The sequence below is a fragment of the Chiloscyllium plagiosum genome, unplaced genomic scaffold (assembly GCF_037043375.1).
Source record: "Chiloscyllium plagiosum isolate Xiang-an unplaced genomic scaffold, Cpla_swu_hap1 HiC_scaffold_6, whole genome shotgun sequence".
NCBI lineage: Eukaryota > Metazoa > Chordata > Chondrichthyes > Orectolobiformes > Hemiscylliidae > Chiloscyllium > Chiloscyllium plagiosum.
In genome coordinates this window covers 88,284,866-88,429,044 of record NW_028270144.1, presented here as the reverse complement: position 1 = coordinate 88,429,044, position 144,179 = coordinate 88,284,866, and the positions used below count along the sequence as shown (strand labels likewise).

The following is a 144,179-nucleotide window of genomic DNA, read 5'->3' as shown; positions in this document are numbered from 1 at the left end:
AGTAGCAGCACTTAAACTAGCATTTTACACTGAAGTCACTGAACTGGGTCTTGAACCCACTGCTTTAAATCAGAATTGAGAATGTGACTACCATGAGCACATTGAAAATCAATGGAGAAAATTCATGGCCCATTTCTTTTGGGATTTGTAGTCCTGTTTCTGACTAACAATAAAAAATGCACTTGATTTCCTCTGATTTCTTTGAGTGATTTTCTTCATAACCAACTAATGCAGCAAATCTCAGAGCAGAGTAGAGAATCCGGATTTCTTTTCTTACAACACTGGTTATCAATTTCTAGCAAATAGAGTTTAAATGTCCTGAAGTTTTTTGAAAAGCCAAAGAGTGAACGTAAAAGTAAGGGATAGAGTCATAGGTGCATGAGGTGATTGGGGTGGCACTTGAATAGCCTGGAAAGTGGATGAGATAGGCAATTGGGTCAGAAGGGGACAAGTTGGGTGGGTTGAGGCTAGACTAGTCAAGTCAACACATTGGAGAAAATTGGATCGGAAAGATTTGAGAAGGAATCAGCATTGGGTCAGATTTTTAAAAATTACTTGGATGGAAAATGGAATATATTATTGCCATAATTTCAGTAGACCCAAAAATAGATTGGAAGGCAACGAGTAAGGATGAAAAATCTGTGAAGGGATATAGACAAGTTGAGCAAGTGGATAAAACCCTGGCAGATTGGAATATGGGAAAATGTGGTTTCACTTTAGCAGGAAAAACAAAGGAGCTGAATGTTATTTAAAGGGAGAAAGGCTGCAGAAAGCTATAGAACCAAACGATTTGGGAGTCCTCGTACACGAATCACGAAAAGCTAGCATTCAGATTCAGCAGGTAATAAGAAAGGCAGATGAAATGTTAACTTTTTATTTCAAAGTGAGTGGAGGGTAAAACCAGAAAAGTTGTGCTAAAACTAGACAGCTGGAATATTGTGAACAGTTTTGGGTGGCTTCTCTTAGGAGAGATATACTGGCATTGGAGGCAATCCAGGGAAGATTCACAAGACCAATTCAGAATATGAAGGGACTGTCTCATGTGGAGAGGTTGAGTAGGTTGGACCTGGTTTTAGAAAAATGAGAGGTGACCTTTATTGAAATATACATTATTCTTGAGAGCATTGACAGTGTAGATGTGAAGAGATTGTTTCCCTTTTTGGGAGTGTCTGGGACCAGAGAGCATAATCTCAGTGTAAGGGGTTGCTCATTTAAGACCGAGATGAGGAATTTATTTTGAGGGCTGTGGATCGGTGGAATTTTTTACTACAGAGGGCTGTTGAGAGTGGACCATTAAGTATATTCAAGACTAAGATTTTTAATCATTTAAGGGAGTCAAACATTTGAGGGAAAGGCAGTAAGATGAAGTTGAGAATTAGATTAGATTAGATTATTAGATTAGATTAGATTAGATTAGATTACTTACAGTGTGGAAACAGGCCCTTCGGCCCAACAAGTCCACACCGCCCCGCCGAAGCGCAACCCACCTAGACCCCCTACATTTACCCTTTACCTAACACTACAGGCAATTTAGCATGGCCAATTCACCTGACCTGCACATCTTTGGACTGTGGGAGGAAACCGGAGCACCCGGAGGAAATCCACGCAGACACGGGGAGAACGTGCAAACTCCACACAGTCAGTTGCCTGAGGCGGGAATTGAAGCCAGGTCTCTGGAGCTGTGAGGCAGCAGTGCTAACCACTGTGCCACCGTGCCACCCAATTATCAGATCAGCCATGACCTCAATGGATGGCAGAGCAGACTCTGAGCTGAATGGCCTACTTCTGCTTCTATGTCCTAAGGAAGGAGTTGATGTCAAGTCAGTAGGAGTCAGGATTGAGAGGGTGAAGTCAGATCAGGCCTAATTGGGTGAGATTGATTGAATTTGGGTTGGGGGAGAGTCAAGGGCGAAGGTGTAGGGGATATAAATCTGAATGATTTGAAGGGTTACTTTTTTGGTCACTCTGGAAGTAATCTAAGATTCTTCTAAACACCTAACTATGTTGGCATCAAAGTCAGAACTGTTCAAAGCCTCAGCCTCTAACTCAAACTTGAGGGTTCAAGGCAGTAGGTAATTGTCTATTGGGAGTTCAAATGCCCTGGGCAATTTCCACAAAATCCTTAATTTGAGACTTCTGAGGTATCCCACAGCATAGCATGGTCACATACAAGACACTAATTAAACCGCACCTAGAATATGAACAGTTATCATTCTCTTATCTAAGGAAAGATGTGCAGTCTAACGAAGGTTCACTAGGTTGATCCCAGTTATGGGAAGGATTTCTTATGAGGAGAACTTGAGTAGGTTTGGTCTGTACGCATTGAAGTTTAGATGATTGAAGCATGACCTTTACTGGAGCATATAAGATTACTGGGGAGCTTGACAATGTAGATGCTGAATGTTTGTTTTCCCTTGAGGATGAGAGGCCATAATCTCTGAGTAAGGGTCACCCATTTAAGAAGATGAGGCACTTCTTCTGAGGGAAATGAATCTGTAGAATGTTTCTTACTGTAGAGGGCTGTGGAGACTATGTTGTTAAGCATATTGAAACAAGAGATGGACAGATTTTTAATGAGTGAAGGAATTGAGGGTGTTGGGAAAAGGCTAGAAAATAGAGAGTATGGCATATCTGATCAGCCATGGTGAAGGTTCAGATGCTCAGAAGGTACATTGGATTATTTCCGGAGATGAAAGATTTGTCTTATAAGGAAAGATTTTTGCACTTTAGGCTAAATTTTAGAAGAATGAGAGGAGATTTAATTATGGTACTGCAGAGGATTGTCAAAGTAGACATAGAGCAGATGTTTCCCCATGTGGGGCAATCAAGAATAAAAGGTGATACTTTTAGGCGAAGGGGTGGCAAATTTGAAACAGTTGAGGAGGAATTGCTTCTTAAAAGGTAATGGATCTGTGGAATTCCTGACCTCGAGTATGGTGTACATGGAATACAGGTAAATTTGGGAGATTGACAGTTTCAATTAATAATGAGTTAAAGGGTTACAGAGAGCTGGCAGGGAAGTTGAGGCCAAGGTGAGATCAGCTACGATCATATTAAATGGCAGGGCAGGCGCAAGGGGCTGAATTGCCTACTTATGGTCCTCCATCTTATATCATTGTAGCTATATTGCAGATTGTCAGAGTATGGCCCAAAAATCCATCTGAGTGCTTGCATGCTGTTTCTGTTTGAAAGCACCGCATGTGTATGAAATTGAGACATGTTTATCATCCACACTTTTCTCATAATACTCAGTTGGATAAAGATCAGCAATAGTGACTCTTGTGGAACAGTGATAATGTCCCTACCTCTGAGCCAGGAGGCCCAGGTTGAAGTCCCACCAGCTTCAGAAGTGAGTAATAACATCTTTGAACAGATTGATTAGGAAATATCTAAAGGTCAGGTATGGGAATCCTTGGCTTTCTTTTCCAGCACTGACTAGGCTTGATATAAAGGCCTCTTCTGGATGCCTCAGTATTGCAGCTAAAAGGAAAGCCCTTTTAAAAATTGGTGATAAGTAGTAATAATAAAGCAAATAATTGGTTGGTAGTTAATTATAAATGTAAAATTGTACCTTTTTATAAGCAAAAAAAACTGGTATCAAATTTAAGACACATTGTGTTAGCTCACGTTCAAAAATGACAGTAAATTGGGAAAATTGATTTTAAACAATCTGGGAAGCATTTATATGAAGATTTTTAATAGTGGAAATTTTCCTTTATAAAATATTGACATTTCCAAATTGTAAGTTAACATATTTGTTAAGCAAGGGTCACATTAGTTATACTGAGTTGTGTACATAGACCAGAATCTTGCCAAATTGTACATCTAATAATTTTCAAAACTTTTAAAATTTCCCTCATACGATGTGAGCATTGTAGTCTGAGCCAGCACTTATTGGCCATCAATGGTTGCCCTTGAAGGTTGCAATGAGCTCCTCCTTGAGGAATTTCTTCTTAGAAATTCTCACAAGTTGTGATCCTGAGTTATTTCCTTTAATGAGACCCAGTTAATAATTAGTCAGCTGTGTGTCACTCGAGCATGCTGTCTTTGTGCAGCTGTATATTATTGAAGTAGTGATTTTTGAATAATTGATTAAGGCTGACATTTGTGTGATGTTAAATGGTCATACCCAACCTTAGAATTTTCTTTTCAAATCATCTTGCATGAAACATCAAGAGCATTTGGAGCCACTTTTTAAAATTTGGTATAGTGTGTAAACTGCTTTACAAGTTATCTTTCATTTGACCTTTTAGGGATATATTCGTCAGTGTCGCAAACATACAGGAATGTTTGCTGAAGCGCAGTTAAGTATTATATTTGGGAACATTGAAGATATTTATAAATTCCAAAGGAGATTTTTGAAGGACTTGGAGAAGCTATTCAACAAAGATGAACCTCACCTGAGTGAAATAGGATCCTGTTTCCTTCAGCACGTATGTTAAATGCATCATTGCAATGCTTTGATAGAGATAATTTCTTATCAATTACATCACTGGGGCAATTTTGTTGTTTCCAGCCAGAAAAACAAATGGATTTACCTTCAAATTTCATACATCCAGAACATTCAAATTTCATACTTCAGCTATAACTAAAGTGATAAGATCCATGATTTAGTTAACTAAAAATATTAAAGGTAGTAGTGAACTGAAGTTTAAAATCATACAATTGCATAAAGGTGGATGAGAGGTCAGAAGATTGGACAGAATATTTTAAAAAAAAGCAAGATGCCTTAAAAAAAAAATTGAGGGAAAATGTAAATGTGAGATTATGGAGTCATCCAATGGTATCTTGCCAAGACTCCTCTGATATCACCACCTAGATCCAATGACCTCAAGCAGTGAGAAGGACAAGGGCAGCAGATGCATGGAAATACCATCATCTGCAAGTCTCACATCATCAACTTGACTTGGAACTATAACACCATTCCTTATGATCATCACTGGATCAAAATCCTGAAATTCCTTCCCAATAGCACTGTGGATGTCTTTGCATCTGAAGGACTGCAGCTGTTCAAGAAGATAGCTCATCACCACCTTTGTCAGGACATTTAGGGGTGTGAAATAAATACTGGCCTGGGGATTCTCCCATCCCATGAATGAATTTTTAAAAAAATATTATCTTCAGCATATTCTTTATGGTGAGTTCTTTTTTCCCATTCTTGCACCAGCTTTTCATGAATGTTAAATTCCCTCACTGCGGCACAGTTATTAGATGAGTTTGCAAATTTGATAACTTTAGCTAAAGCCAGTTTCGTGCTTCACTCTTTTTGTAATGGAGGTCCCATTCCTAATTATCATTTGTCATGCTCATTTCTTTGTTGAGACTTCATCGTGATACAATTGAGTGGTTTGCTAAGCCATTTTCAGCACACAATTGAGAGTCCACATTTCTGTGGCTCTGGAGTCATATGTAAGCCAGACCTGGCATGGTCTAGATAGATTTCCTTCCCTGAAGGACATGACTTAAGCAGATGGATTTTTCCCAACATTCAGCAATAATTTCATGGTTGTAATTGTATTGAATTCAAATTCATCTGCCTTGATGGGGTTTGAACCCAGTCTTCAGAACATTAGCTGAGTTTCTTAATTAATAGTTTAGCAATAATACCACTTGGCCATCACCTCCCCTTTCACTGAGGAAGTAGCTGACAATGGTTGTACTGAGGACAATGCCCTGAAAGATCTCCTGTGGTGATATCCTGGGACTGAGATAATTGACCTCCGAAAACTGCTGCCATCTTTCTTTGTGCGAGATATGACTTCATCCTGCAAATTAAACTTCCCCCTGATTCCCATTGAGTCTTTTTTTTCGAAGGCTATTGACAGTCAAATCTGCCTTAATGTCAAGGGTAGTCATTTGCATCTGACTTCGAGAGTTTAGCTGGTTTGTCCGATTCTTGTGAAACCCAAACAGAATGATACTGATTAGATTGGTTCTTAGTGAGGAAGAGCCACTTAATATCACTGACAACGACTCTTTCTGTCATGTTGCAGATACAAGATGTGAAAAGAAGTAATTTGGCATTAACTTTTTTGAATTGATGCAGAAGACATCTGTGAATATGCTCTGAAGAAGTGTTGATACTCGTAATATTTTTATAACTGTAGTGAGGCCGTGATGCAATTTAAAGTGTTGTTTAATGAATTGGTGATGTTTCTTTCAGCAAGAAGGATTTGGAATATACTCGGAATATTGCAACAATCATCCCAGTGCATGTGTTGAACTTGCCAACCTAATGAAACAAAGCAAATATCGACACTTTTTTGAGGCCTGTCGACTGCTTCAACAGATGATTGATATTGCCATTGATGGCTTTCTTCTTACACCAGTCCAGAAGATCTGTAAATATCCACTACAGCTTGCTGAGTTGCTCAAATACACTAACCCTGATCACAGGTATGAGAATTTGAAACATTAAATTCATTTAAACGTGCAGGCCATAAAAATTTATAAATAAGACATTTTCTTTTTCTCCCATTGCTTCAGTTTCTCTTGTGACCAAGTATCATCCTTGACTGAGATTTGCATAATCTAAATGTAAAAGAACAACTTTCAGCACAAAACATTGCACTTAAATTGCTTTATTGGAGTGTCCATCATGTTGATGATCAAAGTTTACTTTATATTGTGTAGCTGTACTTCGCATTGGGGCGAAGAACCTTTTTATAAATAACAATTTGAGATTTGATCAATTTTACTGCTTGGTTATAGAGGGTGGCCATATTCCAGTTTTCCCTTGAACACTAGATATTTCCTAAATTTAAGAATTTTATTGTAGTGGATCACAGCAAGTTCTTATATGAAGTTCTGACATGAAGTTTGGTCTTTCGGCAAAGAAAATAGTGTTGAATTTGGGCTTTCGCTAGATGGTTATGGAAATAAATGATGAAGCTCGCTCACTCCTTTGAATTTATGGGAGAGAGCATAAAAAGTATGCTTCACTCTGGGGAGGAAACAAAAAACGATAGGCAAAATAGAGTGCCTACTCTATTGGCGCAACTTAGAGCTTTACTTAAGGTTTGTGCATTTTAGTGATGGAATCTACAAAACAAAGAAAATGTCTTCTGATTCAAAAGCAAATTTAAAATCTCCCCAAAATTTAAAAACTAATTTTTAATAGATCTTTTTGAAAACTTTATTTCCTGAATGCTTTGACCAAGGATACAGTTTATTAAAAACATAGGAGCAGAGGAAGAGGACTAGGCCATTCAGCCCTTTGAGGCTGCTCAGCTATTCAATAAGGTCATGGCTGATTTGTGGTCTGCCTCTGGTGTGTTTGCCTTGGGCCCATATCACTTTTTTTAGATTAGATTACATTACAGTGTGGAAACAGGCCCTTCGGCCCAACAAGTTCACACCGACCCGCCGAAGCGCAACCCACCCATACCCCTACATTTACCCCTATACCTAACGCTATGGGCAATTTAGCATGGCCAATTCACCTGACCTGCACATCTTTGGACTGTAGGAGGAAACCGGAGCACCCGGAGGAAACCCACGCAGACACGGGGAGAACGTGCAAACTCCACACAGTCAGTCACCTGAGGCGGGAATTGAACCCGGGTCTCTGGCGCTGTGAGGTAACAGTGCTGACCACTGTGCTACCGTGCCGCCCACTTGATACCCTTGCTTATAAAAGCCTGTCCATCCCAGATTTAAATTTAATGAATCAGCGTCCACAGCCAGTTGAGGAAGAGTTCTAAACTTCTACTACAGTACTCTGTGTGTAGAAGTGTTTTCTAACATTTCTCCAAAATGGTTTGGGCCCCTTGCTTTTAGAATCTTCAACCAGAAGAAATAGTTTATCTTTATCTACCCTGTCTTTCCCTGTTGATATCCCGAAGACCTTGATTAGATCACTCTTAACGTTTTAAATTCTCGAGAATAAAGGCCTAATTTGTCTAATCTTTCCTCAAACCTAACGTTGAACTCCAGGGATAACATCCTTGTATACCTGGGTTAACTCCATCCATGGACAAAACATCCTTCCTAAAGTGTGGTTCCTAGATATACACTCAGTACTCTTAAGTGGGACCTAACTAGGGTTTTGTATAACTGCAGTAGACATCTGCATTCCTATACTCCAGGTCTTTAAATGTTAAGGCCAGCATTTCATTAGCCCCCTTGATTACTTTCTGCACCTGCATTGGCATGTGACATTAACGTTGAAGGCAGGTGAATTATTTTTATCATGACTACAATACAGCTGTGCCACTTCCCACCTTTGCCCAGTATTCACAAATACATTTTTTCCAGTTGCAGTCACAGGTTGGTAGTCAGGAAAGATGATCTTGGTCAGTTACTCATTACCTGAATGGCACTCAAATCAAATGTAGTAAACCAACTGATACTAAGGTCAGTTATACTCAGGGCAAGATGGAACTTCTTCTATCTCATTAGCTCAGCTGGTCACAGATTTAACCATGAGCTATGTTTTTTAAAATAACTTCAGTAATTTTTTCGAATAAATGCAGAACAGATGGTACATAGCCAATTGCAGTTGAAAGTTTCAAAGAAAGATGTATGTAGGCACTTCTTGTTTCCTGCTTTATACTGCCATCAAGCTTAAAAAAAATGATGTTATGATCCCAACTTGTGTTTATTATTGAACAGGTCAGATTCCACATTGAAATCTGACTTAATAGACGACTCTTTAAAAGAATTTCTAATAAAGTTAGTTCACTGAAACACAAGCGTGCAATAATGCAAATTTGGTTTTAGCAATAAAACAAAGTTTATTATGCCAAAGAAATAAAAATAGAATAAACCAAACTACTTACACAAGTTTAAAGATTTCAAGGTGCATAGAGAAATCCTGTTTATGAGTAGGACTCACTGGAGTAACACACTGGAAATTGAGCCCTACTATTCCTAGAATTGTGACAAAAGTTGAAGATTTTATAACATAGGCAAAATTCCTCAATTTACCTGACTTTCAGACCCAGTGTGATAGAGCATGGAAAAGTTCTCAGTACTGAACAGCAGTGACTAATCATTACGAGTAATTAGACTCTAGCTGCAGGTAATTTTCTTATAAACAGTCAGCATGCAACAAAATGAACTATAATTTGCTGCCAGAGGACATGGTAGAAGCAGACACAATAGCAGCATTCCAGAAACACCTGGACAAAAACATGAATAGGAATGGAATAGAGATATATGTATCCTGTAAGTGAAGATAGTTTTAGTATGGAAAGGCAAGACGTATTGGCGCAGGCTTGGAGGGTGAAGTGTCTGTTCCTGTGCTGTATTGTTCTTTGTTCCTGTCCTAACTTGTAATTCCTTTATGAACTCCCCCGTTTTAAGACACAGATGTACAGACATATGGAAACAGGCACGGGTAATAGGTTATTTGGCACAGGGCAAAATCTGGAAAGATGGTTCAGGAGTCTTTTGTTTCCAGCAGCATTCCTCTAATTTTCTTTCCAGCTGCTTAGTATCTAAGATCTGTGTACATCAGCGATTTCCAGAACCAGAAGTCAATGCTGCAATCAATGTGCCATCACTGGTTACCATGTGTAGAACCTTGGAGTGGCTGTGCAGCCTTGCAACTTAGAGGAAACATAGTTCCCAGGTTTTTTTGCTGAGCTATTCCTTATGACTCTTCTGCTGACCAACATGTAGCCTCATTCACTTCTTCAGATGCTTCCATTGATTGTCAGTTCACTTATGAAAGGCTTCTGACCTATCAAGTAAAAATCAATGCTTACAACAAGAATTGTAGGTAGCATAAGCTGGTTTTCTTCAAGCTTACAGTCGGTTTTAACTGCAGAGGAGACCACTCCTGAGCTAGAAAAAAACTGAATACTTCTCCCTCTCTGAAACTGTGCCCAGATCCAAGCTGTAAATTACCTGAGAACCAACCACAGTTGTTGGCAGGAAAAAGGCCTGTGTGATTGATAATTGGTCTGTAGTTCATAGACTGATCAACTTCTTGTTGCCGACAAAAACAGGATCTGTACAATCATTTATCTCCAAATCATCTGCAACTCAAGCTTCAGTTACTGCTTGCTCAGTTGTTTCCATGATGCTTAGCACTGTCATGTTACTTGCTTTTAAAACATATAGCCAACCTTTCAAACTCTGGTCTTAAAAAGCCCACTCTTTCAATCCATAGTTTTAAAAGCAGCAAAAATAAAAAAGATACATTCTTTACAATGCACCACCATTGTCCCTTTTTTCTATTGCCTTTGAGAATGCCTTGAGAATGTGATAGCTTCTTCCTCAAGTCTGCATACAACAGAATCTAAATTTTCTTAGCTTCAAATAACCCCTTCAGCGTTTTTAACCAACTTCTCTGGTCTGGAACTCGCAAACTAAACTCCTTTCACTGAAGTCACCTATTTCCTAACAGTTCTCAAAAATCTTCCCAAACCCACCCCAGGCCGCACAGCAATAGTCTTAGACATCCAACTTCAGGCAAGATTTCTGCAGATTCTGAATACAAGCTACTTTCTTCAAGTTATGCGAGTTTTCTCTAAGCCAAACCATCTTTCATAAAAGTAGCCCCTGCACCATTGTCACCAGCATTACCAATCCCTTTGAATGGCTTTTCATAATTCTGCATCGCTAAAACCGAGGCAGTTGTCAGTACAGCTTTCAAGTTTTCAATGGTACTTTGATACTCTTGTGTCCATTCTAATTTTTGACAAATTTGTTAAAGCCGCAAAGACAGTGCTGAAGTTTGGAGTAAGCTTGCAATAAAATCTACTCATGCTAACCTAACACAATTTCCATGTCCCAGTCATGGGAGAAGTTTTTAAAAATTGCCAGTACTTTCACTTCTCTAGACGTTATGTGGCCTTGGTTGACGGTTTGGCCCAAATAATTCCTTTGCTTTGGCAAATTTGTTCTTAGCCAGTTTTATAACTAAGTTCAAATAGTTCAATCAAAAGGTGGTAATGCCCTTCCCAGCTAAAACAATCAAATCATCAATGTAAACAATACAGTTACGTCATCCTTCAATTACGTTTTGGTTTATTGGCTGTTGGCTGACTGCAACTTGAGCATTTTTTGTTCCAACCAACATTGCAAAAGTCAATATTTCTTTGGTTCCATCAAAGGAATTTGCCAGTATTCTTTCAGTAAGTCAATTTTTGTGACACATCATTCATGTACAGTTTGTTCAATGTAGCTCTCCGGTCTTGGACAAGGATATAAATTTTTGTGACCCATCTGGCATTTGGCACATCATAATAGGTATGCTCCTAATACTATGATTCAGTTCAGTGATGTCATTCTGTAGTTAACTTTTTCTTCACTCAAATTCATCCTGCTGGATTGAATGCATAATATTATTGTTTTACAGCTAACAAATACGTTATATTAAGATGAACAGCTAAAACTTTTTTTCCCTAGCATATTCCCATAAATTGATTTGTATTTCTGTATTAGCCTTTTCAAGTCACTTTGGTTTTCTGGGAGATGAAATGTCATACTTTCTAACCTTTCCTAACCACTGTTTTTAGCTAACTGACTGTTGGAAGGTCAGATTCAGAATTTTCAATTTCTAATCCATGCTTAATTGTTCAGATACTTATAGTTCACTCTGTACTAGTATCATTACCTTAAATACATTTTTCTTCTGTCTGTGACCTCTTCAGCATGTTAACATGATACTGTTGCTGATTCTTTCCATTGTATTTGCTGGAGTACTTGCTACATTTCATTGAGTTTCTTTATGATTTGATATGGTCCAGTAAATCTTGCTTTTTAATTGTTCCCCAGAGATAGGTAACAAAGGTAATTGCCTGTCACTAGCAATCACATTTGAAGTTCGGCCTTTTTATTTGCTCTGGTTTTCATTGTTTGCTGAGCACCCTTCAGATGCTTTTTAGCTGTCAGGCATTCATCACATTTACAGGTTGAAAACATAGTCCCTTGAGTGTTGACTTATTTCTTAAATTAATTTCAGTTGTCCTCTCACTTCCTATCCATATGAGTTCAAAAGGATTAAATCCTGTGGATTCATTAGGAGTGTCCCTAATGACAAGTAGTACGAAAAATATTCCCTAATGCCAATCATTTGGGCAAGCTCTAATTATGGTCTCCTAAGTTTGATATCATCTCTCAAAAATCCTTGAAATTGTGGTGAGAAGTAGAAAATGTATATTGGTTTGTTCCCATAATAATTTTCTTAGGATATTTGTGGCATAAAAGTTTTAAAAGCGTAACAATTCTTCCACTACAATTTTTGCAGTACTTTTCCAAAAAAGGCACTGCTTATGTAATTCTGAATAATGGAATGTTTTAATATATTAGCCTAGGTTTTCCTAATACCCAGTAACCTGCCATTCGGAATTTCATGAGCCAATTATAAAATTTCATGATGATAGTTGAATGGGACAACCATCTGATGGACACTGCCCATTCCTCATTGGCTGGCATTTGAGGTAGTCTTCATTTCCTCATTAATACTTTGTCTTTCAAGTAATAATACACTCTGGTATTGTTTCTGATTAAATCGGAGTACAGTTCTCTTTATTCCAATCCATTTATTGCATTTCTGTTTAAGAAAACAGACTGAGCACATCAGCCCCATTGTCTTTACCTTTATAATTAAATTTTGAAAATTGCATTCAGTAACTGAATTTCAATATCATCTCCTTATTTCATAGCTTGGGCCTGAGATCTAGTCATGACACAATTATAAAATAATCCAGTATGTTTTGTCTATAACATTTCAGTTTCTTTTACTTCCAGTGGTTGTTCTACCATCCTTGGTGATGCCAATATTCTTGAATTTGCCAGGTCATTTCCAAAACTAAAGTCAATTCCTTCTTCATGAATTTGTTTTACTACTTTTGCTATAATTTTTCCATTTACTAAATTGCAGCTTAATCTGACTCTCTATAATTAGACTGATTTGTAACCTCTATGTATTCCACCAATTAAGATTTTCTTCTTCTTTAGCCCTTCTGGAAAATGAATAGTATTATCAGCTAGGGTGAATGACTGACTTGATTTACTGTTTCACAATACTTGACTCAAAGCATAAGGTAGTCCCCCGAGTCAAAATACACAGAATCTCTGGTGCTCTGATTCTCCCTGTCACCATTAGAAAAATAATATTTGTGACCGGACTGAGACTCCCTCCGTTTAGTACATTCTAAGGAAATATGTTTTCTTTATAGTACTGCTATAGTTTTATTACCCATTTCCTTTCCTGGTTTTTCTTTCCCCTTATTATTGCAAACTGGCTGTCATTCAAGTTCTAGCAATTGGCTTCAGTATGTTGAATCTTGTTGCAGTAGAAGCGTGTTAACGTTTTGGTTCTAACCTTTCTACTTGTTACTTTGGTATCCTTCTGATTTTTCTCTAAAATTAGAACCTCTTCAATCCTCCCTTGCTCTAACCTGTTTCATTGCCAGCTCATGTTCTCTAACTTCCTTATTTCTTTGGATTTTACTTAATTCGAACTCCCTTTCCATTTCTTTCTTCTTTTGCTTCCTTTCTCTTTAGCTTGGTCTCTATTTTCTCTTTCTCAACTTCCATTGCACTTTTTTTTCTTTTATTGTCCTTTTCAGTTTCAAGTTTTTATATAACTCTTCATACTTGTTTTTTCTCTCTCATTCAAATCCTTTCATTTCTCTTCCTCTAAGTCCAGTCTTAACATTACTAACTGTACCATACTTAATTCCAACTCCTTCCCTATTTTGGGTTTCTTTTTTTCTCCTGTTCAAAATGTTTTTTAATCAGTTGAAGCATCTAATCCTTATGAAAGCCAGTTTTCATTCTACCTTCAATTAATCTGCTAGCGCTCTTGGTTTAGCTTTAGTCAAAAATTTCAAAAAATCCACTGTCTTCCACTTCCAGAATGTTGTTAGCAATGCAAATCTGTCTTCAAATTCCATGCAATAACTTCATTACCCATAGAGCCATTTTATATCCAGAGCCACCACCTGATACTTTAAAACAAACTTCGATCCCTCTTAAATCCAGTGAATTAAAATCCTCTAACCCCGACCCCATTATGATCCTAGCTAATACTGTTACTGAACAAGTCGGATCCCAGACTGAATTCTGGTTTGATAGATTTTTCTTTGGTCTTATGATAAAACCCAAGCACACATTGCAGATTTTGTTTTAACAATAAAACCGAAGTATAATATGCAAAAAAGATATTGAATAAACTATTCACATATAAGGTTAAAGATTTTTAAGTGTTCAGTAAAGTGCAAACCCATTAATTGCAACAGCGTTCCTTGATAGTATTTACATCAGAAAGAATTCCCTTATTTAGTACCTTAATTTAATGGTATCTTCAGTTCCTTGTCTCAAATCTGATTGCCTGTTTCTTGAGTTTTGATACAACTGAGTTTAGACTTCCTCAGCTTTACCTTATCCACTACTGGTCTTGAATTTTCAAACTATACTCTGTACACCCAAAGAAACTATTTCTTAACAGGTCCACAATTTCTCCCTGCTTAGCGATAGTTGTCTTGCCCATCTAACTTCAACCAAGACTTTTATAACCCCCGAAAGTCAAAGGGTTTTCTTCAAGCTGTGGGTGTTTTACTAAGTCAAAGTTATGTTTTGTATCCTTCTACCTGAAATAAAATGGTTCTGTTAGTTCATAAAACTCTGCCAATGGAAATAAAGTCCCATTTAATTCCAGGTTTTTCTCTTTACTGTTTTTAAAATAAATTAACATCACTTCAGAAATAGTGATAAGTTAATTACTAAAGCCTTTTAGTCACTCATGGGCCAAATTTCATGTGCCACTAGTTCAAAATCCAAACTCTTAAAGTAAATGTTATTAAAATGTATATGAATCCCATTCCTTATGTAAATATTTCAAACTCTGTTTCGAGAAACTAATTTTGTTATAACATGAGCTATCGCGAGAGGCTGAATAGGCTGGGGCTGTTTTCCCTGGAGCGTCAGAGGTGCAGGGGTGACTTAGCGGTTTATAAAATTGTGAGGGTCATGGATAGGGTAAATAGACAAGGTCTTTTCCCTAAGGTTGGGTGTCCAGAACTATAAGGTTTAGATTTAAGGTGAGAGGGGAAAGATTTAAAAGGGACCTAAAGGGCAGCTTTATCACCCAAAGGGTGGTGCATGTATGGAATGAGCTGCCAGAGGAAGTGGTGGAGGCTGATACAATTGCAACATTTAGAAAACATTTGGATAGGTGCATGAATAGTAAGGGTTTAGAGCAATATGGGCCAGTAATGGCAAATGGGATAGAGTAATTTAGGATATCTGCTGACTCTCTTGTTCTAAATTGTATTTGGTGTAATTCTAGAAACCTTTGTTATCATGGCAAACACTCATGAAATCTGTTACTGTTCCACAGTGATTATGAAAACATCAGAGCTGCATATGAAGCAATGAAGAATGTAGCACATCTGATTAATGAACGTAAAAGACGATTAGAAAGTATAGACAAGATTGCTCAATGGCAAGTGTCCATTGTAAACTGGGAGGTCTGTATTATATTTCTGTCTTGTAATTCAATTGCTTTCATTTAGAAACTTTAGAATATTTCTATTTGTCTTTGACAAGCAGCTCAAAAATAATTGCTGAGATTTGCTGAAATCTCACTTACTTCAAATTCTCCTAGAAATATATTACCTGAGAAAATGCAATGGGAAATGTCTCTGTTACATTCCAAAATTTCTTTTTGCATATTATACTGCATACAAAGGTGTAAAAATGCTAGTAGTGAAGTAAATACTTGGTTTTAGTGTAAAATTTGAAAAGAGACAGATCTCCTATACAGTTCACACTATTGCATTAAGCAAGGAAACTCTAGTCACATTTTGTAGTGTTTCATGGTACAATGACACTTGCACACCATGGCTTAACATGAACTTAGGTTTTTAAAAATGAGATTCATAAATTGCATTGAAAAACTTTCATTAAAGTCAATCATTTATCCAAATCCTCCAGTGACAGGAAGAGAATGGCACTTATGCTACTAATAAAATTCTACAAATTTGTGTGAAAAATCTACTATTAGTACATGAACATTCTGCAGATCCTTTGTTTCACATCTGGAATGAGTTCTGTTACTTTATTAGCAGCTCCTTGTGGCCTCTACTTGTACTGCAAAATCTTAGGAAATGAATGCATTGAACACTACCTCTATCGAATATTGAACTAATGCTAACTCAATACTCTGTTGACTGAATAGCACACTACAGCTATATGTATCATGTTGTTGTCTGTATGTTTTTTCAGGGACAAGATGTTTTAACTAGAAGTTCAGAATTGATTCATTCTGGCGAGTTAATGAAAATCTCATGTCAAGGAAAGAGCCAACAAAGAACATTTTTTCTGTTTGACCATCAGTTATTTTTCTGTAAAAAGGACTTGTTGAGACGAGATATGTTGTACTACAAAGGACGTATTAACATGGATGAGGTAAAAATACTGGACATAGAGGATGGTAAAGACAAGGATTTTAATGTTAATGTGAAAAATGCCTTCAAATTGAGAAATAACGCAATGGAGGAAGTCTACCTATTCTGTGCCAAAAAGCCAGAAGACAAACAGAAATGGCTCCAAGCATGTATAGACGAAAGAAAAAGGGTGGAAGAAGACCAAGAAATGGGTAAGCTTGATATCTGACATTACTTGAGGATAAATAGTTGCAGAAATTGATTTCCTGTACTCCAAAATCAATAACCGTTCTTCGCAAAAGAATCGTGGCAGAAGGTTTTTTATGTATTCTTCAACTGCAGAGCTATAGGACAGTGTGTAATAACATTGCCTGAGGATATAATTTTGCTCTGTGGGCAGCCTTTTAGCTGGGGTTTTAAAGTACAGGAAGAATGGTTCATGGACTCCATTTCTTGTTTAGATTAGATTTTAGATTACATTACAGTGTGGAAACAGGCCCTTCGGCCCAACAAGTCCACACCGACCCGCCGAAGCGCAACCCACCCATACCCTTCTATTTACCCCTTACCTAACACTACGGACAATTTAGCATGGCCAATTCACCTGACCTGCACATCTTTGGACTGTGGGAGGAAACCGGAGCACCCGGAGGAAACTCACGCAGACACTGGGAGAACGTGCAAACTCCACACAGTCAGTTGCCTGAGGCGGGAATTGAACCCGTGCTAGCCACTGTGCCGCCCACACGGTGCTGACTCTTTTGTTGAGCTTGTGATCTTGGTTGGGAGAAAGAAATGAAGGTCAGAGGTTATCTCCTTCACAGTTTTATCCAAGCAATTTACTCTGTAACACTGGAAGGAGCCTAGGTCCAGGCTATGTGACTCACCTATGACCCAAGATATGGTTTCTGGAAGATAGAGAAAGTATGAAAAGGATTTCAAAGTTGAATTCAGTGATGGTTCAGATTTATTTGACAACTAAATATTTAAAAGCCATAAACAATTGCTGATGTGATTAATATGCTAACATGTCATGAATTGTAGTAGCGACTTCAAATTAATTTAAAAATTCTTAAGGGTTCTTAAAAGTTGAAGAAGATGGCTCACACAGCCACTGCAACTAGGGATAGCAATAAATGCTAGCCTGGACTGATGCCCAGATACCACGACTTAATAAAGAAATCATTCAAGCTGAATTGAAAAGCTTTGTTACTATGAATGTGATTAAGATTCTCCTTATTTAATAAAATCAGGTCATCTAAGTATAGGTCAGTATGTTAAAGACAAAAATGTAGTGGCATGATGGTTTGCCAAAAATAAAAACTGGAGGCATTGGAACTGTATCATACATCAGAAATCATTTGAACAAAAATTAAGTTAATGTTTCAGTAAGGATACCATCTTTACCAGGTGCTTTCATTCACCTGTACAAAAACATTAATGTTAATGACTGAACAGACCAAAAGGAAACTCAGTTGATAGTATGCTTATTTCTTTCTAAATAGTAGTATGTAGATTGAACTCCCACTCCGGGTCATGAGACCAAAACCTAATGCATTGCTTAGAGACTATTGTGCAGTTGCAGATGTTGTTTTCTGAGTTAGACTTTGTTAGGGCAAATAGTCCCTCACTTTGAAGTGGACATAAAAATACCTCAGCACAATTTTAACGAAGAGCATACTAAGGAAGTTGGGAAGGCTTTTAATTAAACTGAATGGGAAAGGAATCAGGTATGAAAAAGATGGTGGGCAACTGTTAATTAAGCTCTTCTTACAGCTTTCATAGAGTCATTGGTGCAGTGGATCTGAAATCACACATAGACCAGAACAAGTAAGGATAATAGATTTCTTTCTCTAAACAACATTCATGAGGGCTCTTCAAACGACAGAACAATAATAATTGATGATAAACTGAAAATGAAAAGCTGAGTAGGATGCTATGGAGACTATCAAATGTGATTGATCAAAATGCAGCATGTGATATTGCTTTTGCACAGTGACAAGAATGTACATTTAAGCCTTTGCACCTATACACAGTGCTAGCTTCATCAAAATTAAGCGGGAAAGCAAGTAGTTCAAGGCAAGTGCTTATTTTAAGAAAAGCGATCATTGCTTTAGCACCAGTTTCATGCACTGACTGAAACGGAAAATTTACAGCTGTGATTGATGACAATGCATTCTGGGCAAGACCAGGAAGAACAGTTCATTCAAAATTGATTTTTCACTCCAGAATCCATGGATAATTTTCTCTCCTCTTCTGCAATATTGCAAAAATGCAAATTTTTTTTGGTCAAGTATATTGTGGGGCTTGTTTATAAAGGTAACATATTAATGAAGAATTTTCTTTTGCATTAATCTTTCAGGATTTGTAATACATGAAAATCAGAAGAAACAAGCAATGTTAAATGCCAAAAAATCCAGGCATGGGAAAATGAAGAGTAAGTAGAAAAGCATTGATATTCTGAGACACCACTAAAGTTTAGAAGATTGATTTTTATTTAGTTATGGGATGTGGGTCACTGGCTGGGTTAGCATTTACTGTCCTTACCTAGTTGCTCTCAAGAAGGTGGTGATGAGCTGCTGCCTTAGGCTGTTGCTGTCCAGTTTCATTGTGTAATAAGGCAAAATATTTAAGGAGATCCCACAGATTTTAGATTTGAGGACTGTTTGTGATTTTTTTTTAAATGAATGAAGTCAAACATTTAGCATTTTAAAGACTTGAAAATTAAATAAGTAAATCAAATTGAGTTTTATTATACAGGCTATCAGGATTTTCCAATTTAAAAATAAAAATCATTGTGACATTACAGCATTTCTGAGAATTTCTTAGTATCTTACCAGTCTTTTAGGTCTATGTCCAAGTATTTATTTGGTTCAAATGTAAACAAAAGAGCTGAATTCCAGAGGTGTGGTGAGAGTGACAGACCTTGGCATCAAGATGCCGTGGCAAAACTGGAATCACAGGGTATCAGGATGATGGGGACAAACTCTCCACTGCTTGAAGTTATACCTGGCATAAAGGTTGTTGGAAATCTTTACAATAATTTCTCAGGGTAGTGTCCAAGGCTCAACCATTTTCCATTGCTCTGTCAATGCCTCCCTCTGTCATAAAGTTAGAAATGGAGATGTTTGCTATTGATTGCACAATGGTCAGTCCCATTCGTGATGACTCTGATATCGAAGCATGTTCAAACGTAACAAGATCTGGATAATATCCAGTCTTGGGCTGACAAGTGGCAAGTAAAATTGGTGCCCCACAAATACCAGTCAATAATCATTTTTAATAAGAGAGAGTCTCCACCACCCCTTGATATTCAGTGATGTCACCCTCCCTAAATTCCACAAGATCAACATCCTTGGAAGTACCATTGACCAGAAACTCAACTGGACTTGCCACATAAACACAGTGGCTACAAGAGGTGGTCAAAGTCTAGGAATACTGCAGCGAGTAACTCTCGGGCTGAGTCCCCAAAGTCTGTTCACCGCCTAGAAAGCACAAGTCGGGAGTGTGATGGGATACCGGTGCAGCTCTAATCAACACAGGAAGTTCGACACCATCCAAGACTAAGCAGCCTGCTTGATTAGCACTGCATCCATTCCCTCCACCACTGATGCTCCACAGCAGCAGTGTGTACTATCTACAAAGATGCACTGCAGAAATTCACCAAAGATCTTCAGACCTTCTAAACCCATGACTACCTCTGTAGAAGGGCAAGAGTACAAACACATGGAGACACAACCTCCTGCAAAGTCCCTTCCATGTCAGTCACCATCCTGACTTGGAAATATATCACTATTCATTTAGAATCACTGGGTCAAAGTCCTTGCGGTTCCCTCCCTAAGGACACTGTTGGTCAATCTATGGCGCATGGACTACAGTGATTCAACAAGTCAGTTCACCACCATCGTCTCAAGGACAACTTGGTCCAGGCAATAAATGCCAGCCAGCCAATGAATCCCATTTGCAAATTTAAAAAGAAAATACCAATCAATGAGATATTGAGCTAATTCTATTGTATAATGCAGCAACTCATGATTTTCTTACTTTCTGACTGATGGTCAGTCCTCTTGATAAATGTAAGCTGATTTAGGAAAATAAAGCCATTTGCACAAAACAAAGCTAAGGTTTTGAGTTAATGTAATTTGGGAGATGAATTGCCTTAATGTAGAAGTAAAGTCACAAGAACCACATTTGATGCAGTTAGCTATCAATGCATGCATGAGGGCATGCACGTTTGTCTTGTTCTTTAGCTTGATTCTGACTAATTGACCTCAATAACAATTCTCTAAATTTACTGTTGTAGGGGTGAATTATAGCGGATTTTCTGCTCCTCCTCCGCATCAATCTCTGCATCCAATCCACCAGCGACATATAACTGTGCCTACCAGCCTTCCTCAGCAACAAGTGTTCGTATTGGCTGAGCCCAAACGTAAAGCTTCCCCCTTCTGGCACAGCTTTACCAAGTTGACTCCCTTTAAGAAATGAAAATACAAGTTACCACAAACTGAGAAAAATTAAATCAGTCACTGGCGTTTAAGGGTTCTGAGAAAAATATCCAGCTCTGAGAAGTTCAACAATAAAGAACTATCAATTATGTACATTACACTTTATTTCTACCCCCACCATAGCCCAGTTGAGGCCTTTCTGACAACTGTGTCAGCCAAGCAGTGAAGATAATAGAACTATGTGGCAAGCATTCACAAAATCCCAAGCTTCAAAATGTACTCTGAACTCCTAGCATACTCCAACTGATTATTTTACAGGTGATGTGAATTATTTTCAATAACTTTGAAAAGCATTATTGTTGAGAACAGTTGCCATTATTTTACCATGCTGTGTCTGTTCATTCCTTTCTGTGCATTTGTATTTGACCTCTTTATTTGCCTTGCTATTCTATGGAAAATAGAAATTAAAATTTGCAAGTACCCAGTTGAAATGCGAATCTATTGTAAAATTATTCAAGTAAGTGTACCACAATAATGAGAGCTGATGCTGGTCAGTATATGCACATTTTAAGTAAGCAAATGTTTTGAAGTCTGCAGTATAAAAAGCACGTTGCATATTTTGTGGTTAGAATTATAATGGAATTCCATATTAATATGGAAAGAAATATAATTTTTTTTGTAATAGTGTCTGATATGTGCTTTAAATGCAAATGAATGTATATGAAATACTTCATTGCAATGAAAGTGCCATCTTGTGCTCAAAAGGGAAACTAAAGTTTATTTTTTCCTATTGGATCAGTATTTCAACCTGTCCAGGCCTTTAAAGTTCCTTGTTTACTTGCATTGGAAAGCACAATAGGACTTCTTTCTCATCTGAATGCAGCAAAAATTATTGGCAGTAATGCAGAGTTAATCTCTTCTTACCATTAAAAATGAAGATTACCAAAACAAGCATATGGAACTCAGTGCTTTTTGTTTTATTTTCCTGTTTATGGCATGGACTATAAGCACCAAATCCAAACTACTGTGTCACCAATTCTAGCTGGAATGTTTCTTAGTGAAAACAATAATAACTCATGGTTTCCAGGAATGCCGTGCAGCCTTAGATAAGCATAGCATCTTGAAAATGTGTCAAACTTCTTGGCTGTATTTATTTTAAGTCTTGTCTTTAAACTCTGCTGTCTATAGCAGCAGTCTCTTTGTTTTGCTGCTGTTGAAAATCTTTTTTTATGAAGGATGTCTTAAAATTTTTAAATGCTCTTAGATTTTATTTATAACAAAAACATTTTGAAAGCATGTATCTTGAAATTACAAAGGAAACCGGTTGTTGGGGTAATGTTACTAGCAAACTGCAGTGCAGCTTTTATGAACCAAAGAACATGGTGACTAGTTATCACTCAACGTTGCATTACACTTTGTGATTTTGAAAATATCCAGCAAATGGATACTTCCAAATTATCTGCAATAAATGGGTTGTTCTGTACATAGTCAGGATTTGTGTGTCTTGACACCTTTATTGAGACTGGTTTTCCTCTTACGATGTTACCACCTAATATGTGATATCTGGTATGTACTGTTAAATTTCCACGCAGTCCTCTGATGAGAAGACCACTTCAAAACCATGTAATTGACTGCTGTACAATATTAGTATTTTGAGCATAAATGTACATAACTAATGTAACTTTTTTTTTGTAGATTAGTTTTTATGTTGCAGTGAGTGATTTATCTGCAGTTAATGTAATAAAACAATTGCTTAAAAAGTCATTTATTTTGGTGAAATAAATATGATTTTCTTGTTCCATACAAGGCTTGTTTACTCTTAATTAACACAATATGTAAAAAGGCTGCTCTTTGTGATTTTGGTCAATCAATATGACAGCCTGAACTGTATATAACAGTGGAATACCTTGCCTTATTGCATGATATGTTTTTCTCATTATTTTTAATGGTTCCAACTTCCAAAGAACTTAGACCGTTGAAGTATTTTCAATGTATTGTAACGTAAGAAATATAACAGCCAATTTGCACTCAATCACTACAATTATCATGACAGTGACCAAATAATCTTTTGTTGTGATATTGTTGCAAGATAAGTGTTGGTCAGTACACCAAGAATAACTTTTCTCCTTCAAAAATACTTCATATGTCCATTAAAATTTGGGATTCGTGAGCACAATTATCCAAAATAGACAGTTGACTATTTGTAAGAAATTTTCATATGGTTTATGAAGTTTGTTAGGGAACAGTAGTTTAGATATAATGCATTAGTTAATTAGACTTTAAAAATGTATATGGCTGGGACCAATTGAGAATGCTTCACTGATACCAGAGGACAAATAAGCCATTGGTGAGGAATGTCTTGTCCTTGTTGAAGTTATAAAGTTATATCCTGGTCTGTCACTGAAGTGTTAAGGATCCTTCATAAAATTTTATAAAGGTTTATAAAATCATGAGGGGTATGGATAGGGTGAATAGACAAAGTCGTTTCCCTGGGATATGGATGTCCAGAACTAGAGGGCATAGGTTTAGGGTGAGAGGGGAAAGATATATAAGGGACTTAAGGAGCAACATTTTCACACAGGGTAGTTTGTGTATGGGATGAGCTGCCAGAGGGAGTGGTAGAGGTTGGTACAATTACAACATTTTAAAAAGGCAACTGGATGGGTATATGAATAGGAAGGGTTTAGAGGGATATGGGCCAAATGCTGGCAAATGGGACGAGATGAATTTAGGATATCTGGTTGGCATGGACAGGTTCAACCAAAGGGTCTGTTTACGTGCTGTACATCTCATGACTCTAATTAGCCATGTCTGGAAGAGTAAGTCAAAAGCTACATAAATCAGTTTTGACATCTGATAAATGGCTGCCCTATGCCACAAGGACAATTGATTGCCTGCAAAAGAATTTAAGTAGTTAACTTGCAGGAAAGCTGTGCCTTCAAACAACAGTCAATGCCAAATGTAACATGGAACAGGGACGCTGATACTGATCAGACAAGCTGCCAACTTGGTGGTTTCAGTGAGTAACCAATACATTGGATTAAAGAATTTAAAGAATCATCAATAATCTCACATCACAGACAAGGATGGAAAAAAATATAAAAATCCAACACCCGATTGCTCTCTTTCAGCAGAAGTTGAGAGCAGCACCACACAAGGATCAAAACCTGCACATAAGAGACAGAAACTGTTGGTTGGAATCGTAACTAAATTCCACCATTAATCCAGTAATAGCTCAGGTGAGTGGTGAGGCTTAACTTGCTTACTCGAGGGATTTTATTTCGTTTGCTATGTGCTATTTAAATCATTGTTTCAGTACTTTATTGGGAGATTTCTTAATAAGTAGCTGAATTAAAGATGGCTTGTAGTGACTTACCCACAGCAGTAGCTTTTTTTAAAAAAAACTTAGTTTTCTTTTTCCCCCAGATAGGAAGACAGTCACTTCAACCGGATGGTGAAAGATAGTGGCAGCATGTGGAAACTAAATGCAGTAAATATTAAATACAAGGCTACAAGATAGAAAATAAATTATGTACTTCAATGGAAGAAAGAAAATGTTCTAAATTCACCAGGGAGCAGCCAACAGGAACTGTCCAATGTTGGAAAGTGAAAACAGCAACAAAGCTTCAAGCAGGCATCATTCCAGGGTTCCACAGGAATGAGGAATTGTCACTACACCTTCCAAAGCCAATCTCCAATACTCCGAAGTGGAACAACTGGAGGAAACATTTTGCCATGTACTAAGCCTCGGAGTTATATATAAAGGACAGTGTGATCAGGTCAGCTCTCCACTCTTTGCAATCAAAACCATCACGAATGATGTGTTGACCAGACAATGTTGGATGACAATTCAGTTTCTGATGAGAGTTTTTTTGCAACTACCTGCAATGCATGTTCTACTGTCTGTAAGAATCTCATAAATGGAGGAACTAAATTTTAATAAGTGGAGATAAAGAACAAGGGAATCCTTTGATTCCTTTATTAACAACTTTATTAGCTAGAAATTGTCTGCTTGGTGATCTAAGAATAATCTAAAATAATTGTAAGTTGCAAAAGCAAGAAGTGCACTGAAGGAAGAGTTTTGCCAAAATTAATAAATGTGCACCAGACATTATTTTGAAGTGCTTTGATGAAGTGGGAAAAATGTTGCTATACTGTTAAGCAAGTTAGAATAGTTAAAACCGTCTCCAAACAAACTGCGAGGCCTGGGGCACAATTCTGAAAGCAAAAAGATGGCAAGGATTAAAATTTTAAAATCAAATAACAAATCTTAGATATTTTACAGACTTTAGAATTTCCTAAGCAGGAAAACCTGCTCGAGATTAAAGCTGATCTAAAGGTAGATGAAGTAGCTGAGGAAAATGTAATGTTTGGAATTTGGAGAAGAGTTTTCTAAATTATGCTCAGGACTGGTAAATTGAGAGAGTATCATATTATATCTTACAATCAAATGTAAAACCAATCTTCAACACGGGTAATTTCAATAAACACAGTACCAAATAATTTTGCTCGTCTGTGTTCGCAGGTCCTAAAGTAAATGAGGATGTTAGGATCTATATGGACCTGACCTAAGTCAACAAAGCAGTATGGATGAATTTCACAATGTCATCAGTTGCTGATAGTCTAGCTAATTTGGCAAAGATTACAATATTGACAAAACTAAATACCAGTAATGCATTTTTCCAGGTACCAAGTACCTTGCTTCTGTCATTATTGCTCCTTTGAAATAGCACAAACTATTTCAAGGAACAATATAGAACTTACTCCAAGGGAAGGATGTAATTTTAAAAAATTCATTCATAGGATGGTGGCATTGCTGACTAGGTAAGCATTTATTATCTGTCCCCAGTTGCTCAGAGGGCAATTTAAAGTCGACCACATTGCAGTGGGTCAGGAGTCACATTGCCCAGAGCAGTTAAGGATAACAGCTTCCTTCCCTAAAGAACGTTTTGATTTTCCAACTGACATTTCCAGACTTTTATTGATTTTTAAAATTCTGCTATCTGCCATGGCTGGATTCAGCTTTGTATTCCCAGAACATTGCTTGATTCTCAGTTAATACCCTCGGAAATACTACTAGGCAATTACCTCAGCTATGCTATAATGGGTAATACTCTAATTCATCTTTTGAAGAAGGAACATGATTGAAGGACTACAAACATTCTGCAAATATTACAGGATGCAGTTATAATGTTAATTGAAAAGTGTGAATTTGCAAACCCTGTGGTCAAATTTGCATCAGGGCGGCCACAGGGGTTATGGTCAATCGTCAGAAAACCAAGATGGTCAGAGAAACTTCACTAATATACAAATATTACAAAATGGTTAACTAAGTAGGGCAATTCATACTTAATCACTGATAGGTTAACAAACCATGGAAACAGTTATTGCAACCCTGCCAACAATGGTTATGGAATGTTGATCAAAGAAGTTGTTTTGAAGTAATGAAGAAATTGTTAACTTCTTCCAAAGTTTAGCATATTATGAGCGAAACAATAAAAACTGCAGATGTATCAACCATAGGTCAGTGTGAAAATTTTCGACAAGTCCAAAAAGATGAAAAATTTAGGCCATTAGATCAGTTTGGGAGAGGTGGTGGAAATGTCGCTGGACTAGTAGTTCAGAGGTTCAGGCTAACCACTGAAGACGCTGATTCAAATCCCACCAAGGCAATTGGTGTAATTTAATTTCAATTTGGCAAAGTCTGGAATTGAAAGCTAGTCTTAATGCTGACCATGAAACAATCATTGATTGCTCTGAGGACCAAACTGGTTCATTAACGTCTTTGTCTACCATTGTTACCTCGTCTGGACTTCATGTGTCTCCAGACCCAGGGCATGGTGGTTTAATCTTAACAGCCCTGTGAAATGGTCTGGTAAAGTTATTCAGCCCAAGGGCAATTAGGGATGGACAACAAATGCTGCCCCTGCCAACAATGCCCACATCTTATGATAGAATATATATTTGAAAAATGCTTCAAGTTCTTTCCCAGAAAGATGATATACCACAATTGAAAAGTAGATTTTTATGGCATTGTGGATGTGCCAGAATTTCTTTATTTTATTTGTGGAATGTGACTCTGTCTGAACCAGAGCCTTTGAGATGGGGATGATGAGCTACCTTGCTGAACCACTGATGCACCCAAAATCCTGTTAAGGAGGAAGTTTCAGCATCTTGACCCAGCAGCACTGAAGGAATGACAATATATTTCCAAGTCGCAATGATGAATAGCTTGGAGAGCAATTTGCAAATAGCGATGTTTCGATGTATTTACTACCCTTGCCCTAGATGGTAGTGGTTTTGCATTTGGAAGCTGCTGTCCAAGGAGTCATGGTAAATTTCTGCAACACCTCTTGTGGATAATACACATTGTTGCTACTGAATGCCAGTGGTGGAAGAAGGGAATATTTGTGGATGTGGTGTCTGTCAAGTGGGCTGCTTGAGTGTTATTGAAGCTGTACCTATCCAAGCAAGTGAAGTGTTCCATCACACTTCTAATTGTGTCTTATAGATGGTGGAAAGACTTTGGGGAGTCACACGAAATATCGTATTTGCTGTAGGATACCTAATCTCTGATCTGCTCTTGAAGACACTGCATTTATGATGAAATTCTAGTTCAGTTTCTGGTCAATGATAGCTTCTCAGGATGTTGATAGTGGGAGATTCAGCAATGGTAATTCTATTGAATATCAAGGGGTAATGGTTAGATTGCCTCTTATTAGAGATGACCCAAGTTCCTGCGAAGGGAAGGATATGTAGTGAATTGAGTTCCCTTAGAGTGAGGAGCTAAATATTAGTTGCAGACCAGAATTATTGCGATAAAGCACTTTAGAGGTTACTTGAAGCTGAGTAAATTTGTGCAAGGGTGTATGATAGCATCAGGAAGTGCTATCTGTAGTTCCAGTCTAAAAGTCATAAGTGACCATAAGTATCATTTCTCTGCCAATTAGGGATGTACAATAAATGCTGGTCGCCTTGTGATGTCCACATACTATGAACAAATAGTAACAGATGGTAACAATGGCCTCCTATCACCATTGGGAAACCACCTCGATGTCAGCCACTTCAAACAAGATTGAAGGTCAGATATATAGACATCAGTTTGTAAGGATTAACTAGGTTGCATTGCTCTTCCTTGAGCTGCATACAGTTTGCATATTTAAGATCAGCTGCATGCCCATGAAGCTGTGACTCTACATCTCCATAGTGTCAACTGTAATCTGTCAGTGAGACAAGTGCAAGGGTGTAAATTGAACATCTTTCACCACAGCTACCTGTGTAAGATCTTGGGTATTACACAGAATGACAGCCTCCCCAATAAAGAAGTTCTGCATCAGATTGGTCAGAGGGGCTTGATGGAGAGGTAATGGATGCTGACAAGGCACATTCTTCCATTCCTGAATATTCACCTACCAAACTGGTGAGTTGGAAGCATCATAGAATCCCTTCAGTATGGAAGCAGGCCATTCAGCTCATTGAGTCCACATCCACCCTCCAAAGATCATCCCACCTGCCCTGCATTTCCCATGGCTAATCCACCTACTCTGCTTATCCCTAGACACTATGGGCAGTTTAGCATGGCCAACACCTAATCTGCACATCTTCGGACTGTGAAAGGAAAATAGAGCAAGGAGGAAATCCACACAGACACAGGGAACATGCACAAACCATGCAGACAGTCGCCCAAGGCTAGAATAAAGTCCCAGTCCCTAGTACTTTGAGGCAGCAGTGCTAGCCACTGTACCACCATGCCATCAGGTATGTTATGATCTTGGTCATAAAGAAAAAGGTAACATATGTAAGGTCAAGGCGGATGGGAACTGACAAAGCCCTTGAAGTATATAAGGAATGCAGGAAAGAACTTAAGAATTAGAAGAGCAATGAATACTTTGTGTCGCTATTCACCAAAGAGAAGGAATTGCTCGAGGATGACCTCAGGGAAGGGCGTGTTGAGTTTTTAAGCCAAGTTGCTATTAAAAAAGAAGAGGTATTGTCCGTTTTAAGAATGTAGACAAGTTCCTGGGACCTGATGGGACCTATCCCTGAACATTGAGGGAAGTAAGAGATCAAATTGCTGGAACATTGACAGACATCTTTGGGACCTCTCCTGAGACCAAAGAGGATACAAAGATTGGAGAATAGCCAATGTTCTCCCATTATTTAAGAGTAGCAGGGCTAATTCTGGAAATTACAGATCTGTGAGTCTCATGTCAGTGGTAGGGAAATTATTGAAAAAGGTTCTCAGGGACAAGATTTATATGCATTGAGAAACAAGACTGATTAGCGATAAGCAGCATGATTTTCTGCGGGAGATCGCTAACTTGATCAAGTTTTTTGGCAGACTGGTACAAAAGGTGAAATTGAGGACTGCAGATGCTGGAGTCAGAGTCTAAAGGTGTGGCGCTGGAAAAGCACAGCAGGTCATGCAGCATCCGCGAAGCAGGAGAGTTGATGTTTCAGGCATAAGCACTCTATCAGGAATGTGGGGAGAAGGGGGCTGAGAGATAAATAGGAGGGTGGGGATGGAGCTGGGGGGGAGGGAGGCAATAGGTGGATGCAGGTGGGAGGTGGTTGTGATAGATTGATGGAGAGCATAAAGCAGGTAGGTGGGAAAGAAGATGGACAGGTGAGACAGGTCAAGAGGGTGGTGCCAAGATTTGGAAACTAGTGAAGTCAATGATAATGGCAGTTTCCAAATCTCCCCTCCCCCATTTCGCCCCAGATCTAACCCTCCAACTTAGCACTGCACTCTTGACCTGTCCTACCTATCCATCTTCCTTCCCATATATTTGCTTCACCCTCTACTTTTAACCATTACGCTGTTCAACTCTGATACAGAAAGTGAAGGCACATGGTTTTGGGGTGAGCTGGAAAGATGGATACAGAGCTGGCTTAATCACAGGAGACAGAGGGTAGTGATGGAAGGATGCTTTTCAGAATGGAGGCCCTGTTCCACAGGGATCAATGCTGGGACCTCTGCTGTTTGTGATCTACGTAAATAATTGGAAGAAAGTGTAGCTGGTATCATTAGTAAATTTTGGAATGATACAAGGTTTGGTGGAGTTGCGGATAGTGAAGCGGGTTGTCAGAGGATACAGCAGGATATATATAAGTTGGAGGATGTGCAAATGGAGTTTAATTCAGACAAATGTGAGGTGATGAATTTCGGAAGGTCAAGGACAGGTGGAAATTATGCAGAGTGTGGCAGAACCCTTAGGAATATTGATATGCAAAGGGATCTGGGTGTGCTGGTCCACAGATCACTGAAGGTTACAACGCAGGTAGATAAGCTAGTTAAAAAGGCCTACAGCATGTTTGCCTTCATTTGAAGGGGTATTGAGTATAAGGATAGACAAGTTATGCTGCAGCTTTATAGAACTTTAGTTAGGCTACACTTGGAATATTGCACACAGTTCTGATCACCACACCACCTGATGCGGATGCTTTGGAGAGGGTACAGAAAAGGTATACCAGGATATTGACTGGTATGGGGGAATTTTAGCTCTGAAGAAAGATTGGATAGACTGGGTTTGTTTTCACTGGATAGTGAATGGCCTGATAGAGTGGAAAGTATGAGGCTTTTTCCCCGGGTGGAGAGGTCAATTACTAGGGGACACAGGTTCAAGGTATGAGGGGGTGGTTTTAAGAGATGTGTGAGGCAGGGTGGTTAGTGTAGTTCGGTGGCTCAGTGGTTAACACTGCTGCTTCACAGCACCAGGGACCCTGTTTCAATTCCAGCCTTGGGTGACTGTGTGGAGTTTGCACATTCTCCCCGTGTCTGCATGGGTTTCCTCCCATAGTCAAAAGATGTGCAGGTTAGGTGAATTGGCCAAGCTAACTTGTCCATAAGTTTTGGGTGTGCAGGTTAGGTGCATTAATCAGAGGTAAATATAGAGTAATAGGGTAGGGGAATGGGTTACTGATTGGGTTACTGTTCAGAGAGTCAGTATGGACTTGTTGGGCCAAAGGGCCTGCTTCCAAACTGTAGGGATTCTATGAGTGCCTGGAATGTGCTGCCAATAGCAGCATTCAAGAAACGTCAGAAGGGCTTATGCCCGAAACGTCGATTCTCCTGTTCCCTGGATGCTGCCTGACCTGCTGCGCTTTTCCAGCAACACATTTTCAGCTGGATACATGAATAGGAAGGGATTGGAGGGATATGGTTCCTGTAAGTGAAGACCGTTTTAGCATGGAAGATCAAAACATGGTGGTGCAGACTTGGAGGGCTGAAGGGCCTGTTCCTGTGCTGTATTGTTCTTTGTTCACCAGAAGAAAGTAGGGTCAGCTATGAAAGACCTAGTGAAGTACATTTAAGGAAGATTCCAAGAGTGGGACATCTTGTCTGGAGAGCTGAAAAGATTACGATGGATTGAGACTGGTGGTGGAATCTTGCTGCCCATGGGCCTGACCAACCCGAGTCTCCCAGTGTGTTGATATCACTGCAGCATTTTTCTTCTTGTTCTGTTTACAGTTTCACTGACAGGGAACATCCTCCACTACAGGGACTAGGCTTGCAACCTTATCCTTTCAGATCTCTCAGCTTCTGGCCTCGCTATCCCTGGATAAAACATTTTAAGTTGCTTTATAGGAGCGTTACAAAGGAAACTCTGGGTTTAAAGAAAAACACTTGCAGATGACCAAAACCTAGTTTAAAGAGGAAGGGAGAAAGGTGGGGGAGCTTTAGGAAGGAATTGGTAGGACACAGGCAATGGAAATTTGAATGAGCTCAAGTTTTAACAATGTAGCATTTGGAAGACCAGACAGGAGTGAATTGCTATAGTCAAGCCTAGAGGTAATAATGGTATGAATTTGGGTTGCAGTAGCAGGATAAGCTGAGGTGGAGCGGGTTGAACAATGTTATGGAAGTGCAAGTAAGCAGTTTTACTGAGTTTCTGAAGTTCATCTTGGAGATTAAATTTAACACCAATGTTGTGAACCAAGCAGTTCAGCCACAAACCTTTAGTCAGGTAGAGGGACAGGGTTGGTAACTAGGATAACAGATGTTACAGTGAGACCAAAGACAATGGATGGGATCTGAACACCTTTAAAGATTTTCTGAGGTTAACACCAAAAAGCAGGCCCTTATCCTAGCTGGTGATCCTGGGCTGTTTACCTGCACAGGCCATTTGGCTATAACATGACAGCTATAACCCCGTGCTATAGAAAGTCGTACTATGGAAACCTGCTGTAGAAAATCAAACTTCACAAGATCATTAGTAGAAGGTTCATGTTATCCATAATGTCCACAATTCATCAATTGCATTAGAGCTAATTCATGTTAATGAAATGCACATTATATCAGAATGACCTGTAGTTGGTCCAGTAGGACAGTCCAAATTAAAATCCTGCTGGCACCTCTAACAACTGCCATTAGGATCCCAGCAGAGTTCTCAGTTTGGCCTCATGTGGCCAGTTAGTTGGCACTCATTCGCTAGCCATTGCTGGTATTCCTGTTGCTCAGCAAGGCTAACTGGACCTGGGAATGCTCCAAGTGTCCAACCTATCAAGACATTATAGCTGAGATGCTTACTGCTTTTGGATGGATGAGAATGGAAGCTGGTGAATGCAATCCCATTGAGTTAGGAAATGATGGGAAGACCTGGGTAGGATGGTTCTTCATATCAAAAACTATTGATAGGTTGAGAAGGAGGACGGAGGAAAGTTTAACTGAATTACATACAGGATATTGATCTTCAGGCCTTGGTTAATAATCTAGTCATCAGATCAATTCCATATTATAGAACATGCAATGTTAATATTCCATTGATTTCAGGCATATTCTGTAAAGGGTAAGAATTCTCAGGGGAAAAAAAAAAATTCCTATTCCTTGATGATTTTTATGTTCTGATCCCAGGTGAGGAATCTGGAACTTCAACAAAACTGAAGTGGCTGAACCTGAGAATTAAAGTCGGTTGAACTAAGTAATGATTTTTGTTTCCTCTGAGAATTTGCCATTGTAATTATTAATGATTTATTGCAATAAGGTGTTTTTACCCAGATACTAGAGATATGTTGGCATAGCAGAGTTTCTAGTTTGTCTTTGATGGAACACATCCAGTATTTCTAGTTTGTGTTTGATAGGACATATTTCTGAATAACTAATCCAGTTTACTAATTACACTCTGAAGAGATGCAATCTATGTATGGTAAAACTATTCTATGTGCTTTAAAGAGTGTGCAGTTAGAGGTGGCTTCTGTTGTGGTAAGTTGGCGTTAAACTTCTCAATGAGCAATATCTTTTCACTTTGTCAAGTCTTATAGACCGCCTGTCTAATCAGAATTACATTATAATCTGAGTTTTCTTAATTGATAATTTACACAATCTAATTAATACCTTGAATGATGCTTAATTATCATGGTTTGCATTTTGTTGTGCAAATTGTCCAGGACACTGATCTGCAATTCTTTGAAGTAGTGCAATGGGATCTTTTCCAGCTATCTAATTTTAGGAGGGTAGTGACATTGTTATAATGTGCATGTAGATAAGAGCAGTGTAAGAACTGTGAGGTAGTGATCTTGTAATTTGTAACCATGTTCAGCCACAACCTTTTGGAGGTTATTGAATTCAGTGGTTCTACTTTACTGAAGTTACCCCAGAGCTTCTTACCTAAGGCATGGTCTGGAAAGTTAATAGTGTTAAGTTTCACACATTGCCACCAGAGAACTTGTTGAAATCTGAAAGACCCTGAATGTATGTATGTTTTATTTATTTATTTATTTATTTATCTATTTTTATATATATATAAAATAGAGAGAGAGAAACAGATAGGAGAGCGAAGGGAAGAAGGAACTCTGGTTTTTTGATATATCAAACATTCCTTCAGCATAATGCTAATAAATTTGACGCTAACCTGCTTGACTTTCACTGATATTTGTCCACCTTTGGTCATGACTCCATCAACCCATTCTGCAACCACCATGTGTTGTATGGATGTGTAAAACATTGAACATATGAACAGACAAATTATGAGCAGAACTGGGCACTCAGCCCATTAGGCATGCTCTGCTATTTAATAAGACCATAGTTGATTTCATTTAACCTCAAATCCATATTCCTACCTAACCCTGTAACCTTTTACGTCTTTGCTTATTTTAAGAATATAACTGTGCTGTGAGAAAAATTCAAGGATTCTATTCCCAATATTTTTTCAGGATGACTGTTCCAAAGACTAATATTCCTCTGAGAGAGGAAAAAAAATCTCCTTAGCTTTCTCTTAAATGGATGACCCATTATTTCTGAACAATGACTCCTGGCTCTGGATTCTCCAACCACAGGAAACATCTTTTCCACGTCCACTCTGTCGAGACCCCTCAGGATCTTATATTGCAATGAAGACACCTTTTTAACTTTTGTAAATACCAGTAGATACAATCTTACCTGTCCAGCCTTTCCTCACAAAACAATCTAGTCTTAGTCTATTAAACCTTTTCTAAACTGCCTCTAGTGTATTTATATCCTTCCTTGAATAAAGTGATCAATACTGTGCACTGTACTCCACATGCAATCTCACCAATGTCCTGTATCATTGAAACATTAGCTCCATACTTTTGGGTTCAATTCTCCTTGCAATAAATAATACTATTCAATTAGCTCTCCTAATCACTTGCTTCATTCATTCATGTAATGCGGGCATCATTGGCTGGGCCAGCATTTATTGGTAATTTCTAGTCACCCTTGAAAAAGTGGTGATGATGTACCTGCACGTTCACTTTTTTGCAATGCATGCAATAGGACATCCCTCAGCATTGTAGACCTCTGCAATCTCTCACCATTACATAATTTAAAAACAATTCTTTCTGCCAAAATGGTGTTTCATATTAGATTTAGTCCCTGTGATATGGAGCACCGACTTCTCCGCCCCCCCCCCGCCCCCCCCAAAAAGCCTGAAACAAATGGAAGCATAAGTCGCTATCGTGAGGGAGGCCTGATTTAAATACACATACAGAGAGAATCTAACCCTCTTCCCTTGACATTTCATGGCATTTTCAACACTGAATTCTGCACTGTCAACATCCTGGGGGTTAACATTGACCAAAAACTGAACTCAACAGTTAAATAATTACAGTGGGTACAAGAGCAGGTCAAGAGGCTAGGATTCCTACAATGAGTAGCTCACCTCCTGATTCTTGTGTCTACAAGACACAATTCAGGAGTGTGATGGATTATTCTCCACTTGCCTGGATGGGTTCAGCTGTAATAACACTCGAAGCTTGATACCATTCAGGTCAAAGCAGCCCGCCTGGTTGGCTCTACATCCATTAACATTTATTCCTTCCATACTGAAGCTCAGTCACAGCAGTGTGTACCAAGCTACAAGATGCACTGCAGAAGTTCATCATGGCTCCTTCAACATTTCTTCCAAATCCATTGCACTTTATTCCAGAAGGACAAGGGAAGAGATACATGGGAACAGCACCACCTTCAAGAACACCTCCAAGTCAGTAACCAACCTGACTTGAAATGCTTCAATGTTACTGGGCGAAAATTCCTGGAATTCCTTCCCTGACAGCATTGTGGGGGCCGGACTTGACACATTAACTCTGTTTTCCTCTTCGTAGATGCTGCCAAACTTGCTGAGTTTCTCCAGCAATTTCTCTCTCTTGTTTCTTTTATATCTCCAGCATCTGCACTTCTTAGTTTCATTAGAAGTCTGGTACTATAGTCACTTTTACATTATAAAAGATGTCAATTTTCCTGCCCCCAGCAGAGGGCAGGTTACAATCCACTGGTGACCGCACATATGCTGTAAACTGCCTCAGTGAATTTGCAGTGACATATTTCTTCTTTAATCAATACTCAATAATTCAGGCACAGATTAACAACATTTTATGGTTTAGTTTTTTTAGAAAACATCGTGGCGACCAGAGTCATCTATAACAATTTTTTTCAGCTGTTGGCATTGTCTAATAATATTAAATAGTCAAAAAGTGTGGCTCTGGAAAAGGTCAGCAGGTCAGGCAGTATCTGAGGAGCAGGAGAGTTGATGTTTCAGGCAAAAGTCTTTCATCAGGAATGTGACAAGTAACATTCACACCACGCAAATGCCAAGCAATAGCCATCTCCATACAGAGAGAATTGGACCATCTTTCCTTGACATTCCATGGTATTTTCATCACTGAATTCTGCACTATTGAAATCCTGAGTGTTAACATTGACCAGAACCTGAACTCAACAGTTAAATAGTGGCATTCCTGAACATGACATTCCTGGTGAAGGCCTTATGCCCGAAACATCAAGTCTCCTCCTGCCTGAGCTGCTGTGCTTTTCCAGTGCCACACTTTTTGTCTCTGATCTCCAGCATCTGCAATCCTCACTTTCCCCTAATATTAAATAGTGCTGATATAAAACCATTAAACAAGGAAATAATTGAGATAACTAATTACCTGTTAACAATTCAAGTGAGATATCATTGAATGACATAAACTCAAATAGAAATTAATTTTGATGACAGGTCATAAATGAAGGTGTCAAAAAATTAGTCATCTGCTTATTGTGGATTAGCTTCCTTTGGTTACACAAACATCAAAAATAGGAGCTGGGGCTGGTCATTCGGGCCTTCAAGCCTGCTACACCATTCATGTCTAACTTTTTAATCTCAATGCCGTATTCCCACTTTCATCTCATATCCCTTGATGGTTTTAAAATCAAAAAAAAATCTCTTTCTTGAATATATTCAATTACTTGGCAGCTACAGCTCTCTATGATAGTGAATTCTACAGGTTCACTATCCTTTTCAATTTTCCTCACCTCAATCTTAAATGATTATCCTGTAGTCTTATACCCGTTCTAGACTCCCCAAGCAGGGAAAATATCCTTCCTGCATCAAATCTCTGCATCCCTGTCAGAAGTTTATAATATGCTAATGTCATACTAGTTTCAAACTAGTCCCCTCTTAAACTTATAAATGTAGTGAATACTGGTCCAGTTGAACCAATCTCTCCTCATAGGTCAATCCTGCCATCCCTAGTATCAACCTAATGAACCTCCACTGCACTCTCAATGGCAAATATATCCTTTCTTAGGTAGGGAGACTAAAAGTTAATTGTTTTGCAGCTAACTGCAGTTAAATGTATATCTGACTGTCACAGCAGATGTTGAGCTTGACCCAATCCTATGGTTTCTGTGACAAGATCATCTTGCACCATTTCCCCAAGTTCATCATACCCATATCCTTACACATCTTTCCAAGCTCATTTCTTTCTGTATTTACCCTGGACGAAATCTCTGTGGTTATTTAGAATTGCTCTTTTCAATTCCTAGCAACCTAGCCATTGGCTCTCCATTCACAATAATAGCTCAGTAGCATTGATCTGCTTAGCCCTTCCCTCATATTCATTTTGGCTTCCTTATTGCAACAAAACCTTCAGTTCCTCTTTTATCCATTCCAGTTGATCCATAGGGCTCATCTTCATTTCGTGGTTTAACAGTTGCCTTAGCCACCTATTACCAGATCTGTATACCTCCTTGCATGCCACAACAATCCTTGATTCACAATTATTTAAAAATAATTCTTCACTAATAATTTCTATGAAGTGTTTTTGCTGTTCCTTTATTGTCTGTGCTCTGCAATGAAGCTGTTCTGATCATTTGCTATTAGATTTGTGCTGTGACATTGAGGATCTGAATCCAGAATGCAGATCTGGTTATTTTTTGTTCTGATCATGCTGGCGAATACTGAGGTACTCCGAAGGGAAATGTGCACAGGTGGACATCCTGGAATTCCAGGAAATCCTGGTCACAATGGAATACCTGGAAGGGATGGAAGAGATGGGTCTGTGGGTGAAAAAGGCGATACAGGTAGAGTATTCATATACCTTTTCCATTTCTCACAATTATAAGTATTGAACTTTACACATTTCTTTACAACTAGCCAATCTGATAAAAATGTTGAGCTAAAATGTTAGTGTTTTTAGTAAATAATAACTTAATCTGTATCACATTTTACTGAGCTAAAGCAATTCTCCAATTTTTCATCTGACAACAGAAAAGCCAATTTCTTTAGTAAATTGTAAAAAGGATGTCAGAATAGTAAGTCAGTGAAGAAATCGTTCACAGTATCTACTCATTTTCATAAGCAAAGCTCAAAACTGTGGGGAAAAAAAAACTTAAGGAATAAAGAATCAGGATGCATAAACATCTGAAAATGCTCCCTGACATGTGAATTAAATTTGTTAACAATCATCACAGCCAGTATTGTCTGAATTCCATGATTTTATCTTCATTCAGCCTACTTGATGATGCCATGGACTTCAGGGGAGAACAGTTTAGGATCGCAAAGGAATAAGATCTATCTTCTGCATCCACCTTATAGTCTCTGTAACAATGCATATTATATCAATGGTGGGAACATCCCTTTTTTTGTAGCAAAATGGAAAGCCAACAATTTACCTGTAAATGGCAGGAATCTTCCATTTTGACCACAAACAGAGGACAGACATTATCAGCATCACGGAGCGACAGCATGACTATTTCTGCAAAATTAAATATTTTTAATCATGGAATATAAAGAAGCACACTGGGTAGACATAGCATTCAAATAATATTATCAAATATTAATAATTTCAGAGAGGGGGCAAATAGACCATCCAGACATTTGGGAACAAACAATTCTTAAGACACAAAATACCTTCCAAATTCAATATTAAATCAGAAACTTATTAAAGTTAATATACTTGTATATACAACTGTGAGAAGGAGCAGATATTCTGGGAGTAGTAGTAAAACTTCTGAAACTTACTTTAACCTCAGATCAACTAAAATTCTTGCAAGACTGTGATTTAGCAGAGGAGTTCAACAGTCAGGAGAATCCAAAGCTAATTTCATTAATGATCTCTGCAGATTGGTGGAGATATGAAACTATGGTGATTTAAAGCCTTGGTTCATAAGAAACAATTGTTGTTAGAATTGCTAATTCTATTTCTCAGATTTATTGCAGTCAAAAAAAAATCCAGAAAAAGTGATATAGGTGGTATGTGAAGCCAGTGTGGAATCAGCACAGAACAATCCTAACAGGGAAGATTTAACTTATTGCAGGGGATAGTGGAGTTGTCCAGTTAATAAGGCCTAAAACCACAAAAGACTCACATGAGAAACCAGTACAGTGACAAGGACAGACATCAGATTCTAAAGGTTCCTGTCAGAGCTAGAGAGCAAGTAAAATTCACAAGCAAAGGCCATGCCCAGCTATTTAAAAGGAATGTTTTATCTGTAACACACTAGATCATTCAGAAAACGTGCCAATGTTGGGCACAGTCACAGAATAGCAAAAAGTCAAATAACTGCCCATACAAAGAGATTAATGAGGGAGACAATCTACAACAGAAGTCAAGCCAAAAGTATTCCTCAATGAGTTAGGTGATCCAGACTTAGTCTTCTGGCAAGATGATCTATCAAGTCAATAGGCATCTTATTAATTTCAGTTTGATCCAGAGCAGTTGTCAATTAGGAGAGGGGCAGGGCATGGCAACCTCCTGGTGACTTACTGCTCCCCGAACCTAAAGTGTCTAACAGTGAAGTGCCGCCCACACTTCCTGCTGGAAGTGTTTACTTCTGCCATCCAGACAGCAGTTCACATTCCACCCCATGCGGAAGTGAAGAGCGCACTTGACGAAACGTACACTGCCACAAAAAGCCTTGTTTAGAATACCCTGAGGCATTGCTCATCGTGGCCGATGACTTCCACCAGGCAACCTCAAGAGCGTGCTACCAAAATACCATCAACTCCTGTCTATCAGAGGACGAAACATCCTGGACCACTGCCATGTAATCATTGATGACACCTACCGCTCCATACCCACTCCCATTTTGGTAAATCAGACCATAAGGCTGTGTTCCTTCTCCCAGATTACAAGCAGAAACTGAAGAGTGAGGATCTGGGACAGAACGTTGTACATTGCTGGTCTCGGGTAACAGACAAGCTCCAATATGGAGTCAGTGGACTGGTCCATGTTGAAGAACTCAGCGGCCAACCAAACTGAGTATGCTACTACCATCATAGACATCAGTAAGTGTGTAGAGGACTGCATGCCAAAGAAGTTAATCTGAGTGTTCCCCAACCATGGATGTACCGGGAGTCCAGGTCCTGGGCATTCAAGTCAGGCAACCCTGATATATCCAGGAAATCTAGGTACAATGTTCACAAAGTCATCAGGGATGCCAAAAGACGATATTATATTAAATGCAAGTCCTGCAAACTAACTATGTAAACACACGTCAACTGTGGTGAGGCTTACATGGGCTAAAAGCTAAGTCGAGTAGAATCACTACCCAATGAGCTTAATGCATTCTATGCTCATTTTGAACCGAAGGTCAATGAAACGATGTCACGTGCCCCAACAGCTATCACCGCAGACGTTAGATCGGCCTTCCTGAAGGTGAACCCTTGGAAAGCAACTAGCCCCGATAGAGTCCTTAGCCTTACACTCGGATCCTGCACAGACCAGCTGGAGGGAGTATTCACAGACATCTTTAATCTCTCCTTACTCCAATGTGAGGTTCTCACCTTTTCAAGAAGACCACTATCATCCCTTTGCCAAAGAAAAATCAAACAATGTGCCTTAATGACTAACACCCAGTGACTCTGACATACAATCATTATTAAGTGCTTCAAGAATTTAGTAATGGTACACATCAACTCTAGCCTCCCAGACTGTCTTGATCCACTGCAATTTGCCTACCATCGCGATAGATCCACGGCCACCTCCTTGACCCTATACTCATCCCTGGAACATTTCAATAGCAAGGACACCTACATCAGACTACTATTTATTTAGCTCTGCCTTCAACATCATAATTCTAACCAAACCGATCTCTAAACTCTGAAATCTAGAACTCTGCTCCACACTTTGCAACTGGATCCTTGACTTCCTGACCCAGAGACTGCAGTCAGTAAGGATAGGTTTCAATACCTCCTCCTCAATAATCCTCAACACTGAGCATACGCAGCCCCTAACTATACTCCTTATATAGTCACAACTGTGTGGCCAAATTCAGCTCTAACTCCGTTTACAAATTTGCTAAATACACGATCATAGTCGGTTGGACATCAAACAACAACAAGACAGAGTACAAGAAAGAGATAGCCAGCTTAATAGCACGGTGTAAGGTCAACAATCTCTCCCACAATGTCAGCAAAACCAGGAGCTAGTCATTGAATTGGAGTGAAGGACACGCCCTTGTCTGCATCAATGGTGCTGAGATGGAGGCAGTCGAGAGCGTCAAGTTCCTAGGAATAAATGTCACCAACAACCTATTCTGGTACATCCACATCAAGGGTACAGTCAAGAAAGCACATCAATGTCTCTACTTCCTCAGAAGGCTGAGGAAATTCGGCATGTCTACAATGACTCTTACCAAATTTTAGAGCGCACCATAGAAAGCAGCCAATCCGGATGCATCACAGCCTGGTATGCTAATTGCTATTCTCAAGACTGCAAAAAAATTAGAGAGTTGTGAACGCAGCCCAGTCTATCACTCAAACCAGCCTTCCACTGACTATCTACTTCCCACTGTCTTGGGAAAACAGCCAAAATAATCAAAGACTCCTCCCATTCCTCCCATCCCAGATATACTTTCTCCCATCGGGCAGAAGATACAAAAGTTTGAAAATACATAACAAGTGCAAGAACAGCTTATTCCCCTAATGAATGGACCTCTCATTTATTAGATCTTTCTATGTACATTCTCTGTAACATTATATTCTGCATCCTGTTCTATTACCCTAATGTACTTATGTAAGATATGATTAGTTGGGATGGCATGCAAAATAATACTTTTCACTGTCTCAGTTCATGTGACAACAATAAGTCAAAAATATCAATTTAATAGAATATATTAGATATTGAACAAAGGTTGATAATACCTGCTACTGACAACAGTGCAATTACATGGTCCAGGAGCTACATAACATAAGCTTGAAAGTTGCTAGATAGTAAAGAGTCAACATAATATTTCATAGTGAAGAATTCTTACTTTTAAATCTGAATGCAAGTCTGGACTGCAATCTTCTTTAAATAATGGAAATAGCAGCTGGTCCAGGAATAGCCAGTCAGAGAGCAAAAGTCAAGGAACATTCAGTTAAGGAACAGCCATTCATGGAACAACCTGTCATAGACTCATATAGATCTACAGCAGAGAAAAAGGCCCTTCAGCCCATCATATCCACACCAGCCAAAAATAGCAACCTAACTATTCAAATCCCATTTTCTATCACTTGCCCCACAGCCTTGGATGCCTTGACATTGCAAGTGCACATCTACATACTTCTTAAATGTCTTGAAGGTTTCTGCCTCTACCATCCTTACAGGCAGTGAGTTCCAGATTCCCTCAACCCTGTGAGGGGGATTAGGACCTTCATCAGAGAATTCCATCTAAACAGGTTATGGTAAATTGTATTACTGTTTACTTAAAGTTGAACACAGACAACAAACAGTTTAGAGTAAATTTTCACCTTCACTGCTGGATGGATATCTCATGGAAGTGATTGACCGCCAATTTTAGAATTGATACAACTTTCATTGATGTAAAACTAAAGGTCTGGAATGCAGATTGTAGAAGAGGTACATAATCTGCCTGCTTAGATCATTGCCCAGTGCTGAAGATGAACATTTGCCAATGTCTTAATGTGAGGGAGGTTGACACCACAAAACAGGTTTTCAATAATCTCAGTTGTGTTCTTCAGTGTTGCCTTATATTGTACTGAATTCAAACTATTTAGCCTAATACAAAGATCCTCTGGTGAAACAACAGGTGAAATCGGGAAAGTTGGACCTCCAGGCCCCATGGGACCAAAAGGTGAATCTGGAGAACAAGGCAAGAAGTTTAATATTTTCCAATAAATTACCATGCTGTGTTCACCAAGTCTGAGAGTGCAATGGTCAATATTGTCTGTATTACACTAGTTTAACACAACGTGTGTTTGGATTTTTGATATTTGATGATTAAGTAGAATTAATTATACAGATTTTCCACTGGCCAGGCTGTTACTATTCCAGTATAAATGCAATTTGGTTATTAGGATCTTGTGGAATCCCCATCATGGCACACTGAAGGAATTTCCTGGCTCATTGAAGATTTTCTGGGAATTTCCCTAATGTCTGGAACACTCTGAAAGTCTGCATTTAAATTGGAGAATTTGGAGGGTTCTGATGAAAATTAAGTAAATAGTTACTCAGGAAATGTTTGACCAGTAAATACATAATCTAAGTCCTGAGTAACTATTAAACTGACCTCAGACTTACCCCTCACAACCCCAACTACTACCTCCCCCTGACCCTTAAAGCCTGACACTGCCAGCAACTGAACCCCCCTTTCACCAGTTCTGGACCTGACCCTGCCCCCTACCCCAGCCTTTACAACCCAGGACTCGACACCCCTCTCCCCTATCTTCATCTCCCAGGACAGAAATCCTTTACAACACCACCTCAGCCCCAAGATTTGACCCCACTCCTCCCATCCACCTTCTCTTGAACCACTTTTCCCTTTTGCCAACTCCACTTCTCCACTTGAGAACCCATTCGTCTCTAACCCACCTACTCCTTCTTGTGACCTGGCACCCGACTGTACCCCTCCACCACCCTCACCACTGGAATCCGGCCCCACATTTCCCTGCTATCTGACCTGACACCCAACTGGATCTGAAACCCACCCTTCCTCCTGCCCCCAGACCTGATTTCTCCCAAACACCTCAAACTATCTTAAGCACTGCATCACTTACCTCACTCACTTGCCAACATGTAGCTTGGTACTCTACCCACATGGTATCCTACCTCCTGACACTCCTACTCAGTACCCATCTGTAAACCCACCCAGCTGGCGCTCTATTTACTTGGCATCCTGCACTGCAGATGGATTCTGAAGAAGAGTCACTGCATTTTGAAACATTAACACATTTGAAACATTAGACTTGTTGAGTTTCTCCAGCAATTTATATTTTTGTTTAACAAGTGGCCTGTTTGCTATGAGTTATTGTGAAGCCAGTACAATTGTCTGTATTTGACTATCTACTGGGTATAATAGTTTCCAACTGCTCACGTTTTTTTGATGAGACAGAAGGCAGTCAATTTAATGCAGTTCTCAAAAGGTTTGCTGTGCCAGTTAAGTTAAATAGCATTCATTTAACTCCTTCAGAAATGCTCTGTTATTCATGTATGAACCAGAATGCATCATAGTATTGTATCTCCAATCTTGCGGTTAAACCTGAACGGAACGAGGGCTGAGTTCCTTTGCTCATGTTGCTGTTGAGCCATTAAAACTAACTCTGTAACGGTATGTGAGCCAGGAGAGTTGACCAGATTGGCCCTTGGCCCATCATCCCTTCTCCAGTCATCTAGCACCTATCTACTCCAATCCCATTTTCCCCTCTGCCCAGAGTCTTGAATGGTATGGCATTTCTAGTGTTCATCTATCACTTCTTAAATTTCTTTTTGGTTCATGATTCTACCACTCTCTCAGGTAGTGCCTTTCAGTTACCAACTAACCTCTCAATGATAAACATCTTCCTCAAATCGCCTCTGAAACTCTCACTCCTTGCTTTAAAACTATACCTCCTGGTTGTTAACCCATCTACTAAATCTATCTTTATGTAACAGTTTCTCCCTAGCTACCCTATGTAGACTCCTCTTAACTTAGTACAGTTCAATCAAGTCCTCTCACAGCTTTCACTACTCTACATCTGGTAAATATAATGTCTAACTGCACTATCTGTATTTATATAACTGCACCTCACTTTGAGAACTGCAGGTTGGAGGTCTTTCAGATTTCCTGCAGGCTGGTGTGACAAGCTGCTACTAAGTAGTAGAATTGGAAACATCAATCTCACCATGCATGGTTAAGTGAGGTTAATCCTTCTTTTATTATTGCAAGGGTAGCATTTGTTGCCCACCCCCATTACCCTTGACAAGGTGGCAGTGAGCTGTCCTCTCAGCCCACTGCAGTCCACACAGGGCAGTAACGCTACCTGCTATTGGGAAGAGAGTTCCAGGATGTTGAGCCAATGGAACAGTGAAGTTAAGGTGATCTGTGGCTTGGAGGTGTAATTGCAGGTGGTTGTGTTCCTATGCATCTTCTGCTTTTGCTCTTCTAATGAGTAATTATGTGTTTTGAAGTTACAACTTTCAGCACCTAGTCACTTTCTGGTTTCCCAAAGCCTGCCCACCATCTGCAAGGCACAAATTAGGAGCATGGTAGAATGCACACCACTGGCCTGGATAAGTGTAGCTGCACTGTCACTCAGTAAGCTTGACACCGTCCAGCAACCCGCTTGATTGGCACCACATCCAAAAAACCCTCAGTCCCTTGATCGTTGACGCTCAGTAGCAGCCATATGTACTATATACCTGATGCACTGCAGAAATCCACCAAATTTCCTTAGACAGGACCTTCTAAACCCGCAACCACTTCCGTCTAGAACAGGGGTGGGCAATTAATTCTTCCAACAGGCCACATGAGAAGCCTGAGTTGTGTTGGAGGGCCGAACCAACAATAAGTTGAACATAATTCTGCTCAGTATTAATTTTCTCCCATCGTAAAAAGTACTAAATTCTATAGTTTTGCACTGAAACTTATAATCAAAAGAATAAGGATATTCTGTTACAATAAAGATATGACATTGTGGAGTAGGTAAAATATAGAAGAAATAAACAGTAAAAACAATAATTTCAGTATTTCATTTTATTTTTAACGTATTAATCTCACAAACCAATAATGAAAAGTTGTTTCATTATTGTTCAGTATTACAAACAACTCTATACAAAAAGCAATAAGTGCTTTTGATGTTTTTCAGTTCATTTTATTTGTTTAGTGAGAAAAATCCAGTCTGTTTTGGGCTTGAACAAGTGCACTGAAATCTGGTTGAATGTCTGAGGTGGATATGTAAAGGACAGTTGAGAGGTGATCATCAGTGATAGAGGATCTGTATTTGGATTTGTTGAACTTCATCACTGAGAATGTCTATTTCCAAATATAGGTAGATCCAAAGAGGACTAGAATCTTCTGAGCATGCCTCCTCATATGTAGAAAGTTCTCCTCTTTGAGGAAAGAGTAAAAATCAAGCAGTGAGACTGACCTAAAGTACTCTGCCAGAAATGTGTCAGACTGCAGGTCAATGATTTCAAGCTGAACATCACTAGGTGCCTTCTCCACATTGCATGTAAATGGGGAAGAAAATCACGTGCATTTCATTCTCAACCGTTTTAAAGTCTTGAAATCACCTTGAAAATTCACCATGCAGTGCTTCTAACTCAGTATGTAGATTGTCCGACCAGAGGGGAGGCCATTTTGGATTTGGTACTCGGTAATGAACCGGGACAAGTGATGGGCTTGTTAGTGGGTGAACATTTTGGTGATGGTGACCACAATTCTGTGACTTTCACCTTGGTTATGGAGAGAGATAGGTGCGTGCAACAGGGTAGGTTTTACAATTGGGGGAAGGGTAATTACAATGCTGTAAGACAGGATCTGAGGAGCATAAGTTGGGAGCATAGGCTGTCAGGGAAGGATGTCGTGGAAATGTGGAACTTGTTCAAGGAACAGATACGACATGTCCTTGATATGTATGTACCTGTCAGGCAGGAAAGAAATGGTCGTGTGAGGGAACCTTGGTTGACGAGGGAGGTTGAATGTCTTGTAAAGAGGAAGAAGGAGGCTTACATAAGGTTGAGGAAACAGGATTCAGACAGAGCAGTGGAGAGATACAGGATAGCCAGAAAGGAGCTGAAGAAAGGGATTAGGAGAGCTAAGAGAGGGCATGAAAAATCTTTGGCGGATAGGATCAAGGATAACCCAAAGGCATTTTATGCGTATGTGAGAAACGTGAGAATGACAAGAACGAGGGTAGGTCCAATCAAGGACAGTAGTGGGAGATTGTGTATTGAGTCGGAAGAGATAGGAGAGGTCTTGAATGAGTACTTTTCTTCAGTATTTACGAATGAGAGGGTGTGTTTGTTGAAGAGGAGAGTGTGAAACGGACTGGTAAGCTAGAAGAGATACTTGTTAGGAAGGAAGATGTGTTGGACATTTTGAACAACTTGAGGATAGACAAGTCCCCCGGGCCTGATGGGATATATCCTAGGATTATGTGGGAAGCAAGAGAGGAAATTGCAGTACCGTTGGCAATGATCTTTTCATCTTCACTGTCAACGGGGGTGGTACCAGGGGACTGGAGAGTGGCGAATGTTGTGCCACTGTACAAAAAAGGGAATAGGGATAACCCCGGGAATTACAGGCCAGTTAGTCTTACTTCGGTGGTAGGCAAAGTAATGGAAAGGGTACTGAGGGATAGGATTTATGAGTATCTGGAAAGACACTGCTTGATTAGGGACAGCCAGCACGGATTTGTGAAGGGTAGGTCTTGCCTTACAAGTCTGATTGAATTCTTTGAGGAGGTGACCAAGCATGTGGATGAGGGTAGAGCAGTGGATGTAGTATACATGGATTTTAGTAAGGCATTTGATAAGGTTCCCCATGGTAGGCTTATGCGGAAAGTCAGGAGGCATGGGATAGAGGGAAATTTGGCCACTTGGATAGAAAACTGGCTAACCAGTTGAAGTCAGAGAGTGGTGGTAGATGGTAAATATTCAGCCTGGAGCCCAGTTACAAGTCGAGTTCCGCAGGGATCAGTTCTGGGTCCTCTGCTGTTCGTAATTTTTATTAATGACTTGGATTAGGGAGTCGAAGGGTGGGTCAGTAAATTGCAGATGATACAAAGATTGGTGGAGTTATGGATAGTGAGGAGGGCTGTTGGCGACTTAGATATGATGCAGAGCTGGGCTGAGGAGTGGCAGATGGAGTTCAACCCTGCCAAGTGTGAGGTTGTCCATTTTGGAAAGACAAATAAGAATGCGGAATACAGGGTTAACGGTAGGGTTCTTAGTGAGGTGGAGGAACAGAGGGATAGATCTTTGAAAGTTGCCACTCAGGTGGATAGAGCTTGTAAGAAGGCCTATGGTCTATTAGCGTTCATTAGCAGAGGGATTGAATTCAAGAGTCGTGAAGTGATGTTGCAACTGTACAGGACTTTGGTTAGGCCACATTTGGAGTACTGTGTGCAGTTCTGGTTGCCTCACTTTAGGAAAGATGTGGAAGCTTTGGAGAGGGTGCAGAGAAGATTTACCAGGATGTTGCCTGGAATGGAGAATAGGTCGTACGAGGATAGGTTGAGAGTGCTAGGCCTTTTCTCGTTGGAACGGCGAAGGATGAGGGGTGACTTGATAGAGGTTTATAAGATGATTAGAGGAATAGATAGAGTAGACAGTCAGAAACTTTTTCCCCGGGTACAACAGAGTGTTACAAGGAGACATAAATTTAAGGTGAAGGGTGGAAGGTATAGGGGAGATGTCAGGGGTGGGTTCTTTACCCAGAGAGTGGTGGGGGCATGGAATGCGCTGCCTGTGGGAGTGGTAGAGTCAGAATCTTTGGTGACCTTTAAGCGGCAATTGGATAGGTACATGGATGGGTGCTTAAGCTAGGACAAATGTTCGGCACAACATCGTGGGCTGAAGGGCCTGTTCTGTGTAGTATTGTTCTATGTTCTATGTTCTATGTTCTAGATGAGTACCTGTGGAGGTGATCAGCTGAAGGTGCAGCTTCCTTCAGTGTTGGCAAGTGGGTGAGAATGTTGTCCTCCATTTGGCTTAAGAGAAGCTGCAACTTTCTCATAAAAGCCTTCACCAAGTTGTACATTTCATGCACAAAAAGGCCCTTGCACTGCAGTTTCACATTTAGTTCATTCATAAGTGCAGTCACATCAACAGCAAAACCAATGTCCACAATCCAGTCTGCATCTGAAAGCTGTGGAATGCCATTCCCTTTCTCCACACTAATCTTGAATCTCTTCTCTCAGGTGCCATACACTTTTTAGCATTTTGCCCAGGCTGAGCCACCTGACAGCTGTGTGGTAGCCTATGTCACGATGTAAGGTCTCATTTTCCTCCAAAAGTGCAACAAACTGCCTGTGATTCAAAGCTCTTGCCCTGACGAAGTTAACTATTTTAGTTACAACATCAACCACATGGTTAATTTTTAACACTGACTTACACAACACTTCCTGATGTATAATACAATGCAAAAATATCAATTTCTGTTCAGGGTCAATTTCTGTCACTTTATCCTGCATTCTCTTTAAGAGTCCAACATTTTGTTCCCGTTAGATTTGGACAACCATCCGTTGTCACACCCGCCAGTTTGTCCCATTTTAGTTCCAATGTATCCAAACATGCATTACCTCCATGAACAAATCATTACTAGTTGTTGTTCCTTTCATTGACTGCATGGCTGCCAGCTCCTCCATGATTTTAAAGTCCGTAGTTATCCCACGTATGAAGATGAGTAGCTGGGCTGTGTCACGTATGTCGCAGCTCTCATCCAAAGCCAAGGAAAACAAGTCAAAGTTGACCGCTCTGTGCTGCAGCTGAAGCTCCAGATTTCTCGCGATGTCCCCAATCCTTCTCGTTACAGTGCGTCGGGAGAGGGGCACATTCTCAAATGCCTCCTTTTTCTCCAGGCAGATTAGTTCTGCAGAGTCCAACAAGCACTCCTTAATAAACTCTCCATCAGAAAACCGTTTACTGTTTCTGGCAATTTTGTGGGATATGACATAACTTGTCTTGGTATGAGCTGACATTTTGAGGGCTAGCCAGCAAGTATTACTTTTAGCTGTTCATGCATGCACATACACGCGCATGTGCGTCCGTACGTAAATAAAAAAAACATCCTTTTCAAAACAAAAGCAACACAGTTGTATTGCGTGCATGGCGTAAATACTTTTTCATTTATGTTCTAATTTAAGATTGACCTCATGCGGGCCGGACAGCAACGACCAAAGGACCGGATATGGCCCGCGGGCCGTAAAATGCCCAGGTCTGGTCTAGAAGGACAAGGGAAGCGATACATGGGAACACCACCACCTACAAGTTTTTCCCTCAGCCACTTCCCCATTGGGACTTGGAAATATATCACCTTTCCTTCAGTGTCACAGGATCAAAATCTTGGAACTCCCTACTGTATGGTATTGTGGGCGTAGTATACCAAATTGAATGCATCAGTTCAAGAAGGCAGTTCACCATCACCTTCCCAAGGGCAACTACAGACAGGCAATGAATGCTAGCCTAGCCAACAATACATATGTCCTATGAATGAGAAAAAAACTGGAAAATGGTGCAGTTGAAGGAGCTTGTATGAATTGCTACAGTAGATCTTCCTCGGAACACATTGCTGCCACTATTCATCAGCGTGTACAGGGTAAATGCTGATGGAGGTCAATAGTGTAAAATGTATCAGTACTAATTGGCTACTTCCTGTTAGGCAAGACTATCCTCCGATTTGAAGTTGATTAAAGGGATCGTAGCTGTGTCAATTTGATGGGAAAGTGTCAGTTAAATATACCTTTCTATTATCTGTTTATACAAGTGGTTAATTATATATAGGCATGCTAAAATGGCAGGTTTTAAAATAACATTATTTTCATGACTTTAGGGCCATCTGGTGCACCTGGCGCCAAAGGAAGAAGAGGTGAACAAGGAAGTAAGGGAACACCTGGCAAAATAGGACCAAAAGGAATTCCTGGACCATTTGGACACAAAGGCCAAAAGGGAGAACTAGGACTGCAAGGATGGCAAGGTGTAAAAGGGGACTTAGGACCTCAAGGTCCAAAAGGGGACAAGGGAGCTATTGGACTTCAGGGGAATATTGGTTTACCAGGTCCTATTGGGCCTACTGGTGTAAGAGGTCCCAAAGGAGAAGTAGGAAGGGAAGGCCCCAGGGGACGTCCTGGAATTCAAGGTGAAAAAGGAGATAAAGGGGAAATAGGGGAGAAAGGGAACACTGGAGAGAATGCATTGATAAGGAATAGTGCATTTAGTGTTGGCTTGACAGAGGTTTCCAAATGGCCTCGTTCAGGCAGTCCAATCAAGTTTGAAAAAGTCATATATAACAACCAAAATCACTATGACCTCTCCACAGGGAAATTTACCTGTGTATTTTCTGGGGTTTATTATTTTGTTTATCATATCACTGTCTATGTCAAACATGTCAGGGTTGCTTTATATAAGAATGGTGCTTCGGTTCTCAATACATTTGATAGCTATCAGAATAGTGAGGATCAGGCTGCAGGAGGTACTCTACTGCATTTACAAACTGGAGATCAAGTATGGCTTCAAGTAATTGGTGGGGATTCTTACAATGGACTGTTTGCAGACAATGATGATGATACTGTTTTTACTGGGTTTCTGTTGTTTACTGAATAAAGAATCATTAAGACAGGCAGTCTTCAATGACGATGTAAGTATTCAGATTTAAAAAGAATAAAGCAACCAATCTCTCAAATAAAAAAAATGATGATCTGGTCATTGTCTCAATGAGACCTTGCTGTTCAGTAATTGGTGTGCTTCTTACAACAGTCACTCCACTTTAGCTTTTAAAGTGCTATGAGACTTCCTAAGGCCATGAAAGGGTAAGTTTTCATATCCAGTTGCTAATGTTGATGTCCAGAAAAATCCTTTTTTAATGGTTGATTTATTTGTGTTTGAATTGTTGACATAAAATGGCTGAACATACCTATAAGCTTATGTTAAAATTTGTTTTGCCAGAAACTCAATATAATCTTGAGCTATGTTCTCCTCCTAGCACACACATTGGGTTTATAGGCCATTTCCACCACTTCTTTGATCCTACCAGCTCGGTTTCTTTCATTAGGCATGTAAACATCACATCAGAAAGCCTGAGTTCTTGTGTAATCCTAAAATAAAATCTAAATGATCTTGATGTAAGGCATAAGAGCATAAAGTTGATGAGTCATTGTAGGCTATTCGGCCCTTCCAGCCTGATCTGTCGTTCAAGGAGGTCATAGCTGATCATTTACCTCAACCTTCCTCAATTAGTCCCATACCATTCCCTTAGTACTCAAAAATTTGCAAAACTCTGCTCTGAACATATACAACTGAACAAGCACAGCTCTCTGGGGTAGAATATTCCAAAGATTCACCATCTTTTGAGTGCAAAGATTTCTCCTGATCTCAGCCCTAAATGGTTGACCCCTTATTCTAAGGATGTCAACCATTACTTTTACTCAGGTCATGGCTATCACTCTCCGAAGGTCAGCTTTGTTGAGCTTCTTCAGAGAATCTCTCATTAACTGTCAGGGAACACAGGTCTAGTCTACTCAATCTCGATTCTTAGGATAAAACCTCTCAGCACATCAGGACATCACAACTTCGTAAATCCTCATTGTACTTCATCGAGGGCAGTTATGTATTTTCTTTGGGAACATGTCAAAACTGCAGTACATTATTTTAGGAATGGTTTTAATCAATGCCCTCTATAATTGTACAAAGACTTATTTCCTTTTATAGTCCAACACTTTTGGAACAAAAGCTAACATACCTGCTGACCTCCTAATTGCTTGTGTGTTTGCTTATCTGCATATTTAATTCCACCGATTCACATACAAAAACACCAGACTCCTCTGAACATAAACATTACCCAGACTCTCACCATTCTCAAGGTTTTATGTTTCTTTAAAAAAATCTTTGCTACCAGATTATGGACCAGATTTTCTGAGGATGGGCAGTCTGACATTATTTGGGTCTGGCAGTAGGAAGGGTTGAGCAGGATCCAGTGGGTGGGAGGGGTGACGTTATTAAGCTGGGCCAATGGCAGAAAGGGGCTGGTTTGGATTGGCATGGGTCAGGGGTGGTGGTTGGGGGGACAGTGGGTGTGGTGTGGTGTGGTGGTGATAGGGGAGGTGGGGGCTGGAAGGGTGTTATGTCCAGCAATGGGAGTTCAGGTTGGGTTCCATGGAAAGAGGTCAGTGCACTGGACGTGTGTAATGGACTCTGCTGAATTGTTACTCAGGAGTTAGACTACGCTTTTGATAGTCTAACTTCTCCTGAGTAATTATGTTGCATAATTTCATCAGAACCCTCACAAATTCTCCAATTTAAAGTTGAAACCTTTAAAGTTCCAGTCACAAGACTTCAATTTCCGGAGTAATTCCTCCAGCATCTACTACCATGGGGATTCTACAGGGTCTCCATAGCAACTCCCTTGAACTCTGGAATAATAACTGTCTGACCAGTGGGAAATCTGGCTCCACATTCTACCTATTCCTGACCACTAACATAACCCACCTGTACATCTACTTTTAAAGAATTATTACACACTTTTCAACAAATACACAGCCCATCAGGCATGAAAGCCCTTCAGGAAAAGTGCTCTAAGCATGCTGAATGAGAGGAGGTAAAGCTGGTGTTAGAACAATGGAAGAGGAACATAATGTTGCCAAAGTAAGGCTACAAGCCTGAGTTTTCAGAGGATTGAGAATTCATCAAAGGAGGACCAAATAATTGACAATAAAATAGAAGAGGGAGGGCAGAAACATGGCAGATGGAATAAAATGCAACAAAGTATGAAGTTATTCTCTTTGGTAGGAAATATAAAAGAAAATCACAATTTGTTTTTCAATGAAGTGACACCGAGAAATGTTCACATTCATTGTGTTGTTGTGTCGTTGTACATGAATCACGGGAAGTTAGCTCACAGTTACAGCGAGTTATGACTAAGTCAAGTGGTCATTTTTTAACAGAGAGTTGGAGTAAAGGGTAAAGAATCCTTACTACAATTCAAATGAATATCTTTCTTTGTGTTCATGTCGTTTACTGCCCAGTTTTTATTGTCAGCAAACCTGAAACCAGTACATTCAGTCACTTATCAAATTCATTAATGATAAATATGGAGCACAAGCAGTAATTCGTCTGGTCACCTGCTAATTATAATCTGCCACTCTGAACATGACCTATTTGTTCTTATTTGGCAATAGTACTGAAGACTTATGCCCCAGAACTTGTAATTCTCCACTCGCTAAGCTCTCCCAGTACAGTTGCAATATTGGCATCCACTTGACAATGTAAATATTTGCCGGTTATGGCCTGTACACAAAAAGCCGTGCAAATCCAATCCGGCCAATTACCGTCCTATTAATCTACTTTTGACATCAGTAAAGTGATGGAAGGTATCGTTAACAGTGCTATCAAACACTGGGCGGCACGGTGGCACAGTGGTTAGCACTGCTGCCTCACAGCGCCAGAGACCCGGGTTCAATTCCCGCCTCAGGCGACTCTCTGTGCGGAGTTTGCACATTCTCCCCGTGTCTGCGTGGGTTTCCTCCGGGTGCTCCGGTTTCCTCCCACAGTCACAAAGATGTGCGGGCCAGGTAAATTGGCCATGCTAAATTGCCCGTAGTGTTAGGTTAAAAGGGGTAAATGTAGGGGTATGGGTGGGTTACGCTTCGGCAGGTCGGTGTGGACTTGTTGGGCCGAAGGGCCTGTTTCCACACTGTAAATAATCGAAATCTAAATCTAAATCTAATCTACCTGCTCAGCAATAATCTGTTCAAGTGACACCCAGGTTGGGTTCCACCAGGTCCACTCAGCTCCTGACCTCATTACAGCTTTGGATCAAATATGGACAAAAGAGCTGAATTCCAGACATGAGGTAAGAGTGATAGCCCTAGACACCAAGGCTACATTTGATTAAATATGACATCAAGGAGCCCTAGCCCTGGAGTCAAAGAGCATTAGGGGCAAGTTCTCTACTGGTTGGAGTCATCTAGGAAGATGGTTATGGTTGTTCTCGGCTCATGAAATCTTCCTGCAGGTGTCCCTCAGGGTAATAGCCTAGGACTATCCATCTTCAGCTGCTTCATCAATGACCTTCCTCTATCATAAGGTCAGAAGTGGGGGTGTTCGCCGATGATTGCACAATATTCAGCACCATTCATGACTCCTCAGATGCTGAAGCAGTCCATGTTCAAAAACAGCACGATCTAGAAAATTTCAAGGCTTGGGCTAACAAGTGGCAAGTAACATTCACACCACACAAATGCCAAGCAATGATATCTCCAGTAGAGACTTTCTAACCACCACCTCTTGACATTCACTGAATCCCCAACCATCAACATCCTGAGGATTACCATTAACCAAAAACTCAACTGGACTCACTACATAAACACAGTGGCTCCAAAAGCAGGTCAGAGGCTACATGTACTGTGGTGAGAGGTTCATCCCTTGATTCCCTGATTCCACAAAGCCTATCCACCATCTACAAGGCACAAATCAGGAGTGTGATGGAACATTCAGGCCAAAACAGCCTGCTTTATTGGTGCCACATCCACTCCCTCCAGCACTGATGCTTCGTGACAACAATGTGTACCATCTACAAGATGTACTGCAGAAATTCACCAAAGATGCTCAGACAGCACCTGTTAAATTCACATTCAAAAGGACAAGGGCAGCAGATACATGGGAACACCACCATCTTCAAGTTCCTCTTCAAGCTACTCACCATATATGACCATTCCTTCACTGTCACTGGGTCAAAATCCTGGAATTCCCTCCCTCATGGCATTGTGAGTCAACCTACATGTAGACAGCAGCAGCCCAAGAAGGCAGGTCACCACTAACAACTCAAGTTGACTGACAATAAATGCTGGCCAGCCAGGGACACCCACGACCCATAAGTGAATAAAAAAAAGTTCTGAGTGCTAGTGATTGGGTCATTTCTTCCTTGACCACTGCACAGTCGCATCAGCAATGTGTTCACCAGAATATGTCTCAAGTCTAATCTAGATAGAGAAGACGACAATGAGGTAAAAATCTTTGAGCTGGTGGAGGCTTCACTCAGTTAACAGCAAAAAGAGGTTTATTTCTTTACCCCATTCAACAGCACATGCAGATCCCTGTCAATGAAGCAGGTCACAAACTTTCCTTTCTAGGTCATGTCTTTAGTAAAAACCATGGAGCAATAGTGTGTGAAGGCTAGTTTCTGGCTTGCAGCACTATAGGTGCTGTGCATCTGACACTGTCAGTGCAAATGCTACTGTGTCTCAGCAGCGATGAGCATGTCATCTTCTCCTGCCACACGGTTCCACAAGATGGACACCAAAGATGCCAGTTACATAATTAATGTGCTGGAGGGAGGAAGATTTCATGAGAAAAGTAAATATGGCCAGGGATGCCATGAATCTCACTCAATTAAACAGTTTGCCAAAAAAGGGAAATTCCTCAAGCTCACAAAACCTTTGGTTCCCTATTATTTCAAGAACATTTTATGTATCTTCTACACTGAAGATTGATTCTGTAACAGATAGAATTCATGTACTGTGTTTTATTTACCATGATCAATATTTTTGAGTAGAAGTGATGGATGTTTTCTTACTCAAGATTGAGGGTCCCAATTAAATTAAACCAGCAGTAAGCTTCTTCTGAGTTTAAAATAAAGAAGTTTATTTATTATCACACATTTATCCTGAAAAATGCAATATTACTTTCATGTATCTCTCATAACTGTAGCATGCTCAAAGATTAAGTAACAGTCTGGTATTAGTACAGTTTCATCATGGCAGGCCTATAGTTCCTTTGATGATATTTTCACTTTAAAATTAAAATGGAGGTCTAGTAAAGTGACAAAATCTCAGTAAGTTGTAAGGCTTCTTATAGTTGAGATGTCACCCTTTAAAGATTTCTTTGTTCAGTTTAAGCAGCACAGGCTAATTTTGGATTGTTTTTTCTTTTATGGATTTTCAATCCACATTTGATGTTTTCAGCCAATTAGCAGTATTGTTAATAATGGTTACATTCAGAAATCACAATAATCGCCAGGCAACACACAGATATTTCCTGGCCATATTTGATTGAATGAAACCAACATGAAGCTTTCCAAATTTCTCTTCCCACAGCTTTGAAAAATGCCTCCCTCAAATCTGGTAAGCATCCGTTCCTACAGCGTTTCCCATTGTAACCTTGCTTTCTCCTCGGTTTCCCAGCTGTGAGGCTCCATTACTCTCACAGTTCCAATTAGTCTAATGCCCTAAAGATCTTGGAATTTGAAAACCGAAAACATTATGTGATTATTCATAAAAATTACTTACAGGACTATTTTCCTGAACTTTGTGACTTACATTGCTGTGGTAATTATTGTCCAATATTTTCAGGCCACTTGGTAACTGTAGGCAATAATTACATTGGTTTTCCACTTCAGTGATGGTGTAATCAACTGTGTGTTTAATAGGCTGACCTGAGCAAGAATATTTTTATAGTAGATAACTTTTTAAACATTGTTGAAATCACATGAAGTTATCATTCTATGTGTGGCAAGTAAAGTTGTATCAGCTTTCAAATTTACAGCCATCATTCCAGATTCTTTCACCACAGGTTTCAACTTTCACTCCAGGAAAAAAAAACTACATGCAAAGCAGACCTAGAAATATAAACATGAAATTTTATCAGAATTCTGTGACACAGTCACCACTATCGAATTCACAGAGTGGGCGATGAACTGTTATTTTGTACAGCTTGTTTAATCAACCGTTAGTTTTTCATGCGCCAACTTAAACACTGCAACAAAACTTTACAATTAAACAATAAAAAGGTTAGTTTATGGCATGGGGTATTACAACAAGTTACTAAGTAAAAATGTAATATCATTTTCAGGTAAAGTACAGACACAAAGATTAAAGTTGGTACAAATAGAAGATGCTAATAAAGAGGAAATTAAAAACAATCTGTTATCTTATAGACATATTACTCTCTTGAAGATTCTCTTTCCAGGATGAAGTTTAAAAATGTTGATGCCAGAATTCAGCAGGATGATGGTTTCAGCAGTTGAATGGTAGCAGGTTTTTCCTGCAGGTGGACTGAGCACGAGAGGTTTTAGGAGAGAATCAACTCTCTTTTGTTTTGCCTTTACCGCACTGCAGATTGTAACCTTTGATAGCCTGGTCCAGTAAAACAGTCCTATGGAATGGTTATCTTTCCCTAGCTCCTTGCTGAGAACCATTCCCTCCCCGATAGTGTCTCTCAGAACTCTGCTTGGGTTCTCTTTTTTTTAACCATGAGCAAAACAAAATTGCGGTAAGTTTGATGAATCACTGTTCCATCAAGTCAATAAGACTGAAACTTTCTTTAGTGTCCCATAAGTCTCTTGTCGCCTTCTCGGAAGCTTTGAATTCTCACACCTTCAGAAGGATGTTGTTTGTAACATTCAGCCAAACCTGGGAGGAACATTATACCTCTTAACTAAATTGTTTAATTGGCTAGAAAGAGTCAATTTCATTATAAATCTGGCCGTGAGTGAATTTACTAAAGCAAAAATGACTTATTTGGATCACACTGTGGAACAAGACTAATTAACACCTAAGAGAAGTGAAATTGGGGGCTATTTTTGATATTCTTATGACAATCACAAAACCTTGTGGAGATGTGAAATTGTGGAGTACTTTTGATATTCCTATGCTAGGACAAAACCTTGTGATTGTCCTAGCATAGGAATATCAAAAGTACTCCACAATTTCACATCTCTTAGGTGTTATGCGCCTTTGACCCATAGTGGATTTTATCTGAGGTTTGTTCCAGACTTCAGCACTGCGTCAGCTCCTTTGGTGACATTGTTAAAGATAGACATAAAATTTGAATGGGCACAAGGATGCCATAGCACTTTTGAACAATTTGATAACTGTGTTGAAATAGCACCAGTTTTAAAAGCAACAAATTATGAGAAGCCATTCAAACTGGCTGTTGTCAAAGAGACCTTGAATTGAATCTTGTGGGGGTGTCAGTGACAGGGAAAACGATGAGATTTGTGACTGCATCAGACAAGAAGAGCAGTGAGCCCCAGCTTGATGTTGGGAGCAATTTACACCATCTTTTATGCTTTTCAGAAGTGATGTGGTGAGATTATCACTAAGCAGCAGAAAGATACCATTTGATAGAGATTGATACTTGTTAAATGCCATGTTCACATCCCTGTTCACATCGATCAGATTCAGGTCACTGCTTCCTCTGAAGCAAGGCAGGCAAGGAGAAGGGGGAAGACCTGGACACCTTCTTGCTAATTTATTTATGAGACGAGGGTGTTGCTGGCTGGTCAGCATTTATTGCCGTTCTTAATTGCCCTTGAGAAGGTGGTGGAAAGCTGCCTTCTTGAGCAGATGAAGTCCATGTGCTTGGGTTGATCCACACTGCCATTAAAGAGGGAATTCCAGGACTTTCACCCAGAAACAGTGAAGGAACTGTGATATATTTCCTAGTCAAGATGGTGAGTGGCTTGGAGGGGAACCTAGAGATAGCAGTGCTCCCATGTGGCTGCTGCCCTTATTCTTCCAAATGGAAGTAGTCATGGGTTTGGGAGGTCCCATTGTAAGAGTCTTGATGAGTTTCTGCAGTACATCTTGAAGATAGAATAAAGTGCTGCTGCTGAATGTTGGTGATGGAGTGATGTTTATGGATGTGGTGTCAATCAAGCATGCTGCTTTGTCCTGGATTATGTCAAACTGTTTGAGTATTGATGGAGCTGCAGTCCTCCAGGCAAGTGGGGATAATTCCATCACACTCCTGATTTGTGTGTTGTGGATCATGGACAGGCTTTGGCTATCTGGAGGTGGGTTACTCACCACAGTATTCCTAGTATCTCACCTGCTCGTATCACCATTTTGTTTATATAGTGAGTTAAGTTCAGATTCTAGTTAATAGTAACTGCCAGGATGTTGATAGTGCAGATTCAGTGATGGTGACATCATTGAATGTCATGGGGCAGCGGTTAAATTGTGTCTTATTGGAGGTAGTCATTGCCTGGCAGTCATGTGGCATGAATGTTGTCTGGCTTTTGTCAGCCCAAACCTGGATATTGGTCAGATCTTGTCGTATTGAAGGTGGACTGCTTCAGTATCTGAGGAGTCATGAATGATGATGAACATTGTGCAATCACTGGTGAACATCCCCAATTCAGTATGATGGAGGGAAGGTCATTGATGAACCAGATGAAAATCATTGGGCCTAATACACTACCCAGGTCCCCAGAACATTAGTTGACTTTCTGGATTAATAATCCACTGATAATATTCCAAAATATCTGGACAGGAAAGCCTGGTAACTATGGAATATCCTGAGTGCAGGCTGGGGGTGGGGGCTCCCACCTCTGGCTACGTGCCTCCTAACAGTAGCCTATGTCCTTGTGAGGATGGGGAACCTGGAATGAGGGTAAGGTTCTCCATTCCCCTGTCCCCTGCCTTCAGTCCTGAGGACCAATGGTTGGGACAATGGAGTGCAGGTATGTGCACATCTTCAACAGCCACCAAGTGCTGGGCCTGGCTCTCCACAGCAGCTGCTGGACAATGAGGGCTATTCTGTGCCAGGTGCTTGTCCATTACTCCTGTTCCTGCCTGACCATGTGGGTGAAATCCTTGCTCGCTGAAACCATTGGTTCCTCTTTTGCCTTGAGCTGAGCAGGCGCCTGAGCTCTGACAGTTCTCTCAGTAGCAGTTGTCTGGACTATTTCTTGCTTAGCCAGGTCACAGTGATGCACCCGCCAGATTGTGGTCTATATCCTATATGCCTACTGTCCCCCTGAGATGTTGGTAATGAGCTGGTGGGGTACGCAAGAGATAGACTTGCTGATACTTTCTCAGAGGCCCCAGTACTCTCACTGTCAGAGGTCCAGGGGGGCACTGAGAGGAGAGCTGGGTATTTCTTCACAGAGGTCATGGGGGGGCTGTATCTCCAAGACACGAGAGAGAGGGAGAGAGAAGGTGCCATGTGCTGTGGTTAGGATTGTTGTGCAATGAATGAAATTGACAGCTAGGTCAATGGGAGAGTTGCAGTGGAATGAAGAATGGTGTTTACTCATTTGGTGGGACATGGATGTTTTGTAGTCCCATAGGGATGGTCCTGGCCTTCTCCTCTAAGGACCAGGAGTCCCTCTTGTACGCGGCGAGGACCCAGATTTTGTTTCCCCACCACCCCTAATCATATGGGCTTGCTCTGACCTGTTGTCCTGCATGTCAGAAAGTAGAGAAATGGCTGAGATAATGTGGAGGGGGGCCAGTTGTGTGTGGTTGTGCAGGTGGTATTCTAAAGGACTGAGGGGGGACAGCACAGAGGCCATATGGGATTCGTGGTGTTGGCACTTGGGGTAATCAGAGTGAGCAAGAGAAGATGTTATGGGCAACAGTGAGAAGGCAGAACATGAGCCATGGTGGGAGGTGGGTACAGTAGCATAGATTTATTGAATGTAAGAAGAGTGTGGCACTTACCCTGACACAGCAGAGAAGGTCACTGATCTTCATTTGGCACCATTGGCTATTCCTTCATACCCTGGAGACAGCACTGTCCTTGGTGGTATCCACAAACCATGCCGGCAGGGTTTGGTGGCATGATCTCTTCAGCCAGTCCTCTTGGAAGACCCTCTCCTTTGTTACCATCGTCAACCAGTTCAGTTATCTTTTGGAGGGAACCCTGCCATAAGGCTGTCTGTTGTCTCATCGTATCTTACCAAGTCTGTCTCATAAACTATCTACCCCACTTCTACAGCATCTCCCTTGTCCGATTCTAGCCTCATAATACCATAAGCCATTCCTTCTACAACTCAGCACTGCTGGGATATCCCAGAATTGACCAGCATTCCTTGTTCTCACCATTTTATAAGATGACTTCACAGTTCCACAGGACAGAACTGGGGAGAAGCAGTTATTTGAAATGTTGTAAAGTGATGGAATTGGAAAACAGATTTTTGTTTTGCTGTTTACTTTAAAAGTGTTTTAAATTGTGTTCTAAATTCAGATATTTTGATTTGTTTTCCTTTTCTGTTATAAACTTTTGTTTTATCATTCAGAATATCTGTTCATTTCAGTGAATGGCCACGGTATCAAATAATAAAAAAACAACTAATAAGCCAGATTTCATTCTGCGATCTGACTTGTCCAATAATAATATCACAACAACAATAACTAAGGATCTTGAATGAGTCAGATCTAAAGCCAGGTCCCAACAGTTTCTATATCGTTGTAATATTAAATAAATGCAATAAACTATACATTGTTTTCTCGAAGAAACTCTTCTAGTTAGCCCAAAAGTTGGCTATCCTCACCTGGGCAGCACGGTGGCTCAGTGGTTAGCACTGCTGCCTCACAGCACCAAGGGCCCAGGTTCAATTTCAGCCTTGGGCAACTCTCTGTGTCTGTGTGGGTTTCTGGTGGGTGCTCCGGTTTACTCCTACAGTCCAAAGACGTGCAGTGAAAGTGGATTGGCCATGCTAAGTTGCTTTGTAGTGTCCACGGATGTGCAGGCTAGTTGGTTGAACCATGGTAAATGCAAGGGTAGGGTGGGATTCCATTTGGAGGGACATGCTGATTTGATGGGCTTAATGGCCTCTTTCCGCACTATAGAGATTTGTCTCCTATGATATTAGACCATGGAAAGCAAGGTATTCCTGGAAGGATTGGTAGCAGCATATACAATGTGGTGTCTAGTCCCATCTCACATCATTATTCAACAGTTCATCAAGTTCTAAATGTCTCCCTTTGTGCTTGGTGCTGTGTAACATGTAGAACTGGAATGATAGTCACAACTTTTCGGATCCATCTTGTTGGATTCTGTGAATTCATCTGTTGATTTAATACTAATGTGTTATTTTAATTCACTTGACAATTCTTTTCCAATTCTTCTTCATTGAAAACTAATGAATCTTTATTTTTAGTACAAGGAAAAGCATTTTTAAATAATGAGTTAATTATAATAAAAATAATAAATTCTATCAAAGAATTGACCACACTATTTGCTAAACTTCACCAATTCCATTTCATCCACCCCTCCCACTTTTGCCATCACTATCAATTCCATCCTATCCCTTACAAAACCAATCTCTCTCGCCAGATAACTTGGTCAATGGACTCCCTTTACTTTCCATTATCTTTGTTCACACCGATTACTAGACTCCACTGACATCACTAGTCATTTATAACTGCACGTATGCTCCAGTCCTCTTTGTACCTCACATAGGTGTGTGTAGCCATTGGTTAGACCCTACTTGGAGGACCCTCACCACACCAAAAGAAGGATATATTGAACTTGGAGGACTACATCACAGGTTTACAAGAATGATACCTGAACCCCAAGAGGAGACAGTATACAAATAAAGCTCTAAAATTTATAAAGTTATGTGGTGATCTGATTGAAGTCTTCAAGATATTAACAGGAAAAGACAGGGTAGATAAAAGGAAACTATTTCCACTGAATGGTGATTCTCAAACTAAGGGCATAGTCAAAACCCAGGGCCCGATCATTCAGAAGAGAAGTTATGAACTATTTCTTCATACACAGGGTGCATTTGGAAATTTAGAACTCTCTTCCAAAAATGATAGTTGATGCTAGATTAGTTGTTAATTTTAAATCTGAGAATGTTAGATTTTTATTAAGCAAAGATATTAAAGGATATGGGCTAAAGGATATGGTGTTAGGATACAGATTTCATGGAATTGCAGAACAGGCTCAAGGATTGAAATAGGTAAAAACAATGACTGCAGATGCTGGAAACCAGATTCTGGATTAGTGGTGCTGGAAGAGCACAGCAGTACTGCTCCTCGGATGCTGCCTGAACTCCTGTGCTCTTCCAGCACCACTAATCCAGAATCATGGATTGAAATGTCTACTCCTGTTCCTATGGTCCCATATTCCAATATGCCTCATGAGCAAAGCAGAACCTACCAAAGATATGCACTGACAGATGCAACCCTTGAACTCGTCAATCAAAACTATCTGAACTGACAAAAACTGAGCAGACGTAGTAACTGGACTCATCACCCAAAGAAACTAACACTCCAGACGGGGAAAAGATTCAGCAACAGAACTGAACTTTGATTGAATAACTCCAAGAAAGCTTGCTTCCATCAGACTTGAGGGAATTCAGTCAAGGAGCCCTAAGGGAAAAATGCTTCTGAGATCCCACCAGTGCTTTCAATAAGTTAGCTCAAGAGTTTCTGTATTTTCCCACAATTTGGCAGAGTACTACTTACTATATGTAGCACCTTCATAATATATGTCTCTGGATCTTACTGAAATATAATACACTTTGAACAGCCCTTCCTGACAATGAGCTGAGTGTGTTGAAGAGCTCGTACTCAACAATAGTTCACATATCCTTTAATTGTAGATATCAGAAAAGTTGATTTATTCTTCATGTTTGCAGGAAAATCATTACAGGCACAAATAATATATCATTTAACAAATGCTACATGCAGAGAATTGAACTACAGTATTGAAAATAACGCACATAGGAATTTCATACACCTTTAGGAACGTTGCTGCGAACTGCAAACTTATTAATTATTAGTATATTGTTTTAAGTGCATAAATTCAACAACCTGAGATCAAATATTTTATTTGCCAATGTAAACATTACAAGTACAAGCATTAAGATATTTCCAGGTATGTGATTATGTCTCAGTGCAGGAATCCCATCTGATAATACGTGAGTGGTGCATGTCAGCATTAGTGCTGGGTTAAGAGGGAAGAAATACCTTTTCATTGGTTTGCTAACTATCTTTTCTAAAGTTGAAATGAAAGACTAGATACAGAGCACGGCCTGGTGTTAACATAAGACATATTTAAAATGAATAAAAATGTACTTGGCCGTGTCACAAACAGAAGTAAAACAAAACCATGCTTTCTCCAATAATAATGATGTTAACAATCCTAGCCGACAATGGGGGTGGGGGCAAAGAAATACATATGTTGTTTTAACAACAATTCTTTGCATTTATATGGCACCTAAGTGAAGCAAAACATCTCAAAGCAATTCATAAGAATGCTAACAAACTAAATTTGTCATTGAACCACAAACTGAACCATAGCAAATGACAAAAAGACCTGACCGGAGAGGTAGACCCATACAAAAGAGAAACAAGGTGGAAGAGGCATAGCTCAGTGCAGGATTGGAGGACCTAAGGTCTTGGGAAGGTGATGTTACAATCACCAGTGACGGAGCAAGTACAACTGCAGGTGCTCTATTGGGCTGAATTGGAGAAGTGCAGGTATATCGGAAGATTGCAGAGTCATGGACTGGTAAAAGAGATAAAGTCATTGAAGGTTTTGTACATGAGGATTAGGATTTTAAAATTGGAGGTGTTATTTAATTGGAGCTAATGTTGATTGGGAGTGACACACGCAAATGTAGTGGAGAGAAATGGATGAACAGGGTTTGGTGAAAGGGCTTGAGCAGGGGAGTTTTGGATGACTTTAAGTATAAGGAGGGTTTAGGTTAGGCTTAAAATAGGGTAGGAAGGGTAGAATACAGGTGACTGGCCAGTTGAACTTTGGAAAAGTCCAGTCTGAAGGTATTCCTTATAGATAAGTGTTTCAGAAATATTGGAACTGAGTAGGGACAGAGTTGGTGATGATACAGAGGTGGAAGCAGATGATCTTAGTTGTGGTGCAGATAGACGATCAAGAGTATTGACTACTCTGAATGAATTGCTCTGCTTTTTACTGTGCATTATTATCGGAAAGTGTTTATGAAAATTTGCTTTACTTTGTACTTCACGTGGAATCCTAAATAATGGAGGCTTGGTCCTCCTGAAACTTTAGGGATATCTCTGTAACATTTCATTTAAAACTAGGGAAGGTTTGCAATGTAATTGCAAGTCCAATACATCCTGCTTTGAAACTATGCTGTTGGTCATGAAAAGTACTGAGCAGAAGAAATCTTCATGAACATCTTTGCATTGCACCCAGCAACCCGAACAATTTTGTGCATATTGTTGCATCCATACGGATTGAATGTGAGCTTTTGCATCAAACATGATTTCTTGAACTGGCATCCCAAACCCTTACTTTACATACTTCTGAAATATCCTATTTCAGTATAGATAATTGTGCCTAACCTAATTTGTGATTTTGCTAAAATGAAGTGGCTCATTTTCACAACATTGAAAGAATAATACTGCAAGTATGACGTAACAAATACAGGAAACACACAGCAGGCCAATCAGAATCTAGAAAGGGAGTCACTTGCAAACATTGCACACTAAAAAAAAAGCTGAGGTGAGCAAAGTTTTATTTTCCATCTTTGAACAGGAGGCAGACAAGATTCCCCACTGCCTCGGGCTTTCGCAGTCAGGGACCAAGTCACATTTTCAATATCTCCAGTATTTTAATTTTTCTTTGTTCCTTTAGTTTGCATCATACATATTTAATTTTGATAAGATCATGTCAATCCTCACGTACAGCTCCTAATTTATTCAATTTCAGTGCAGATCGGATATCTCTTCAGGGATGTTTACATTTATGTCTATCTTTTCCTGAGTCCAAAATGAGAAGAAATATTGTAAGCATATAACAGGTATTTACGTTTTGATTTCTCCCTTACTCTTGCAAGTCAGGATTTCTCAGGCACCTTCATATATCTATTTAAGTGGCCAATGTACATCTGACTGTGAGTACTAACAATTTATTAACCACAGAGATTTTCACTGCCTAACCTTGCTTGGTCCTTACCTGCTCTGTGCTTACCTAACAGCCAGGCACAGCGTTCAGCAGATGAAACAGGGCTAAAGTTCTCCTTCTGTACTTCCCAAGGAATCAAGGTTATCATTGCACAGCTTTATCTGTGGTCTTTTGAAACCAGCTTTTTTGTGTAGTGATTGGAACAAGGTTGGCGAGGAGAATCCCATTGAGTATGGGATCCCTGATTGGCCCAGGTTAACAATCCAATCGGGGAGCCCTGGCTGACAGGAGTCTTAGATTCTCCTCATTCTAGGGATTGGCACTGAGCTAGTTGGATAGTGGGATACCAGCCTCTGTGTAGTTAGTTCAGTGGCAAGCATGCTCCTGAAGAAAATTCACTTGCTGCAATCTTTTTTTCAGTTGGAGTAAACATTTCTGGCATCATGCATTTATTTGGGAAGCTTGTTTGGTCCTGCCCCACTATGTGGAAAGAGTGCATTAATTCTTCTGGGCAGATGACATCAGGGCAGAGGAAAAGCAATGAGTAATTCTTCTTACTGCTTGCTGACCTGCAGCTTTTTTGGGTATTAGAAGCCTAACCTTCCCTGAGGCACCAGATACTAACACCTTTCAAGAATTGACAGATTTAGTTAAGGAATAGTGTGACCCCAAGTCTCCTGTAATTCTGAAATGTTGTCAGTTTTATTCACCAGTCCAAGAACCAGGAGAAACTTTATCAGAATTTTTGATGAGGTTAAAATGACTGACAGAGGCATCTGATTTTGGGTTAACCCTGAATAAAATGCTGAGACACCATTTGGTATGAGGGATTAATGATGTAACCAGGCAAAAGTGCCTACTAGCTGAAGCCCAATTGAACTTCAAACAGATACTACAACTGTGCAATGGAAAGAGTAGTCCAAACTTTGAAGGCAGGCTTAAAGAAACAGTCTACAGTTTCACTTGATACCAAACTGTCATGGTTCCTGTTTGATTATAGGACCACCCCTCATGAAACAACAACAACAGCTCCAGCAGAGTTTCTGATGGGGAGGAAACTCTGTACCAGGTTAAAAGTGATATTCCTGGACCTGGGTGGGAGGATGAAACAGCATGTCAGGTACGCCAATGCCTACCACATGCCTCGTCTTAGAGAGAGAGAGACAGTTTATTATTTCAGGGGATGACGTTTGCTGCCGGAACCATGGAAATGGCAGTGTATATGTAAAAGACAAGGCTGATGTGAGGTCAGGTCCCGAGACATACAAGTTCATGTAGGAGAGGCAGTCCTGAACAAACTTGTGGATCATATGAAAGTTGCTACCACACAAACACGACAGGAGCAAAACATGCCTGGCCCTTAAGAACAGCCAGAAGGCCTGTCAGAAACTGTCGGTTCTTCCCCCTCCACCTAGTGTTGAAGAAACCTCAGATACCATGAAGGATGCAGCAGTAATACCATTTTCGCCGGAAGAAGAGGAGGAAATGCTTCTGAGACACTCCAGGTACAAAAGATAGGCTACAGTCCAGTGCATGATGTCTGGGTCCAAGTCAGAGTCAGAGAAACCCGACCTCGGGCAAAAACGTCCCAGAAGAAGCTACGAGAAAAAGAACAGGTCTACATCCCTGGACGTGGCGGGGGAGGGATGTAGTGATTGGAACGAGGTTGGTCAGGTGGATCTTGTTGATTGTGAGATGCCTGATTGGCCCAGGTTAACTGCCCCAATCAGGGAGTCCTAGCTGACAGATATAAACAGGAGACTCAGAGAGTCTCATTATTCTAGGGACTGGCTCAGAGCTAACTATTCAGAGACTACGTACTGTGCTTGTGTAAACAAAAAGTGACTTGGTATTGGCCTCTGTGCAGTTATTTCACTTTGATAGATGTCTTTTAGACTTGTGCACTCCTTGTCTAATGAAAGTATTCAGCAATGATAATCGTAACTGTTCAATTTCTTTCCCTATTTAGGTAAACTGTAAACAACTGCACTCCAAACTGTGCTTCAAGACACAATAGCACCCGCCCTCAAGTCATGCTCTGAGAGAGGGAAGTATGCCAGTGAACTTAATGCAATCAACTTGGCCAATGTGTCTGTAAGGCTTGAGGCACTGCTAAAATGTTTAAAAGTGAAGTGAAGATTATTAATGTTGGGTATGAGTCCTGATTGACAGACACTGTAGGCAGGTGACTGTTAGGGGTGTGGTATTGTATAGCGTGGTGACTGAGGATAATGGTTCACTTGGTCGGATACCAGCATTTGAAAACACGCTGGCAAAGTTACTGAGCTTTTTGTGGCACTATATCCAGGTCTGGTCTTGACACCCAGCATTGCTCATCTCAGCTAACTTTGAAGAATTTGCCTGAAAGGTTTCCTGGTTCTCTGTGCATAGATATTTCTTCTCCTCTGCAACTTCTTGACCAAGATCTCTGGTACAGTATGGGAAATCTTAAAGTCCCCACTCTACCATTTGGTGTTAATGTTAGGGATTTCACATGCCCAAATCATTGTAGAATTACTTCCAGCACCCAATCCAACCATAGAACATTTGTCTTTAAAAGATGCAGTAATCCAAATTATTGTTAACTGGCATTGGACGCACAATTATAAGCATTACATTAGTGTGGTTAGTGCTGTCTGTATGCAACAATGTAACTTTGTATAATTGATTGGTACTGGGTAAAGGAAGCTTTACATCCAAGCTGCAATTGAGAGATCTATTCTCCACCTCCCAAATTGCCACTGTAACTCTTTCCATGGCATCAGTTAAAAACTTATTTGGCATTTCTTGGGTCTCTTTTTGTAACACATCTAAATGTTAAAATTATTGTTAACATGGCACTAGAATTTTTATTTGTTGATTTTCTCATTCATGTTTTCATGTTGCCCATCACTTTCAGTGGAATGACTTACACTTCTCTAGTTTTAACATATTCTCTTCTTATGTCCTTTTAAAAGGTTCAAATGCAATCATTAGTGCCATGAAAAGCCTGTGAACAGAAACAATGCCCTGGTTTTGGTATCACTTCAAAACTTCTGTCTGCTGTTCAAAATCATTAGCAATATTTGTGTTTTCTGCAAATTTCTTGCAATGTGTCCTAATTGTAATATAAAAAGAAATGTTTATTAGCTCATCTTTTCTAACAACTGGTCCACTGTTGTCATGAAATTCTGTCCAACAAGAAATCCCTGATGTTAAAAGATGGTACAAAAATACAAGTATATTCTTATCATCAAGAAGAACAAAACAAATCCTCTGATATTTAGATTAGCTGAAGCACAAGTAAAAAGTCCAGTTTCCATTTTGTGAGGTAATTTTGATAACTTCTCAGAGCTTCTCAGTTAATGTAATAGCACAGCAGCACAGTAACTGCTGTAAATTAGAAAAATACAACAATTTCTGATTGTAAGATCTCACACATAGCAAGTAGATAAAGGATGCTGTTAAGGGAGCTAATGAGGCCGGGAGAACATTGGTAATCTTCAAATAGTTTTGTGGGACCTTTTATCCCTTGTTAGAGCAGACAGGATCTAGGTTTTGTCACTTAACTGAAAGATGACAGCTCTCACAATGTACCTTATTGTTCTTCAGTGAATTAAATGCCTCAGTGGCTTAAATTAGAGGATTTCCCATCCTGCTTAGGCAGGGAATGCACACAGACCAATCAGGGATGTCCCACAGCCATCTCACTTTCCTAGAAACGTAGGTGGCTGGAGACAAAACTTTCAGTCCTTCACTCCGCCCAAAATCCCTTTTCACCAAACTGCCAGCCAATCAGATTTGCCAATAGCGTTCTGAGATAGAATTTCCACCAGAGCAACAACAGTGCCACTGAGAGCAGTGGCCACCGCTGGGACTACAAGTACTCTTGTAAGTGCCAGGGGAAGGGGTCACAGTGGGATTTGGGTGGGAGAATGAGATGAAATGGGAGGGCTCATGATTTGAAGGGCAGGTGGGAGAAAGAAGCTGACCTCTCAAACCCATTGACTGATCTTACAAAGAGCCAGAAATCCAGGAGCACACAGCTCCTCCCATAAAAACGTGAATGTGTCTAGAGCAGGCTGCCACCAGGGACCATTAAGTTTCTGTTCCATGCATCTGGCATAAATCTTCACTTCACAAACTTCTAGTAAGGGTACTAAGGAATGACAGCTAATAAGTCAGGGCAATGTTTAGTATTAATTTGTACTTTATACAATAAATGGTAATTGTGATAATTAAGTACTATTACTTATGGATTGTAAAAGTTGATAGAACTGGTTTCATCAAATTTGAGGTTGAAAATCTCTACCACAATTGAACAATGGATATGATGGTTTTCATTGATAACCATGTATTCTGTTCTTACAATTGCTGACATCACCATGCTTTCCAATGCATAGAAAGCCCCATAAAATTATATTAAACATTAAGCTATGAAGTGATCAGTAAACACAAATTTGATTATTGCAAATACAAAATAAATATTTCAGCAACTTACATGTTGCCTTGCCTTGTCATTTTCTATTTCTTTTGCTTTCCTTTTTTCCTAGTGGAACAATAGAGATGCAATTCTGTTGTTTAACACTGTTCATCTGTGCATAGTCAGAAATGTACAATAGAAACAGAAATGTTAACAAAATTACTCTGGAACTAAAAACATATTAATTTTGGAGTTTTCCTTGAATCCGGCTGTGATTTGGCTAAAAATACGCAGGAGAAATCATTATGTGGGTATGAATAGGATAACACGATAGAAATAGTGTGGAGAGAGAGAAAGCAGGTTGGAATAAGTATGCTGGAGATCTTTAAACTAAATCTAAAACAATCTTCTACATGTTATACTCTCAGGGTTTTAAACAATAATAAGCAAATATATAAAGATAATCTCAGTAACACAGAAGAGGAGCAGCTCATCAGGTGAGTAGCTGTTGGTTTTATTTATTTAAGCAGTAAGTTTATTAGATCATAAATACAGAATGGCAAAGTAGCTCAGGTCCACTGGCAGAATTTCATACATTCCCTCAATGTGCATGGCAAGGGGACTTTTAATTGGATGGGAGAGTTCTGCCACCTTTCTGTCTCTGCCCTGATGCCCACAGACCTTCCTGCCTGGCTACCAATTGAGACCCAGAAGGACTTCATCCCACTAGTGTTGGTATGAACTCAGTAACGGGCTGGTAATTCTCTGTACCAGAAACCCACCAAGTAAAATCTATTGGAGTCACTTGCAGATCTCAGGAGAAAGGGTTTTTTCCCTCATTTCAAAACACTCGGTACCTGGTGGAGGGAGCTGGTAGCAGGAAAGAGGAGGGCCAAGGCACAATGCAGAATAAAAATAATTACTTGGGAATTAAATGAGATGAGAAGAGACCTGTCCCAGATAAAGTGGAATCAAAGGTTAGCAGGCAAAACTGCAATGAACTATTGACTGCGTTTAAAGAAATGATAATTCGAGTATAGTCACGTTACATTTGTTTGAGCGTCAAAGATCATGGTAACAAATCCAGAATACCCTGAATAAAGAAATAAATAGAAAGTTAAGATGAAACAGGCCAAAAAAGTGGCTGTTGAGTGATTAAAACAACTGAGAATTAGGCTCAATATTGAAAAGTACAGACAGGAATTCATAAAACAAATAAGAGGAGTGAAGATGGTGCATCACAAGATATTGAGAAGTAATACAAAAATATGTAACATAATTTATTTTATAAGCATCCATAAATACTAACAGAAGGACGAGGGTCGATTAGAGATCTGAAAGGAGATTTATATTTGAGGCAGGAGGCATTGCTGAGATAGTAAATGATTACTTTACATCGAACTTTATCAAAAAGATACTGCCCAAATCATATTGGAAGAGGACGTAACAAAATAAAAACTTTGCACAGACACTGGCTGGGTTAGAAATGAATAAAGGGGAAGGTCAAACATAGAACTGGAACAGAGTCAAGATTAGAGTATTGCAGGAAAAGCACAGCAGGGCAGGCAGCATCCGAGTAACAGGAAAATCAACGTTTCGGGCAAACGTCCTTCCTGAAGGGCTTTTGCCCCAAATGTCCATTTTCCTGTTCCTCAGATGCTGTCTGACCTGCTGTGCTTTTCCAGCACCACTCTAATCTTGATTCTAATCTCCAGCATCTGCAGTCCTCACTTTCGCATAGAACTGGAACAGGCCCTTCAGCCCACAATGTAACTGTTAGGCTGGCTTGAATTCAAGTTGATAAGTTGCAAAGTCCAGATGAAATGCATCCAAGGATACTGAGGGAGGGAAAGAAGGAAATTGTGTGGCCAATTGCCATAATTTTATAATTCTCATAAGACGCAGGGGAGGTGCCAGAGGATGGGCTCATTATAAATGATATTCCCTTGTTCAAAAAAGTCCAACAACTAAGACCAGTCAGTTCAGCCTTGGTGTAAGGTAGCTTTTAATAATTACATTATGAGATAGAATTGACAGTGACTTGCTTAAATGTGGGTTAATTAGGAAAAGTCAGAACAGATATAGAATCCCAGAGGTGTGGAAACAGGCCCTTCGGTCCAACAAGTCCACACTGACCCTTCAGGGGGTATCCCACCCAGACCCAATCCCCCATCCTACTACTCTACATTTACCCTTTACTAATACATCTAATGTACACACCCCTGAACACTATGGGCAATTCACCTAACCTGCACATGTGGGAGGAAACCCACACAGACACAGGGAGAATGTGTGCAAACTCCACACAGACATTTGTCCGAGGCTGGAATCGAACCTAGGTCGCTGGCACTGTGAGGCAGCAGTGCTAACCACTGAGCCACCGCACCACCCACAATGTTAAGGGAAAATTGCGTTTTATTAATTAGCTTCAATTTTTTGATGAGGTTATAGAGAAGGTAGTTGAAGGTTTGATGTAATATTATTATCATGTGCTATGATCATAAAAAGGCATTTGGTAAAGTGGCAAGCAGCAGACTTGTGAGCAAAGTTAAACCTAAGGAATTAAAGTGATAGTAGCAACATGGATCCAAAATCACTGAAGTTACAGAAAGGATGGAGAGCCTGAAGATACAGATTTAAGGTAATTCGCAAAAGAAGCAACAGCCACATGCAGTTTTTTTTTTAAACACACATGTCGTCAGTATTTGGAATGCATTGCTCGAGACTATGGTGGAGGCCAATTCAATAGTATCTTTGAAAATAATTTTGTTATTAATGGAAGAAGAAACTTTTGCAGGGCTACAGAACAGCAGAGGAAAGTTATTAGGTGACATGTTCTTGCAGAGACAAGATGGGCTGAATTGATTCCTTAAGTGTTACAATCTGATTTAATAATTCCATATTTTTATATTTGATAACAAGCACAGTGACCATATGGTACTTTAGAGATTTAGAGCTTTTCTGATGTGTTGCCTTAGTGTGTGTGTTCTTTTAGCATAAACATGCACAATTCCCTACAGTTCACCACACAAATTCAATGCTGTAAGATATAGACAACTTTCACTTATAACTCAAAGGATTTTAGATTGCTACTTTGCCAAAGAATTACCTCAATCATTGCCAGGCGTATCTGCCGAGAAACATTTGGCATCAAAGTTGACAGCAGAAATTTCACTACAAACACAAGATGCTGAAAGATACAAAATATATTCTCTTACTAATTTGACTACACAATATTTCTTGAAATAGCACTACAGTAGATGGGGTATTTATTACATCAGTCAACATATATTTCCAGTATGTAGATCACCAAAAACTATTTAATTGTTATACCAATACAAATAGCACTTACATTTAAAATATGACATATTTAAGATCAAACTTACTGCAGATGGAACCAAATGCATGTAACCCAGTTTAAATTGGAGGATGTTACAGCAGATCATTTAACAGCTGATGAAATTTAAAATCAATTTATTAATAAATCTCCAATAAAACGCTAAACCATGACTTTTGTCCCTGGTTTGTGGCAGATAATGGGAGAAAGCCTAACTCTACGAAGCCAACGGTTAAGAAAAGCTGGCCACTCTTCGTATTTTCAGCCTGGCTGGGTAGATGGACCAGGTGTCCAAGGAAGGGGCTTCCTTAGATAGATGTTAAAAACAGTTACAGTGAGTGTGGGATCCTTGGAGGATGTGACGGGGGATTTGATTACAGAACAGCAAAATAGCAAATGATTCAAGTCAATACTTTGCAATGGTAGAGGACATAATAAACATTCCGAGCATATCAGATAGGCAAGATGCTAATAGGAGGAAAGGTCTTGAAATAGCACTACAGTAGATGGTATTTATTACATCAGTCAAAATATATTTCCAGTATGTAGATTATGAAGTGTGGTAACAGCACTACTACTGACCAAGCTGTTTGCATCTGAAGAGCATAGCTGCTAGACTGAACCGCCAGCAGATGGTGTTCACTAGTAAGCAGTCCACATTCACATCTAGCAAGATCTGAATACCATTCCTTCTTTGACTGATGAGTGGCTGGCAACATTCATACCATGCAAGTGTCAGGCAATGAATATCTCCAAGAAGAAAGAATCTAAATGTTGTTCTTTGATGGTCAGTGCTTTTATATTACTGAATCCTCTGATAACAATATCCTTGGAGTTACCACTGTACAGAAACTGAATTGAACCAGTCACAAAATAGTGTATCTGCAGGAACAGGCCTGAGGCTGGAAATTCTGCAACGAGTTACTCATCTACTGATGTCCCAAAATCTTTCCACCAACCACAGGACACGAGTCAGTATTGTGAACATACTCCACTTGTCTAGATGTGTGCAGCTCCAACAACACATCAGGTAGCTCAGCAAGCTCATTGGTACCTCATCTATCCCTCCATTCACACTCACTGCACAATGGCAGCTGTGAGTGCATTCTTGAGATGAATTGCAGCAATTCACTAAACTTCCTTTGTTAATAACTTTCAAAATCTATGATCTCTACCAGCTGGAAATAATAATTACATGGGAACATAGCAACCTGAATGGTCCTCTCCAAGGCACATTCTTACCTGATTTGTACTATATCACTGTTCTTTCACTATCATTTGGTCAAAATGGTGTAACATCTATTCTAATGGAACTGTGTAGTGTAGTTAGGCCACAAGGAGTACAGATGTTCAAGAGGGCAATTAGGGATCATCAACAAATGTTGGCCTTGTCAGCAATACTCTCATCCTACAGACCAATAAACACATGCAAATCAAATTAGCAACAGAAGGAAACTTAGAATCCCTACAGTGTGGAAACAGGCCATTCGGCCCAACAAGTCCACACCGACTTTCTGAAGAGTAACCCACCAAACTCATTCCCCCTATTCTATTACTCTACATTAACCCCTGACAAAGCAGGGACACTACGGGCAAGTTAGCATGGCCAATTCACCTGACCTGCACATCTTTGGACTGTGGGAGGAAACTGGAGCACCCGGAGGAAACCCTCGCTGACACAAAGAGAATTTGCAAACTCCACACAGACAGTCACCCGAGGCTGGAATCAAACCCGGGTCCCTAGCGCTGTGAGGCAGCAGTGCTAACCACTGAACTGTGCCGAAACTTCCAGCTTATCAGTGGAGTTCAAGTCTAAGAGTAAAAGGCCAGCATTTCACCTCAGTGCACTCTCTGGCTTCTTGTGCCACTATTTTATTTGTCATTGCCATTATTATTTTTAAAAAGGCCAAAAAAATCAAAAAGGTACAAACCTTGTTCTCTCTAACACAGATCCGTAAGGAGATTAATCATGTACGTTGATATCGTACCTTTTAAATTACAGCTCCATTAAAAACTTGCTCATTTTTCTTTTTCCAAAAATGCTGCAGCAGACCTTAATCCAGCAGATTATTTAATTTAGCATCTATTCAAAGATTGCCGTACCTCAAACCCAATCAGGATGATGAGTTTTTGATAAAAGGGCTTCTCCCTCCCGAATTCTGAAGTGAATGCAATGATGCAGCCATTGGTCACCACGGCAACATTATTTATAAGATCCAATACTGTAAACCAGTGACCTGTCAACATACACTTCACGTTAGTCATGACCCATATCACAAACCAGAGTAAATACATGGTGCACCAGCATTTCACTGGGATATACTTTCCTGTTAAGTCTTAAATAAATTAACTACACAGAATTGAGCTAAAAATTGAAAATTTATTTAAGAACAGGATAATTAATAGTCATCCATATTATAGCTAACTAAAGCTAAAAACAAAAAAGAGAAAGTGTTAAGGCAAAGAAAGGATTTTTAGTGATCTTATCATTGGAAGAAAATATTGCAAACATAAGCATAATACTTCAAACATGCCAGCCTGGGGGAGAATGAAGTTAAAAATCACACAACACCAGGTTATAGTCCAACAGGTTTAATTGGAAGCACACTAGCTTTCGGAGCGACGCTCCTTCATCAGGTGATAGTGGAGGGCTCAATCGTAACACAGAATTTATAGCAAAACTTTGCTGCGTGATGTAACTGAAATTATACATTGAAAAATTGATTGTCTGTTAAGCCTTTCATCTGTTAGAATACAGATGAACCGTGTCCAGGACATTCAGCCTCGGACCTTCGGGTGACCATCCTCCAAGGTGGACTTCGGGACAGGCAGCAGAGGAAAGTGGCCGAGCAGAGGCTGATAGCTAAGTTCGGTCCCCATAGGGAGGGCCTCAACCGGGACCTTGGGTTCATGTCACACTACAGGTGATCACCATTGCACTACACACACACACACAGATATTCCTACACACACACACACACTCTCACATACACATGGACACAGGTACACACAGACACACACCCTTATAGACACACACTCCCACATGCACCCCCTCACAGACTTAAGACGCTCTGTACTCACTACACACACACACACACTTTCTCACACTCACAACCCCCACCCCAGACAGACAGACAGACAGACACACACACACACACACAGACAGACAGACACACACACACACTGACAAAGACCCACATGCACACATATACTTTGTGGGGTGAATTTGTACTTGCAGAGTTACATTGCACTTTGCTCAAAAACTGCATGCATTCATGTAGAACTCTGAGCTCAAAAACTGCATGAATTTATGTAAAACTCTGTTATCTCACTGTTTAGATTAGAATCAATCTAAACATCATGGCATAGACAGAGAACACAGGGGGCTAACACCTTCAACATATTGTCTAGCTATCACCATTGTTAACAGCTAACCCGAGAATGCAACTTTAAAAAAAAGGTTTTGTGATTTACACATGAAAGAAGTGAAACTATCACTTTATTCTAATAGATGAAAGGCTTAACAGACAATCAATTTTTCAATGTATAATTTCAGTTACATCACACTGCAAATCTTTGCTATAAATCCTGTGTTACGATCAAGCCCTCCACTATCACCTGATGAAGGAGCGTCGCTCCGAAAGCTAGTGTGCTTCCAATTAAACCTGTTGGACTATAACCTGGTGTTGTGTGATTTTTAACTTTGTACACCCCAGTCCAACACAGGCATCTCCAAATCATGGAGGAGAATGAGCAGCCTGGGAATATAGACCTGTATTAATTAAAACAGTTTGTGAGTCAACATCAACATTTCACAATATATTTCAGTATGTGCTGGACAAAAATACAAAACTGAGCAGCAGGCCACCAGAAAAAACATGGCCACTCAAGGTAAACTAAGAACACAGATAAATAGAGTTACAATGAAGTGACTAATTGGATAAATAAAGGGGAATGACAAATGAACTCTGTGTTGTCAGTTGGTTTCTATTTGAATTAGTACCAATGATTTTACACACAATAATCCAACAGAGGAACTACCATTATTCACTGATACGAAGGGCTGAATCTTGCATCCTTTTGACCAAGTGTAAGATACAATGGGACATTTGGAGGGATCGTGCCATGATGCCTAGCAAGATTTCTCATCGGATCTTACCAAACCCAACTCATTAAAAATCTACGCAGTCCCTATGGCATCCAAAACATCTGACTGTGGCGCCTTCTTACCACATGCCATTCCTCGAACAAATTGCCACTCAGCAAACGTCTGGCCAAAGTCTGGCATCCCTGGTTCCTGCATCATTTTTAAAAGGCTCCGGTACACTTGGATGCGGACAGGCATTCCGAAGCTGCCCAGCTTGGTCAGGAATGTTTCCTGAAGTATCTGAGATAAGGGAGATGGCATCACGATACTCTGACAGGGACCTGCAGGTCATGGTTGAGGGGCTGGTACAAAGGAGACGACTCCTCTTCCCAGAGGACTGGTAGAGGAGGCCACACCACCGGACCCTGGCAGTCTTGTCCATCATAATGGTCCAGAGGAACGGTCACATGGTGAGCACTCCAGGTTCTATGCCAGCAGATAGGGCAGTGCCGGGAGACACATGGCTAGTTGGGGAACTATACAGAGGTCCCTCAGAAGTATCCACCCAGGACACTCTCCACCTCCACCTTGCCCCCACCCCACTCCATCCCTTGGATGCTTATGCTGAGGAGTGCCGTTCTGACAAGAAAACCATCAAACTTTTTGGCCCATTCAGAGACACAAACAGCCCTGGTGTTGCTCGACCTGGCTCCACTAATGAGCATGCTCCTTCCACCCTAGCTGCATAACCAGGGAGTGCACTCACACAGGGAGAGGGAAAGGAAGAGGAAAGCTTATTGAGGGCACTTCTGTAGCACATGTAACAATGCACTGTACATTATTTGGTACATTCTTATAAATTGCACTGTATTTACCTTATATTTGGTTGTTTTCTTTAAGTACAACCCTGAAGGCAACTGTTTTAACAAGAAACAGAATTCATGGCCACATATACAATGTACCATAAATTGATGTTTGTGAGGAGAACCTGCCAAGGCATCAATAAATTGGAGGAACAAGGCATATACATGTCATTGGGGCCTGCTGACACCATTTCCTCCCATCTTACAACGTCACTGTTCTTTTCCTGATATGTTTTCAAAGGTGTTGGTGTGAATGAAGTGGTCATTGATGTCTGCGGCCAGGAGGATTTTAATTAACAGGGAGCCAATATATTAGGCTGGCCAGGGATTTTGGATCCTGTAGGTCTATGTCCTGTACAGTGCATGGGTCTATATGCAATGCTCTTTCCTTTTAAACATCCTCACACTGGTGGATCTTCCACACTTTTATGTATTCACAGCCACTTTTTTCCATTGCATACTTACAATTTCCAGCACAATGGAAGGCAACAGTGAATGATCTTCAATTAGTGATGTCCAGCCTCCACCTTGACACATTGGTGAGGCTCTGAGTATCCTGGTAGCCCAACCTGTGATCCTTATCCAACCTGCCTACATGAGTTTGCACCCATTCAACTTTCCCCCCAGCCCCTGGCAGATGAGACAACCATGCCAGGTAACTGACCCACTCCCTCCACTGCAGAGGCATGAATATCTGACTAAGAACATCTTGACCGAATGCCTGACTGTAGTCTGTCCTCTGGAATGGTATTATAGACTGCACTTGACTTACTGTGCCAAGACTCCTGACTGATTGGTGCCTCCATGGACTATTCCTCTAAGACTTTGAGGAATTGCTGATTTCTTGCTATACCTGCAGTGTGTTTGCCTCAGAAGCTGCTGGCAGGTTGTACAGATATGAGATTGATGTAGCTCACTGCCACGCAGCAAGATGCCCATCCTCTTGGCTGAGTACTGCTGACTAGCAAGGCAAACTCTCTGGTTATATCTTTTGTGATAATTTGCAGGGGAAAGCAAGCCAAAGCATGAATGCTGTGAGAGTGCGAGTTGGCACTACTTGAGAAATGCTAAGAGAGCAAGTAAGCAGCCCTGAGATGCAGCTGAGTCCAATCTGTGAGCTGGGTGATTGTGCCTGATTGTGGCATCCCTGCCTACAGCCTTGCAAAGCAAATTATTGGTGTGCCCTATAGCCTGTACTTCCTGAGCAGTGTGCAAGTTTATCAGAAGGATGCCATGATGGTCACGAGGGGTTGGCGAATGCCAGATGCCAAAGCTCATAAATGAGGGGTGTGTCTGATAGATCTTGCCCTGAGATGCTGTTCGGTCCTAAGCAACAATGAGTTTTTCAGAGTAAGTGGTTGCCAGAAGATGAAGTTGAGCAAATTACTAGCTGCAGCAATGCTGTAGTGAATGAAGGGTCAAAGGTTAGTGGTTGGGATTTTAAAAATGTAATCATAAATGAAGTGTGGGATTTTATTTTCCAGAGGTGATTTCAGAAGGATTCAGAGAGTTGGGAATATGAAAGGAGAATGTGAATGATGAGTTTTACATGAAAATAATCAGTAATGGCTTTAACTAATTGATGTAATGGGATTAGTAAGACCATGTGAGCTGATAAGGTCAAGGAGGTTGACAGTGAATTGGGAATTGACCTGGAGAGATAGAGATGTTGGGGAAGATATGGCAGTGATTTCAAGAGCAAGGGAATATTTAGATAATTGAATTCATCAATGATAATAAGTCACTCACTGCAGAGGTTAAATGTGGAAAGCAATACATCATCTTTAGTGAAAAACACTTCAAAGTGTTTAGGAGGACAGTAAAGAATGATGAAAGGGCAATGAGAGATTTAGAAAAAAGTGAGATACTGCCACCATATTATTCTTGACAAGAGAAGTAGTAGATAATGTTGGGCCCTTCATTAAAGGGGAAGGTTTCAACAAGGTCATGATGTCAATGCAATCATCCACAATTAGTTCATGGACAGCACAAGTGAATGGAAGTTCTGGAGGGAGATATAGAGAGGGATGATGAGAGCTGATCTATTGGTACTGTCCACAGGGTTTGTTGTGGGTCGGGTGAGGTGGACAGCAAGATTAGCCATCAGCAGTCTCACTCAGCAAAGAAGGTTGATGAGGGAGGGAGACGGGACAATTGGAGCTGCTGCTTATAATGGTAGTGAGAGCCTGAAGCCTGTTGAAAGATGCCAAGGGAGGCATGAACAGAAGCTAAAGGCTTATCTAACATGAAGTTAGTGTCAATTCCTTACCAATATCTTGAGCCATGTGAGCGATGGGTCGTTTGTACATCAATAACAGTCGTTTAGCATCCACACGTATATCGAAAAGTATGGTTAAGAAGAAAATAAATGGTCCCAGAGGGAATGAGACAGCAAAAAGCTGTAAACCAAGAAGAGTAAAGAATGAAAATAATCATATGCAACTTAAATCATACATGTGGCCCAAAGCAAGTACATTTGAACTTTTTAATTACAACATTATGTACGTTTTATTTCTCAAATTGAATTTACCCTATCTCCTAAATTACTGATTAGTAATAGTTTAAAATATTTTTTAAATAGATCAAAGTTGGTCTGCATTTAGGGGCGATGTTTCTGTTTGTTTCATTCAGGAAGAAACAATGTCTGTGGGTATATCACAAGATCAGTAATAGAACAGTTTTCAATTGTCCTTTTAATCAAAATAGCAAGAAAAACATCATCAAAATTACCTATACTGATCCTGGCTAGCACCTACAGCTTCTGTGAACAGCTATCAGCTTTTCCTAATGCATCTGGTTCTAAATTTCAGGTGTCCATGTGCAGAGCAGAAATATTCCTCAGGGATGTATCTTGTACTCAGCTTCCAAGTAAAAAGCTGAAAATGTAATCTGTTGCCATACCATAAAGTAAAAAGCTCCCAATGTTGACAGAAATTCATGACAGGGCAAGTAATAGAGGACTCAATCTTGGTCTCCTTACTGTGCAATTTGTGATTTAAAAAGAGCTGCATTTTTACCTCTCCTCATCTAATGTAAGTTTTGAAGCCATCTGATTTTCCAGGGGATTGGATTTGGGGTGGGGTTATTATAGTTACCTTCTGGAATTTCCATTTGAAACAGATAGGAACTTAATTACTGACACTACACCAGGTTTATGTGACCTCCTAAGGATTCTAATGTTATTTTCTGACCGTACTTTCTACTAATCTATAAGTTAATTGATGCATTTCCCTTCAAATAAATGTGGCTCCATTTCATAATAATTCACTTGTGGCAAAACACATTGAGATACCTTGAGAAGGGTGCTTTACAAATGCCAGTTCTTTATTCTTTGTGCTGCTGCACAAGTTTGAACTTATCAGTATTGAAAGATGAAGGAAGTATGTGACCCACACTGGTTAGATTCTGAAATTCTTACTGCATCAGGTTCAAATTTCAGTCAGTGTGTAACATGGGGTTTGAATAACCCCACAGCTTAGAAGACAAATGTCTACCAGTCTATAACTTTCAAAGCTGCAACTTTAATGATAGTTGTTGCTTTCTGGTAACTATGAGAGTTCCTGATAACAGTAAGAAATGTAAAGTCTTACCATCTGGAGACCATATTGTATAACTTTTTCAGTATACTCCTCCAGTGTGAAGTTTCCAAGGTCAGGTTTGTTATAGTCTCTGAGAATGTAGCCATTCACTGTACTGCATTCTTTTTGATGGGATTCTTTGTTTGTATTACCACAGACTCCGCATATCAGATGTTTTGCGCACCTAAATAACAATGCACAAAACAATTAGAGTAAATGATAAAATATTAGCCCACAATGTTGTCCAGCACAATTGTCATTAGCTAAGGATGGGTGATAATTTACTTTTAGGTAGTATGACCTTTGAGATATTATCATAGAGGTAATATCAATTTAAAGAACTCTATTCAAGTTTTAGATTTAGATTAGATTAGACTTACAGTGTGGAAACAGGCCCTTCGGCCCAACAAGTCCACACCAACCCGCCGAAGCGCAACCCACCCATTCCCCTATATTTACCCCTTTACCTAACACTACGGGCAATTTAGCATGGCCAATTCACCTGACCTGCAGGTCTTTGGACTGTGGGTGGAAACCAGAGCACCCGGAGGAAACCCATGCAGACACGGGGAGAACGTGCAAACTCCACACAGTCAGTCGCCTGAGTCAGGAATTGAACCCGGGTCTCTGGTGCTGTGAGGCAGCAGTGCTAACCACTGTGCCACCGTGCCGCCCAATTTCTACCTACCAATTTATCTGAGTTATTAATGCATTTCGTTCAAACAGGCAGACAAGCCCGCTCTTCCATGTAGTGGGGAGAACAATTTGATAATGTTTATTAACCATTTACAAATTAATAATTCATAGACATTTTTCTAGCCCTACATTCCACGTATTAGAAATATTTTCCTCTTTTATCATTAACAAGGAACATAGGAGCAGGTGCACGCCACTCAGGTCTGTTTTGCCATTCAAGGAGATCATAGCTGACCTATGGGCTAACTCCAGATCTGTCTTGGGCCCATACTCCTTAATAACTTTGCTTAATAAAAACTTGTCCATCTCAGGTTTAAAATTAACATCTACTGCCATTTTTGGAAGAAATTTCAAAATCTCGACCACCCTCCATGTACAGAAGTGCTTCTTGAATGATCTGGCCCTAACTTTTAGACTATGTCCCTTAGCTCTAGAATCTCTGATCAGTGGAAATCGGTTATCTTTATCTACTCTGCCTTCTCCTCTTAACATCTTGAATACTTTCATCAGGTCACCCTTAACATTTTAAGTTCTTGAGAAAACAGGCCTAATTTGTCTAATCTCTCCTCATCTTTTGACCCCTGCAGCCAAGGTATCATTCTTGTAAATCTACATCATACTCCCTCCAAGGTTAACATATCCTTCCGAAGGTGTGTTGCACAGATTTGCTCAAAATACTCCAGTCAGGGTTTTATATACCTGCAGCATAACTTCTGCATTGTTATTCTCCGATCCTCTGGATATAAAGGCCAGTGTTCCACTAACTTCCTTGATTATTTTCTGCACTTGTTGGTGGCATTTAGAAGATCTGTACACCTGAATCCCAAAATCTCTTTGGACATCCACTGTTTTTAACTTCATACCATCTAAAAAGCACACTGGTCCATCTTTTTTTAGTTTAAGTGGATAGCCTTACACTTGCTGACATTAAAATCTATTTGCCACTGTTTTGCCCACTCACCTAGCCGGTCAGTATCTCTATGCAACTTTATGCTATCATCTACAACTGTCTACAATGCCACGTAACTTTGTGTCATCAGCAAATTTGGAAGCATGACTTTAAATGCCATTAAAAGAAAGTGAGGACTGCAGACACTGGAGATCAGAGTCAAAACATGTGGCACTGGAAAAGCACAGCAGGCCAGGCAGCCTCTAAGGAGCAGGAGAGTCGATGTTCCAGGCATAAGCCCTTCATCACGAATGTAGAGGGGGGAGTGCCATTATTCAAGTTAATAACAAATGATGCAAACACAGATCCTTGGGGAACACAAACAGACACGTACTGCCAATCTGAGTACCTATCCATTATCTCTACTTACTGGCGCACAACGAACTTTTACCATTCAATATCCACTGGTATTAAAAGCAGACATCAGATAGAACCCTGTTCCTTGCACAAACTGAGGACTGCAGATGTTGGAGATCAGAGTTGAGAGCGTAGTGCTGGAAAAGCACAGCAAGTCAGGCAGCATCTAAGGAGTAGAGAATCAATGTTTTGGGCATAAGCTCTTCATCAGGAATGAAGCTTGTGGGCCCGGGGGTCCGGGGGAATGGTGAGAGATAAATGGGAGAGGGGTGGGGCTAGAGTGGAGGTAGCTGAGAATGCAACAGGTAGATAAAGGTGAGGGAGAAGGTGATAGGTCAGAGAAGAGGGTGGAGAGATAAATGGGAAAGGTGATGGACAGGTGAGGAGGCCGGTGCTGAATTGGAGGCTTGGGACTGGGATAATGTTGGGGAAGGGGAAATGAGGAAACTGTTGAAATCCATCTTGATCCCCTGTGGTTGCAGGCTCCCAGGTGGAATACGTGGCATTTCTCCTCCAGCCGTCTGGTGGTAAGGGTTTGGTGGTGGAGGAGACCCAGGACCTGCATGTCCTTGATGGAGTGGGAGGGGCAGTTAAAGTGTTCAACCATGGGACTGTGGGGTTGGTTGGTGTGGGTGTCCCATAGATGTTCTCTGAAATGATCCGCAAGGAGGCATCCTGTCTCCCTGATGTAGAAGAGACCACATTGGGTGCAACGGATACAGTAAATGACATTGGTGGAGGTACAGATACATTTCTGTCAGATGTGAAAGGATCCTTTGGGGCCTTGGACAGAGGTGAGGGGAGTGGTGTGGGCTCCGGTTTTGCACTTCCTGCAATGGCAGGGGAAGGTGTCAGGAGTGGGGTGTGGGCTAGTGGGGAGTGTGGACCTGATGAGGGAGTCCCGGAAGGAATGGTCTTTTCGGAACATTGATATGGGTAGGGCGGGAAATATATCTCTGGTTAGTGGAGTCCTTTTGTAGATGGCAGAAGTGGTGAAGGATGATGTGATGTATATGGAGGTTGGTCAGGTGGAAGGTGAGGACCAGGATTTCTATCCTTGTTGCATTGAGAGGGGTGGGGTTCAAGGGTGGTGGTGCAGGACGTGGAGGAGACATGTTGGAGGGCATCGTCAACCACATGGGAAGGGAAATTGCAATTTTGGAAGACAGACACCTACTACAAGCACACCGACCCCCACAGCTACCTAGACTAAACATCCTCCCACCCTACCTCCTGTAAAAGTGTCATCCCTTATTCCCAGTTCCTCCGCCTCCGCCGCATCTGTTTCCAGGATGACCAGTTAGACCTTAGAAAATCCCAGATGGTCTCCTTCCAAGATTACAATTTCCCTTCCCATGTGGTCGACAATGCCCTCCAGCATGTATCCACCACTTTCCGCACCACCACCCTTGAAACCCACCCCTCCCAATGTAACAAGGATAGAAACCTCCGGCCCTCACCTTCCACCCCACCAACCTCCGCACACATTGCATTACCCCCCGCAACTTCAGCCACCTTCAAAAGGACCCCACCACCAGAGATATATTTCTCGTCCCATCCATATCAGCAATCTGGAAAGACCATTCCCTCCATGACTCCCTCGTTAGGTCCATGTCCCCCACCAGCCCACACCCCACTCCCAGCACCTTCCCTTGCCACCGCAGGAACTGCAAAACCTGTGCCCACACCACTCCCCTCACCTCCATCCAAGGCCCCACAGTCAACAGAAATTTACCTGTACCTCCACCAATGTCATCTACTGTGTCCGTTGCACCCAATGTGGTCTCTTCTACATTGGGGAGACAGGATGTCTCCTTGCAGATCGTTTCAAAGAATATCTCTGGGACACCCACACCAACCAACCCCACTGCCCCATGGCTGAACATTTCAACTCCCCTCCCACTCTATCAAGGACATGCCGGTCCTGGGCCTCCTCCACCGCCAAACCCTTACCACCCGACACCTGGAGGAAGAACGCCTCATATTCCACCTTTGGTCCCTGCAATCATATGGGATCAGTATGGATTTCAACAGTTTCCTCATTTCCCCTCCCCTAACATTATCCCAGTCCCAAGCCTCCAACTCGGCACCGTCCTCCTGACCTGTTCATTACCTTTCCCATCTATCCGCTCCACCCTCCTCTCTGACCTATCATCTTCATCTACCTATTGCATTCTCAGCTACCTTCCCCCAACCCCACACCCCTCCCATTTATCTCTTGCCCCCGGTCCACAAGCCTCATTCCTGATGAAGGGCTTATGCCCGAAATGTCAATTCTCCTGCTCCTCGGCTGCTGCCTGACCTGCTGTGCTTTTGCGGCACCACACTCTCAACACAGTTCCTTGCAGTCTTAACATAATTGTTAGTGATATACTGCTTATTCCAAATTTCCATATCTTATTATTTAGAGGAATAAGAGTTAACAGGACCAGATATAAACACTTGAGCATGCAAAGGATTGATTGCCCAATGTTAGTACATATTATTTAATGATGTGCGTGAATGCATTGGAATAAGTGGGTTTGTGGAATGAGGAACGATTGATCAGCTGTACTTATATCTGCTCAGGTTTTGAAGAGTAAAAATCAACTTGAATGAAACACACAAGGTAACTTGACAGAGTGAATGTGAGAGGATGTTTCCTCTTATAAATGGATCAAAATAACTATTTAAAAATAAGGGGACACCCATTTAAAACAAAAAGAGATGAGGGCAATTTATTTCGCTCAGAGGGTCATGAGTCTTTGGAACTCTCTTCTTGAAATGTTAGTTGATGCAGAGTCTTTGAATATTTGTAAAGCAGAGGTGGATAGATTCTCACTAAGCTAGGGGCTGAAAAGTTATCATGGGTAGGTGGGAATATGGATTTGAGGTTGCAATTAAAGCAACATGTTTTATTATATGGCAGAGTAGGCTTGAGGGGACAAATGTCAAACTCCTGCTCCTTGTGGGTATGTTTATTATACTGCTGGAGCCATGTTCTCATGCTATCCTATATTCTCACACAATATTAGTGAAAAATTGTTAGCATAGTCTACAACTAAAAAGATATGAATTTGGTGAATAAGTAAGTACTATCTTCTCACAAGTAGAGAAACAATGGGATGTGACCATTATTAAATAAAATTAATTTGTTGTAATAAATATTTATGTACACAATTAATACACAAAGGTACAAAATAATTCAAATTACAATAGCTGATCAAAACTTTAATATTGTAGAGTAGTCACTGATGCCATAATTCAATAGGAAACCATGTTCGAAAGGGTAGTTTATAGCTGCATAATTTAGAGCCAATTTTCAAGTCAATGCTCCCATGAAGCACAATTCCTTGCTAAGAAAGTGGGAATGCTGAATATATCATTTCAAATGATTTGTATTCAATTGCGGTCATTTTGATATTTAAAATTGCATCAAATTACGTAAGGCTAGACAGAACAGAAAGCTTGTAATGTGACCTTTGTCTGTTCTATGCCTGTAAAGCAACTCTGGCATCACCCTGAAAATACATTTTTGCTTCTTTTGTGATTTCTGGTCATCCCAAGCAGAGGCTGTGTAGATTGTACAAAAGTTGATATTAACTTTACAATTTCTACCCTAAAACTGCATACAACATGTAGCAATAAAAAATCTTATTGTTCTTTCACAGGCGAACCTTTTACACAAAAATAGTGCAGGTACAACAAAATTAGAGAACAATCTTTGATTTAGAAATGGGAGATGAAAGAAGAGGCATTTTAAAGTATGCCCTTTCCTCCTAATGTTTTTATTTAAATTTAATCATTTAGTTTGAAGAAGGAGACAACACTAAGCCTTGCACAATGGTTTTTCCACATTGGTCTTCCATGTTGCCTGAAGTTTTAAGGAAATCTTAACACCCAAAGCTGGTTTTCGAATGAATGACTAATTTAAAAATCTGATTTGCCATCACACTGCAAACTCACTCTAACTTGCCTACTTCCAGGTTTATTTGGGTGTCAGCAAGCAACCTCATCACCGAAACCAGGGCCTTAACTCTTACCAGCTGTAGGTAAATATTGCTACAAATATTGTCCTTAGAAGATGACAAGGAATTCTTATGAATTGAATTTCACTTAGTTTTGCATTTAATGTGCCCAAGACAGTGAGACAGATGCATCACATTACCCAAGATTTGAGATGGGATTGGCAATGGTGGATGGATAAATGGGGAAGTGGTGAAGTGAAAGTGGTGAAGTGCACAGTAGCTGCTGAAAGCTGAATCATTGTGAGGGGTGAGATAATGGAGAACACCTGATAAGATAGAGAGAAGCAGGGAAGCATGGTCTGAAAGTACAGGATGCACTGATTCACTATTCCAACCACTTCTTATGCTACATTCAAGATCTCTATGACTTGAACACAATGTTGCTGGTAGTCACCTCCTCAGTTCCCTACAACCATAATTTCCAAGTGAAAGCTGTTGGCCTCATTCTTTCAATGCTGGCTATGTGTATCCCTCCTGCTCCTGACTGCCCCAGCAATAATTCCAGCAGTATTGACTAAATCTGAAAGCTAAAATTGTGTTGCTGGAAAAGCACAGCAGGTCAGGCAACATCCAAGGAACAGGAGAATTGACATTTCGGGCATGAGCCCTTCATCACAAATCTGAAAGCTACCCTTGCTCAATAGACAATCTTCATAACAAACAGCTCCAACTTGCATTTGTAACAATGTCCCTTTGAACACAGCTAAAGTCATGTTATCGGAGTATACATCATGTCCACTGTACTACAAAACATGGAAGCTAAAATGAATTGTTTCAATTCAGTTGCAATTGCAAATTCTGATCTGCTGAATGCACTGCTGACATTTCTATGCACAGTTCCAACCCCCAACCCATTGCTAATGGTAAGCAAACCAGCTATAAAATTACATTTCCAGTAACTCCCACATTGCAAGTGACTTAAAATTTAAAACAAATATTTAATAATGTAAAAACAGACTTACGGTATAATAACATCTTTCAGAAACTTTGGAAGTGGGTGGGTGATCATCAGCATTAAGACTTGAAAGCAAAGTTCTGTCATGCAATTGTTCAGCTCTCCACAATTATCCTCCAAGCCAGGCAAACCAATTGATGTGAAAAACTGTTCATTGTTCTAAAATTATCAGAAAAACTATGAGCATTTGGAATTGTAAAGCAACCAGGGTTTGTTTTATAAACTGTTGGATGCATTACTCACCGTTCTGAGAAATGCAATATAAAAGAGAGGTGAATAATTGTTGGCAAACTCAAAGGCAAAAAACTTGATGATCAGAGCATCATTGTATTCAGTCTCAGTTCTGTGGTTTTCTGCAGAGAGAAGAAAGAATTAAATAAGTCACAAAAGTGATACATTTGTTTTAAAACATTGCAGGGTTGAGTGTTAAGCTGTTTCATAAATGAAAAATTTTACCTTTTTCTATACACTAATATCATTTTCTGGTAAAAGCTAGTATTAATGACACAGAGTATGTCTGCTTAACATTGTCACATTGAACATTGTTTTACATTAGCATTGGTCAATTAATGGGATCTGTATTCTTGTTCACCAGTGTTGAAAGAGGTGCCTGTAGAGTTAGTAGATACATTAGTGGTTATCTTTCTAAATTCTATAGACTCTTGAATGGTTGCTGCAGTTAGGCAGGTTGTAACTGTAATTCCACTATTTAAGAGGATGAAGGAAAATGAGGAACTACATATCTGTTTGTGTAACATGGGTCATGGGGAAAATAGTACAAGCTATTGGAAGGGGTTTGATAACAGAATACTTAGAAAATGATAGTAGGGATAAATGTAATATTTTGAAGTTTTTAGATTGCACGAAATTAGATGTGAGTGGGAATTGGGAGGAGAATTCAAACATGCTTCAAGGGGATAAAAGCAAATTACTGTGGATGCTGGAATCTGAAACCAAAAGAGAAAATGCTGGAAAATCTCAGCAGGTCTGGCAGCATCTGTAAGGAGACAAAAGAGCTGACGTTTCGAGTCTAACTGACCCTTTTTCAAATGCTTCAAGGGGATGTGGAGAGGCTAAGTGACTGCGCAAAGGTGTGGCAGATGGGATACAATGTAGAGAAAAGTGAGGCTACCAACTTTGGCCGGAGAAACAGAAATACAGAATATTTCTGAAATAGTACGCAGCTGGGTGATGTTGAACTTCAAAGGAACTCCAGCATCCTTGCTCATAAGTCGCTGGAAGTTAAGGTGCAGGCACAGCAAGCAATTAAGAAGGTAAATGTTATGTTGACCTTTAGTACAAATGCATTTAAAGTATAGAAGTTATCAAGTCTTGCTGTCATTACATAGAACTTCAGTATGACTAGACCTGGACTATCATGTACAATTTTGGTCTTACATAAGTTGGTGAGCAGTCTGGTCTTCTGATACAGAGAGGGTGCAATGAATCCTCACTAAACCAATTCCTGGGATACAACAATTCTCCTATGAGGAAAGACCAAATAGACTGGGCCTTTGGTCTCTAGAATTTAAAAGAATGAGATGTGATCTCATTCAAACACATAGGAATTGCAAAGGTAGATGCTAAAAGAATGTTTTTCCTGGCTGAGGGTCCAGAATTCTCTCTCCCAGAGGGCTGTGGAGGCTCAGTTATTCAGTATGTTCAAGATTAAGATTTAGAGATTTCTGCATAATAAAAACAAAAGATTATGATGCTTGCACAGGAAATAGTGTTGGCATATAAGACAGGTTATGATCTCAAATGGATCGAGGAACAGGGCTGCTCCTATTTTTATGTTCTTGCGTTCTTATGTCAAGAGGTTCATTTAAAGTTGTTCTCCTCTTGTCTGAGGTTTGGCTACATGATCCAATTGGAGCCATTTTAAAGAGCTATCTCTTATCCCTTGATTCAGCCTCTGACTTATGCCCTCACCCTGCTCTATGACTCACTGTCTTTCTGTCAATAGTCAATAATCTGACTATCTTGTGCTCCCTGATTCAACCTCTTACAAATCCTTGCTCCTGCGGAACCAACGTTTCTGCTCATTTTCCTGGACCTGCGTTCTTATCCAAGGTTCAAATCCCGATTTGATGTGAAGCTAGAATTCTGGGGTCGTGGAAGTGTGAGTCCTCATTATGCAGAAGTGCAAAGCTGGCATTGCTATAATCCATTTTTAAAAATGCATACAGTTGCATGTGAAATCAGCAATGGGCTTTTATTCTCAAACATTGTCAGTTGTGTATATTTCCATCATTCCTCACTGAAATCTCATCTCTAACATTTGCACGCTGTCAGAATTACTTATTTCTTGAACCTCATCTCAAAACCTGCTAGCCTTGTGCAAACATCATCCTCCTTTTGATATTCAAGACCAAGTGTTGTAGCACTCCTAAGGAGTTTGATGTTTCACAATCAGTTTACTTGTAATCTAGCAATCAAAGTATTAATTGATTTGCCTAACACTGTTATTCTGTCTGACTGCAATCTATACTGACCTTACTATTTTCATTTCATGTGACTCTGTATTTGACTAAGAAACACATCATTGGATTTCACAGAGCAACAGTGCGAAAACCTTCAACATTCAGATTGAAGGGGCTCTCGATCTCCCAACTAGTGCAATACTGATCAGAAGTCATTGGTGTTACCAATGAAAACAGGCTAGAAGAGATTTTTTTAAAATCAATTCACAGAATGTGGGGTTCACTGGGTAAGGCCAGCATTTATTGCCTAGAGAGCAGTTAAGAGTTAACTATATTGCTGTGTCTGGAGTCACACATTGGCCAGACTAGGTAAGGACAACAGTTTCCTTCCCTAAAGGACAGTAGTGAACCAGATGCTGTATTTTCAACAATCAGCAATAGTTTCATGATCACCATTATTCTCTTCATTCCAGATTCTTTTTTAATTGAATTAAAATTCCATCATCTAGCATGGCAAGATTTGAACCTGGGTTGCCAGAACATTGCCTGAGTCCCTAGATGACTAGTTTAGCAATAATACCACTGGGCCATTGCCTTCCCAAACTGCAGAAAGGGGGAGATAAGAAAACATAGCAGCCATGTTCCATATTACCTTTGTTTTAACTTAGTGGTTTAGAAGAGAAGCAATTATATTTAATTAAATGTATGCTTTGTCCAAGTTAACTTTGTAACAATGTATGTTTATGTTTGTGACCTTTAACCATTGAGAATTTTCTTATTTAAGACTGTAATAACCAAATATTTGAAAATGTAGCTCAATCACACCTTTTATGCACTGTTCATTTTGCACCTATATCTTTAACTTAAGTAATACCTACTTTAAAAATTTATTGCATGACTATTTTGTGATCTTTTGTATTGTGTTATAAGAAGTTTAAGGGAAATCTGAGGTAAGTCAGAACACCAATCATGAGGTCATAGCAGCATACAGTCCCATTCTAACTAAATGGGAAAAGAAGGTATCGTAAAATATTTTGTTATGTCAATGCTAAGATATAAAACTCAATGAAATGACAAGTATAGCTATAATGAGCTGGGACAACCCCACCCATAAATTTTAATAGACTAATCAATCAATAATGAGAAGTGATGTCAGTAGATCACAATTAGTTTTAAAGAAACAAGTGAGAAGTTGTGGATAAACTATTTAACCAGTCCAAGACAAACTATGAATTGCTCAAAGTTAAAAATCACACAACACCATGTTATAGTCCAACAGGTTTAATTAGAAGCATTAGCTTTCGGAGCACTTCTCCTTCATCAAGTGGTGAACCACCTGATGAAGGAGCAGTGGTCTGAAAGCTAATGCTTCTAATTAAACCTATTGGACTATAACATGGTGTTGTGTGATTTTTAACTTTGTACACCCCAGTCCAACACCGGCATCTCCAAATTATGAATTGTTCAGGACTTAGCATGCAGTGACTAGTCAATTAAGAATCTATTCGTAACATGCCTAGACCAATAAGGTATCTCTAATCATACTAAGGGTTGAGGTTTGGAAAGGGTTAATAAATTAAGCATGAATAACCATTCTTTTTAATGGTTGGGTGTGCAGAAAGAAGCAGAGACAGCACTCTAGCTAATTAACGATTGCTATTGCAGAGTGGAGTCTTGGGAATCCATTGTCTGCTTAACTGCCATTTCTGTTGTACTTGTTTTGATAAATTAATAAATTGGTAAACCTTATCTAAAGACTCTTAACATGGAATGGTCTCATATTTAGTTGGACCCTGAGTCTTATGGTTGAAATTAAATTGGATGTTTGAATCTAGAGTTCTTTAAGTGATTTGATTTGAAGATGAAAGTCAAAGCTGCTCCTCTAGCCACTTCCCATTTATCAATAAGGCCCTTGATCACAGTGAGAGTTCAGGAGAAAGGAGCAGCAAGCAGGAGCATTAAAAAAAAGTATTGTAATAATTGTGGCTCAGCATTTTTGCAACATTCAGACTTGTACTCTCATGACCTTGCAGCATTGGTTTTGAACTGGATCTGAATCTTGAATAGATTGCAGGTTTAGAGGGAGAAATGGTGATTAGGAGAATCAGGAAATGCGAGGTTCAGTGAGAGAGTGACTCATATCACAAGTTGGAGTGTTGGCAGTAAAAGGGTGCATTTGGTACTAGGTAGCAATTAATTAGAGTTACAATACTTGTATTTTTAAAATGCAGTTTATTTTAAATACTTTGTTTACTAATATAGGAATTTAGCAATGTAAAATATTTAAATTTACAGGTATGATGTTTTAATTTTGTCTGACAAGAACTGTGTAACAGAACCTAACTTTGTTTTCTGAATTGGTTATAATTGCAAAATCTGTTCGTTTAAAGTTATTTCACTTAATGTTGTGATTCTCAGGAACCTAACTACAACGTTAGGATTTAGTGAATAGACTGAGATTAAACTATGAATACCAGCATACAGATACACCAATGTTACACAATCAGAGTCTTACCATTATTTCTCAACTCCTTTTTCAGCTGCTATATTAAGGCTGTGCTAGTTTTGCCCCATAGGATGTGTGTCTTTTACAATTTCTAATAAGCTTTCTACTGTCTTTTGGATTTGTGCTGGCTATAATTTGGCTGCCCAAATATACAATATTCATAAATCACAACAATAGGCTATCTGGAACAATGCTAGTTAAATTTGTGGATAACATCACATCCCATTAGTAACAGTTTTGAAATACATAAATATATTAAAGTATAACTGCTTACCCCAGTCAGTCATTTTAACTGCAATTTTCTGATACCCCTAAAATTTAAATAAGTCAAATTATGTATTTTTTTCATAATAATAGTGAGTTTCACTACATAAAGGTAAAATTGAACTTATTACAAGTAAAATATCAAAGAAGGTTAAGGAAATTTTTTTGAGTTATCACCATCTGAAATAAGTTACTAACTATGCAATAATTATAGATTATCTACAATCCTTCAAAACAGAGCTAGACAGCTTCCTGAGAGATACGGACCTTTCAAATTCCAATGGGGGAAATCTTTGGATTATAAGATCCACAAGTTATCACCATCCATATACATAATACATATATAATGCAACAGAATTAGGTTAAAAAAATTACTTGATTTAACAGAAATATTTCTAAATAAATAAATACTTTAAAGTGAACTATGATGACCTCATTACCTTTGAATAGTTGCTTATACATTTTCTTATAAGAAATTCAGATTTGCCTTATGCTTCCAGTATTTAGTGCCTAGATGTACCTGGTTATTGTCAAGATTCAGTGATTACAAGGGAGGCAGAGGTAACATAAACTCTATAAATGATCATGAGGTATGCAAACCACCTTGCTGGCAATATTTTAAACTCATGCTGATTTTTATAAACTTGTAAATGACAAATATACAAAATTAGTTATGGAACTTTGTTTCCAATTATTTTATCCACTCTGTGTGGCTTCTCCAGCTTATAACTGCTTAACTGGAATTATACTATGATACAACACAGAGGAGGTCATTTGGCCCTTAGTGCAATGTGCTCGCTCTTTAAAAGATACTATCCAATTAAGTCTCACTATTCCCTGATTGAACTCTGCTTAACCACTGGTATCATGGACTCCAAATCATAACAAGCTGCTGAACTTCCTTTTAATTCATGTCACTGTTGATTGCCAATTATTTTAAATCTGTTTCCATCGGAGGAATCAGTTGTTATGATTTGGATTCCACTACACTAGTGGTGAAGCAGAGTCTTTGGATACTTTAAAGCAGTGGCTGGTGGATTCTTGATGAGCATGTAGATGGAAGGTTGTCAGGGAAAGGTGAGAATGTGCAGTAATTAGAGTAGTCTACCCCTGATCCCAGTTTGCATATTTGTATGCTCATAGGCAGTGTTATGTTCTTTGTTCTTGCAATCAGAATAGAACTTGTATTTCAGTGTGAATTTCAACTTTTTTATGTAGGGTTCCGATTGTAAAAATGACTGACACCTTGTTGAAAAAGGTGTAACTAAATGTATTTTAATGAGACCCATGTATTAATTATTGCTGAGTAATTCTTCAATTTGGAAAAACTAATTTTACATGTATAGATTGGCTTTCTGTCAGAATAGCATAAAAAATTAAAATATTTGTTTGTGTTATTTCATCTAATACTATGTATATGTTCCAATTTTTATTTGATTTTCTATAAACTTACTAAAACTGAATTATAATCTCTGTTTTGTACTTCTGCTTTACTGTCTATGAGAATAATTTAATCTGATTGGCTGCACGGCCTGCTGATGCTTTCACCTTGATTTTGAACAGATTAAAGTATCTTGCTTCCCATGACTCTTGTTTGTAGTGGAAGAAGAAAGACATTCTGGCAACAGTTCTAATAAACTGCAGCTTGTCTTTAGCTCTGTAATTCATTTCCCAAAGGACACAGATAGCATTCTGAAAACCTCCAAGATCTCACAAGCAACAATTCAGACATTTTTGAGGTTTAAATTTAGGTGGAGTTTGGGAGTAAATAGAGAGAAATTGTTCCCATTGGTGGAAGAATTGAGAATTAGAGGATACTGAGTTTAAATTATTAGATTAGATTAGATTACTTACAGTGTGGAAACAGGCCCTTCGGTCCAACAAGTCCACACCGACCCACCGAAGCGCAACCCACCCGTACCCCTACATTTACCCCTTTTAACCTAACACTACGGGCAATTTAGCATAGCCAATTCACCTAACCCGCACATCTTTGTGACTGTGGGAGGAAACTGGAGCACCCGGAGGAAACCCACGCAGACACGGGGAGAACGTGCAAACTCCACACAGTCAGTCACCTGAGTTGGGAATTGAACTCGGGTCTCTGGCGCTGTGAGGCAGCAGTGCTAACCACTGTGCCACCATGCTGCCCTAATATTGCCAAGAGAACTACAGAGATACAAGGATAAGCATCTTTATGCAGTCGATGATTTGAATCAGGATTGCACTGCCTGAAACAATGATGCAGGTAGATTCATTTCAAGCTAGCAAAAGGGAATTGGATAAATATCTGAAAATTACAACGCTATAGCAAAGGGAAGGAAGTGGGGATTGCTGTGTTATAGGGTACAGCCATCAACATACATGGACTCCTTCTGTGCTGTACTTATGTTATAATTCAATGGTATATTCTTCAAACAACAAGCCATTTTGTTTTAAGGCTGACAGCACAAAGATCACTGTAATTTGTCACAGTTACAGATCTTCGTGTTTTTATACCATACTTAGTTTTGCTATGGTGTGCTATGTTATTAATTATCAATAATTAGGTTACTTCTGTTGTGATCACTCTTATCATTCATAACCAAATTAACTTACCTTTCCCAGGACTAAAATGGACAGCGCATTGAGTAATGAGCTAACAACAGTACTTAAGAAGAAATTTTCAAGCGAATTAGATGTTATCACTCGAAATCTAACCCAGGTTTTATAAATTACCACTGCCACGACACTGATGAATACACAGCCCACCTGTACATAATGCAGAAAGGAAAATTAGATTTTCTAATTGATATGATTAACAAACACACATTCTTTATGGTTTTGTTCAATAGTGTTTAGCCCAGATACACAAAGACATAATATGGATATATATGTATATAATGGAATCTCTACAATGAAAGGACACCATCTAACAAAGCGAGGCTGGGACATAGACACCAGTAATCAAATCATATTATCAAATGCTAATGTTAACAGGGTGAGGACGATGATCATTAATAATTATTCTCTAGGGGAATCCAACTGCACTAATAATCTCCAGTGACTCTTTGTAGAGATAGAAGAATATAGATAGCATTTACGGCAATCTGATATTACAAAAGGAGTTTCAAACATTTGAATACACAGAGAGAGGGGCTACATCATATGTCAGTTGAGGTGCCTGGACAGTCTCTTTTTTTGCCTGCCCCAACATGATGGTGGCGTACTTCCAGAGTAAAATGGCTCTCCTACCTACTAGACATAAGGGCTTATGCCCAAAACGTCAACTCTCCTGCTCCATGCATGCTGCCTGAACCCGTGTGTTTTTCCAGCACTACATGTTTTGACTCTGACACTCACCAGCAGCCTTTCAAAGGATATTAGGGATAAACAATAAATGCTGGCCTAGATAGAGAATCCATTTTCAGCAAAGAATTAAAACGAGAAATGAGAGACCAAAAAGAAACAAGATTAGACATTCTCTTTCATATTAAATTGCTTACCATTACAAGCCCAACTGAAATTGAAAGTGCAATTTTCAGTTGTCGTCTGTATCCTGGGCAAAAGGCTTCGATTCGATCCTATAGTGTTGACGAACAGCATTGAAGTCATAAGTAGTGCTTCCATTATTCAATGACAGTCTAACATATTTTCTTTCACTCAAAGGCAGAGTAGATAAGAAATGCACAAGAATAATTAGCACATGCCATTACATTATAAAACAAAGAAAAAGTCCAAAGTTTGGGAGACGTAAGTAGAGAGGACAGAGATAATTTTGGCAAATTGTCACACCAAATGTCAACTCCTCTGTTCACTGTAAAGATATTGCCAAACCTACTAATTGCATCCGACACTTGTATTTGTTTTTAATGATACTCATAAAAGTTGATCATTTTATTCTTCTATCCTGAATTTTATTTTGTATACCTGATACCTGTTTTTTGTATGTCTAATCCTCCTATTCACTTGTAGTTTAAAATGACTCTGGTGTCAGATATTTGTTTGAGCTAATTTTAATATTCAGCCACTGGCTGATAATCCAGATGCTGTTTATAGAACTTGTCGGATTTCATTCCATTGAAAACAATTAAATAGGAATCCAACATTTCTACCTGTGCAATCCGTAGTTTAACCTTTTATTTACTTTCCAATATTCTCTGTGACTTGTGACTAATTTTTAGTCAATAGCACTAGATGGTCCAATTGCCTTTGTTTGGTCCACATTCACAATAATTGTTTTTGCATTTGGCCTCCCCACATCCCCACTAGCTTTTTTTCCATCTTGGGCTGTAGCTGAATATTTCACTGTGTGGTTTGCAGTAAGTCATTCCTCATGCAATCTTTGAGCCAATGTATTAAGCATCTAAAGTCACTTAGCTGATAAAACTGAAAGGATATTGCCATTATTCAGTACACAATCTGTATGAATGCCTCTAGTGGCTTTGCTAAAGTTTGTAGGGTTGGTGGGCAGACAAATAATATCTATGGGGTCAATGGACAATCAATTTATCATAGATGCATCTTGAACACCAAGCTGCAGGTTGCTGGGCACACCCATGCCATATATGATGGGGAAGTACGGGTTTCCTCAGTCAAGCAACTTATTGGAATTATTAGTTCACTTAAACCATTTCCTTTTAAATTGTCCTCATCATGATCCAGGCTGCCTCCTTCCTGTGTATAAGGTCACGTCTTTGGCTTTAAGCTCACATCTGTGGCCTTGTAAGGAAGTAGATAAGGATCCATTCCTTAAAAGGCTAAGTGTGAAATCCCATTTACGTTATGGTGCAGGCACTCCAACATTCCACACATGACATTTGGCATCGGGAAGCTGATTGCGGCATTGACTTCCAGTTGCGGACTGTGCTGCTGCACACAGACAATGGAGGCCCATGCAGTCAGAATGAAATTTAAACGGTCATGACCAAAGGAGTCCTGAGCTTTCTCTAAACATCCCCCCCCCCACTCCCTCCCTCCCTCCCTCCCTTCCCCTTCCCCCCCACTGTACCAATCTGCATCAAAGCAGCTGAAGATATGCTCCAAATATCTTGGTTGACGTACTGGTTTTGTTCTATAAAATTGAGGCCTGACTTGTTCATTATTTTCGTAATCTTCAACATCCCACTCGTATATTAATTCTGCATTCTTCCTTTTCCATCTTGCCAAAAATATCGTACCTAGCAATGAAACCATGACATTACTCATCCAGCTTATAATTTCTAAAACAACAGTGGTATAATGCCCTGAGTACAGGCTTCTAAAACAAACACAAAAAGTGCTGGAGAAATTCTGCAAGTTTGGCAGCATCTGTAGAGAGACAAAAAGAGTTAATCTTTCATATCTGGTATGAGAAGTGTCACACCGATCTCGAAATGTTAACTCTGTTTTTCTCTCTCTCCACAGATGCTGCCAGACCTGTTAAGTTTCTCCAACATTCTCTGTATTTCTATCAGATTTCCAGCATCTACAGAATTTTGCCTAGTAGAGGATTCAGTTTGTTAAAGAGTACAACACACATGCTCAAGCCCATCACTTTCTACTTTTATTTTGCTAAACTCCAATGAAAAGCAGAGATTAGATAATAGGCAAAAAATATGATAATAGCCAAGTTGTATCGTTCTTCTGTATATTCCTGTGGACACACTTCATGCACGGTATTGAGAGATGCTTGGGACTAAGTTGCCTGTTTGCTTGTTACAGATTACATGACAGCATAATGGAAACAAAGCCAAATTATGCCGCTGGAGGGCCATTTTCTGTTCTATAAACCTACAGGATTAAAGATAGAGCTGTGCCCTTCCAGCCAACTTCTGTGGCTAATTGTCATTGGAGAAATTACCAGGGATTTGGAAACAGGCTTTGAATCAAAATAGTAAACTCTTGTTTTATTGATGCAAGTTCACTGAAACTAATAGTCCATGCTGGAAGTAACAAATTGTTTCTGTGGAGGCGACAGTGAAAATCTGTATGAGCCTGCCTCTGCAAGGATGGGACCTGCCTTCACAGACATCTGGGTACTAAATGGCTCAGTTTAGCTTAGGCCTTAATCTGGAAGAATGACCTAATTCTCAGAGCTGCTCGCCAATCAGGTGGCATATCATAGTGAGGCGCCTGCAGGGTCCACCACTGGGTGGCCTGTAGTGGTGGGGACAACCAGGCGTAGGAATCACTCAGCAGTAGTACACCCAACCCCTCATTCCCAAAGCTCAGAGTCAGGCAGGTTGGCTTTACCTGGCAACTTCATCAATTATATGGAAAAACAGAGGACCGAAAGGGACTATTAATTAGTCACTGAGACCCTCATATCTGACATTTGGCAGCTGACATGGGTCACTGATGTGCACAGTACCATCCTGTTATGTCACCCAAATATACACTCATTCCCCTCTTGGCCTGCTCCTGGGATTAGTCAGGGTCAGGGGGGAAAATTTCCAATCGTTGCATTCATGTTTTTAGGTTTATGTTTTATCACAGTGATCTTGAAATTTGGTCCATTGGAGAAACTTCTGCTTTGTTCAAAGGAATCTAAGAGTTGAACAGAGAATGAAGAGACTGGATTTGTTTCCTCAGAAAGAGAGAAGTTCAGAGGAGGTACTACTCAATTACACAGAATTCCCAAAGTTAAATGTTAGTCATATTTTTGAGATTGTCACAATCCCTAAAAGACAGAGACTTCATTTCAGACACAGAAGCATTAAAGTAAACAGACACTTTCATTTTAACTACTTTTTCTGATGGTAACTTAGGGTTAGGATTAAGTGAACTAACAATGGTCTGGCAGATAATGAGGGAATAATAAATACAGAATGGATAGATATCTGAAGGAGTGGAATAATTGGAGTATTAGTTTTTGGGCATACAATAGAGAACATTTAAACAGTAAGGTAAAAACAATGACTGCAGATGCTGGAAACCAGATTCTGGATCAGTGGTGCTGGAAGAGCACAGCAATTCAGGCAGCATCCGACGAGCAGCAAAATCGACGTTTCGGGCAAAAGCCCTTCATCAGGAATAAAGGCAGAGAGTCTGAAGCGTGGAGAGATAAGCGAGAGGAGGGTGGTGGTGGGGAGAAAGTAGCATAGAGTACAATAGGTGAGTGGGGGAGGAGATGAAGGTGATAGGTCAGGGAGGAGAGGGTGGAGTGGATAGGTGGAAAAGGAGCTAGGCAGGTCGGACAAGTCCGGGCAGGTCAAGGGGACAGTGCGGGCTGGAAGTTTGAAACTAGGATGAGGTGGGGGAAGGGGAAATGAGGAAGTTGTTGAAGTCCACATTGATGCCCTGGGGTTGAAGTGTTCCGAGGCGGAAGATGAGGCGTTCTTCCTCCAGGCGTCTGGTGGAGAGGGAGCGGCGGTGAAGGAGGCCCAGGACCTCCATGTCCTCGGCAGAGTGGGAGGGGGAGTTGAAATGTTGGGCCACGGGGCGGTGTGGTTGATTGATGCAGGTGTCTCGGAGATGTTCCCTAAAGCGCTCTGCTAGGAGGCGCCCAGTCTCCTGAATGTACAGGAGACTGCATCGGGAGCAACGGATACAATAAATGATATCAGTGGATGTGCAGGTAAAACTTTGATGGATGTGGAAGGCTCCTTTAGGGCCTTGGATAGAGGTGAGGGAGGAGGTGTGGGCACAGGTTTTACAGTTCCTGCGGTGGCAGGGGAAAGTGCCAGGATGGGAGGGTGGGTCGTAGGGGGGCGTGGACCTGACCAGGTAGTCACAGAGGGAACGTTCAGTTTCCCCAGTCCCCAACGCCTCATCTTCACCATGGATATCCAATCCCTCTACACCTCCATCCGCCATGACCAGGGCCTCCAAGCCCTCCGTTTTTTTCCTCTCCAGACGTCCCCAACAGTACCCTTCCACCGACACTCTCATTCGTTTTAGCCGAACTGGTCCTCACCCTTAACAATTTCTCCTTTGAATCCTCCCATTTCCTCCAGACCAAAGGGGTAGCCATGGGCACACGTATGGGCCCCAGCTATGCCTGTCTCTTTGTTGGCTACGTAGAACAGTTGATCTTCCGTAATTACACCGGCACCACTCACCACCTCTTCCTCCGCTACATTGATGACTGCATTGGCGCCACCTCGTGCTCCCACGAGGAGGTTGAGCAATTCATCAACTTCACCAACACATTCCACCCTGACCTTAAATTTACCTGGACGTCTCTGACACCTCCCTCCCCTTCCTGGACCTCTCCATCTCCATTAGTGACGACCGACTTGACACTGACATTTTTTACAAACCCACCGACTCCCACAGGTACCTGGATTACACCTCTTCCCACCCTATCTCTTGCAAAAATGCCATCCCGTATTCCCAATTCCTCCGCCTCCGCCGTATCTGCTCCCAGGAGGACCAGTTCCACCACAGAACACACCAGATGGCCTCCTTCTTTAGAGACCGCAATTTCCCTTCCCACGTGGTTAAAGATGCCCTCCAATGCATCTCGTCCACATCCCGCACCTCCGCCCTCAGACCCCACCCCTCCAACCGTAACAAGGACAGAACGCCCCTGGTGCTCACCTTCCACCCTACAAACCTCCGCATAAACCAAATCATCCGCCGATATTTCCGCCACCTCCAAAAAGACCCTACCACCAGGGATATATTTCCCTCCCCACCCCTTTCCACCTTCCGCAAAGACCGTTCCCTCCGTGACTACCTGGTCAGGTCCACGCTCCCCTATGACCCACCCTCCCATCCTGGCACTTTTCCCTGCCACCGCAGGAACTGTAAAACCTGTGCCCACACCTCCTCCCTCACCTCTATCCAAGACCCTAAAGGAGCCTTCCACATCCATCAAAGTTTTACCTGCACATCCACTAATATCATTTATTGTATCCGTTGCTCCCGATGCGGTCTCCTGTACATTGGGGAGACTGGGCGCCTCCTAGCAGAGTGCTTTAGGGAACATCTCCGAGACACCTGCATCAATCAACCACATCGCCCCGAGGCCCAACATTTCAACTCCCCCTCCCACTCTGCCGAGGACATGGAGGTCCTGGGCCTCCTCCACCGCCGCTCCCTCACCACCAGACGCCTGGAGGAAGAACGCCTCATCTTCTGCCTTGGAACACTTCAACCCCAGGGCATCAATGTGGACTTCAACAGCTTCCTCATTTCCCCTTCCCCCACCTCATCCTAGTTTCAAACTTCCAGCCTGCACTGTCCCCTTGACCTGTCCGGACTTGTCCGACCTGCCCAGCTCCTTTTCCACCTATCCACTCCACCCTCTCCTCCCTGACCTGTCACCTTCATCTCCTCCCCCACTGACCTATTGTACTCTATGCTACTTTCTCCCCACCCCCACCCTCCTCTAGCTTATCTCTCCACGCTTCAGGCTCTCTGCCTTCATTCCTGATGAAGGGCTTTTGCCCGAAACGTCAATTTTGCTGCTCCTCGGATGCTGCCTGAATTGCTGTGCTCTTCCAGCACCACTGATCCAGAACATTTAAACAGTATCAAGTGTTATTTCGAGTCATCCCACACATTCAATTCTCACCTGTCGACTCTGCTCCCAGGAGGACCAATTCCACCACAGAACACACCAGATGGCCTCCTTCTTTAGAGACCGCAATTTCCCTTCCCACGTGGTTAAAGATGCCCTCCAACGCATCTCGTCCACATCCCGCACCTCCGCCCTCAGACCCAACCCCTCCAACCGCAACAAGGACAGAACGCCCCTGGTGCTCACCTTCCACCCTACCAACCTTCGCATAAACCAAATCATCCGCCGACATTTCCGCCACCTCCAAACAGACCCCACCACCAGGGATATATTTCCCTCCCCATCCCTTTCCGCCTTCCGCAAAGACCGTTCCCTCCGTGACTACCTGGTCAGGTCCACGCCCCCCTACGACCCACCCTCCCATCCTGGCACTTTCCCCTGCCACCGCAGGAACTGTAAAACCTGTGCCCACACCTCCTCCCTCACCTCCATCCAAGGCCCTAAAGGAGCCTTCCACATCCATCAAAGTTTTACCTGCAAATCCACTAATATCATTTATTGTATCCGTTGCTCCCGATGCAGTCTCCTGTACATTGGGGAGACTGGGCGCCTCCTAGCAGAGCGCTTTAGGGAACATCTCCGAGACACGCGCACCAATCAACCAAACCACCCCGCGGCCCAACATTTCAACTCCCCCTCCCACTCTGCCGAGGATATGGAGGTCCTGGGCCTCCTTCACCGCCACTCCCTCACCACCAGATGCATGGAAGAAGAACGCCTCATCTTCCGCCTCGGAACACTTCAACCCCAGGCCATCAATGTGGATTTCAACAGTTTCCTCATTTCCCCTTCCCCCAACTCATCCTAGTTTCTAACCTCCAGCAACACTGTCCCCTTGACTTGTCTGGACTTGTCCGACCTGTCTAGCTCCTTTTCCACCTATCCACTCCACCCTCTCCTCCCTGACCTATCACCTTCATCTCCTCCCCCACTGACCTATTGTACTCTATGCTACTCTATCCCCACCCCCACCCTCCTCTAGCTTATCTCTCCATGCTTCAGGCTCTCTGCCTTTATTCCTGATGAAGGGCTTTTGCCCGAAACGTCGATTTTTGCCTGTCCTCGGATGCTGCCTGAATTGCTGTGCTCTTCCAGCACCACTGATCCAGAACAGTGGGAATCTGTTTATTTCTTTTTGTAGTGAAAATCTACCTTCAGAATCATAGAAAACTACACAAGGAGTTTGGAGTTTTTAGGAACTATTGCTCTCTTCTGTATACTGAAACAATAAAGGGAGATTGGATTGAATTCACCGAACAAGTAATGTTTCATTAGGGCTTTTATTTCAAGGATTCTGAAATGAGTTACTTTTTTTTGGAATAGTTTTAAATATTATGTAAGAAATTAGTAGTACATATTCAGAATTTCCGTTTCTGTGTAATTGTCTTACAGCATTTATAAATGAAATCGTCATTCAGTGTTATCCTGAAGTAATTGCCTGGCAATGTGCGAGTTCCAATGCTTTAAAATGAATAAGAAGATGCAGTGAGGAGCCTCCATAATACCCACTGCACTGGATATTTATTTGTTTGTCTTAATGCACACTATTTGACTAATATCATGCAGAAGAGGCAAGATTGTACCAAATCCCATCAAGGTCCCCAACATTGGCTGTAAATATTTATCAGCAACACATACAGTCACCTGGCAGAACTTGACCCTAATGTTATGGACAGTAGCACACTAAGTAAATGTCACTGGGCTTGTGTCCCCCAACCAGGAGGTAGAGGGGTGTAGCAGCCCCCCCTGTCAATAATGCTGAGGAAGGCACGGTGCTCAGTCAGTATCATCTGTTGGAGCAGGAGAGAAGAGGATACCAAGTCAGAATGTCAGCGTCATTGAGAGGAGCAGACAAGAGGAGGACCCTGAGACAGGCAATCAACATCAAGTCGATGAACAGACGAGAGTGCACCCTGAAAGCACTGACAGGAGCAGGCAAGAAAAATAAGAAATTATATAAAGTGGAGGAAGAGCATTGATACTATCAAGAATGGCATTTGTGTAATATTCAGAGATGGCCTAGGAGATCAGGACAAAAAGTTGGCTTGTATGGAGATGACGAATAGCAGGGGAAAGAAATCATCAGTTGGAGAGATCTACAGTCCTTTTAACAGCAACCACAATCTCAGACAAAGCATGCAGAAAGAATTATTAGATCTTTGTGATGAAGGGATGACAATAATCATCGGCACTTTAATCTAGATGCAAACTGAGAAAAACACAGATTGGCAGTTGTAGTCTGGATGAGGAGTTCATAGACTGCTTTCCAGATAATTTCTCAGAGCAGCACGTTCTGGGATTGACCAGACGCAGATTATATTTGACATTGTATTGTATGATGTGACAGGATTCATTAGAATCATAGAATCCCTACAGTGTGGGAACAAGCCCTTTGGCCCAACGACACCAAACTGACCCTCCGGAGAGCATCCCACCCAGACCCATTCCCCTACCCTATTACTTTACATTTACCCTTGACTAATGCACCTGACCAAGACATTCCTGAATACTATGGACAATTTAGCATGACCATTTCACCTGACCTGCACAACTTTGGATTGTGGCAGGAAACCAGAGCACTCGGAGGAAATCTGTGCAGACAAGGGGAGAATGTGCAAACTCAACACAGACAGTCGCTTGAGGCTGGAATCGAACCCGGACGCCTGGCGCTATGAGACAGCAGTGCTAACCACTGAGCCACCGTGCTGCCCTAGGGATCTCAGAAACACCCCTAGATAGCACAAAACGATTGAATTTTACATTAAGTTTGAAAGGGAAATGACTGATCTAAAACTAGTACTGTAAACCTAAATAAAGGCAATTATGTGGGGAGGAAGTCTGAGCTAGCTGAAGATTCTGGCATAATAGATCAATAGAGCCACAAAGACAGACACAATGCAGCATAAGTATATTCCTGCTAGAAACAAAATATTGAGAGGGAGGGCCCACCAGATTGTGTTTAAATAGAGAAGGTCAGGAAAACATCAAACTGAAAGAAACAAAATATAAAGAACAGCCTGGGTCCTGGTTGTTCAGTGGTAGCATCCCTACCTCTGGACCAGGAGGCCTGGGTTCAGGTCCCACCTGCTCCAGACTTGTATAATAATATTTCTGAATATGTTGATTAGAAAATATCTATAAAGAATAGCAGAGAATGACTACAGTATGTAATCAAGAAAGCTAACTGAATTCTATCTTTATGACAGGAGGAATTGAACATAAAAATGAGGATGATGTGTTTCAGTTATACAGGGCATTGGTAAGGCCACATCTCTCAGGCTGTGCAGAATTTTGGTCTTCTTATTTGAAACAGGATGCAAGTACATAGGAGGAGGTTCAGTGGAGGTTTACTGGACCCATACCTGGAATGAATGGATTGTCTTATAAGGTGAGATTAGATAAGCTGGGCTTATTTCCATTGCAGTTCAGAAGCATAAGGGATGATTTGATTGATGTGTATACAAGATTCCAAATGGTCTTGTCAAGATACATGTGAAAAGGATAGTATCTCTTGTGGGTCAATCCAGAATTAGGGTACACTGTTTAGACATTAGGCATTGCTCTTTTCATGACAAAGATGAGGGAAGATTTTCTCTTGTGGATGGCATTATTTTGGAACTCTCTGCTATTGAATATGTTTAAGACAGAGATGGATAGATCCTTGTTGGGTAAGGGAATCAAGAATTATCAGAGATAGATAGGAATGCGGAACTTGAAACACAAACAGATCAACCACGATCTTGTTGAATGATGAATCAGGCTCAAAGGGTCACATGATCTACTTGTGCTCCTATTTTATATGCTCATGTGTAGTTCATCAAGTTAGAACAACATGTGTTTCAGAGAAGTTTACTGTTCCCACAGATGGGATTTCTATATTGGACAATCAATATTTCAAATATTTTTATTTTCCTTCAGATATGAGGCATGGCCTAGATATTTTCTTCCAAAAATCATTATGTTATTGTAATTTAAAAAATGTCTTTACCCCAAAGGCAGATAAAAAGCCCAAATATTGGTGTAGCAGCATTGTCAAAGGAGGACTTGAGTACTTCAACAGTATCATCTGAAGGGACCCTGATAGGAAAACAGAAAGAGAAACTGTAAAAAGTCGAACAAAAACATTTGGCACATTAGAACAACATACCATGCAAATTAAGTATAATGGTAAACTACTCTGCCTCTCCACCCTGTTCTGCTATTCAATAAAATCTTGGCTTATCCAATTACTGTTTGGTTATGGATAAACTGTTTTACTTGTTTCACTATTGACCTTAGGTTCAATCTTTGAATTCCTCTGAAGCCTAACCAACTAGGCTTAAAGGGCATAAGCCTGTAACTACAAGATGGTCACTTAATGTAGACAACTGCCCCTTGATATATTCGAGAATGGTTACAAGAAACCACACATTATGAATAGTTCTCAAATTGTAGAAGTGTTTTGGAGATTTTTAGAAATTTGTTCATGGGATGTGGGCATTGCTGGCATGTATTGCCCTGAAGAAGGGTTACACCCAAAGCATCTCCACCTCCTGATGCTGCCTGGCTTGCTATGTTCTTCCAGCCTATTATGGCTGTCTACTATGCATTGCCCATGCCTAACTTGAGAAGGTAGTGTGAGCTGGCTTCTTGAACCACAGCAGTCCTTGGCTATAGAAACACTCACAATAGGGAAGAAAGGATTTTCAGAGTTTTGATTCAGCAACAATGAAGGAGAAATAATATAGTTCCAAGGATAGTTTGTATGATTATAGTTCAAGTAATTGAATATACAAGTGTTGTGAGTTTATCGCAAAGGCAAAATGGATGACAGCATGAATTTTCAGAACAATTAAATACAAAGCTATAAATACAATAATTTCCTTATACAAGGCCTTTGTCAGAACACATTTACAACACCACATCTAGTTTTGGTTTCCATATTGGTTTAATAAATTAAGGTTTTGGAGATATCAATTTGAAGGTACTTGCTTATCAGAACAGGCCTCGAAAGCTGGAACTGCTGGTATTGAGAAACTATAGGATTTGAGGAGTTATCAATGAGGCTTTAGAATCATGAACAATTTAGATTTTGTTAACTGGATACGTTAATTGGGTAGGGTTGACCAGAAGGGGCATGAGTAGAAGTTACAAACTCTCAGAATTTCACTAGATGGCAGTATGTTATACTTTGTTGTTAATCTCTGAATTTGTGCATTGAATATAGATACACTGTAGGCATTCAAAAGGAAGCTGGATGAGCTCCTGCGAGTGGAAAACAAGTAAAGTTATAGAATGTATGCTGCTGAACAAGGATAATAATATATACTTAATGTGTTCCAGACCAATTATAATAGAGGGTAATTGCATGAAAGCTGTATTATTAAAAACATAAAGGTAAAATCCCCATAGGTATAGAGAGAGAGAGAGAGAGATAGAAACTGGTGGTGAGTTTAACCTGACAGAGATTAGGGAGGTTGGACCTTTATGGTAACCTAAGTCCGTTCAGGAATAATCATAATGGGCAAGACATCTAAATTTTTAAATGATTGAGAAAAAATGGAAAAACTTCTAACAGCATTAAAATTATAGTCCATGGAATGCTTTTCATTGAATTGATCTGTCAGGAATTCCACACTTACTGAAAAATACAGTCATCATGGGCCTCAGTGATACAGGTTCTGTTAAGAATTTGTTCAATATTCCTTCTCCTTTCAGCCATATTGTCACAGATACCTCTGAAATAAAGAAATATGACGGAAGACTTTTTTTCCTCTACTGTATATAGTAGATATGACCATATGAATAATTCAGTGTTCCTAAAAACGTGAAACATTTTGTCAAAGCTTTTCACTTTACACTTATCAAGACAAAGTAAAGGGAAAACAACATTAAAATACTATAATAAAACAAGAATTATTGATGCTGAAGATCTGAAACTAAAACAGAAATTCCTGGAGAAACTCAGGAGGTCTGGCAACATCTGTGGAGAGAAAGCAAACTTGTTGTTTTGAGTCCAGTCATCCTTCTTCATGGAGTGTAGACAACTGGCTGCTAATAAATATGTTACAGAAGGACCCCCCTCTATATCTGGCTCAATAACATTGTTGAGGAGAAAAGGGACTCACATTAGGATTGCAGTCTTATGCCATCTGATTTTTTAATTATAAAGTCAGGTGATGTGGGCTTTGCTGGGAAGGCCTGCATTTATACATACTTTCTAAAACTGCTGCACACCATCTGGTGCAGTCACATCTGCAATGCTGTCAGGGAGGGAGTTCCACGATTTTGACCCTGTGACACTAAAGAATGATGATATGTTTTCAAGGTGAGGATGGTGACTGGCTGTTCAGAAACATGCAGATGATGGTGGTTTCCACATATTTGCTGCCCTTGTCAAAGTGAATTTCTGCAGCGCATCTTGTAGATGGCACACACTGCTGCTACACGTGTTTTAGATGAAGCGAAAATTTGTGAATGTGGTTCTGATCAAGGGGGACACTTTGTCCTGGATGATGCAACAGGAGTTACTGGATTTGCATTCAGTCAAACAAATGGTACTTTTACATCAAACTCTTGACTTGTACTTTACAGATGGTGAACACGCTTTGGGGAGTCAGGAAGTGAGTCACTCCCTGTGGAATTCTTACCCTCTGACCTGTTTTTATAGCCATATTAATATAACAGGTCCAGTTCAGTTTCTTGACAATAGCAATCCTCAGAATATTGATAGTGTCAAGCTTTTTGCGTTTTGTTGGAGCTGCAACCATCCAGACAAATGACAGCATTCCATCACAATAATGATTTGTGCCTTGTAGATGGTGGACAGGCTCTGGGGAGTCAGGAGTTACTCATTGCAGGTTTCCTAGCCTCTGACCTGCTCTTGGGGCAACTGTCAATAACATGGTGGTCTACGTCAGATTCTGATCTATGGCAACCCTCCAGGATGCTGATTAGTGGGTGATTCAGAGATGATAAGGACATTGAATGCCAATTGTGGTTTCAGATGTTTATTGCATGGCCATTGTAAGGTACTTGCCCTTGTCAGAATAAACCTGGAAATTGTACAGGTTTTGTCGTATACGAACATGGTCTGCTTCTGTACCTGAAAGGTCACAAGTGGTGCTGAACATTGTGCAATCATCAGTGATAATTCCAATTTCTGACCTTATGATGGAAGGAAGATCACTGATGAAGCAAATGAAGATGGTTAGACCTAGGACAGCACCTGAGAAACTTCTGCAGTAATCTCTTGGAGCTGATTGACTGATCTCCAAAAAAAAAAATCAATTGTCTTTTTAAGCCAGGTATGACTGTAACAATGGAGAGATGACCCTGATTTTGTTTGGCTCCTTGGTCCCACACTCAGTCAAATGCAGCCTTGATGTCAGGGGTTGTCACTCTCGCCTCACCTCTGGATTTCAGCTCTTTTGTCCACCTTTGAACTAAACCTGTAATGAGTTCAGGAGCTGAGTAGCCCTGATGGAACCCAGAATGGGTGTCATGAGTAGGTTATTGCTAAGCAGATGCTGTTTGATAGCACTGCTGATGACACCTTCTATCACTTTACTGATGATTGAGAGTAGACTGATGGGGCAGTAATTGGCCAGGTTGGATTTCTCCTGCTTTTTGTGGACAATATTCCACATTGTCAGGTAGATGAGACTGTTATAAATGTACTGAAGCAGCATGGCTAGGGGCATCTTCAGTACTGTTGCTGGCTTGTTAGTAAAACCCATAACATTTGCAGCAATCAATGCCTAAACCTATTTTTTGATATCACGTGTAATGGATCAAATGGGCATTTGTGATACTCAAGACCTCTAAAGGAGACCACTGTTGCCTCACAGCGCCAGAGACCCGGGTTCAATTCCCGCCTCGGGCGACTGACTGTGTGGAGTTTGCACATTCTCCCCGTGTCTGCGTGGGTTTCCTACGGGTGCTCCGGTTTCCTCCCACAGTCCAAAGATGTGCAGGTCAGGTGAATTGGCCATGCTAAATTGCCCGTAGTGTTAGGTAAGGGGTAAATGTAGGGGTATGGGTGGTTTGCGCTTCGGCGGGGCGGTGTGGACTTGTTGGGCCGAAGGGCCTGTTTCCACACTGTAAAGTAATCTAATCTAATCTAATCCACTCATCATTTCTGGCTCAATGGGAGACTGGCTGCAGGGCACCTACCACAATGGATATCTGGCTGGCAAGCAAACAGGAAGGTGAGATGATAAAACTAACAGTGCCCATTCCCTCTCATTTGATTGACCACCACAACGCATGTGCCCGCCAAATGGAGACAGTCTTGGATCACTTCGAGTGTTCACATTAAACCTCCAGCTGTTTCTGCCACATTGCTTATGTTCAGCACTTTAGGGAACACATTTCCTGGATTCACACCTGTGAATCTTATTTAAAAAGACCTTTAAATTATCTCAAAAGTAAAACAAATTGTAATAGTGCTCAAGAGTTCGTCTTGCAAGTGGATGACTATAATGAATGAAACCAAAATTAATCCAAATGATGACAATTTTTAACTCTTATAGAGTCATAGATTTAAAGAGCTGTACAGCATGGAAACAAACTCTTCAGTCCAACTCATCCAGGCCAACCAAATATCCTAAACTCATTTAGTCTGATTTGCCAGCATTTGGCCCATATCCCTCTAAATTCTTCCTATTCATGCACCCCCATACAGATGCCTTTTAAATGTTGTAATTGTACCATCCTCCACCACTTCAGGCAGCTTATTCCATACACGCACCATTCTGCATGAAAAAGTTGTCCCTTATGTCTGTTTTAAATCTTTCCCTTAAGCCTATGCCATCAAGTTTTGGACTCCCCTATCCTGGGGAAAAGGCTTTGCCAATTCACCCTATCTATGCCCCTCATGATTTTACAAACCTCTATAAGATCACCTCTCTGCCTCTGACAGTCCAGGAAAAGTATCTGTACCATTTATAAAATATCTGTTTTATTTAAAAGAGCTCAGTATTTTTGCCATTTTGGATCAGGCTGAGCAAGGGTAGAGGAGAGAAGGTGAAGTCAAAAACAATTCTTTGAGGATGAAAACTGTTAAGATATTTACATGAGGGGAACGTGCTACTTGTAATATACATTAGAAGTATGTTCATCCATAACCCTTTTTTAGAAATTTTATATAACAGAAAAAAGTCTTCCAAAGCACAACAAGCAACAACTCTGTTATACAGGACAGAGTATCATGTAGATTAGCAAATAGGGTCTTTGGAGGGATATGGGTCAAGTGCTGGCAGGTGGAACTAGATTGGTTTGTGATACTTGGTCAGCATGGACAGGTTGGACCGGAGAGTCTTTTTCTATGCTGTACATCTCTATGACTCTACAGTCAAATAACTGAATGACAATCACTGTTCAGTCTCAGCTTTGAGTAGGTGCCTTCAGGAAAGGTGAGGGGAGAAAATTTTGATTGATAAAATTCAATTGCAGAACATCATTTCGGTTTGAATGTAGACAAAACTTCAAGTTTGCAATTAAAATCTACTTAAGAGAAAGGCAATCTTAGTTTAAACCATATGTCGCAATTGAGTCATAAGTAACCTTGCTAAATTTGCTTTAACATATATAAATGGTGATTTTATTTTCATTTCAATGGAGAGTTAAAATAAAATCACACTGAAAAATTCAATGTCTACTACCTAAGATTCCCAAGTAAAGGAACAAAATTTTATAACACATAAAACAGTTGGTTGCAAAGTCGCTGAAAAGGTTTTCCTGTTATTTTAACTTTTACTCTCAGGCATAAAGTTTAATTTTCACTGACACGCCACAGGCAGATGACACAGACACCACTTTCCAACAAAGGTAAATGGAGTCTGCAACATCAGAGCCAGGTAAAACTCTGGGTAAAGAGTGATGAGCATTACTGCATGGTCACCATTTCTCTGGGAGTGGTGTTTATTGATGAACCACAGAGTGCTTGATCAGAACACACAAACTCCATAGGGAGGCCATGGCTCCGCACAGAGAGAGAGGATCATACCCATTGCTGGTAAAATGTCAGCATTGTCAGGAAGCAGCCCGCAATTGGCCATTTAAGTCATTCATTCAGGTTCTAGGTATGATGGCCATCTACCAGCTTCTCTACCACTAGCAAAATGCCATAGCATTGGAGGTGTTATGGACCAGGCCAAACCGCTCAAAACATTTCAAGAAGGTAGTCCAGACCCTAACTTTGCTATTTGATTTAAGCAAGTGCACAGTGGATATTCCAGGAGAGAATCAGCTGGTCAAACCACTTAGTTTTAAACAAAACAGAATTTACTTACAAGATTACTGAGTGAAACACAAAGAACAGAATATCGACTAACCTATTCTACCCAAAAACCCAACAGACTCTCTCAACTTAATGATGCTGTTTCAAAATAGTTGCAACAATCTCCACTAAAACCCTTGACACGAAAGGTAAAATCAAACAAGTTCATACAGGAATGAAGTCAGAGAGAGAGAGAGAGTCCAACAGCCTTCACACACTCACACACACACAGAGATGCATTAAAACCAAACCGGGAGAAAAAACCGAGCTGAGAGAACTTGCCACTTCACTTTCATTATACAAATTTTTTTTGTGAACTTGAAAGTCTTCTTTCTGAGGCAGTATCCGTTAGCTGTTAACACATTGGCCCTAAAATCCATCCAAACTCAGACTTTTCGGAACCTCTGTCATTTACAAACTCTCATAAAAAAACAACCAGGGACAACCTAACCTTGTTAAAGGAACAGGTTCGTCACAACTTTTCAGCACCATCACTTCCTTCTCCCATCTTCTATCTTATTCCTTTAGACTCTACAACATTCTAGCTTATAATGTAATCCATAGGCAGAATATTCAACAACATGTTCCAAATTTGATCAAGTACCCTTTTTTTCTCAAAACTTATTCAAAATTACAGTGTATGTAATGAAACTTCACTTAGTTGAGTGATGGAAATATCATGAGATCAATACGAACCAACATTTACTTTGATATTTACACATCAGAGAAATGCAAAGCGAGCTTTAATGTACAACTAAAGCTGAGATCTAAAATGTAAACATTCAATTTCACAAAATAATGGGAATGAACTAACGTATGAGTAAATGTTTATTATAAATATTCCAACACACAAATTGTATTCAAACCATTTTCCCATTTCTTACGGATATACTTCTGGGGAAAATATACTTTCAGACTTCTACATCATTGTAAAATTTAGAAGAGGAAATAAATTCATGTCTTATGCAATCAATTGGTGTCTGCTTATTTTAGTTCCTCTAAACATAAAAATTAATGTTTGAGATTGAAATGTTAACATAAGAATATGTTCTTTCAATTGTGAAGTCTAGTTGTTTTTGACCAAACATGATGTAACTGAAAGTCTATTTCTTTGCTTTAGAGGTCTGAAGTGAAAAAAAGATTAGAGAAGAATGTACCTTATGGACAGGGTCCACAATGAATAAATTCACAATTCATCACAAAATTCGCAGTTTGAGATTGGAAAAATATGAATGAAGTCCTTCTCTACTTTGTTTCTAAAGAAAAGCATTAAAAACTTCAAATTGGAAGATATTGTGGTTTCTTTCAGGTTCTGAAGTTGTTTCAAAAACAAAAATTTTTACATGCTCCAAGGCATATAGTTTTATTTATACTCATTCTTTTACATTACAACTTGCAATGTAACTCACATCTCTTGTTGGAAACCCCTCCAAATTCTTCCTGGAAGTGTTGAGCACAAGTCCTCTTCTGATACTGTTTGGCAATGATGAAAGCCTATGCTGAGCCTGTTTTGGAACTTTACTAAGCTTCCAACCTTGATCTCATTTAATGAGATTTCATTAGTAACTTTTTCATATGTTAAAGCAATATTTTAAAGTAGGGTATAAAAGTAATCTGAAATATATTCCTGAATGAGCACTTACCTGATTGGATCCAATGCCTTATCTGCCACTTCTGAGGCCATGTTTGGAGTTGAACAGATGATGTTACAATTGTACGCAAATAAGAATGTGTTCATGTCTTTGTGGGCATTGTAACATGATGCACTGGAAAGAGAAATAAGTAGCATGTGAACATTGGTGAAATATTCAGTCAGACTGAACATTCCGTTTTAAGTGAAGACATAGTACTCATATTTACCTGAGTATGTAAATGCTTGCTCACTGCTGCAGCTATAGAGGTAATATAGTTAATTTACTGTAACACAACCTAGAAATTCAACTATATCACAGAATGTAAAACACACTGCTTGGCTCTACTAGGGCTGTTTGGCAAGCTTGTAACATTTGTGTTATTTGTTTATTATAGCCCAGACATTTTGATAATGAGAAAGTTGTTTCTGTAGTAGAGGTGAGAGTTGCACATGGGGACATTGCAAAATCCTTGAAATAGCACACCTTAAGGAATTGTATGGGAAATTGAAGATTCCAATGTACATTTCCTCTACTTCTGGAACCCTCCAACAGTATCCATTTAAATTTAAGAATTCAGAGGGTTCTGCTGCAGTTAAATAAATAGTTACTCAGGAAAAATGAGACAATTAGAAATCCAGTCTAACTCCAGAGTAACTTTTCAATTTACAACACATACCCTGAATCACACCCTCCCCCAAACCCCAAACATACACACAGATCCTGACCTGACACCCTCCTCTCCCCCCAATACTGGACCCTATACCTTCCTGCGATACTGACTCTCCAATCCTGTCCACTGCCTGACCCAACACCACTCTCCCACCAGGACTCCAAACCTCACAATTGCTGCTAAAATCTGATACCCTCCCTCCACACACCATCTGACATGTCAACCCCTTTCTGCAAATGGGATCCAAAACACTATTCCTCTGCTGTTGGACATGGCACCCCCTAAACATCAACCTGTTATTCACCCCAATGCTGTGACTCAACTCAAACCCTCTCTTTCACAAGACCAGGTATTGCCCCACCTCGGCTCCCATCTGCCCCAACCTGCCCTAAATACTTGTACACTTAACTGATCTCTTCTCCTCTTACATCCTGGCACCTTACCCATCTGATGCCCAAATCATCCGGTACACTATCCCTTACGCACCTGGCATTTTGATCTGACCTCAGGAGCTGTCAAAGTGTAGCCTATGATGCTAGATTTAATTTACAGAATACAGCATGTGTGTTCACTGCCTTCCCCCAATTGTTCTATACCACTTAGGACCTAGAATCATGCAATCAAATAGTATAGACCAGGACCTTCAGCCTATTGAGCCAATATTGTGAAAACTGCACTAAATTTACATTAATCCCATTTTCCAGCATTAGACCTGTGGCCTTGAATGTTTTGACAATTCAGTTGCTCATCCAAGTACTTTTTCAAAGTTGTGAGGTTACCCGTCTCAACTACCCTGCTGGGCAGTGCATTCCAGAACCCCCACCCTCTGGGTGAAAGACATTTTCCTCAAATCCCCTCTAAACCTTCTGTTTTCCATATTTAAAGTGTTTTCCCTTAGTACCAACACTTTAACTAAGGGGACCAGCAGCATTTTGTCCACCCTGTCCATGTGCCTCATAATCCTATATACCTCTATCAGGACTCCCTCAATCTTCTCTACTGCAAGAAAACAACTCAGGCTTTTCCAGCGTCACTTCATGGTTAAACTGTTCAATCCCAGGCAAGATCCTGGTGAATCTACTCTCCATCCCCTCCAGTGCAATCACATCCTTTTTATAGTGTAACGACGAAAACTGCATACTGTCCAAGTTCTGTACAGCTCCAACCTAACCTCCCTGCTCTGATAATCTATGTCTCGACTAGTAAAGGTAAGTGTCCCATATGCCTTTATCTACACTCTCACCTTCTGGGATCTGTCGACAACATCTCTGTTCCTCTGAGCTTCCTACTGCCCTGCCATTTACTGAGTACTCCTTTGTCTCATTATATTTCTAAAGTGCATCACCTCTCACTGATCAGGGTTAAATTCCAACTGCCATTGATTTGTTCATCTGAACAATCCATTCATAGCCTCCTGTAAGTTAAGACCTTCTTATTCATTGTCAACCACCCGGCCTGTCATATCTACTGTATGGCTCTACATTTCTCAAAGAGCCCTGATTGGAATTTCCTCTCAGAAATGTGAAGCTCTTTTGTTTAGTGAAAAGGAGCAGAGTGAAAATCTGAGTGTGACTGTCACTCCTCAGAAAATCCAGCCCTATGAATCAGATACTGGAACTTGGGAGTCTCTGCCAATATGTCAAGGCAACCGGCATCTCTCAAATGGTAAGTTAAAGTAAATAGTAAGTTAAAGAGTTGAGCATGGGGTGTAGTGTCTCTGGACTCAAGCCATCATAATGGATGGTGCAGGGAAACAGATTCAAACTTTAGTTTGATGATTGTGTTAAGCTCCTTCTATCTGTTTATAAATATAGAAGGCAGATTCTTATATGAGTCTGAGAAATGAGAGCTATGATGGATTTATGGTAGAATAGGTAAGGAGCCTATCTTGATGCTGAGAGCATCTCACTGAATATTTTATGCATTTGTCATGTGGTATGGTGCATTACTCTCTAGGCAGTGGTGAGATGCCATCTAAAGGGGATTACAACTTGTTAAATGCTTTATAATTCCACAAGTTATCTCATTAATATTCAGTGAAACATCTCATTAAACAACATGGACATCAGAGTGGATACCTGGTGAATCTGTTTATCACTGGCTCTGAACTCCTCCATGTTGGCACCAGCACTTACTCCCGGTGATACGAGCTAGTGACAGCAGGAATAGGAGGATAGAGCAGATGAATGCATGGCTGAGGAGCTGTTGAAAGGGAGAAGGATTCACATTTTTGGATCATTGAAATCTCTTTTGGGGTAGAAGTGACCTGTTCAAGAAGGACGGACTGCACCTAAATTGGAAGGGGACTAATATACTGGCAGGAAGATTTGCTACAGCTGTTCGGGAGGATTTAAACTAGTAAGGTGGTGGGATAGGACCCAGAGAGATAGTGAGGAAAGAGATCAATCTGAGACTGGTACAGTTGAGAACAGAAGCGAGTCAAACAGTCGGGACAGGCAGGGACAAGGTAGGACTAATAAATTAAACTGCATTTATTTCAATGCAAGAGGCCTAACAGGGAAGGAAGATGAACTCAGGGCATGGTTAGGAACATGAGACTGGGATATCATAGCAATTACAGAAACATGGCTTAGGGATGGACAGGACTGGCAGCTTAATGTTCCAGGATACAAATTCTACAGGAAGGATAAAAAGGGAGGCAAGAGAGGAGGGGGAGTGGCGTTTTTGTTAAAGGATAGCATTACAGCTGTACTAAAGGAGGATATTCCTGGAAATACATCCAGGGAAGTTATTTGGGTGGAACTGAGAAATAAGAAAGGGATGATCACCTTATTGGGATTGTATTATAGACCCCCTAATAGTCAGAGGGAAATTGAGAAACAAATTTATTAGGAGATCTCAGCTATCTGAAAGAATAATAGGGTGGTTATTGTAGGGGAATTTAACTTACCAAACATAGACTGGGACTGCCATAGTGTTAAGGGTTTAGATGGAAAGGAATTTGTTAAGTCTGTACAAGAAGATTTTCTGATTCAGTGTGTGGATGTACCTACTAGAGAAGGTGCAAAACTTGACCTACTCTTGGGAAATAAGGCAGGGCAGGTGACTGAGGTGTCAGTGGGGGTGCACTTTGGGGTCAGCGACCATAATTCTATTAGATTTAAAATTGTGATAGAAAAGGATAGACCAGATCTAAAAGTTGAAGTTCTAAATTGGGGAAAGACCAATTTTGATGGTATTAGGCAAGAACTTTCGAAAGCTGTTTGGGGGCAGATGTTCGCAGGTAAAGGGACGGCTGGAAAATGGGAAGCCTTCAGAAATGAGATGACGAGAATCGAGAGAAAGTATCTTCCTGTTAGAGTGAATGGAGAGGCTGGTAGGTATAGGGAATGCTGGATGACTAAAGAAATTGAAGGTTTGGTTAAGAAAAAGAAGGAAACATATGTCAGGTATAGACAGGATAGATTGAGTGAATCCTGAGAAGAGTATAAAGGCAGTAGGATTATATTTAAGAGGGAAATCAGGAGGGCAAAAAGGGGACATGAGATAGCTTTGGCAAATAGAATTAAGGAGAATCCAAAGGGTTTTTAAAAATACATTAAGGACAAAAGGGTAACTAGGGAGAGAATAGGGCCCCTCAAAGATCAGCAAGGCCACCTTTGTGTGGAGCCGCAGAAAATAGAGGAGATACTAAACAAGTATTTTGCATCAGTATTTACTGTGGAAAAGGACATGGAAGATATAGAATGTAGGGAAATAGATGGTGACATCTTGAAAAATGTCCAGATTACAGTGGAGGAAGTGCTGGATGTCTTGAAATGCATAAAGGTGGATAAATCCCCAGGATCTGATCAGGTGTACCCTAGAACTCTGTGGGAAGCTAGGGAAGTGATTGCTGGACCTCCTGCTGAGATATTTGTATCACTGATGAGGTGCCAGAAGACTAGAGGTTGGCAAACATGGTGCCACTGTTTAAGAAGGGTGGTAAAGACACACCAGGGAACTATAGACCAGTGAGCCTGACCTTAGTAGTGGACAAGTTGTTGGAGGGAATCCTGAGGGACAGGATGTACATGTATTTGGAAGGGCAAGGGCTGATTAGGGATAGTCAACATGGCTTTCTGCGTGGGAAATCATGTCTCACAAACTTGATTGAGTTTTTTGAAGAATTAACAAAGAAAATTGATGAGGGCAGAGCGGTAGATGTGATCTGTATGGACTTTAGTAAGGCGTTTGACAGGGTTCCCCATGGGAGACTGCTTAGCAAGACTAGATCTCATGGAATATAGGGAGAACTAGCCAATTGGATACAGAACTGGCTCAAAGGTAGAAGATGGAGGGTGGTGGTGAAGGGTTGTTTTTCAGATGGGAGGCCTGTGACCAGTGGAGTGCCACAAGGATCGGTGCTGGGTCCTCTACTTTTCGTCATTTATATAAATGATTTGGTTGTGTGCATAAGAGGTAGAGTTAGTAAGTTTGTAGATGACACCAAAATTGGAGGTGTAGTGGACAGTGAAGAAGGTTATCTCCAATTACAACAGGATCTTGATCAGATGGGCCAATGGGCTGAAAAGTGGCAGATGGAGTTTAATTTGGATAAATGCAAGGTGCTGCATTTTTGGAAAGCAAATCTTAGCAGGACTTATACACTTAATGGTAAGGTCCCAGGGAGTGTTGCTGAACAAAGAGACCTTAGCATAGAGGTTCATAGCTTTTTGAAAGTGGAGTCGCAGGAAGGTAGGATAGTAAAGAAGACGTTTAGTATGCTTTCCTTTATTGGTCAGAGTATTGAGTACAGGGGTTGGGAGGTCATGTTGCAGCTGTACAGGACATTGGTTAGGCCACTGTTGGAATATTGCATGCAATTCTGGTCTCCTTCCTATCAGAAAGATGTTGTGAAATTTGAAAGGGTTCAGAAAAGATTTACGAGGATGTTGCCAGGGTTGGAGGATTTGAGCTATAGGGAGAGGCTGAACAGGCTGGGGCTGTTTTCCCTGGAGCGTTGGAGGCTGAGGGGTGACCTTATAGAAGTTTAAAAAATGATGAGGGGCATGGATAGGATAAATAGACAAAGTCTTTTCCCTGGGTTGGGGAGTTCAGAAGTAGAGGGTATAGGTTTAGGGTGAGAGGGGAAAGATATAAAAGGGACCTAAGGGGCAACTTTTTCACACAGAGAGTAGTCCATGTATGGAATGAGCTGCCAGAGGAAGTGGTGGAGGCTGGTACAATTGCAACATTTACAAGGTATTTGTAAATGAATAGGTATTAGATGAATAGGAAGGGTTTGGAGGGATATGGGCTGGGTGCTGGCAGGTGGGACTAGATTGGGTTGGGATATCTGGTTGGCATGGATGGGTTCGACTGAAGGGTCTGTTTCCGTGCTGTACATCTCTATGAATCTATGACCTCAGACCACTCTCCATGGAACTAGCCATGTGCACTCACATCCACAGACATTGGAATCCAACTTATGGCAGCCTTGAACAACCCTCATGGCATATCTGTGATCCAATTCCAGGATGTTTCTACACTTCAATGCTGCACCTCATGCTGCACCAACAGCTCTCGTTGTCATGCTGAAGTAAGGACACTGTGTGTTCAGGGACATGTACCCAGCTCATGGACTGACCAGGCTGCAACTTCAGGCTGTTTGCTTGCTGTCATAATGCTCACTCAGTCTGAGTCTACTTGAATAATTACAGTCTCCCTGCCTTTCCTTGTCTTATCTTGCTGTTTAGCAGAGATGCAAAGCCTACAAACTTATCATGGTTGTTTGCATGCCTCAGTGAAGGGAGAGGAGCAAAAGGGTCCAGGCATAGTTAACCAAAAGCAGTGTGCAAAACAAGACTAGGACCTTGGGCATTGCTCAGGGTGATCAGAATCAGGGCCATTTCCTCATAAGGGGTGAGGAATTGAATGACAAAGATGCCACCACTTGATTTGATTCTTTTGGCCCTCCACTGAGCTGCATTCCTCATGGAATGAGAGAGGTGCATGCATTGACAAAGATGAAAGTTGTTATCTCAGCTATTACTGTTTGTGCAGGTGGGGTCATGTCTTGAGCAAATGCTTAGGTTTTGCAGAGGGCATGCAGGGTTTGTGATGCTGGAGGTGGGGGTGAGTGTGAGCAGATGAGAGAAGATATTGAGAGATGAATAGAGCATGAGCCTTGATGGAAGGTGGGTTCATTAGCAGAGACAGTAATGTGAGGTGTCAGAGAAAAAGGTGATAGCACCTTACACGGTGGCATCTACACTAGTGAAGTAAAGAAGGTCATTGATCTTCTTCCTAAACTAGTGCACATTCCTAAAGTTGGTTGAGACTACACTGACCCAGGTGACAACCTTGGACCAGGCTGGCATTGTGGCCTCCACTGCTGGTCCTGGGGCAAGAGGACATTCCACATCTGCGTCATCTCATCTACCAGGAACTCCAGATGCCTGTTCACAAAGTGGGATGCCCAGTTGCCCCAGTCTGTCTTGTCTGGTGTCAGAGACCATAGCAGGCAGCTCCAAACTGACAGTGTTCTCTTAGTGCACAACTGGCTTCTAAATATGGTGCAGGCACAAGGGATGCCTGTCTTCCAGTGGATATCTGCTGAGTGGTGAGTTGTTCCAGAAACAACACATGGTAGAATGTGGACAGAATCAGATTTGAGGGCTGTCTTAGAGCTGGGGTACATAGTGAGGCAAGTTTGGTGAGCCTCTTTGGGGCAAAAATCCCTCCAAAGCATTTGACACAATTTGTACTTAGCCAATGAAGGTAAAATTCAGTCATAGGGTTTGCTTTTGCTTGTTTTCCTTCATTTGTGAAAAAAATATATTCAGTTAAAGAATGTCTGGAGCCTTGTATGAATATAACTTAGCAAGCAACCACCTTGTTAAAAAAACAGAAAGATTAAACTTCTGATTTATGAAGTTAGATTTCATTCTGGGGTCTTGTCCAATATTACCATCCAATGGAATCATAACAAGAGTGATGGTCTTGGTGGCTGGTGATATTGTAAAATATATCACACAGATTTTCATCACACAGCTTATCTTCTTTGTTTCTTAACACATCCTTACTCTATTTTCACTCTTTACTCTATGAGACCATACAATGAGATCGTGGCTAATCTAATAACTCAATTTCACTTTTCTGCCTTTTTCCCTTGATTTCCTTACTGTCAAAATCTACCTACATTGTTTAATTAATTTTGACTTCAAATTCCATCATCTGCCATAGTCTCCCAGTGGGTCTCAGAATATAGTCCAATGAGAATACTACTAGACCACTGTCTCTCCTAATTTCGCCTTGGTTAAGGGGCCAAACACCATTTACTGTTTTCCAGGTGTGAGCTCACTTCTGTACTTGATTAACTTCAGCAAGACTTCCCTTTTTTTAAATACATTATTCCCCTTTTTTGAATACTTCATTCCCTTTGACATATATAGATCAATAGTTCATTTACCTTCCCAATTACCTGCTGAACATGTTTTGCTAGTTTTGTTTTGTGATTTACACAAAAGGACACCCAAATCCCATTGTGCTGTAGCTTTCTGCAGTCTTTGAATTACATTAAACTTGAATTTATATTTGAATAATATTCAGTTCCTCCACTCTTCCTGTCAAAATGCAAAACTTCTCATTTTCCAACATTATATTCCATTTGCCAAGTTTTTACCCACTCACATAATCTATCTAAATCCCTCTTTGCTTCATCCTCGCCATTTGCCTTCCCATCTATTTTTGTATCATCTACAAATTTGGCAACAATACATTAATAGACATTGTAAATATTTGTGGCCCCAGTACTGATTCCTGTGGCATTCCACTAGTTTCAGGTTGCTATCCTGAAAATGCTCCACTTACCATAACTCTGTCTTCTATTAGGTAGCCAGTCCTCTTTCTATCTAATTTATTACCTCCAAATCCATGTGCTCTTATCTCATTAAGTAACCTAATGTGTGGTACCTTATCAAAATGCCTTCTAGAAATCCAAGTAGATTACATTAAATGCTTCCCCTTTATCCTGCATGTTATCTCCTCAAAGAATTCTAGTAAATATGTCAGGAATGAATTCTTTCATGAAGCCATGCAGATTGTGTTTGATCATATTATGCATTTCTAAATGCACTCCTATTATAACTTTTATAATAGATTCGAACATTTCCCAATAACAAATGTTAAGCTAACTGGCCTACATTTATATGTTTTACATCTCCTTCCCTTTTTGAATAAAGATGTTGCTTTGGCAGTTTTCCAATCCTCCAGCACTTTTGCACAATTTAAGGATTCTTGCAGGAATTGCTTCCAAAGGTTCCTATCTCTGTAGTTACTTTGTTTAAAATCCTAGGATGCATCCCACCAGGTCCAAGGGACATACCAGTCTTTAGCCCCATTAATTTCATAAGTTACTTTTCTCTAGTGATTGATATTGTATTTATTTCCTCTCTCCTTTTTGCCCCCTGATTTGTTCGTACTTTTGGAATGCTATAGGGGTAATCTACAGTGAAAGCTTATGCAAAGTATTTAGTCAACTCCTCTGCAGTTACCTTTTTCTCATTATTATGTCCCCAATCTCATTCTCTAAGGGGCCTACACTCAGTTTGACTTCTCTCTTCCTTTTTATATATTTAAAGAAGACCTTGGCTGTTTGTCCTGATATTAGTTGCAAGTTTACCCTCAAAGCTTACTTTCTCCTTCCTTTTTTTGTTCATCTTTTGTTGTTTATTTTCCTCAAATCTTCATGTTGGCCACAAATTTTTGTTACAATGCAAATTCTCTTTCAACTTGATGCCATCCTCAACTTCCCCGGCTAATTGTGGCTAGTTTACCCCCTTTCTTGAATTTTTCTTTCTTACTGGAATATATCATTGCTATGAGGAGAAAGTGAGGTCTGCAGATGCTGGAGATCAGAGCTGAAAATGTGTTGCTGGAAAAGCGCAGCAGGTCAGGCAGCATCCAGGGAACAGGAGAATCGACGTTTCGGGCATAAGCCCTTCTTTCAGGGCATAAGCCCTCCTGAAGAAGGGCTTATGCCCGAAACGTCGATTCTCCTGTTCCCTGGATGCTGCCTGACCTGCTGCACTTTTCCAGCAACACATTTATATCATTGCTATGAGCCAAGAACTACTTTCTTGAAAACTATCATTTTTCTCAACCATCCTTGCTGCTAAATTCCTTTCCCAATCCACTCCAGCCAATTCTAAACTCATTCTCTTGTAAGTAGCTTTAATTAAGCTTGTTTCTCTGCGAAGTTCCTACTCTCAGACTGAATGCTAAATTCTACCAGGCTACAGTCACTATTTTCTAGGGCATCTTTTACTCAAAAATTATTATTAAATCTGCCTTTTTACCCATCACCAGATCCAAAATAGCCTGATTCCTGGTTGGATTCACAACACATGGTAGTAGGGAAGTGTCCCAAATATACACTATGAATTATTCCTTGTGGCTACTTCTGTTAACCTGATGATTCCAGTCTTCATGAAAGCTTAAATTGACCCATATTAATATACTGCTCTTTTTTTTAACAATTCTTTTTCTCTGTTCTGCCATACAGCTATAATGAGGGGGCTTATAGACAAGTGTCTTCTTTCCCCTTGTTATTAACTCATTAGTCTCTTTCAAAGAAGATATGTATATGCCACTGCCATTTCTGATAAAGCAGTATTGATCAATAATATAATCATAAGCAGAAGCTCAGCCACAGGCATCACATACATGTTGGTGTAACCCGATGGTCTTTAGGGGTTTAGCAATAGGATAGGTCTTCTCTTAGTCAGACAGCATGAGCTTAGATACAAAATAAATTACCATCTATGCTACCTGTGTTTTTAACCATTATTACAAATTGCTGTTAGAAATTGAGCATGTGAATTACATTACCTGTAATAAAGACCAAATATAAAAACAGCCAAACCGATGAGTGCAGGTGTAATTAAGTGTAGTAAAAGATGTTCCATCACAGCAAAATAAAATGCAATTTTTTCCCCAAAGTAGCTTCTAATCTTCCATAATGGCTGCAATCTGTAGGTTCTGGCCCACAGATTAAGAAGGTCATTCCAATTTTTATGTGGATCTGCCGAAAGTTAACAAGACCTATTACACTTAATGCATATTTGCAATGTAAATGTAAATCAGGCATTACAAGCAGTGAAACAAAAACCATTTTGATTCCTTTACTCCCAATTAAATAAGCCAATGAACATAGATTGCAGAAGGACTTTCTGTTAAGGAGGAGAGATACAATTGTATATGATAATTACAACCATTTCTACTTGAAGTTGCACCCTAGGATTAGTTTTGGTTCTAGATTTGGTTCTTGATAAAAGTGCTGATTCCTGAGGTTTTGTTCAACAAAGGCATTGCCCCAACTAATTTGTTATTTAAATATAGAGACTATCAGAGCTGTCCTGGCCGTATCACCACAAGATTTCTAATATGTTCTCTTCTAACAAGAGTTATGTGTTAGCAATCACAAAGTTTCTCAGAGCAACTCTGAAGAGGTAGGAAATGAAATATTTCAAAACAGGAAAAGGGCAGAAGTGAGAAATTACTGGGGAGTAAACTAGCTGTCGGGGGATAAAACTCAGAATAGCGGGAAAGATTGCAAGATGGACATAGTATTCAAGCATAGGGATAAGTAGGCAGATTGCAAACACTTCTACATGGCGAAGACAAAGCACTTCTCCAGCTGACTCAAACAGTGCCATAAAAGAATATACTGTGCAAGAAAGAAACACTTTTGTGGACACTTTTCACACTGTATTAATCAGGACAGTTAATAAGAATACAAAGATGTACAACATCTTTATAATGCATGAGAAGAGGCTGCTAATTATTGGCAAGTGGATTCTGATTTGGAAAGACCACGCAGCATGCATCAGTTAAACGATGTCTGACAGTTAACTGCCAAGCTTTGTTTAAATTTAAACCAACTAGGTTGACTGACTGATTAAGGCATAGCTCTGAGAAATGAAGCAGAAATGCCTATTTTGTTCAGTTGCAACAAGCGTGGCATGTGCATTTTTCTTTTGCTTGCAAAGAAGAGAGCTTTGTATTTTAATGTATGTAGCACAAGTGTGGGCGGCACGGTGGCACAGTGGTTAGCACTGCTGCCTCGCAGCGCCAGAGACCCGGGTTCAATTCCCGACTCAGGCGACTGACTGTGTGGAGTTTACACGTTCTCCCCGTGTCTGCGTGGGTTTCCTCCGGGTGCTCCGGTTTCCTCCCACAGTCCAAAGATGTGCAGGGTCAGGTGAATTGGCCATACTAAATTGCCCGTAGTGTTAGATAAGGGGTAAATGTAGGGGTATGGGTGGGTTTCGCTTCGGCGGGTCGGTGTGGACTTGTTGGGCCGAAGGGCCTGTTTCCACACTGTAATCTAATCTAATATTATGAACCAGACTGACAATTGTAATTCGATTGTCTGCATAACACTCACAATTATTTAGTAAATTTTTTTTAGATTACTTACAGTGTGGAAATAGGCCCTTCGGCCCAACAAATTCACACCGACCCTCCGAACAGCAACCCACCCAGACCCATTCCCCTACAATTACTCCTTCACCTAACAATACTGGCAATTTAGCATGGACAATTCACCTAACCTGCACATTCTTTTGGACTGTGGGAGGAAACTGGAGCACCTGGAGGAAACCCACGCAGACACGGGGAGAATGTGCAAACTCCACACAGACAGTTGCCTGACGCGGGAATTGAACTGGGTCTCTGGCGCTGTGAGGCAGCAGTGCGAACCACTATGCCACCATGCCGCCCACAAAATCATTATGTCTCACCTAAGACTGGACATTGCTTGCAAAGCTCTAAACAGTCTCACAGTTGGTTTTAACTCAGCTTCAACATAGTTTATCTTTTCTTTTCACAATACTCAAGGTTTGCAGTACGAAATGACTAAATGCATTAACATTAATGATCCAGTCCTTTTTGCATCCTTTTGCATGGTGGGTTTTCTGAGGCTAGGGAGCCCTGGGCATCAATATTTTTTTAAAAATTAGACCACTGTTAAGATGAAGGCATATAACCTTCTTAAAAGGTTTCAACAACTGACCATTGAACATTGGTGGGCCTCTTGCTCCTCGTTCCATGTCCACTCAAACTGGAATTGATGTGTTTGAGGTGAGTTGGAATTCTGCTTCAGACATTAAATGTTTTTAGCCTCTTACCTAATGAAAACCCTCACATCTGGGATTTGAAATGACCACCCAGGGAGTTTGTGTTACAAACTGAGGCAAAAACTGATGTCTGTTTTTTTCAGACAGAAGATAGCATGTGATTCTATGGTTGTATTATATTCTGTAACCAGTCAGAACATTAGAAACAGAAAGATTAGTATATTCCAGTAAGTTGGGGGCAGTTTAAACTTAAAACAAGCTTCCTGCATTTGAACTGAAGAGATGTTCAATTTCAAAACATCCAAACAAAATCCATGTGAGGATCTGCAGATATGCATCACTTATATGTTTACAGTGACTGATGTGCAAAATATAAGCTAAGCCAGAGACTAAACTCTAAAAAATAACAAAAACTGCTGCAGAAACTCAGCAGGTCTGGCAGCATCTGAAGAGAGAAAAACAGAGTTAACGTTTCAAATTCAGTTATCATTGTTTAAAATTTTGTGATGCTGAGCAAAGATTAAAGTTGCTAATATGGAATCTTGCACCTATTATTAACTGATAACTTGTATTTATATCGTACCTTTAACATAAGAAACTATGGAACTAAAGTGCTTCACAAAAATGTATATAGGTAAAATTTGCCACTAAGCCAAATAAACAGACTTCTAGACACCTGACGAAATTTACAATCAATGAAGTAGATTTTAAAGATTGCTTTAAAAAATGAGAGAGAGAGGGAGAGAGATGGAAAATACTAGATAAGGCATAAACCACAATCTTGTATCAACTAGTTACTTGAATATCTGATATAATATCCAGTCTCACCAATATTCATCTGTGGCTAGTCACATTGGTCATGAGGCTTGCACCACTTACCACCATTTATTGTTTTCTGTGTTTTTAGTGTTTTCTCTTCACATATGGGCCCTTCATGTAGTGTGAAGGCTGATGTAAATGCTTTCTTCATTAACAAGTATTGTAAAGTGGAAATACTGTCTTTCTCTCCTCTTACTTTCTCAGTATCTGTTTGTCAGAAATAACAATGTGTTTTATTAATAATAATAATAATAATAATGAAAAACTTTGTCCAAATATAAATCTCTACATAATCAATACTGAGTTCAATGTTATTCAAAAATTATGTGAGCTGTGAGGCATAGTGGATAGCTAGCCTGTCTCTGAGCCAGAGGGTCTGGTTTCAAGCCTCATTCAAGGACTTTGATGGCTGTGGAAGACAGGTTCACATATAACGTGGTCACACAGGTTGAGCATAAATGGTAAATTCTTCCAATGTATACCACTGGCAGGTGATAAAAGTGGGAAGGATTTCTGGTCATCCCAGATAAAAGTATGCTCCTGTCTTAGGCTCCCTCTTAATTACTACCTTATCCTCTTTCTACTGTGTTGGATGTGCAAGCTGCTTATGGTGTGACCCTTCCTGACCCTGCCCCTTCTCTGATCCAGGCCTTTCCCTTCTGAATTTCTGTTTTCAGCCACCCAAGAACTGTCAGTTTCGTAGCAACAGTGATATCGAAAAGAGAGGAAAGAAAACCATATCTCTGATGATGAAGCATTGTTACTTGCTCTGACACTCACAGCCATAAGCTCCAACACTAACATTATATGCTCATTAGATAATATCGAAGTATTGGCGTCTGCATTGCACTCTGTCTGTACCAGGACCTGGATGGACATCAGTAACATGGGGGAGAAAGGGCAATTTTTGGTTATGTCACTGGAGGATGAGGTCAAAGACAAGTTCTTCTGCAGAAGATTCCGATAAGAACTTAAAAGATCCAGCATATAGCGATATGCTGATGAACAGGAGGAAAAAGAACATTATCTTTACTTAAGTACAGCTATTGAGTAGGTGTGAAAGGAACTATTCCAAAATGACGGAGAGTTGATGTTTCGGGCCTGATGAAGGTCTTATACCCGAAACAATGATTCTCCTGCTTCTGCTCCTTGGATGCTGCCTGCCCGGCTGTGCTTTTCCAGTACCACTCTCTTCGACTCTGATCTCCAGCATCTGCAGTCCTCACTTTCTCTCTATTCCAAAATGATGTCAGATCAAGTGGAACTAGAGCTTGGGTCTGTAGGGCTCCTGATAAAATGTTCTGTCTTACTATCCTCTATATCTAGTTTTGTTTAATAAAGCCCCTGTTGCTGTGAACTCACAAGAGTGTAGATTTCTTATTATTACATGGTGGCAAGTGAGGCCAAACCCTCTGACCTAGAGGGAGACAGGAAGAGCCGAAAATGAATACGAGTGATGGCAAAGCTCAAGACCACTCAGAGGGTGGGGAAAAGCCCAAAGTGAAGGAAAGCAGCAGTATAAGTTGGCAAACAATGGATTTAGAGGTTCATCTAGACATTGGCCTGCAGAATTGAAAGTCCCTCAGAAAGTTGAAAAGCACAAGAGAAGAACCACAGTTAACTAAAAGGGGAAATTAACCAGCAACAGTGATTAAGTCCTGATGAGTGCAAGGCAAATAGCTTCAACATAACATATCTATTTTTTCAGCAATACTCCAGTTCTGTAGTACCAAATGATGATTAATATTATTAATTACTTTAAATTCCTCACTTTTATGAGACTTGTTGACCCTGTAATTTCTCGCACATTCTTTCATATTCTACAGTGAAGTCATAGAGTCACAGAGATGTACAGCATGGATACAGACCCTTCGGTCCAACCCATCCATGCTGACCAGATATCCCAACCCAATCTAGTCCCACCTGCCAGCACCCGGCCCATATCCCTCCAAACCCTTCCTATTCATATACCCATCCAAATGCCTCTTAAATGATGCAATTGTACCAGCCTCCACCACATCCTCTGGCAGCTCATTCCATACCCGTATCACTCTGTGTGAAAATGTTGCCCCTTAGGTCTCTAGTCAAAAACAAAATAATTCATTAACACCTTTGCCATTGTTATTTCCCATTTAAAATCCCTTTCCCATCACTAAGGGATCCATTTTTACTAACCATTAATAAAAACAAAATATTGTGGGTGCTGGAAATTTGAAATAAGAAACAGACATTGCTAGAGAAACTCAGCAGGTCTGGCAGAAGTAGAGTGAATGTTTCCACTTCCGAAGAAGAGCAACAGGAGTTTAAATATCAACACTGTTTTCTCTCCACAGATGCTAGGAGAAAGTAAGGACTGCAGATGCTGGAGATCAGAGTTGAAAAGTATGGTGCTAGAAAAGCACAGCTGGTCAGGCAGCATCAGAGGAGCAGGAGAGTCGTCATTCCTGATGAAGAGCTCATGCTCGAAACGTCGACTCTCCTGCTCCTCAGGTGCTGCCTGACCGGCTGTGCTTTCCCAGCATCACATTTTTCAACTTTCCACCAATGCTGTGCTTCTCCAGCAATCTCTGTTTTGTTTTTAGTTTACTAACTTCTCCCTTTTTTATTTTTCTGTGAATGGCATTTAAATCTGTTTTTATATTTCCTGATCTTTGTTACTTCTTAGCTCTTCCTCTACACATTTGACATCCTGATTTTCTGTGCTAAGGTGCTTTCTCCCTGTTGCCTTCACCTTGTCATTTATCATCAGGGCCACACCTCCTTCTTTTTAACATGTCTAACTCTTCTATAAGCTATACCCTGGAATATTTAGTTCACAACGACACCTCATTTATAGCTACAATATCAAACACATTGATATCTATTTGAGTCATTAATTCAACTATCTTGTAATATTTTGTGCATTCAGGAACAGCCCCTTTAATTTTAATGCTTTACTTCACAAAGGTGGTTAAAAGTCACACAACACCAGGTTATAGTCCAACAGGTTTATTTGGAAACACTAGTTTTCGCAGCACTACTCCTTCATCTGGTAGCTTCTAAAGCTAGTGCTTCCAAATAAACCTGTTGGACTATAACCTGGTGTTGTGTGATTTTTAACTTTGTCCACCCCAGTCCAACACCAGCACCTCCACATCATGGCTTCATAGATGTGACCTTAGGTGATATCCATATATTATCTTTGCTAAATTTCCTGCCCCTTCATGTCAAAATTTCCTTGATTTTATTCAAATCACTACTTTGATTTTTCTTCTCATATTCATATGTTCACGTATCCTTGTGTGAACATTCTTACTTATTATTTTAACGCTCCATCTATCACTCAAGATATTAAATTCATTAGCACTCTGGTCCTCGCCCTGTTTAAGTAGAGACCATCCGAAATGAACAGTTCCCGGTTTCCCCACTAATGGTGCCAGATGCCCATGAATTGAAACCTCTGCCAGCCACACCATCTTTAAGCCATTTATAGACTAAGATTGATGAATGACAATATTTTTGTGCCAGATTTATATGTGATACCATCCTGACACTTTGCTGACACTTGACAGTAGATTGATGAAGTGGTAATTGGTCAAATTAGGCTTCCTGCATTTTGTAGAAAGAACATATCTGGGGAACTTGTAATTTTGGGGTAGATGTCAATGTGGTAGCTGCACTGGAAAGATTGACTAGGGCTACAGCTAGTTCTGGGTCACAAATCTTCAATATTTCAGCTGGGAGTTTGTCAGAGCCAGGACATCCAGTGTGCTCAGCCATTTCTAGAAACCATAAGGAGTGAATTGAACTGGCTGATCACTGATGTTTAGAATGATGACCACCACAGGAAGAGATTGAGATGGGTCATGGCTGAAAATGGGTGTAAATGCTTCAGCATTGTGTTTTGTACCGATGTGATAACCACCCTCATGCTTTGAGGTTGAAATGTCTGTTAATGCCCCACCCCCCCCACCCCACCTTCTCCTGTTGGTTGCTTAACTTTTCACCACCATTTACAACTGGATGCAGCAGGGTTACAAAGCATAGATCTGATCCATTGCATTGGATCCATTAGTTAAATCTATAACATTCTGTCTCTGCTGCTTGCACACATGTAATGCTGTATTTTAGCTTCACAAGGTTGGTACCACATGAGGGCTATGCCACATGCTGCTCCTGCCATATTCTCCTATACCCTTTATTGAGCCAGAGTTGCTATCTTGCTTGGTTGAGAGGGATGTGCAGGCCATGACATACAGATTGTGATGATTTGCACAAGTGCTGTAGTTGCTGGCATACTGTAGCTCATGAGTGTCCAGTTTTGAGCTGCCAAATCAGTCTGAACCTAATCATTTAGCATGGTAGTAATGTTACCCAAGTCAATACAAGGTGCCCTCAGTATGAAATTACGATTTCATCTTCATGAGAACTGTGCAATTGTCACTATTGTAAATACTCTCATGGACAGATGCATCTACAGCAGACAGGTTAGTGAGAATGAAGGGTTTTTCCCTTGCAATGGTACTCTCACCACCTGCCAGAGGCTGTATCAGACTACTTCAAACAAAACAAAGAAAGTTAGTTTAATGAATTGGGATAGTATGTCCCTCACTTGTCAGAATGACATACCTTTATCTTCAGAACTTTGCCAAAGTAAACACATTTCTGTTCCTTCATTAGGTTCTCCAACTATAAGGACATGATAACAGGTACAGCAAACAGGATATGATAAGTTTATTAAATATAAAATATTAAAACATCATTCAAGTATTGCAAAGCATCAAAACAGTGATAAGCTCTTTGATGGAGCACAAATTGTAATAATACAAGGAAAGCAAAAAATACTTCCAGAACAGAAAAACTGAAGCTGTAAATTGATGATTCCCTAAATTTACCTTTCTCCTGTTGTTTATCATTGGGTGTTTGGATTCCATTCAGAATGTGATGAACCTAAAACAAACAGAATTTGATGTATTTACTTTTTATAAAGAATGTTTTTGTCAGTGTATAATCATCTCAGTATTTTTGTTATACCTGTCTCTTATGCAGATATGGAACTATTAGATTGGAGGACTCACTAAATTGATATATTACTACTGCATACTTTCCATCATGCTTCAATTAAAGTGTAGTAATGAGTAAAAGATTCAAATTAAATCTATTATTGAAATTCTATGAAGTAGTGCAGGTATTCCCTTATCTCAACAGAATAATTAAGTAATTCACACAATCTCTCCTAAGACACAACACCTAAGTACTTGGCGAAAAGAAACTAAATCTGATTTCAGATTATGTAGACATACCCAGGAAAGGTTTTGATGATTTATTTATTTCAATCAGCACAACTTCATGACAAACCCAGGGATGGTGATGATTCCAATCGAATGACTATGTCAGGCTGTTGATTGACTACTCCTTGGGAGAACTTTCTCAGTTGTGGTACAAGCCACCACATATTAATGAGGAAGACCCTACATCATCAACAGAGTACTGTTCTAAAGCCGTAGAGCTCTAAACACAGCAAAAGGTGTTTAAAATCATTGTGACCCCACCAGTCAAACCTAACTATACTAAGGGCAGCACAGTGGCTTAGTAGTCAGCACTGCTGCCTCACAGTGCTAGGGTCCTGAGTTCAATTCCAGCCTTGGGCAGCTGTCTATGTGGAGTTTGCACACTCTCCCTGTGTCTGTGTGGGTTTCCTCCCACAATCCGAGGATGTGCAGGTTAGGCGAATTGGCCATGCTAAATTGCCCATAGTTGCAGATTCCCAACACTGTCTGAGTAAAAATGTTTTCCTCAGATCTCCTTTAAACATTCTGCCCATTACATTAAATCTATGCCTCCTGGTCATTGATCAAGGAGAAAAAATCCTTCTTGTCTATCCTATATGTGCCCCATCAATTTTACTTAACTCAGTTACGTCCTCTCTCAAACTCCTCTGCTGTAAGGAAAATAGCCCAAGTCTGTCCAATCTCTTTGTGACTAAAACGCTCCAGCATAGGCAACATCTTGGTAAATCTGTTTGCACTCTCTCCAGTGACTATCACAGCCCTCCAAAAATGAAGATTCCACACTACACAATTCTCTAGCTGTGGTCTAACCAACATCTTACACAGTTCTAGCATAAAGCCCCTGTTCTTAAACTCTATGTCTTGACTGATAAAGGCCAGTATACCATAGTCTTCTTAGCCATTTTATCCACCTGTCCTATTACATAAAGGTGGATATGCACACTAAAATCTCCGATCCTCAGGACTTCCCAGGGTCCTACCATTTACCATGGATTCCCTTACTTGTCTGTCCTACCCTCATTCATTTATCTAGATTGAATTTTTTTGCCACTGATCAGCCCACCTGACCAGCCCACCCTATATCCTCTTGTAATCTAAAGCTGTCCTCCTCATTTTTTACCACCCCATCAATTCTTGTATTATCTGTGCACTTACTGATCAACGATTCTACATTCAAATGTAAATTATTTATTTAAACCTCAAACAACAAGGGGTCCAAGATTAACCTCTGTGGGACACCACTGGCCACAGACTTCCATTCGGAAAATGCCCCTCAACCACCATTCTTTGCTTTCTGTCACTCAGCCGATTGTGGATCCAATTTGTCAAATTACCCTGAATTTCATACGTTCTTGTCTTTGCTATCAGTCTGCCATGTGGGACCTTACCAAAAGCCTTGCTAAAGCCCAAGGAGACTATGTCAAAGGCATTGCCCTCATCTATACACCTGGTCTCAACTTTGAAAAATTCAATCAAGCTGGTCAGACCTGACGTCCCCTTAACAAATCCACACTGACTGTTCTTGATTAATCCTTACCTCTCCAAATGCAAATTAATTCTGTCCCTCAGAATTGCTTCCAATATTTATCCTTTCAGAGTCTTGGTCTATGCCATGTGATCTGTCTGGTTTTGTTCCTTTTTTCAGACCCTGTACTTGTTAGATAATTCTGGGTGGCTTGCTAGATCATTTCGGAGGGATTTAAGAGTCAACCACATTGCTGTGGATCTGGAACCATGTCGGCCAAATTGGCAGACCTTCCCTTCCTAAATGATATTAGTAAACCAGGTAGGTTTCTACAACAATCAGCAATAATTTCATGGTGATCATTAAACTATTTCTAAACTAATCTAGATTTATTAATTAAATTCAAATTTCACTATTTTCTATGGTGGGATTTGAGTCCATGTCCCCATGTTGCTGGATTACTAGTCGAGTGAGAATTTCACTCTACCCCTTAAATAATCTGATTCCATGTCCATGTTTCTCTCCCACTTTTAATTTATCTCCTTCTATCCACTGCTTAAAGGAATCAAAGACTTCCCAATGTATTGAATGTGAGCAGATCATTATTATGAATGTTAGGTTTTATAAGATGATTATACCTTGGACTGTCATGTTATTTGAGGACAAAATGGAATAATGAAAAGGGTTACATGACCTACAGTGAGCTCTGTTTGACAAAAAAGTCAACAACATGTAGAAACAAAAGGCAGAAGAAGTAAACATTCTTGTTATTGCAGACTGTCTCATAAACTTTGAACAGCAACAGAAAGAGAAATAAAGCAAGAAAAGTGAAACATGGAACAATCTGCAGAAGGAAAAGAATATACAATGTTAGCTACTTGGCAGAAAGCTGCGGGAAACTAAGGAACTAGCAGAAGAGAAGGAACCCACAGCAATTTAAGAACAGTGGAAGATTCACTCTTTTGTGGCCAGGAGAAGTAATCACCATAGTGGTCTTCACTACTAAAAGAAATTCTCAGAATGTTGAGGGAGAGGAACTTTGATTAACATAGGACATTAATACTCAGTGAAATGTGGAGGAGTGAATCCACTAGAAGCTGGGATGACTATGTACTATTTCCTGTAAGGACCATGATCATGGATAAAGTATGTTGCAATGTAGTTGTATGTTGCATTAAGACAAGTAGTTATATTTTACATTATCCAGGACATCAGTTATCTATTAAGGAACATTTAATCAATGCCCTCAGTTCTAGATTCTCCCACAAGAGGAAACATTCTTTCCACATCCACCCTGCCAGACTCTCTCTTGATTTTATATGTTTCAATCAAAGCACCCCATGCTCTTCAAATGTCCAGTAGATGCGGCTGAACAGGCTGAATCATAACCAGCCTACCTTTGGGTGCATGGGGCAGGATGTTCCCAAAACTAGTACCACCCAGATTTCAGAATTTGATTCCCTTATATTTCTTCTCTACTGCCACTCTGTGTCATCATTATGATATTTGAACTAAAGCATTATTCAACTTAATGGATTAAGTTATTGTCTTCTGAGTGATTGATAGCAAGCTTCTACCAGTATATAGTTTTAATGTTTCATGCTGCAAGGAGAGCTTTAGATTTTCTTAGATGTATTTTCTCTGGCCTACTCTGTAATATTGGCCACTTAAGAGTTGAGGAAAAATGGCCTGATTGGAGAGATAATTATTAACCATCCTGGCAGTGTTTACTTGTCATAATCGATTTTGCAAAGTTTTTTCGGAATGCTTATGGAGCTGGACACTAGGTAACACTGGGTTCCCATTGAACCTGGAAGAGACAGCAAAGGCAATGCAGATGGAGTTTATCTAGTGCTGTAAGTATCACAGAGACACAGTTCACGTCTATCTGAAATGCAGAAACATGATGACAACAACTGCTCTGTACACCAAAAATTTCATTTCAATTCAACATTTTCTTCCCAATGTATTCCATTACCACCTTTATCCATCCTTTCATCCAAGCTAGTGAATCCATATTCATACCTCTTCTTAACCTTGCTATCTCACTAGCATTGCTCCTGTCATCATGCCAATCACGTAAGGCTAATTTTAATCACTCTCTTATGTCATGCTCCTCCACAGTGCCCTCCCATACTGAGTTCTTTCTTTTGCATTTGTCCCTGGAAATATCATTCTCCCAAAATAGTTGCACTTCCAAAATTCCAATTTTGTAGCTGGTGGCACTTCATTCACAATAAGGCTCTATCAGTTCCCAATCACCTTAACCACATCCTCACCTCAGCTGTTGATATCATAGTCCCCATTAAAAACATTCATCCCTAGCACTCTAACTGTTTCCCCAATATAACCCCCATACCTGCCATCTAAGGGATGCAGATTTGGCCAGATATGACAAGCAACAGAGTTAACCATTCAGTGCCCAATCTGTTTGGATCACAAACACCATTAGCACAATTCCTGTCTGACCACAATTAGTTACTATTCCAGAATCATCCCAGAATGTGAAGATAATCCCAACTTCTCACTCGTCTCCTCTAGTTTCCAAGTACAAGTAAGATGATTTCATTGACTTCATTGTCAATATGTGAGAATATTTAATCAGTTGGCTCTGCTGCATTTCACCTTCCCCGGCATCCCCCACTCCTCTAGTCTTCCAGCAGGAAAAATGAAGGTTTGTGCTGTATTGGAGAAAAGGAATGATCTGGTGGGAATTGCTAGAAACTACATCAAGAAATTCACATTGTCCAGTGTCCCACCAATCAAAATGTCCAATACCCCAGTGTGAGAAGCTTCAACTAACTACTATGAGGTTTGTTAACATGCACATACATGGCAACTAGGAGAAAGTGAGGACATTAGGTGCATTAGATGCATTACTCAGAGGAAAATGGGTCTGGGTGGGTTACTCTTTGGAGGGTCGATGTGGACTTGTTGGGCCAAAGGGCCTGCTTCCACACTGTAGGGAATCTAATCTAAATCTAATCAGGACTGCAGTTGCTGGAGATCAGAGTGGAAAAGTGTGGTGCTGAAAAGGCACATACGTTTTGAGCATGAGTAATGTCCTTGGTTACATGTGAACTTGCATTAGATGTTTCTTCCTGATAAAGAGCTCATGCTCAAAACGTCGACTCTCCTGCTCCTCGGATGCTGCCTGACCGGCTGTGCCTTTTCAGCACCACACTATTCGGTGTACATGGCAAATACTTATAATCACATTTTTAGATTTCTGAGAGCTATATGCTAACAGGCAAGTAATAGAAGGTAGAACAAAGAATCATGTTGGCACTTTTTGTTTGTTTTAGCTAAAACAAATTAGTGCTTTCCTAAAACTACAATTGTACATGTTTGTGGTCTTGCACTGTAACTGTAGCAGTATTATAATGAGTTAACTCCCTCAAGATGCTATAAAGCTCTCTCTGCTTTGCCCTTAACAAGCGTTAATTGGTTTGTCCTCTACTAACCAGCATTTTTGATTTGGTGTCACCACCGGTAGTATTACTCCAGAATGTTTTTGGAGCGAGGAGGGCAGAGTTATTATTGTATAAACAAATGAGTTCAAATTAGGACAATGCTTATCACACCAAAGAATGCAATTTACAATTAGAGATCTCACGGCAGGACGAAAAAATGTGGCCTCTTTGTCAATTCCTTTGAACAGGTGTCGTTTCTCATGTCTGTAAGGTGCACTGTAATAGTCTTCTTCCTTATCTGTCTCAAGATAGTTTTGCACTTTTGACACATACGTTCTGCGAAAGTCATCAATCTGAAATGGCAAACATGAAGCAACATTTCAAATTACAATAATGAATTTGCTTTTTGAATATCTAGGATTTGCCTGAAAGTAGGAGAAAATGAGGACTGCAGATGCTGGAGATCAGAGTCAAAAAGTGAAGCGCTGGGAAAGCACAGCAGGTCAGGCAGCATCAGAGGAGCTGGATGCTTTCTCAGCGCCACAGGTTTTAACTCTTGCCTGAAAGTAGTTCATTTTGTAATGGGTACATGTGTAACTGCTGAAAGGAACCTGGTAAAATCTCAGATATGTGGGCAGAGCAAGTGGAGAGTCATTGATTTATGTTACCACAAGCTTTTGAGTTCCAGCATTGCCTGGTTACCTTAACCTTAACCAACTCTCAGACTCAACATTGTTGACATTCTAAACACAGGCTTTGACTAACAGGTAGTTGTTGTTTACAATTTGTAATTGATACTGGAAAGAATGCAAAGGAGAGTTACCAGGCTGTTGCCTGGATTTCAGCATGTTAGTTAAAAAGAGAGGCTGAACTTGCATGCTCTTTTCTTTGGAGCAGAACAGGCTGTGGTGGGGGAGGGGGGGGGGGGGGGTGAAGCTGACTGAGGTGTACAAGATTATAAGGGACATGGATTAGATCGGTAGGAAACAGCTGTCCCCCTTAATTGAAGGGTCAATAGCAAGGGGGCACAATATTAAAGGTGAAAGGCAGGAGATTTAGAGCGGATGTGAGGAAACATTATTTTCGACTCAGAGAGTGGTTGGAATCTGGAATGCGATGCTTGGGAGGGGAGTTGCGCCGGGACATCTCACAAACTTTTCAAAGTACGTAGATGAACACTTGAAATATCATAACATTCAATGCTATGCTCCAAACGCTGGAAAGTGGGATTTTACAGCCCAGACTGGATCGGTGGAACGGCCTCTTTTGTGCTCTTTGATCTTATGACACTGTGAAATATGCAAAAGGCACCTTACAGCAATAAGGCTCAACCTTCCGCCATGAATGTGCCACCAGCGACCTTGCCTGAAACCCCTGGTCCCACCATGATCAAAAGAAAACTTGACATTTTCTACGGACAGTATTTTTACGTGTCCAGGACATGCATTTTAGTACAGGTGCTTCTGCAATAACACGCATTTGGTTAAGGCGAAATCGCTGTAACGCGATTGAGGAATTGGGGACGCTGTTTCTGAAGAGCGGATTTTTAAAACGTGTGTTGGCTGTAACGTAATTACAAGGCCAACACTTTCAGCACTGTTTCTAAACCGGGATTTTCCCTTAACACCGGGAACTCGCCGGAATGCAACCATCGAGTTATATAAGAACTGACTTGATTGGATGAACCATGAGTGGAAATGTTTAAGAACATTAAAAATTGTATTGGTTTTGCTGAGTATAAAAGTTTCAATGCTCATCTGTGAAATAAACAAAAAAAATGATTTAGTCATTAGTGAGAACGCCACGACTGCATACCAAATGTAGGGGTAATGCTTTAAAAAGCGACTCGAAAAGCTGCTTCAAGTTGGACTAGGCAAAGGTGAGGACTGCAGATGCTGGAAATCAGAGTCTAGATTAGAGTGGTGCTGGAAAAACACAGCAGGTCAGCCAGCATCATAGAACATAGAACAATACAGCGCAGAACAGGCCCTTCGGCAGCATCCTTCGGGCTTTTGCCCGAAACTTCGATTTTCCTGCTTCTCGGATGCTGCCTGACCTACTGTGCTTTTCCAGGACCGCTCTAACCTAGACTCTGCTTCAAGTTGGAGACAGTTATTTACTTTTACAGTTGTCATGTAGACACAGCAAGGACGTGAGATGAATGATGGTGTGGTGAGTGAAGCATTAGCACGGACAACATAAGTATGATGAAGATCAGAGGAAGGATTTGAAAAGCTATTGGAGAAACTCAGCAGATATGGCACCATAATGAAGCCTAAGGCATATTTAAAACATATTCCCTCTCCCTCGGAATCCTGGGGATGAAAGCCACCTACCGTTCTCAGGACTTTTACTCTCCGGATTAATCCACGGTCCAAATTATCCCCACTGTTCCTTCTCGACACCTAGGTAACATATGTACAAACGGTTACTATTTTAACTACTCTCTAAGTATTTTCTGTTACCGATTTTTTCACAATTAGTTTTGAAACAGTGCAACCCACCTAGCAACAACCTTAGCGCCTCCCAACACTGTATTCGAAGACACCTTGCCCCTTTTAGTTTTCTGCCGAGGGGACTGAGAAATACCACCCCGTCATCACATTCGGGACCAGTGGGTGGGGAATGGGGCCAGGTGCATTGTCCAGCACATCTGGGCACCATTCACCGAAAGATGGTATTCCCTGATTCGGGAAGAGGAAACAGCTGCTGATTGGAGGTCTCCAGTGAGCCTTCATGGAAGCGATTGTCAGGTGGAGACAACATTGACTCAGTGATGCCTTCCACTGTCAAATAGCTTGCCGAGAACACTCACTTATTTGCGTAACTTTATCAGATACAAAGAAATCAGCTTCCTATTTACTGTTCAATAATTAAACTGATTTGTTAAATTCTATTAATAGCAACATTGTAGACTTTAGTACTTAAAAAAAACATTTTTGCTTAATTTATTTTTTTCATTTATGACACGTTCTTTTTTCCCCAAGGTTATGGTTTGTAGTCTTTATGGTCTGCCAATTGGATTAGGTAACTACTAAGCAGGCTCTGATCAATAAATCAGGTTTAGGAAGATCTTACGGACTGTGCTTATGCTTTCTAAGTGCTTCGTCTGGAGTGAGATGGGTTTTGATAACATGAACCGTATGACATGCCTAGACAATGCCCTTTAGAAAAAGAAAGCCTTTTCCCACAATATTCCTCGGAAAGATCTTTCGCAACGACTGAATATCACTACAAATAAAATCATACACATCATTGCAAGAAATAAAGTTCCGTGTGGCAAGAGTTTAAAGTCCAGTGATGCGCGCTATGAATGTCGCTGTCCGTGTAAACAACACACCTTTTATTTACAATAAGTAAATAAATTATAAATTCTAATCAGATAATGTGTGTCCTTCTGAGAATGCCTGTGCTGTTTTCTGTGTGAAAGCAACAGAATTTTTTTGGGACTGGATCACCCAGAAGGTGAATCGTTTTATAACAAAAAAAAACTTTTTGATGTTCTTACCGCCAACGGCATCTTCAATTTCATTTCCTCCGCTGCATGGCTAAGGATCTCAAACGGAGCGTTGATTTTAATGATCTGAGTTTTGGCTCTCTGCCCCTCACTGTCTTGTGTGCAAGTCCCAGGAGGATCCAGGACAAGTCCAGTCTGTTCCACCTTGTTCAGGAAGTCCGATCTCTGCCCTGTGTAAAGCTGGGCATTCTCATCCTCCTCGTACACCAGCACATAGTCAGGCACCTGCAGCTCCTCTGCCCTTCCCATTCTCCACAACTATATCGTGGGGGTGACCTTCCGGATACAACACTTTGCATAAACGTCAACAGGTAGCCGAGGAGAGAGGACGGCGTTCTTCGCGGCCGCACATGCGCAGGACTCTTATCTTGCCAAACATATCCTGCGTGGATTAGGGCAAACGGGTAAGGGTAATCTACATTTGCAAAGGTTTCTGATAACAACTATCGTTCAGCACTATGTCACAAATATCCATTGCCTCGAGCTCAAGTCTTCAAACCCCAGGGCTCCTAAATCCCAGGATTTAGTGTCCTACTGCTGCTGAACCTTAAAGCTCTTCTCTCAGTCACTTTTCTTTCCAATTCTGTTCACTCAACTACCTACCTCCACCCTGGCAGATGATGTGCATTATTTTGCTATGTATAGTGGGCTCTAAGGCACCAGTCAGACCACACTTACAATCTGTTCTCAGTTCTGGTCCCCTGTCCAAGTACTGATACTGGAGACAGTCTAATTCTGGTTAATTCTAGACATGGTGTGATTTTCTTATGAGAAGAGGTTAAATAGGTTGGACTTGTACCCATTGGAATTTAGAAGAATAAGGAGAGACCTTATGGAAACATGATTTGGAGATGCGAGTGTTGGACTGGGCTGTACAAAGTTAAAAATCACACAACACCTGGTTAGAGTCCAACAGGTTTATTTGGAAGCACTAGCTTTCAGAGCGCTGCTCCTTCATCAGGTAGTTGTGGAGAATAAGATTGTAAGACACAGAATTTATAGCGAAAGTTTACAGTGTGATGTAACTGAAATTACATATTGAAAAAGACCTGGATTGTTTGTTAAGTCTCTCATCTTTTAGAAT

The 144,179-nt window shown here is 40.4% G+C and overlaps 3 protein-coding genes across 13 annotated transcripts in view; 2 read left to right on the top strand and 1 right to left on the bottom strand.

Annotated features, from left to right (window-relative positions):
- Window positions 1–22,597, top strand: part of LOC122550755 (spermatogenesis-associated protein 13-like) — a 243,508-nt gene extending 220,911 nt beyond the window's left edge. For all 7 annotated transcript variants that reach the window (XM_043691970.2, XM_043691967.2, XM_043691966.2 and 4 more), the window contains 6 exons: window positions 4,254–4,433; window positions 6,164–6,396; window positions 15,299–15,428; window positions 16,186–16,558; window positions 18,709–18,783; window positions 20,650–22,597. In XM_043691970.2, the coding sequence (XP_043547905.2) occupies window positions 4,254–4,433; window positions 6,164–6,396; window positions 15,299–15,428; window positions 16,186–16,558; window positions 18,709–18,783; window positions 20,650–20,831 (1,173 nt within the window). In that variant the 3' untranslated portion in view covers window positions 20,832–22,597. The remainder of the gene's footprint in view (window positions 1–4,253; window positions 4,434–6,163; window positions 6,397–15,298; window positions 15,429–16,185; window positions 16,559–18,708; window positions 18,784–20,649) is intronic.
- Window positions 22,598–32,882: 10,285 nt separating this feature from the next.
- On the top strand, window positions 32,883–51,156 carry c1qtnf9 (C1q and TNF related 9). The gene is made up of 4 exons (XM_043691965.2): window positions 32,883–32,993; window positions 37,390–37,589; window positions 42,540–42,602; window positions 50,262–51,156. Exons 2-4 carry the CDS (start codon window positions 37,424–37,426, stop codon window positions 51,029–51,031), a joined length of 999 nt encoding a protein of 332 aa, XP_043547900.1. The 5' UTR covers window positions 32,883–32,993; window positions 37,390–37,423; the 3' UTR covers window positions 51,032–51,156.
- A 12,580-nt stretch (window positions 51,157–63,736) lies between these two features.
- Window positions 63,737–143,468, bottom strand: LOC122550753 (anoctamin-7-like). Of its 5 annotated transcripts, none has more exons than XM_043691960.2 (22): window positions 143,087–143,462; window positions 141,915–141,983; window positions 139,767–139,931; window positions 134,305–134,359; window positions 134,039–134,098; window positions 129,491–129,637; window positions 126,363–126,555; window positions 115,868–115,990; window positions 109,585–109,680; window positions 107,952–108,040; window positions 99,520–99,635; window positions 97,962–98,039; window positions 97,075–97,227; window positions 94,487–94,523; window positions 89,527–89,636; window positions 89,291–89,442; window positions 82,332–82,503; window positions 81,011–81,140; window positions 75,895–76,028; window positions 73,564–73,644; window positions 70,533–70,580; window positions 63,737–65,907 (listed from the first exon to the last, which is right to left on the bottom strand). In XM_043691960.2, the coding sequence occupies exons 1-22, from the start codon at window positions 143,342–143,344 to the stop codon at window positions 65,854–65,856; spliced, it is 2,520 nt and encodes an 839-aa protein (XP_043547895.2). In that variant the 5' UTR covers window positions 143,345–143,462; the 3' UTR covers window positions 63,737–65,853. The 5 variants fall into 5 exon arrangements, 4 of the variants coding, with proteins under 4 accessions (XP_043547895.2, XP_087844307.1, XP_043547898.2 ...); XM_043691963.2 differs by lacking the exon at window positions 63,737–65,907 and adding an exon at window positions 65,914–69,041 and having other exon boundaries at window positions 143,087–143,465; XM_043691961.2 differs by lacking the exon at window positions 63,737–65,907 and adding an exon at window positions 69,052–69,149 and having other exon boundaries at window positions 143,087–143,465.
- Between the last annotated feature and the right edge of the window lie 711 nt (window positions 143,469–144,179).

Excerpts from the sequence above, each read along its gene's own strand:
- c1qtnf9 (XM_043691965.2), top strand. The coding sequence starts at position 37,424 with ATGCAGATCTGGTTATTTTTTGTTCTGATCATGCTGGCGAATACTGAG. Across the intron at positions 37,590-42,539 it reads GGGTGAAAAAGGCGATACAG|GTGAAATCGGGAAAGTTGGA; the intron begins GTAGAGTATTCA and ends GTGAAACAACAG. Across the intron at positions 42,603-50,261 it reads AGGTGAATCTGGAGAACAAG|GGCCATCTGGTGCACCTGGC; the intron begins GCAAGAAGTTTA and ends TCATGACTTTAG.
- LOC122550753 (XM_043691960.2), bottom strand. The coding sequence starts at position 143,344 with ATGGGAAGGGCAGAGGAGCTGCAGGTGCCTGACTATGTGCTGGTGTAC. Across the intron at positions 139,932-141,914 it reads GAGTAAAAGTCCTGAGAACG|ATTGATGACTTTCGCAGAAC; the intron begins GTAGGTGGCTTT and ends TTGCCATTTCAG. Across the intron at positions 134,360-139,766 it reads CTGCCGTGAGATCTCTAATT|GTTCATCACATTCTGAATGG; the intron begins GTAAATTGCATT and ends TGTTTGTTTTAG.